The 135,131-nt window shown below is 34.7% G+C and overlaps 1 protein-coding gene and 3 pseudogenes across 13 annotated transcripts; 2 read left to right on the top strand and 2 right to left on the bottom strand.

Moving 5' to 3' along the window:
- Window positions 1-16,880: 16,880 nt before the first annotated feature.
- N4BP2 (NEDD4 binding protein 2) lies at window positions 16,881-123,656 on the bottom strand. 13 transcript variants are annotated; one of them, XM_039845008.1, is made up of 18 exons: window positions 96,215-96,368; window positions 94,058-94,150; window positions 91,257-92,388; window positions 88,759-88,883; window positions 85,426-85,514; window positions 81,059-81,135; window positions 73,974-74,129; window positions 69,833-72,177; window positions 68,038-68,123; window positions 67,508-67,553; window positions 66,218-66,399; window positions 64,075-64,170; window positions 63,393-63,511; window positions 47,180-47,318; window positions 42,131-42,319; window positions 41,007-41,175; window positions 35,258-35,381; window positions 30,665-33,978 (listed from the first exon to the last, which is right to left on the bottom strand). In XM_039845008.1, the coding sequence occupies exons 3-18, from the start codon at window positions 92,375-92,377 to the stop codon at window positions 33,933-33,935; spliced, it is 5,109 nt and encodes a 1,702-aa protein (XP_039700942.1). In that variant the 5' UTR covers window positions 92,378-92,388; window positions 94,058-94,150; window positions 96,215-96,368; the 3' UTR covers window positions 30,665-33,932. The 13 variants fall into 13 exon arrangements, with proteins under 13 accessions (XP_039700934.1, XP_039700942.1, XP_039700937.1 ...); XM_039845003.1 differs by lacking the exon at window positions 94,058-94,150 and adding an exon at window positions 123,523-123,656 and having other exon boundaries at window positions 30,668-33,978; window positions 96,215-96,557; XM_039845009.1 differs by lacking the exons at window positions 94,058-94,150; window positions 96,215-96,368 and adding exons at window positions 96,508-96,557; window positions 123,523-123,656 and having other exon boundaries at window positions 30,668-33,978.
- On the bottom strand, window positions 50,509-50,627 carry LOC120588562 (uncharacterized; annotated as a pseudogene).
- Window positions 105,038-105,153, top strand: LOC120588641 (uncharacterized; annotated as a pseudogene).
- Window positions 117,970-121,399, top strand: LOC120588107 (60S ribosomal protein L12-like; annotated as a pseudogene).
- Window positions 123,657-135,131: the final 11,475 nt, after the last annotated feature.

Below are 135,131 nucleotides of genomic sequence, written 5' to 3'. Positions count from 1 at the left end.
TTCATTCCCTACTGAATAGCTGTGCTGACAATGTGAAAGACATCTGTAAAAATGGCTTCACATGCACTCCTGAATAAAATTCTGGAAGCTGTTGCAGACATATACTGATTTATAAGAAAGACATAGCTCTGTCTTCTGAAAATCACAAAAAACTGGAACTGATATGGCTTGTCAGTACATAATCTGAACAGGTAAGTAAATTAATAAAATACATTTTATAGGAACATATAATCACACAGGAAGTTGAAAATAAGATGACCAGTGGTGTTTTAATTACATACAGTAGTTAAAAAAAAATTTTTTTTTTTTTTTTGCACAAATGCCCAAAATATGTATAGGTTTTTGGCTTTGAAAGAAAGCAGTTTTTGTTTTGTTTTGTTTTGTTTTTGGTTTGTTTTGTTTTTGTTTTTTAAGATTCCATTCACAGTATTAAAAATGGTTGAGAAAATCAGCTGGGTCCTCTTTAAGCACAACAGAAAGTAACATATTCCTTAGGCTGGTGTTTACTTCAATAGAAATTTTATATTTGACTTGTCGGCAAATCAAGAATAATTTGGCCATAGCTTTGGGAAGCCAGATGCTGATTACCAGATCCCTTCTTCCTTATCAATAACTTCTTGTCTTGGGAATATCCACTTGCTCAAATTATAAATGTTGACTCAACTCAGTAAAATGAATTCCATTCATTTTATTACTGATGCAACCTCCGAGAGAGAACTAGCTTGAAACATTTGTATGAACGTTTGTACTTATTTATAAGTTGTTGTGCTTGCTTCGGCAGCACATATACTAAAATATTTATAAATTGCAATTAGGCCCATAGATTTTTTTAAAAAGCAAAACAAAATATAATGTCATTCAGCTGAGATTTGACACCAGCTGGCACTGCTTATTAGGAAAAGTAGTTATGGGTACAATAAAAGAAAAGCAGGTTGGGTAGTAGAGGTAACCACTTTCTTTTAGGAGGCACTAATTTCATTTCTTTGCTGCTGGTGGCTCAGTCCTAAGAAGCAGGCAATTGCAGCTCACTATAAATCAAAAAATATTTAATGACCTGAGAACATGCTCACAATAGACAATCAAGTGAAAAAAAACGGAATACGAAACTTGAATTTGAATTCAACTTGTTATGCTATACATACATGCAAATATTAATAGACATAACTTCTGGGTGACAGGACATGAATGATTTTTCATGCTTTCCTTTTTCTTTTCATGTATCTCCTAAATTTTTTAAAAATTAAATTTATTAGGAAACATTGGTTAATAACATTATATAAATTTCAGGTATACAAAATTATAATTCAATGTCTACTCTATTGTGTGCTCACTACCTAGTCTATTTTTTTGTCCCCCTTTATTTGTCCCCCTTTACCCGGTTCTCCCTCTCCCACCCCCCTTACCCAATGGTAACCATCATTCCGTTGTCTGTGTCTCTGAATTTGTTTTTGGTTATTTTTTTTAGTTCATTTGTTACTTTTTTGTTTTATATTCCACATATGAGTGAAATCATTGTTTTTGTTCTTTTCCATCAGATTTATGTTACTTACCATAATACCTGCAAAATCCATCCATGTTGTCAAAAAGAATAAAATACCTAGAAATAAACTTAACAAAAGAAGTAAAGGACCTGTACACTGAAAACTAAAAGACATTATTAAAAGAAATTGAAGAAGACACAAAGAAATGGAAAGATGTTCCATGTTCACAGATTGGAAGAATTAACATTGTTAAAATGGGCATATTACCTTAAACAATCTACAGATTCGATGCAATTCAATGCATCTTTCACAGAAATAGAGAAAAAAAATCCTCATATTTGTACAAACCCACAAAAGATCCCAAATAGCCAAAGCAATCTCGAGAAAAAAGAACAAAGCCAGAGTTGTCACACTCCCCAATTTCAAACTATACTACAAAGCTGTAGTAATCAAAACAGTATGGTATTGGCAGAAAAAAAACACACAGAGACCAATGAAACACAACTGAGAGACCAGAAATAAACCCACACATATATAGGCAAATAATTTATGACAAAGCAGCCAAAAATATACAATGGAGAAAAGAAAGTCTCTGCAATAAATAGTGGTTGGAAAACTGGAGAGCCATATGCAAAAGAATAAAACTAGACCACTGTCTCATAGCATACACAAAAATTAACTTAAAATGGATTAAAGGCTTGAATGTAAGACCTGAAACAATAAAATGCATAGGAAAAAACATAGGCACAAGCTTCTGGACATTGGTCTTAGAGGTATTTTGTGAATTTGACTCCAAAGACAAGGGAAACAAAAGCAAAAATAAACAAATTGGACTACATCAAACTAAAAAGCTTCTGTACTGCAAAAGAAGCCAACTTTTCTACAGTAAGCATCTATTACATATATGAGCCAGATGGAAAAAACTATTGTTTTTTTAAACTACATTGATCAAGTCTACCTAAGTTTTCTCTGTAAACCCTTGTCACTGAGTCAATTGCAATAAGTTTTGAATAATAACCAGTGATTTTATAGCAATCGATTCTAATGAGAATCACTGAACCACAGTTGAACCTTGCAAAGTCATCTTCCTCATAGCTCAGTCTCTACAGGGTCACATTTAAATGATTCCAACCAGATGCAAATTGTACTTCCATATAGACTCCAAAACAGGGATTCCAGAGGTTTTTGCATAAACCTCTTAGAAGTTCTGTCTTAAATTTTCCTCATATCTGAGAGAGATATCCAAGGTATCTCGTAGCTTTATTTTCTCATGGGAAAGATAAAAGAGTACTCAGAAACAAAACAGTAAGATTTCCGGGAAAGTTATTCAGTGTCTGAGCTCAAAAAGAAAGAGGTAGTGGGAAATACTAGATGCTTATTAGAGGAAAACATGTTTGTGACAAGTGCAGCCAACGATTGCAAGATTTAGTTTCAAACTAAACCTGCTGTTTTCTTGTTATTATTATTACCTAAATTATTATAGCTGTGCATTTTTTAATCATTCAGAAGAAAAGGAAGTATTCTCGTAAATTCTCTTTAATAAGCACTTTCTGTTTAAATGACATTGAAAATTATACATAAAATTTCAAAATTAGTCATAAACAAATAACTATTCTTTTTACTTTTTTAACCACATAAAACTTTAAAAGAACAAAATTTCTATTGAAACATTTTTTTCCAAATAAGAATTTTAAGTTCTTGAATTTTTATCAAAAACAAAATGGTTTTTATAATTTTGAGCGAACCTATCTTCATGGTGTTTATTGTTAAAATGTAAAATAATATTGTTTTTGCTCCTTGTAATTCCTGCTTTTTAAAGCAATGAGATTTTTTTAATGTTTTGGAAGGAAAATATTAAGTTACTAAGTTTTCTTTTAACTTTGAATTGTTGTTTTTCAGATTCAATTTACAGCTTAAAAAGTATTTTTATGTATATTATCATATTTGATCTTCACAAGATCACTGTAAAATAGCAAAAATCAGTTTTATTATTGTTCTCATCAACCTCATTTTATAAATTAGAAAGCTGAAACTCAGAAATGTTGGGTTTTTGAGTTGAGCCAATGAATGAGAGAACTCTCTAGATCGATTTACTTCTACAGCATTTTTTCCTATGAAAAAAACAAATAACTGTTCTCAATTTATTCATTAAAACATAAGAGGTATACATTGAATTGAAGAGAGACATACAAAAATTGAGAAAATCTATTATTTTAAAGGGTCATAGATTTATTAATATAAAAAGTAAGATATGAAACTAAAATATCTATATAATTCTAATTTCATGTGAAAAAAATTTATTCATATGTCTGAAAGACTAAAAATAATTCTATCAATAATAGTGATTATCTCTGGTGAAATTAGAAATAATTTTTTCAGTTATTTTTCTTTAATATTTACACTCTGTTTTTAACAATCATTAAGGATTAACTCTAAAATCAGAAAAATAAACATTACAAACTATTTTTAACATAAACATACAGTTTATTTCTCTTCAGTGATTCTGTAATGCCTTTTGTTTCACTTCAGTTTTTTGGTTTGCTGAAAATTTTTATTTAAAAAAAGGCAGATGTGGTTTCAATGTAAAAAAAAAAAGTTATGTGAAATCACAGTGCTGTATTTTGAGGGCTTAGTTCTCTATTCTAGCCCAAGTGGCAATATGGGGCAGGTTTTGAGATCTTAACCTAAAAAGCCATTTCTGTGGTTTTCTTTGTCTCCGCAATAAGTTCCAATATTTAATTGTTAACTTGGATGACTACTTGCCCAAGTCATTTCTTCTTCCTGGCTAAAAGAACATTTATTAGGGGATGGGCAATGTGTCCTGAATTAGGAGATGAATCATGCTGTCCAGTCTAAGACAGTGAAAGAGAATCTCTGGGTCCTGGTTTCCCATTTCCCTTGCAGCTATGGGTAACAATGTGACCCAGTTCCACTCAATGAAATGTTCAAGAATATCTTCCTGGGTGTTCCTCGGAAAAGTGTTCCTTACCAGTTACAACTGGAAGACATGGTCAGAAAGCACCTTCCCTCCTTTAATATTTTGGGTGTTATCATGTGAGAAAGTGATGCTCTAAGAGCTACAGCAGCCATCTTAGAACAAGTGAGAAAGGCAAGAAAACTGCAGAGATGTAGAGCCAGAAGCTTGACACCGTTGACCCACTCACCACTTAGTAATTTTTATTATGTGAGATAATTAAATGCCTGTATTATCTAAGCCACAGTTATTCTAATAGTTGAAACTGAATGTCTTCTAACAATGTAGTAATAAATAATGAAAATCTGAAGTTAAAACTATCAATATCTTACAAAATGTAAAAAAAAACTTAGCCAATACCCGACCTAAATGGTCAACAGTATCAACTGTCATATAGAAATGGTTAGGTCTACATAATAGTGTATGTCAATTATATCTTAATAAAGCTTGAAAATGAAATGGTTGGGTAGATTATTTTACTGGGATATTAAACAGTCCTTTAAAAAAATATTTAGAAAGACTATGTGGCCACATGAAGAGATGCTCATAATGTAAGCTTATGTGGGAGGTGGGGAAGGAGGAGAGATAAAAAGACTTTGGGCTATATATGCACTATGATTACAACAATGTTTTCAAAGATCGTGAGGATCAAGAGGTGCTCTCCTCTTTGAACTTTCTTTCTCAAATGCTTGTTTGTGCAGCCAATTTGTACTATGAAATGAAGGCTTTGAGTAGAGCTTGGAGGAACGTGATAGCAGAAGGCTGGGTCCCTCATGATCACATTGTTGCCACACCAGCCCTGGAGCAACTGGTTCTGAGTTTCATCTGCACAGAAGAGAGAAATAGACTCCTATCTTCCATATCCCACTATTGTTTTGGGGTTTTCAGGCACATACAATCTAACCCAATCCTGATATATTAATTTACAAGATAAGCTAATAGCAAAATGCTTTTAGAAGACGGATGACAGTATGACTAAATTGTTATCCAGAAGAAATGAAGAGAAAGTTGGGGTTTGGGGTTAGAATGCAAACAAAAACAGAAGGTTGAAGAAGGCTAGCTATATGGTGAAAAGCCAGGGCCACCAATGACTATTTGGGGGAAGGACAGGGGCAAAGATTTGGCCAAAGAAGTTTTAAGAATAAAGATGAATAGGTCCAGTCCCCATCTCCCTTCGGCTGCATATGGGCGCAGGCTGGGAGCCGATCTGCTGCAGTTTTTTTTTTTTTAGCACCTTTTACTACATCTCTTTTTAACGTCTCTCCTGGAGTGACATCAGAAACATGGCAAAATGAGAGACGTACCTGGATTTCTCCCCTTGAAACAATAAGCTGAACATCTAAAACTCAACAAAAAAACACTCAATCTGTACACCAGCACATCTGAGCGTGGGATCTATGCATAGGAGCTACCACAGGTCAGAATCCCGGGTGGGCGGTGAACTGGGAGAAATAATGAAGATGCCTAATGTAGCCTCTGGAGCTCCCTGCAGGAGAAGGGGGAGGGGAGAAGGTATGATGGGTTCCCTGAACAGCCCTGTCTGGGAGAACTGGGAGCTCCACATGGCTGGTGGTAAGGCCCAGTCATCAGGGCAGAAAGCACAGAAGTGGGGATAGTAGAGAAGAAACAACTGTTGGTTATTATCAGCCATGGTTGCAAAATGCAAGGCTGAGCCACAGCCCAAATCCCCAGTGCAGAGGGCCCCTCTCCCCCATTCTCCAAGACCCAACACCGTGAAGCCCAGGGGAATCTGAGTAAATGTTACCGAAACTGTCACTAACACTGACAGGGACTGAGACTCAGTGTAGCAGCGTGATTGAATATATACAAGAAAGAAAAAGGCATTATTAAGACTTTGTATAAAGCAGGGATCCAAGAGGCTTAGATGCCACCTACTGGAAACCAAAAGGAAAACGCTTTCTTTGTAACAGGCTAAGGAGAGACCTTTATATAATAAATCTTCTTTCTAGAAAAAAAAAAAAAAGCAGAATATGCTTCCATTAAAAACCGTGAACAACCAAGGCAACGAGGTAACTCAGAAAGAGAGAAAAATCTCCAGAAAATAAGCTTAAAGACATAGAAATATGCAACTTAAATGATAGAATTCAGAATGGTACTTCTGAAAAAACTCAATGAGATCCAAAACAATTGATATCAACAATTTCAGAAATGGAAAAACAACCAAATGAGCAAAATGAGTTCTTTAACAAGGAGATTTAAATCCTCAAAAGGAACCAAATAGAATTTCCGGAGATGAAGAACACACTGAAAGAGGTGAAAAATGAAATAGCAAGCTAGGGAAATAGAGGCGACCAAATAGGGACAGTGAAGTCAGAAATCTAGAAATAATTAAGAAGAAAGAAGAGAAAAACCAAAAAATGAAAAATAATGAAAGAGAAATACAAGAACTAGCTGATACTCTCAGGAGAGGAAACATAAGAATAATGGGTGTACTCAAAAACGAGGAAAAGGAGCAGGGATTAGAAAGCTTTTCCAGACAAACAGTTGACGAGAATTTCCCACATCTAAGAAAAAGCTGCAGCTTGGAATTCAAGAAGTCAACAGAACACCCAATTATCTCAACCCAAAAAGGCCTTCACCAAGACACATTGGGTTAAAATTATCAAAACTCATTGACAAAGGAAGAATTATCAGGGCAGCCAGGGAAAAGAAGACAGTAACCTATAAAGGAAAACCCATTAGATTAACATTGGACTTCTCAACGCAAACCTTACAAGCAAGAAAGGAGTGGAATCAAATATTCAAAATATTAAATGAAAGGAACTACCAGCTAAGAATAACGTATCCAGCTAAGCTCTCCTTTAGATATGAAGGAGAAATAAAGACCTCTCCAGACATACAAAAACTGAGAGAATTCTCCACTACGAGGCCTGCATTACAGAAAATACCAAAAGGGGTCAGCTCACCTAAAAAATAACTGAAAATACATGATTAGGAGTAAGGTGACTAGCAGGCTGATAGAAGCAGACGAGTGCAATTCGTACTAGGAACAGGGCATTATAAGCTTAAAAATAAGAAGAGATTTGCTATAGCAAGATAGTAATGAACATTCAGCAAAATAGGGACAAATTGAGATAACATGACTGAAAAAGAGAGGAATCAAAGATCCAAATTTGTAAAAAGGAATGAAGATAAGGCATACACAGAAGAAAATGGATGACTGTATATATATATATATAACTATCGTATTCATATTCATAATGATAACCATACACCAAAGATTCAGAATCGAAGTGAATAACATAAAAGAAGGGCCAGAGGGAAAACCCACAAAACGCAACCAAAATAAAGAAAACAAAAACACAAAGACAAGGAAGCAATAGAAACACGGAGCTACCAGAAAGCAAAAGATAAAATGGCTGTAAGAAGACCTCATATTTCAATAATCATACTAAATGTAAAAGCACTGAACTCACCAATAAAAAGGCACAGAGTTGCAAAATGGAACAAAAAATAAAATCCAATCCTATGCTTCCTCCAGGAGACACATCTCAACTCCAAAGACAAATATACACTCAAAGTGAAAAGGTGGAAAATGATATTCCAAGCAAATAGCATTGAGAGAAAAGTGGGAGTAGCAGTAGCAATATTGGATGAATAGACTTCGAAATAAAAAAGATAAAGAAAGATACTGAGGGACATTTCCTAATAATAAAGGGAATCATGCACCAAGAGGACATAACACTTATTAATATCTATGCACCCAATCGGGAAGCCCAGAAATATGTAAAGCAATTACTAACAGAACTAAAGGGAGAAACAGACCAAAACATTATCGTAGTAGGGGACCTAAATACTCCACTGTCAGATATACACAGATCATCCAAACAGAAAATCAATAAGGAAATAACATCCTTAAATGACACATTAGACCAACTCAATATAATTGACATTTACAGAGCCTTCCATCCCAAAACAGCTGCTTATACATTCTTCTGTAGTGCACATGGAACGTTCTCAAGAATCGACCACATACTGGGACACAGAGATAGCCTCAACAAATATAAGAGGGTTGAAATCTACCATATTCTCTGATCATAATGCTTTGAAACTGAAGATGAACTGTAAAAAGAAAGCGAGAAGAGATTAAACAAGAATACTGAAGAATAACGGTCAGAGAAGAAATAAAAAAAGAGATCAAGAGATACATAGAAATGAATGATAATGATAGTATAACATATCACAACTTTCAGGACATGGCAAAAGCGGCCATAAAAGACAAATTCATATCATTACAGGCCTATCTCCAAAAACAAGAACAAGCCCAAGTAAACAACCTAACGCTTCATCTTAAAAAACAAGAAAAGGAAGAACAAATAAAGCCTAAAGTCAGCAGAAGGAAATAATCAAAATTAGAGTAGAAATAAATGAAATTGAATACAAAAAAAAAAATAGAAAAAATAAATGTAACAAAGAACTCGTTCTTTGAGAAGGTTAATAACATTGACAAACCCCTTGCTAGACTCACTAAAGGAAAAAGAGAAAGAAAACAAAATCAGTGATGAAAGAGGAGAAATTACGACAGACACTGCAGAAATACAAAGGATCATACAAAGGGTCATACAAAGGATCATACAAAGGGTCATACAAAGGATCATACAAAGTATGTAATAACAAATTTAATAACCTAGAAGAAATGGACCAATACTTACAACAAAACAATTTTCCTACACTGAATCAAGAAGAACTAGAAAATCTAAATAGACCAATCAGCAGTATGGAAATTGAAACAGTCATCAAAAACCTGCCAAAAAGTAAAAGTCCAGGACCAGATGGCTTCACCAGTGAATTCTACCAAACAATCAAAGAAGATTTAATATGTATTCTCAAACTCTTCCAAAAAGTCGAAGAGGATGTAATACTTCCCAACTCATTTTACGAGGCCAACATTATCCTAATACCATAACCTGATAAAGATAACACACACAAAAAACTACAGACCAATGTCTCTCGTGAACACAGATGCAAAAATCCTAAATAAGATACTAGCGAACCGAATACAGCAACATATCAAAAGGATTATACGACACGATCAAGTGGGCTTCATCCCAGGGGCACAGGGATGGTTCAACATATGCAAATCGATTAATGTGATACACCACATAAACAAATTAAAAAATAAGAATCATACGATCATATCAATAGATGCAGAAAAAGCCTTTGACAAGATACAGCGTCCATTTATGATCAAAACACTTAACAAAATCGGTATAGAAGGAAAGTACCTTAACATAATAAAGGCCATATATGACAAACTCTCAGCCAACATTATACTTAATGGTGAAAAACTATAAACCTTCCCTCTAAGATCAGGAACAAGGCAAGTCTGTCTATCTATCGCCACTGTTATTCAATATGACATTGGAGGTCCTGGTGAGTGCAATCAGGCAAGAGAAAGATATAAAAGGCATCCAAATAGGAAACGAAGAAGTCACTATTTGCATGATTATAGATGACATGATTCTCTATACAGAAAACCCTAAAGACTCCACAGGAACACTACTAGAAACAATAAGCAAATACAGTAAAGTCTCTGGATACAAAGTCAAAGTGCAAAAATCCATAGCGTTTCTATACTCTAATAACGAAGTGTCAGAAAAAGAAGTGGAAAAAGTAATTCCTTTTGCATTTGCAACAAAAACGATAAAACACCTAGGAACAAATTTAACAAACGTGAAGGACCTGTGTAATGAAAACTATAATACCTTGTTAAAAGAAATCGAAGAAGATACAAAGAAATGGAAAGATATTCCGTGTTCTTGGATTGGAAGAATCAACATAGTCAAAATGACCTTATTACCTAAAGCATTGTACCGATTTAATTTAATCCCCATCAAAACCCCATCGGCACTTTTTAAAGAAATAGAACTGAATATCATCAGATTTGTATGAAAGCACAAAAGACCCCAAATTGCCAAAGCCATCTGAGAAAAAAGAACGAGGCTGGAGGCAGCACTCTGCCAGACTTCAAATTATACTACAAAGCGACAATAATCAAAACGGCATGGTATTGGAAGCAAAACAGACACACGGATCAGAGGAACAGAACTGAGAGTCCAGAAATAAATCCATGTTTATATGGGCAAATAATTTTCGACAAAAAAGCCTAAAACATACAGCGGAGAAAGGAAAGCCTTTTTAATAAGTGGTGCTGGGAAAACTGGAAAGCCACCTGCAAAATAATGAAACTGGACTGTTGTCTATCACCACACACCAAAATTAACTCAAAATGGATTAAGGACCTGATTATAAGACCTGAAACAATAAAATGCATAGAAGAAGACATAGGAACTAAACTCAAGGACCTTGGACTTAAAGAGGATTTTATGAATTTGACCTCAATGGCAAGGGAAGTAAAAGCAAAAATAAATGAATGGGACTATATAAACTAAAAAGCTTCTGCTCAGCAAAAGAAACCATCCTCAAGGTAAAGAGACAACCGTCTGAATGGGAAAATATATTTGCAAGCAACGCCTCCAATAAGGGCCTAATATCCAAAATATACAAAGAACTCATACGACTCAATAACAAAAAAAAAACAAATGATCCGATCAAAAATGGGCAGAGGACCTAAACAGACACTTCTTCCTAGAGGACATACAAATGGCCGACAAATATATGGAAAGATGCTCGACATCGCTAGCTATTAGGGAAATGCAAATCAAAACCACAGTGAGATGCCATCTCACACCTGTTAGAATAGCTGTAATCAACAGGACAAATAATAGCAAGTGTTGGAGAGGGTGTGGAGAACTAGGAACCCTCATACACTGCTTGTGGGACTGCAAATTGGTACGGCCACTGTGGAAAACAGTATGGAGGTTCTTCAAAAACCTAAGAATTGATCTACCACACGATCCAGCAATCCCTCTACTGAGTATTTACCTCAAAGACTTGAAAACTCATATCTGAAAAGATATTTGCACACCGATGTTCATAGCAGCACTGTTCACAGTGGCCAGGACATGGAAGCAACCGAAGTGTCCTATGATAGATGATTGGCTAAAGAAGCAGTGGTACATAAATACAATGGAATATTAGTCAGCCATAAGAAGAAATGCAATACTGCCATTTGCAACAGCATGGTTGAACCTAGAAATATCATGCTAAGCAAAATAAATCAGTCAGAAAAAGTTGAAAACCACATGGTATCTCTTATATGTGAGATATAAACCTAAGAGCAACAAACGAACAGAACAGAGACTCATGCACATGGACTATAGACTAGTGGTCACCAGAGGGGAGAGGAGAGGTAGATGGGGTAAAAAGGATCAAATATGTGGTGACATTAATGAATTAAAATTAATTCATTTAAAAAAATAATTTAAAAAATTTTAAAAATAAAATATATTGAATTAATTAATTAAATAAAGAAAGAATAAAGATGACTAATATGTACTTTGGCACAATGTAATTCACTAATTGTACCACCAAATTCTCATCAAAGGCTAATATACACAAAAACCTAGAGTAAGCAGGTTTTTATGTCTGTCTGTTTGTTTGTTTGTTTTTTAAATCAAGAAAAAGAGATCAAGGCAGAGTAAAACAACAGCATAAGTAAAACAAAAGGCTGTATACTCAGTGGAAGCTGAAAATCAGAGCTTATAATAAGTATAACCTTCCCCAGATCCCCAGGAAAATGGGTATAAATGCTCTATTTCCCGCTCAATATGAAATCCCTTTTAGAGCCAATTTTGTGCACTTATAAGCATGTTAATGATATATTTATATATTTTCCACATCATATTTCTTTATACCTGAAGTAGAGTTATGCTAGCCATATTGTTTTGCAACTTATTTTTGTTTGCTTTTAACCAATAAATATGCCATGGATACCTTTACAAATAGACTAAACTCCTTTAATAATAGCAAAGTATTCCATCATACGGAAGTACCATAAGTAGTTTAACTAGTTCATGATGATGAAAATTTACTCTTTTGCTATTGCAAACAGTGTTATACTTGTACAAAAAAATGTAACACTTGAATGCAATTGTGCACGAGTTATTAAGTATTCCTATGGAATATAGGACAGGAAGAGACTTTGCAGGGTTTCAGAGTAGGTATATTTTTATTGTAGTAGATATTACCAAATTACAGTCCAGAGAGGTCCACCAGTGATGTATTAGAGTGTCTACTGGCCTATACTCTTACTAAACTAGATGTTATAAATCCTTTCAGTTTCTGTCAGCTAAAAAGTTATATGATGCTAATTAATTATTGATGAGATTCAGCATCTTTTCACATATGTACTTGTCATTTGTATTTCTTCTCTAAAATGCATATTTATATCTTGTGCCTGTTTTTCTATTGAATTGTTTATTGTTTTCATATTGATTTAGAATTTTTTTATATATTAAAGATATCAATAATCTATATATATTTTTACAAAAATATCTGTAGGTCTGTCATTTGTCTTTTAACTTTATTTATGGTGTTTTTTGCCATTCCCAAGTTTTTATTTTTAGAGCTTGCTTAGAAAGACTTTAGCATCTAAAATGTAAATAATATTTTCCTGTATTTTATGATTTATCATTCTTTCAATATTACATGGCTATAATGCACCAACCTGCCTGAATTCAAATCTTAACTATGCTGTGTAACCTCAGGAAAGTTAGCTTCCTATGTGCCTTGATTTCCTCAACTGTTAAATGGGGATAATAATACCATCTATACCTCATTGGGTCTTTGTGAAGATTAAATGAGTTAGTATTTTACAGGTGCTTAGAACACTCCTTGCAACACAGAAAGTTTCAATAAACATTAGTATTATTTTACCGTATTAATGAGAGTTTACCAAAATGTTATTATATCTAATATGACCCATAAATAAACACTCCAGAAACACATTTAATCTTTATAAACAGTTTTAACCTTTCTGCCACCTGCTCATATCAGTAAAGGGAAATTGCAACTAAAGACAGTCAGAAAACTAAAGACTGCAAATGAGAAGGGCAGAGTGCCACACAGTAAATCAAATAGAAGTACCAGCTGCAAAAACTCAACAAATTATAAGCAAATAAAAGAGCATAAGGTAGGAATAACATGTTTCACTGTGAGTCTTGCCCCAATAGGGCTGTCAAACGCCAGCTGCACAAATCTGTCTTATCCCATCTGAGGTAAATGTGCCATTCATATTCAAAGGCAGCTGCTTGCCTACACATTTAGCCTATGCATTTAGCAAGTCCCAGGGACAATCTTGTGTTCAAACCTTTCAAAAACTTTTAGTCCTGGGCAACTTCATGTTGTTATCTAGAGAGTTTGATCATTGTCCTTATTAAGCATTGCAGCTGGAAGACCAAGATTGTGCAGTTTTCACAATGATAAAGTGTGCCCATGTTTTATTAATAATCACTGAAAGGCGCATGCTTCCCTGAGTACAGCTAGTTCTTTTCATTCTTTAATCTCTTCCATATCTGCGAGTATATTTTTTGTATCTAAAGCTAGATGTTTATTTTTTTTTCTTGGTGAGTCTCGCAAGGTTTTTCTATAACATTTATATATCTTGGGGAACAGCATCTGAGTTTGCTTACCAATTCTTGTTATATTTTTATTTTCTAATTCATTCATTTCTGAATCTATCTTTCATTTGTATTGACACTGACAGGTGACAAGAAAGATAAAGACTGCTTTTAGCTTGTACTTATTTCTGAGCAAACGATTCATTCCCCTGTTACTTTCTTTGATTTATTTTGTTGTTTGTTTTCTGGTTGCTTAAGTTAAATGCTCTGTCTTTTTCTTTTTGTTTACTCTCATTTTGTAATAAAAGCATTTTATTGTGGCAATTTTATTTGGATTTCAAAGGACAGGGTGACTCCAGCAGACATCTAGGCTACATATGATTTATAAAAGTAGAGCTGCTCTCTCAAAATAATTAAGGTCTGTGTACTAGATGATTGCAGAAAAGATGGTAGAATTTAGAACTGGGAGCAGCCTTAAGGAAAGCCGAAGTTCTACACTCCGCAAATGAGGGATCTGATGACAAATGAGATAATTTATCTGACATTAAAAAGTCTGGTATCCTCTTACTGAGTCTGTGCTCTATTTGAGCAGGAAATCTTAAAAAGCAAAGCAACAAAAAACTACCTCTTTCCCTGCCTTCTTTCTCTTTGCATGATACCAGCTAACCCAATATCCCACAAAGAACCTAGTTAACTGTTTCCTTTAATTATCAACCCAGATTTGAAATAGAGTGTAAATTCTGTTTTCAAAGTTGAGCTGCAGCTAGGCACTGCCCCAGGCCTCCTAATCTCTTCCAGGTTGGAAATAGGAGGAAAATTCTGGAAGGCAAAAGAACTAGGCCCCCTGTAGGTGACATCCGCTTTGACTGTTAATTCTAGATGCAAGCACAGGGAGCTTGAGTAAGTAAAGGTAATTCAGTAAAAAAGATATATCAGATTTATTTGAGCATGTGTTGATTCTTGTCCTCATATTTTCTCCTAGTCACCACAGAGTGATTTCATTGCCTTAATTGCTACAGTTCTTAATAGGACCTGGGGGAGAAGGGGCATACACCTGTGAGAATCACCTTGGGAGTTTTTCTGTTGAAATTATACACTCTCCACTCCTTGAAAGATAAACAATGATCTAATCAAAGAATAGGGAAGATAACAAAAGATGAAAAGGAATCTAGGAATCTAGTTTGGGAAGTAATTAGAAATGAGGACAGATGTCCATCACATGACTAACAATGAAAACATTGATTATCATGAATAACCAACAACAGGAAAATAAGTTACATTACACTAATCCATATTATGAAGTATTTTATAACTATTATAATTTTAATAACATGAGAAAAGATGCATGTTTTAATTTTCATTGTAAAATGCATGATACAAAAATACATGTAAAATATGATCTCAACCATTTATATGTTTAATTTAAATCACATTTGAGTGTTCATCCAGAAAAAAGGTTGGACAGGAAAATCAAATGTTAGCAGATTTCTGTGTTGAATAAGATTGATGGAGAGTTTTTAAATTCTTTTTATATTTTCTTTTGTTTTCAGTGTTTTTCCCATAAGCATTCTTGCTTTTATAATCAGAAATAAATCAAGAAAAGTTTATGGGTAAAAAGTTCACATCTGTACTTTCTATTCTTTATAGTTCTGGAGAAAGAAAAAGAAGAAAAGGAAGATGGGTAAGCAAAAGGCAAGTAAGGAAAGGGGAGGGGAGGAAGGGAGAAGAGGAGAAAGTTGTAACTCGGAGAAAAGGAAATATTGTTGGTTTACCAGTAAGGGCCATATTCAAAATATTTAATGAGAGTCTGGCTCTGGCTCCTCACTATGAGAATACAGTTTGACTATAATTAACTGATTCATTCACACCGGTATATTCCCACTGAACGCCAGCCTGTTTTCAGGCTCACTTTACAAGGGAGCTGTGAATATCCTGACCATCACTTTGAATCTTTGAATACATTGTTTCCTTGCACGAAGCACATTTCCTTCCATCTCCATCTGTCATAAACCTGCTTAGGTGCTTCGTCTTCCATGAAGCCATTCCTGGCTATCCTAGTCAAAATAAACTTCCTCTTTCTCTAGCCTTTTGCCCATACCTCTGATGTAGTATTTATCATAAACTGCCTCATAATATAGCAATTACATGTCCTATTGTCTTTCCTGCTATTTCATAAATCCTTGAGGACAGAGACTGTATCCCCACAGTACCTATCATGGTAGAAATCACATTTAAGGGCTCATCCAGTTGTATCAAAAGCAAGGACTCTTTGTCAAACTGGGGTACCTTCTAGCAAGTCCATGTGGTTAAGACAGCCAATTACTTTTTGCAACTTTGGTTTGTAGATTTGCTCACATTCAGAATCTGAGTAATTTACTGTGGTGGGAAAACAGACAGGTTTCCTAAACCAGCCTCTCTGAGGACTCGAGGGGGGAGTTGGCCTGATTGAGATGGATGCCTTCTATTGATGGTGAGAATATAACTGGATGTAGGTGAAGACCGTCCTTTATTCTGGAATGGGGATTGGGAGAGCAAATAGGCAACATCAGGGAGTGGTAACTGGACATACTCTCAGAGATACCTACAGGACATACTGGGTGGTGTTTTTGCGAAAAGACAAATAAGTTCTTAGCTTCGAAACATCAAAGATTCAATATAATCATTCATTCATTTAGTCAACAAACAATCCTGTCATGGTCAGGCCATGTGCTGGATATTGGGAGATTATAATATATGATAATACATGTTGTTGGGAAGGTTGCAGTGAAATGGTTACTCGCGCACACTTACACACAGCTGGGTTAAATTGATTCAAGCCCACTGTATTAGTTTGCTAGGGCTGCTATAATAAAGTACCACATACTGGGTGACTTAAACAACAGAAATTTATTTCTCACAGTTCTGGAGGCTAGAAGTCCAAGATCAAGGTGTGTACAAGGTTGGTTCCTTCTGAGGGCTGTGAAGAAAGGATTTATTCCAGGTCATTCTCCTTGGTTTGTAGAAGGTCATCTTCCCCCTGTGTCTCTTCACGTCATCTCCCCTCTATGCATATCTCTGTATGCAAATTTCTGTTTTTTATAAGGACACCAATGTATTTTGATTAGAACCTACCTAAATGACCCAATGTCAACTTAATTACCTCTCTAAAGACCTTACCTCCAAATAAGATCACATTCTGAGATATCTGGGGTTAGGACTTCAACATGAATTTTAGGAGGACACAATTCAACCCATAATACCCACCTACCTCTCAAGGGATAATCCAAAGCTAAACCCAAACATCATCAAACAACCTCGAACTGCTTCCCTGGCAGGTTGCATGGGAACTGCCACCCACCATTATCCCTGGGAACAAAGGTAGTTGGGATACCATTCATAGCAGCAATAAGTAAGATACAAGATAGTATTCTCATACTACCAAGGGAGTTTGCAGCCTTCTCCTGGAGCTCAGCTCCTATTTTCCTATCTAGTTCCTGGCAGCAAAGATAAGTTGGCCTATAGCAAACAATGACAGTGATAGCATGTTCTGACACGTTATTTTGCTTGCCAAGGGCAGAAGACTGCCTGAGAAAAGTAGAAGCCCAGTCTTTTAAATATGCAACCCAGCAAGACAGGCTAAACATATACCTAAATGCGTCTACCAAACTTCAGCATAACTGATGAAAACATTAAACTGGACACCACTAAATAAAATATGCCAATCTGCTTTTACTGAAATATTAAAACTGAATTCTCAAACAAGTTCCAACAAATAATTAAATCTCTCAATTGTAAAAAATACATCTCATATAACCTATTCCTTATTTTCAATCCCTTTCTGATACACCGAAAGGAACTAAAGTAGAAAAGACATCATTGAACAAAATGAGGATATTCAAATTCAGTTGCACTATCTTAAATGGCCCATGGCACACTGAATCAGTTATTTAAGTTAGTGCATAACTTGATATAGATAGTGAACAGGAAAGGATCTTATTTGGTAGCATCAGGCCAAAAAAGATAGACCTGAAAATATATGTATAGTCAACGATTTCCCATTAGAACACAAAAATGTATAAGGTCTGCTGAGGTCATACATGTATACTTATTAGAAGTCTACCTAGTTAATTTTCTATTTTATTTGTGATCTTTTAATATATTACCACAATGAACATTTACATTGGGATTAAGTGTGTCTAGTGAGTAAGTCGTATAGTAAGTGGGCAAAAAAAATTAAGGTTAAAGATTGAGGATGGATTAAAGACTCCATCCTCAATGTTGCTAAAATTTGGTGTAAAAAATATACAGGGATTCCCTTTAAATCTCAAAGATATCGGGTTAGAATTCTAAACCTCATAAGAAGTTGAAGCAAACAAAAAATACATTAAGTATTACCTACTCTCTTGATGAACTTGAGCAGGGTTCATGGGCTCATATCTGACCTCTAGTGGTAAAGTTATAATAAGGTCCTCAAATATTTTACTCTATTCATTTTTTTCCATATTTATTTATTTATTTATTTATTTATTTATTTATTTATTTATTTATTTTAAATTAAGTTTATTGGGGTAAATTTGGTTAATACAATTATATAATTTTCAGGTATACATTATAATTTGACATTTGTATATACTATTGTGTCTACCATCCAAAGTCCACTTTCCTTCAGCTACCATATATTTGATCCCCTTAATCCACTTCAGCAACCCCCTAACCCCTTATATATGACCTCCTTTACTCCATCTACCTCCCTCCTCTTTCCCCACCACCTACCCTCTGGTAACTACTAGTCTATAGTCCATGTGCATGAGTTTCTGTTTGTTTGTCCTGTTCATTTGTTGCTTTTATGTTTATATCCCATATAAGTGATATCTTGTGGTTTTCAACTTTTTCTGTCTGGCTTATTTTGCTTAGCATGATTATCTCAAGGTCCATCTATGTTGTCGCAAATGGTAGTATTGCATTTCTTCTTATGGCTTATATGGGCAAATAATTTTCGACAAAAAAGCCTAAAACATACAGCAGAGAAAGGAAAGCCTTTTTAATAAGTGGTGCTGGGAAAACTGGAAAGCCACCTGCAAAATAATGAAACTGGACTGTTGTCTATCACCACACACCAAAATTAACTCAAAATTTGGTGTCTTTTGTGCTTTCATACAAATCTGATGATATTCAGTTCCATTGTATTTATGTACCACTGCTTCTTTAGCCAATCATCTATCATAGGACACTTCGGTTGCTTCCATGTCCTGGCCACTGTGAACAGTGCTGCTATGAACATCGGTGTGCAAATATCTTTTCAGATATGAGTTTTCAAGTCTTTGAGGTAAATACTCAGTAGAGGGATTGCTGGATCGTGTGGTAGATCAATTCTTAGGTTTTTGAAGAACCTCCATACTGTTTTCCACAGTGGCCGTACCAATTTGCAGTCCCACAAGCAGTGTATGAGGGTTCCTAGTTCTCCACACCCTCTCCAACACTTGCTATTATTTGTCCTGTTGATTACAGCTATTCTAACAGGTGTGAGATGGCATCTCACTGTGGTTTTGATTTGCATTTCCCTAATAGCTAGCGATGTCGAGCATCTTTCCATATATTTGTCGGCCATTTGTATGTCCTCTAGGAAGAAGTGTCTGTTTAGGTCCTCTGCCCATTTTTGATCGGATCATTTGTTTTTTTTTTGTTATTGAGTCGTATGAGTTCTTTGTATATTTTGGATATTAGGCCCTTATTGGAGGCGTGGCTTGCAAATATATTTTCCCATTCAGACGGTTGTCTCTTTACCTTGAGGATGGTTTCTTTTGCTGAGCAGAAGCTTTTTAGTTTATATAGTCCCATTCATTTATTTTTGCTTTTACTTCCCTTGCCATTGAGGTCAAATTCATAAAATCCTCTTTAAGTCCAAGGTCCTTGAGTTTAGTTCCTATGTCTTCTTCTATGCATTTTATTGTTTCAGGTCTTATAATCAGGTCCTTAATCCATTTTGAGTTAATTTTGGTGTGTGGTGATAGACAACAGTCCAGTTTCATTATTTTGCAGGTGGCTTTCCAGTTTTCCCAGCACCACTTATTAAAAAGGCTTTCCTTTCTCCGCTGTATGTTTTAGGCTTTTTTGTCGAAAATTATTTGCCCATATAAACATGGATTTATTTCTGGACTCTCAGTTCTGTTCCTCTGATCCGTGTGTCTGTTTTGCTTCCAATACCATGCCGTTTTGATTATTGTCGCTTTGTAGTATAATTTGAAGTCTGGCAGAGTGCTGCCTCCAGCCTCGTTCTTTTTTCTCAGATGGCTTTGGCAATTTGGGGTCTTTTGTGCTTTCATACAAATCTGATGATATTCAGTTCTATTTCTTTAAAAAGTGCCGATGGGGTTTTGATGGGGATTAAATTAAATCGGTACAATGCTTTAGGTAATAAGGTCATTTTGACTATGTTGATTCTTCCAATCCAAGAACACGGAATATCTTTCCATTTCTTTGTATCTTCTTCGATTTCTTTTAACAAGGTATTATAGTTTTCATTACACAGGTCCTTCACGTTTGTTAAATTTGTTCCTAGGTGTTTTATCGTTTTTGTTGCAAATGCAAAAGGAATTACTTTTTCCACTTCTTTTTCTGACACTTCGTTATTAGAGTATAGAAACGCTATGGATTTTTGCACTTTGACTTTGTATCCAGAGACTTTACTGTATTTGCTTATTGTTTCTAGTAGTGTTCCTGTGGAGTCTTTAGGGTTTTCTGTATAGAGAATCATGTCATCTATAATCATGCAAATAGTGACTTCTTCGTTTCCTATTTGGATGCCTTTTATATCTTTCTCTTGCCTGATTGCACTCACCAGGACCTCCAATGTCATATTGAATAACAGTGGCGATAGATAGACAGACTTGCCTTGTTCCTGATCTTAGAGGGAAGGTTTATAGTTTTTCACCATTAAGTATAATGTTGGCTGAGAGTTTGTCATATATGGCCTTTATTATGTTAAGGTACTTTCCTTCTATACCGATTTTGTTAAGTGTTTTGATCATAAATGGACGCTGTATCTTGTCAAAGGCTTTTTCTGCATCTATTGATATGATCGTATGATTCTTATTTTTTAATTTGTTTATGTGGTGTATCACATTAATCGATTTGCATATGTTGAACCATCCCTGTGCCCCTGGGATGAAGCCCACTTGATCGTGTCGTATAATCCTTTTGATATGTTGCTGTATTCGGTTCGCTAGTATCTTATTTAGGATTTTTGCATCTGTGTTCACGAGAGACATTGGTCTGTAGTTTTTTGTGTGTGTTATCTTTATCAGGTTATGGTATTAGGATAATGTTGGCCTCGTAAAATGAGTTGGGAAGTATTACATCCTCTTCGACTTTTTGGAAGAGTTTGAGAATACATATTAAATCTTCTTTGATTGTTTGGTAGAATTCACTGGTGAAGCCATCTGGTCCTGGACTTTTACTTTTTGGCAGGTTTTTGATGACTGTTTCAATTTCCATACTGCTGATTGGTCTATTTAGATTTTCTAGTTCTTCTTGATTCAGTGTAGGAAAATTGTTTTGTTGTAAGTATTGGTCCATTTCTTCTAGGTTATTAAATTTGTTATTACATACTTTGTATGATCCTTTGTATGACCCTTTGTATGATCCTTTGTATGACCCTTTGTATGATCCTTTGTATTTCTGCAGTGTCTGTCGTAATTTCTCCTCTTTCATCACTGATTTTGTTTTCTTTCTCTTTTTCCTTTAGTGAGTCTAGCAAGGGGTTTGTCAATGTTATTAACCTTCTCAAAGAACGAGTTCTTTGTTACATTTATTTTTTCTATTTTTTTTTTTGTATTCAATTTCATTTATTTCTACTCTAATTTTGATTATTTCCTTCTGCTGACTTTAGGCTTTATTTGTTCTTCCTTTTCTTGTTTTTTAAGATGAAGCGTTAGGTTGTTTACTTGGGCTTGTTCTTGTTTTTGGAGATAGGCCTGTAATGATATGAATTTGTCTTTTATGGCCGCTTTTGCCATGTCCTGAAAGTTGTGATATGTTATACTATCATTATCATTCATTTCTATGTATCTCTTGATCTCTTTTTTTATTTCTTCTCTGACCGTTATTCTTCAGTATTCTTGTTTAATCTCTTCTCGCTTTCTTTTTACAGTTCATCTTCAGTTTCAAAGCATTATGATCAGAGAATATGGTAGATTTCAACCCTCTTATATTTGTTGAGGCTATCTCTGTGTCCCAGTATGTGGTCGATTCTTGAGAACGTTCCATGTGCACTACAGAAGAATGTATAAGCAGCTGTTTTGGGATGGAAGGCTCTGTAAATGTCAATTATATTGAGTTGGTCTAATGTGTCATTTAAGGATGTTATTTCCTTATTGATTTTGTTTGGATGATCTGCCCATATCCGACAGTGGGGTATTTAGGTCCCCTACTACGATAGTGTTTTGGTCTGTTTCTCCTTTTAGTTCTGTGAGTAATTGCTTTACATATTTCGGGGCTCCATGATTGGGAGCATAGATAATAATAAGTTTATCATTATGAAGTGTCTCTCAGTATCTTTATCTTTTTTATTTTGAAGTCTATTTTGTCTGACATTAGTACTGCTACTCCTGTTTTTCTCTCAATGCCATTTGCTTGAAATATCATTTTCCACCATTTCACTGAGATGTGTCTCCTGGAGGGAGCATATGGTTGGGTTTTGTTTTTTGATCCATTCTGCAACTCTGCGTCTTTTTATTGGTGAGTTCAGTGCATTTACATTTAGTGTGATTATTGAAATATGAGGTCTTCTTATAGCCATTTTATCTTTTGCTTTCTGGTAGCTCAGTGTTTCCATTGCTTCCTTGTCCTTGTGTTTGTTTTCTTTATTTTGGTTGGCTTTTGTGGGGTTTGCCTCTAATTCTTCTTGTTTTGTGTTATATACTTTAATTGTGAATCTTTGGTGTGTGGTTACCATTATAAATATGAAAAGGAAAGTTATATATATGCAGTCGTCCATTTTCTTCTACGCGTGCCTTATCTCCATTACGCTTTGTGAATTTGTATCTTTCAATCTTCCCCTTTTCAGTCATTGTTGTCTCATTTTGTCCTTATTTATGCTGAACGTTCATTACTATCTTGCTATAGCAATTCTTTTTTTTTTTTCTTTAAGCTTATAATGCTCTATTCTTAGTAAGGATTTCACTCGTCTGCTTCTATCAGCCTGCTAGTCACCTTACTCCTAATTATGTATTTTGTTGTTGTTGTTGTTGTTGTTGTTATTTTGTTTTAGGTGAGCTGACCTCTTTCAGTATTTCCTATAATGCAAGCCTCATAGTGGAGAATTCCCTGTTTTTGTATGTCTGGAAAGGTCTTCATTTCTCCTTCATATCCACCTAAGGATATTATTTTAGGCTGGTAGTTCCTTTCACTCAATAGTTTAAATATTTGATTCCATTCCTTTCTGGCTTGTAAGGTCTGAGCTGAGAAGTCCGATGAAAATCTAACGAGTTTTCCTTTAGAAGTTACTGTTTTCTTCTTCCTGGCTGCTCTGAGAATTCTATCTTTGTCATTTACTTTTGATATCTTTAATATAATGAGTCTTTGTGAAGGACTTTTTGGGTCGAGATAATTGGGTGTTCTGTTGAATTCTTGAATTCCAAGCTCCAACCCTTCCTCAGATTTGGGAAATTCTTGTCAACTATTTGTCTGAAAATGCTTTCTAGTCCTTGCTACTTTTCTTCGCCTTCGATAATGCCAATTATTCTTGTTTCCTCTCCTGATGGCATCAACTAGTTCTTGAATTTCTATTTCATTATTTTTCATTCTTCGGTTTCTCTCTTCTTCTGATTTATTTCTAGATTTCTGTCTTCAATATCACTGATCCTTTCCTCCATTTGGTCAACTCTATTTCTCAAGCTTGCTATTTCATTTTTCAACACTTGCAGTGTGTTTTTTATCTCCAGATCTTCTGTTATTCTTGAGGGTTTCAATTTCCTTGCTCTGCTCATCTACTTGTTTTTCCAATTCCTGAAATTGTTGATATGACTCATTTAGGAACTTACTGAGTTTTTTCAGAAGTACCATCCTGAAGCCTCTGTCATTTAAGTTGCATATTTCTGTCTGTAAACTTATTTTCTGGAGATTTTTCTCTTTCTTTCTGAGATGCCTTGTCACCTTGGTTGTTCACGGTGTTTAATGGACTATTTCTCTGCCCGTGCATTAATGGAAGTGTATTCTGTTGTTTTTCCAGAAAGATTTATAATATAAAGGTCTCTTTAGCCTGCTGCAAAGGTGCTTTTCTTTTGATTTCCAGTAGGTGGCGTCTAAGTCTCTTGGATCTCTGCTTTATATAAAGCCTAAATAATGTTTCATTTTTTTTATTTTCTTGTAGAAATTTAATCACACTCACTACTCTCAGTTTCAGTCCCTGTCAGTGCTAGCAAACAGTTTCGGTAGCTTTTGCTCAGATTATCCTGGGGCTCCGCAGTAATCGGTTTCAGAGGGTATGGGGGTTGGGGGCTGCAGCTCAGCCTTGGTTTTGCACCTGGGGCCATTGAAAATCAACTGTTGTTTCTCTGATGTCTCATCCCACTTCTCTTGCTTTCTGCCCTGCTGACTGGGCCCTGCTGCCAGCTGCGTAGAAGTCCCAGCATTTCCAGGCAGGGCTGTTCAGGGAAGTCACTGTACCTTCACCCCTCCCTCTCCTCCTGCAAGGAGCTCAGGTGGCTGTGAGAGACAGTTTCTTTATTTCTCCCAGTCCACTGCCTGACACCCAGGGTTCTAACCTGTGATAGTTCTTATGCGTAGACCCCATGCTCAGACGTGCCAGTGTTCAGTTTGGGTGGTTTTTGTTCAGTTTTAGATGTACAGCTTATTGTTGTTCCAGGGGGGAGAGATGTGAGGACATCTCTCACTCCACAATGTTTCCCTGAATTCCCTCTTCTAATTTATTTCTAGATTTCTGTCTTGGATATCACTGATCCTTTCCTCCATTCAGTCAACTCTATTTCCCAAGCTTGTTATTTCATTTTTCAACACTTGCAGTGTGTTCTTTATTTCCAGAAGGTCTATTCGGTTCTTTTTGAGGGTTTCATTCTCCTTGCTAAGGAACTCATTCCGCTCATCTGGTTGTTTTTTCAATTCCTGAAGTTGTTGATATGATTTATTTCGGAACTCATTTTTTTCATAAGTACCATCTTGAAGTCTCTGACATTTAAATGGTATATTTCTATGTCTGTAAGCTTATTTTCTGGAGATTTTTTCTCTGAGATGCCTTGTCATCTTGGTTGTTAATCATGTTTAATGGACTATTTCTCTGCTTGGGCATTAATGGAAGTGTATTCTGTTGTTTTTCCAGAAAGATTTATTATATAATGGTCCCTAGCCTGTTGCAAAGGTGTTTTTCTTTTGGTTTCCAGTAGGTGGCGTCCAAGCCTCTTGGATCTTTGCTTTATGTAAAGTCTTAATATTTTTTTCTTATAGATGTTTAATCATGCTCACTACCCTCAGTCTCAGTCCCCGTCAGTGTTATCAATAGTTTCGGTAGCATTTGCTCAGATTCTCCTGGGGCTCCATGGTGTTCGGTCTCAGAGGATGTGGGGTGAGGGGCCCTCTGCGTTGGGGGTTGGGGGCTGCGGCCCGGCCTGTTTTGCAACCACGGCAGGTAAAAAATCAACTGTTGTTTCTCTGCCATCCCTGGTTTTCTGCTGTCCCCGTTTATCTGCCTTCTGCCCTGATGACTGGACACTGCCCCTGGCCATTGGGAGCTCACAGCAGTCCTAGGTAGGGCTATTCAGGGGACTCACTGCTCCTTCTCCCCTCCCCGTCCTTCTACAGGGAGCTACAGCAGCTGGAAGAGGCAGCTTTTTTGTTTCTCCCAGTCCACCACCCAACATCTGGAGTTCCGACCTGTGGTAGCTCTATGCGCATATCCCATGATCAGACGTGCTGGTGTGCACTTTGGGTGTTTTTTGCTGAGTTTTAGATGTTCAGCTTACTGTTGTTTCAAGGGGTTCTGGGGATGCTTCTCATTCCACCATGTTTCTCCAAACCTCTAGAAATCTGTAATTTAACTTAATAGTTTGTGGATGATTCTTGTGTACATTAAAGTTTGAGAACCATTGCTCTGGGAAAGGGAGTCCAGGTAAATGGCCTAAGGATTAATATCGTTGAACCCTACTGTCTTGTCTTAAAAATTAAGGCAACATTTTCTTCTCCACGATTTACCCATTTTTTAAATTTACAAAGTACATTAAATGTGTATTTGCCTTTGAGTAAAATGCTCCTGAAAGATATGCTAAATTTATCCTAGACTTGTGGTACCCCCGGAATACCTCTACATAAACCAGTTGACATGCAAGTCTTTTGTGATAAACACATCATCCTATTTTACTTCTAATATCTGGTTTGACAAGTGCCATCAGAGTCATAAATACAGACACTTGATAATTCACCCTCTAGCTCCACTTTCTTCTTCTAATGAGCCTTGTTGTACTATACTAGCTGGAAAGTTTAAAACCACATCTCCTAGAACACTTTTGCAGGTAAAAATCCATATATAAAATAGTTCCTACCAGTTAGATACAATCTTATAAGATTTGGGAGGCAGAACTTATAGGCTATCTACCTACTGCTATGGCTCATTCTGCTAAAAAGTCATTATGGAGATGACAGGTTTTTCTGCAACACTTTGCTTGTATCTAGTCACCAACTCTGGGTATGCTGAGAGTGAGCTGTGACGATGGTGCCAAAGTGTTCTCCTGATTCCTCAGCTTTTAATTATGGCAGAGATGGCAGCTACTGTAGTAGGTTAATCCTGCACTGTTCTGGAAACTATTCCTAGAGCCAAGTCTAGAGTCCACTCCTCTAGCTCTTCTACCAACTTTTTAGGAATCCTTTTTATTATTGGGTTTTAAATATATTCAAAAATAAACATTATAAAATAATGAACCTCCAGCTTCAACATTTACCAACTTAGGCCAATCTTATTTCATAAGTACACCCACCAACTTCATCTTATTTATAAGTAAATCCCAGACATCGTATCATTTTACATAAATATTTCAAGATATATCTTTTTCAAAAGTAAAAACTTTAAAAATATCACCACTATGGGATAATAGAAAATATATATTGGTCTCAACCCTTCATTCCTGGCTTAGAGATCCCGAAATTCTTGTAATTTCCTAAGTGATAAGGACACTAGGAGCCTCTCCTGTTCTAATATGTGTCTTTGATCCCATCTCTGACATAGGGCTCCAAAAACCCCTTTAAGTTCCTAAGTGATAAGAGCACTAATAGCATCTTTTATTCTACTGAGGTGACTCTGGGTGGGCTGCTGTACGGCTCCTGGATGGGATCTGGTCACCAGAAAGATCAAGCTATGATTAGCAACTTGAAATTTTCAGCCCCACCTCTCATCTTTCAGAAGAGGGGAGAGGGGCTGGAAAAGAAGTTAATACTTGACCATGCCTACATGAGGAAGTGTCCATAAAATCCTAGTAGTATGAGGTTCATACCATAAAACTCCTAGAAGAAAACACAAAAGGTACGCTCCTTGACACTGATCTTAGCAATGAATTTTTAGACATGATACCAAAAACGCAAGAAACAAAAACAAAAATCAACAAGTGGGACTACATCAAAATAAAAAGCTTCTAAAAAGCAAACCATCAACAAAACAAAAAAGCAACTTATGAACTGGGAGAAATATTTGCAAACCATATCTGGTAAGGGGGTACTATCCAAAATATACAGGAACTCATTCAACTCAATAGCAAAAAAAAAACAAAAACAAAAACAAGCAATCCAATTAAAAAATAAAGAGACTTTAATAAACATTTCCCCAAAGACGACATACAAACCTAGTGCTCAACATCTCTAATCATCAGGAAATGCAATCAAAACCACAATGAGTTATCACCCCACACCCACTGGAATGGCTATTATCAAAAAAAATAATAGATAACAAATGCTGGTAAGCATGTGGAGAAAAGGGAACCCAGTATACTGTTGGTGGGAATGCGAATTAGTACAGCCGTTATAGAAAATAGAAGTTCCTCAAAAATTTAAACTACAACTACCTTATGACCTAGCAATTCCATTTCTAAGTAAATATCCAAAGGAACCAAAATCAGTATCTCAAAGGGGTATCTGCACTCCCATGTTTATTGCAGCATTATTCATAATAGCCAAGACATGGAAATAACCTGTGTTCATCAGTGGATGAAGAAAATGTGGTATGCGTATATACAGTGAAATATTATTCAGCCATAAAAAGGAAATCTTGCCAGTTTTGACAACATGGGTGGACTTTGAGGGCATTATGATAAGTGAAATAAGTCACTGTATGACCTCATTTATGTGTGGGAATAAAAATATTGAACTCATAGAAGCATAGAGTAGAATTGTGGTTGCTGGGGGCTGAGGGGTAGAGAAAAAAGTGTTGGTCAAAAGGTACAAACTTTCAGTTCTAAGTTCCAGGGATCTACAGTATAGTATGGTGACTATAGTTAATAATACTGTATTGTATATTTAAAAGTTGCTATTGGAGTAGTACTTTAATGTTCTCACCATAAAATGGTAACTATGTGAGGTGAAGGACGTTAATCTTATTATGGTGAATAAACATTTCACAATATATACACATATCAAAACATCACATTGTACACCTTAAATTTACACAATGTTACATGTCAATTTTCTCTCAGTAAAGCTGGAAAATAAAATAACTCCACCTAATTTCCTTACCCCACCTTCATACCCTGCAGCTGTTCCTTTATCTGACCAGAAATAGAACTGCCAATTGGTCATGTTATTTCTCTACCCCAGAAGTCATTCTTTATGTTAAGGAATTTAAAATCTGTAAATTTATTTCATATTAAAATGTTATTAATTAGCTATTAAAACTCTAAAAATTCAATTTAAATTGAGATTACTCGGAGTGCTTCAGAACCGATGAAAGGTATAATTGTATAGTTATATATGTATAAAAACCATGAATTTGAAGTATTTAAGCTTTTTCCAAAGAAAGTCAGTTAAACATTTCAGTAAGGAGAGCAAAGTTCATATTTGCTACCTCCAAAAAGAATTACTTATCATCTGCTGACCAGTGCTTCCATAATAATTCTCTATGCAGTTTCTAGTTCTTCAAACATACACACATTTACATCTCCCTACCCTGGTTTACTTAGCTTTAAATCACTTATATCAAATACTGAGAGTTCACACATTGATGTGATTAGAAAATGTTTTAAAAAACACAAAATGTGCAAAAAGACAGTAAGCAGTTATCACTAGAAATAACTTACATACCTAACCTAGTTACCACTATTGAGTTATCAGATCAAGTGATCTCATTAGTAGTTAAATCATTTCAACTGGGAGCCCATTCCATTAGCCATGTGTTGCTAATATCATTTGAATATTAAAATTAAAATACATACAACTGTGATTACCTTTCACTCAGCACAAAGACTTGTTGAAGAACTATATCAAGAATGAATTTTTACATTGTTCGCATCCGAGGATCAAAAACGATGTGGCACAGACTGCCATTCATTCCCTTAAAATCCATTCTTTTTCATCTAAGAGAAAGCCCAAATTTAGGCTGAACATATGGCAGTCTGAAAAAAAAAGACAATTTCCTAGCCTCTCTCGCAGCCAGATATGACCACATGACTAAGTTATGGCCAGTAAGAAGTAGAAATGTCCTATGGTCGCTTCCAAAAATCTTCTATAAAAGATTGCTGGTACTGGCTCATTGCTCCCTTCTTTGTCCTTCCTCTGACGGAAGGTAGATGTGATGGCTGGAGTTCCAACCACCTACCGTGGTTTAGAAAAATGAGGCCCACACTTTTGAGTATAGTTAAGTGGTAAGCTAAAAGGATCTTAGATTCCCCAAATAATTCATGTAAAAGCACGCCCATCAGTCCTAGACTCTATACCTCTAGAATTTTATATTGAGAGAAATAAACTTGTATCTTTGCCATTGGAAAAAGCCATAATACCAGCTTCCTTTGGATAAAGGAAGAAGGCAGATTTATGTGTGGCATATTTTCAGACATCTACTGTGAAGTGACATCTCTTTCAGTTGAGAGTAATATGATATTATCTCTTTTTAAGTAATTATTCTTACTCTGACAGATGCAGTTGCACTAGGGGTCAGAAAACGTAGTTTCTAGTCTTACCTATGCCACTAACTAGCAAATCCATCAACTTCTCAAAGCCTCTGTAAGACACCTATGTAGTAAGAGTCTCGAGTCTTAAATTTAACATACATGAAAAGTGTTCCATTGTTTAAATCACTATACACAAAATAGTTGATGAGAACAATTATAAGATACCTGTGGATAAAAACCCTGTCTCATACTGAAACTCTATTAACAAGTATTCAATAAATATTTGTTTAAAAAATTTTTTTAATCCTTGCTAAATGAGTGAATAATTCAGCTTTCGAATTAATAAAGTTCAACAACCTTTAATATTAACTAAAGTATTACTTGAGTCCCTTAGAGACACAATTCTTAATTTTGGTGTCAGTCAAAAGATAAAGTTGTGGAGAGATAAACCTAATTAATGCATTTATCTGGCTCAAAAGTGGACCACTGTTTGCCATTGCAAAATAGTTTAAACTAGAATAAGAGTTGTGGTACAGAAAGGAAATTTTTATGACACTTTTCCCTTGAAATTACAAAGTTATGCATAAAAATATTTTTTATGATTTAAACCACTAACCCTAACCACATCAAATGAAGGATTTCCTCACATTGCACTGTGGCTAAAGTATTTTATTAAATTAAGTATGTACTTTGCAAATGGTTTCATAAGAAATTTTTAAAGCAAAGTTATAAAACATTTTCAATAAAAAAGTACAGAGTTAACAGCAAAATTACATTTTCTTTATAGTACAAAAAACACATTGTTTCTGATGTACCGTCTGAAAATTTTATTATATATTCTCCAACTGATAGCTGCAATGTTGTATTTTAATGAGCAGTCTCATGGTTAATTCAATCATTTGTTAATAACAGGTTCATCATTTGGACCATAAAAGTCAACTGCTCAACTTTAAGGAAAATAATAAACATTTTCATCATGTAATGTGAAGTTTTCTAAAAGGCTCTTCAGGATGTAAATGTATTTCTAGCTTTGTTTCTCTATTAAATTCTGTAAAGGCATTAATACTGTAAACTTGAATTATTTTTCAAATAAGCACCATGAATATACATTCTACATTAACCTACTTTACCATTTTAATACTTTTTTTTGCCACACAAACATTTAAATGTTTAATATGTAAATAAAAATAAGCAATACTTAACCACTACACAGGAAAATTATCAAATCTCACCTCATTGCAGAATAGAAAAGCATTTAGAAAAAACAGCACGCTTTATTTTTGTCTTTATACACTGTCATTTTCTTAAACTGAGAGCAGTTAAAACGTTGTCAGAGCAATTTCCTGAGTTTCAGTTTCCAATTTCCAGCTCCGAAATAACTAATTTTGTTATTTTATATGTGTCCTTTTCCTAAGCATAGAACACCTGAATTTAAAAAAACTGAAATTCTACTATATAATGTATTTAAAGGCCACAGAGTTGTAAATAGTATGGAAACACCAATAAATTGAAAAAAAAAAAACAAAAAAAACCTCAATTTGAAAATAACATAGAGATATGTGAACAGCTTATAAATATAAGACAATATGCTTCTATTTTTCAGGTTCAAGTAAGCAAGTGGGTGGACTGAATGAAGATACTGTTAAGGGTTCCTAATTTAGTCCAACTCTGCATCCCCTGTAGTTTCCATATTAGTTTTCTTTTTTCCCTTGGTAGTAACTTCTAGTAGACTACTGAAAGATATAAGTGTTACTAAAACATTCCAAACTACAGAAGTGTTACACTTTTCAAATATGAATACTTTGCAAAGAGCCATTCTAATGAGTTATGTACTAGCACAAATATACCAATACATGAAAACTTTGAAAATCTCCACACTATCTTTACTTTTGACACAGAATTTAGAGATGGGCAAAAGAGAAAAATTTGATAATCCCCAAACTATGTTTACTTTTGGCATACAGGATTTAGAAATATGCAAAACAAGAAAGGAATGATTATAAAATTTTCTTTCATAATTATGTGTTGCTTAAACTATGCCAGATAGTGGGGCGAGTGGAAGTTTAGTATTAAACAACTTCATAAAAATATGTATAATACTAAAATGTGCCTATATATTTATAAATGATGACTTAAAAATACTCTAGATTTACGAAAATAAAGCATAAAATTAAAGTTGACACAATATAAAACATACTTTGTTCATTTGGTTTCTGCCTACAAAATACTTCACTCTTATTGACGGCTCCCACATTAATCATAATAATACTTAGTATAGTAAGTCTAGTTGAAGTGCTCAAAAGCAATGTTTTTTCTTAGATTGGGTGAGGAAATATAAAAAACACAAAAAATAAATATGCAGCTGCACACACTCAAATAATTCCAGGGTTTAGTATTGTTAGTCACATTTCTTACATAGTAATTTATACATAAAAATATCTTGTATCATTAACAACATAGTTTTATACGTTGTTGAAATTTTACTTTAATTATACAAATATTCTAGACATTACCAAAAATGTTTGCTAATTGTTGGCATTTTTAAAACAAATTATTACAAACATAAAAACATAAATACTACTTCAATACCAGTCACTAATCATTTAAAAAAATAAACATATATTTTAATTTTTATGGAAATAAATTCAACAATACAGCTCTTCTTTTAAAGGTATTTTTTCATGATATATAAAAATGTGTTTTTGAGTTTTCATTAAAATGTCTTGTTCTTTTGGAAAATCATTCTGTAATTCAGGATTCTTTCAGTAACAGCTCAATCCTGTAATTCTTGATCCAAATGTTTATTAAGCTTATCAGAAAACAACACAATTGTTTTGTTAAAATTATGTTGAAAATATTCTCCATATCCAGAAATAAATTTATTTAATCCACTGTATCATATAGAAAAATTATACTTTACCACATTAAACTTGTGTAAGGGAAATTATAACTGACATACTAACAGGACTTCTGAGCTCACCAAAAAACAAAAGTCAATGAAAGTTCCCCTTCAGAAAGTTGGCTCTTTTTAAAAATAAAGGTAAAAAACTTCTAAATTGTAAAGATTCATTTTATAATTATATCAAAAATGTTTTCTGTATTTAATGGGATCTTGACTTACTGCATTTTACGAATTACATGCCTCAATATAAGAGCTCCTTAGTACTGTCTTATATACCACTTAAGACAGTTCTAAAAACAGTTCTATAAGATAGCAACACTTGGTAGGTATCTAACCCATTTCTCCTTCTCTGAAAACTTTTCTGCCTATGGATAGTATAAAATTGCAATATAATCTCATACCCTAACTTTCCTTCTAGAAAATGCCCACACACGGGAGCGGGGGTGGGGGAATGTTAACAGATCAAAGATCATACACAAATACAACGCAGAAGAAAGTGCAGCAACATGTCTTCCTTCCTACAGGATATGGCAAAATAATTTTATATTTAATTTTGTAATCAAAAAGCATTCCAGTGTTTTTGTTAGCTCTTCATTCATTTCCTCTTCCTCTTCTTCTTCTTCTTTTTAATATCAGCCTTTGAAAGTCATGAACCAGGTTTCAAAGCACTTTAAATACCTCTCACTGACACCTTTAGGATTTCACTAAAAGTTAAACAATTAATATAAAGATAACATTTTCTCTCTCAGAAAGAATCAGCATACTTTCAAACTTTAAAACTGGAGCTGATAATTTTTTTAGAAAATTTGAAATCAATACAATTTTTCTTTAATATTTTTAACAGACATTTGGCATTTGATTCCATAAAAAATAAAATTTCTCTTGAATTTTGAAAATTTTGTTTAATAACTGTACATTTCTAATAAAACATGTTGACAGTAAAACTGACTAAATTATTGTAAATAAAACTAATTTTAACGTACAAACCTTCACACTTCTAAGTCAAAGGCATTTATTTTACTTTAGCATGACTTTCAAACACCCTGGTTTAATTTCAGAGAACCTGCAGAAATGAGAAAAGTCATTTTAAAGATAAAATTTTCAAATTGGTTAAGGACTATATCTTATAATCCAAAGGCCAATATTTAGTGCATGCTAAATATAATATTTACCATCAAAGTGCTCTCCTTTATTAAGTCAATATCCAGGACCAATATCTATGCTTACGTTCCTTTTAATACACTCTTAAAATAAATACAATCCTAAGGCTGGGGGTTACTCCTAACTTAAAAGTTAATAATTACAATTTTAAGATTTTTCACATCTCTCAAGCCTGAATTTGACCTTCATAAAGAAGAGTATGCTGTATCAGGATAAGATGATGTCTGCATTGCATTATTTCTATGTATTAAGTCACTACCAAGAAGAAATCTCGAATTTAATAGGTAAGTCTGATTAATCAGGCCATGAAATGCTTTCAACTCCCTCAGTGTGAAATTCAAAAAAAATTCCTAGTCTCTAAAATAGATCATTAATCCCAACATGATAATGTTCTGGTCTAACTACTCCTTTTGCAACAGTAACTGAAATATCATCTGTTTTCATGCTCAGAAAATTAATACTACCATTTTCTATAATGTAGCAAAACAACATTTTGTTACATGACATGAACAAAATATGTCACACTATCTGAAGCTAGAAGTATGGGGGAAAAGGTACTTAATGATATACAACCTCAGGGAATCTATCCATCAACAGATCTTATTCTTGGACTTTTCTTGTTGTTTTCTGTTATTGAATAATAATCTCTTAATGAAAAAGGGTATTTCATATTTGTCAGCTAAGATAAAAAAATAAGAACATTAATGGTGTTTAACTTATGAAGATGTACAAATTCATACTGACTGCAATGTTTCTGCTAAAGTTTAGACACATCCAAATTATAAACATATTTCAGCAGAATCTCCCAATTCCCCCCAAAATCCACAGATATATATTTCCTTTCAAAGGAATAATTAAAAAGCAACCTTAAACTATGATGTGTATAATCTAATTATCTTGGATAACATGTTATCAAAGAAATACATTTACTTTTAGATTTCAAATTTATGTTAGAAATAGTTTTTATAAGATGATTACTTCAACAAACATTCTTCTTTCACTTCTAGTTTAATGGACATCATAAATCTAGCAAGGAATGTTATAATTTAAGCATGACTTTGTGGCTAAAGTCAAATAGTTAAATTTAATTAAGTATTTTAACAAATTGTCCTGAGCATAATGAGTGTTTACTATCTATATATAGACAATTTTCATTATTGATAACAGAAATCTATACTCACCTGAAGCTGTGGCTTATGAGGTATTTAATGACGGCTGGTTTGATACGAGCAACTCCTCCTTGGCTGTGGTTTCCTCTCCCCGTAATCACAGAGAGATAGGGCTTACCACCATCCTGCTTAAATTCTGTTACAATAGGAATTGGAATTCATTAAATTACATTCATTTAAATTTAAATGAATAATTTAAATTTCATTTAAATTACATTCTCAATAGAAAACAAACCTTAATTACTCAAACACATATGAAATAATTTCCATGGGGATTTAGAGATTTTTTTTTCCTTCAAAAAGCCCCAAAATTGATGTTTTTAAATATTTCACCTACACTAAGTATGAAAGCCTCAAAGCAATTCATCGGCTTAAAGATTTAAGTGGGACCTCTTCCCCTGTGGGGAGGGAGATTTACTTGTGCCCTTGAGCTACCAGAATTTCTTTTCGATATAATGATAATTACAGTATTAATGATATCTAAAAATTATTACACACGTGGGAGTCGGGCATTGCTTTAAGTGACTTACATTTATTAACTAAGAATCTTCACAACAACCCTATTAATTAAATACTCTGAAGCCAGCCAGCTTTGGACTAGCAGCTCTGCCACTAAATGACTATATATTACTTAGCCTATCTGTGCCTGTTTCCTAATCAGCAAAACAGAATATAAATCAATACTTTAAAGACTATTACCCTCAGGAATGGCTACAGCAAATCTATTAATTGTACCATGGACTGCAGTCTTACTGTTAAAGATAGTCAATTGTTAAGAAATTCTTCCAAATAGATGATTTTTAAATATTGAATAAACCTAAGCCTCTTAAAAGACTGTAGCTCCTGCTCTGAATATGATCTTGAGAAAATCAAATATATAAATCCTGAAAGGTAATAATAGCTGCACTAAAAATTTTAAAAAACAGTAATAATGAGTTGATTTAATGAATAAATACTTGTTCCTCAGTTATAAATAGCATAAGTTTTTACCTTTAGCATAAAATACATAAATACATAATATAAACATTCCATATTCTGCTCATTAAGTTACCCTAAGGCTCCAACAGATCCACAAACATGGTTTTTCAATATTTAGGGCAATATTTAGTCTAGAATTTTAAGAGGATATGTTACTCTTGCATTTTTAATTTTTTCTTCGCTTAAGATCTCCATTTCTACTCTAATGCATATCCATTACTTCAAGCAATATTTTGTTCAAAATTCAACTCTCTGGGTGCTGGCTCCACAAGGGTAATCATTCATTTTGTAAAAAGTTTTTACATTATACAATTATTATTTGTGCTTTGTTCTTTATGGATGTGACATTACAAATAAAAGCCTGCTTAAAAATCTTAGATCATTTAACTAACAATAATTTAGTCTCATCACTCCTTCACTACTGTTCCCCTCATCGGTTAAGTCAGTCATTTATACCACCCCACCTTTCAGCAGTTCACTTACTGCTCTAAAAATGTTTTCTGGTTGAATCCCATGCTTCAAATAAAGTATGTGTTCAAAGGATGTTTATTCAATGAATTAATGTATATGTTTAGGTTCCCAAATTGCAGGTTATTCCTGCTGTTTATCATCTTAAAAAAACTATTTAACTCATTTTTAAGCATATCTCAAATTTCTTATTTCAACTGTAAATATTTCAGAATGTACTTCAAAAAGATACAGGCTCTTAAAAAAAAAACAAAACCATGTCACTATATCTTACAAATTTAAAGAGTCCCTTAATATGATATTTCTAAAAATGGCTTAAAAATTACCCAAATAGTCTCAAAAACTGTTTTTATAGTGATTTGTTTGCATCAGGGTTAAAACAAGTCCACACATTGCATTTGGTTGATATATTTCTTAAGTAACTTTCTAATGGTTCTCTCTCCCCTGTATTTTATTTTACAATCTGTTGAAAAAATTGGATCATTTATCCTGGATTTTCACAGTCTAGATTTTGCTGACTGTATCCCATGGTGCCATTTAACATGTTCCTCTGTTCCCTGTAAATCCCTAAAAAGCTGTATGTAGTCAGTTCCAAAGGCTTTATGTGCCGTTAGATAACAATACTTCATAGTTAGTGGTGTATATTTCAATCAGAAGGCACACAAGAGTCAGGTCTTTTTTTTCTTTTTAATTCATCCCCAATTTTGACAATCATCTTTTATGACTAAAAGAAATTCAGACCAGAGCCACAGATTTTCCCAGGATACATTGCTATTCAACTACTACCATCTGGTGGTGATTGACAGTAACTACAGGACACCATAGGTGACAGCAAAACTGAGCATTGGCTTTCAGAAAGGGTTTGTGTCTTGAGTCTCACCAAGTCATCACCTTACACAAGTTATTTAACTTTTTCTTGTCACTTTTTAAATTGATATAAAATTCACATAAGGTAAAATTCACATATTTTAAAATGTATAATTCAGTGGTTTTTAGTATATTATAATGTTGTGAAACCATCGGCATAATCTAATTCCAGAATATTGCATCATCTCAACAAAAAATTCTATACCTGTTAAATCAATCCCCATTCCCCGCTTTTCAGCCCCAGCAATCATTAACGTACTTTGTTTCTATGGATTTGCCTATTCTGGACATTTCATGTAAATATAAATCATATATTATATGGCCTTTTGCATCTGTCTTCTTCCATACAGCATAATGTTTCCAAGGTTCATTCATGTTGTAGCATGCTAGTACTTAATTCCTTTTTATGGATTAATAATATTTCATTGTATAAAATATTCCATTTTATTTGTCCATTCATCAGCTGATGGACATTTAGATCTACCCTACTCCAAAGACTGTGTCTTTTTCACTGCTTTACCCTTAATGCCTAGAATATAAAAGATAATCAAATTTTTATTGAGTAAATGATTTATTCATCCTCTATAGACAGAATATTCTCTTATCATTCTTATGATTCTGCTACATAAGTTTTTCTTTTCTCCAGATTAAATAATGTATTTAAACTGTTCACAAATTTTCTCTTTTCTAATCTTCACTATTGTTTTCTAATTTTTCTCCAAGATTTCCAAAATTCTATCTAAAACAGGGGTCCCCAACCCCAGGACCACGTGGACCGGTACTAGTCCATGGCCTGTTAGGAACTGGGCCACACAGCAGAAGATGAGCAGCGAGCAAACAAGCAAAACTTCATCTGTATTTGCAGCTACTCCCCAGTGCTAGCTAGCATCAATCACCGCCTCAGCTCCACCTCAGATCATCAGGCATTAGATTCTCATAGGAGCACCAGTCCCTGGTGCCAAAAAGGTTGGAGACCACTAAAAACAAGTGGGGGAGTGGGTTCCTCTACTTTGTCAAAGAATGTCTGCTAATAGACATAGAATGGACACAAATTATAAAACACCTTACACAATCACCAATATAATAATTGATTCAGCCAAGGATCATCAATAGATGCTCAAATCATTAGGGAAAATACTGTAGAACAATTATTTGCATAGTCACAAAGTATAAGCACCAAAAATTACTAATTAATTACAAAGGGAGAAAGGTACAATTATATAGAGAAATCGGATAGAGTCCCACTTTAGCTAAGAAATCAAACCTAGTATCACCAATAATGGGGCAAACTGATCATGTATGTCTCCTGACGTGTTCACCAAGGATGACTTTAATATCACCTATGTGTATTTTTACCAAGAAAATTTTAAACTGAATCTAATCATGCAGAAACAATCAAACAAATTAAAATTGTAGGACAATCTACCAAACAACTGGGTTGAAGTCTTCAAAAATGTTGACAACATGGAAGACAAAAAAATAGGCAGAGGAACTATTCTATATTACAAGAGGCTACAGTCATGGGACAATTAACTGGGCAATGTGATGTTTGACTGGATCCTGGATTGACAGATAAAATGGCACAACTATACAAGACAGTTCCAAACAATTGGATAAATATGAATATGGCCTGTATATTAGACAATATTACTGTTTTAACAATGTTAAATGTCTTTAATGGTATTGTGATCATGTAGGAGAATGATTTTTCTCAAGAGATAAACATACTGAGGTAGAAGTAAAGTACTACAATATTTAACAACTTATTCTCATTTGGTTCAACAAAAAGCAGTTTTAGAGATTAAACAAATGTGGCCAAATATTAACGACTAATCAATCTAGGTAAAGGATATATGGTTATTTATTGTACAATTTTTGTAATTTCTCTATAAGTTTTTAATGTTTAAATAAAAAAAAAAACCTAGGGAAAAAGACAGTGATAAGAGTATATACGTTGATATGCAAAATAAAGCTCACTGCAACAATATTTAACTAAACATCAACCAATAGAGGAATGGATACATTATGATGCGTTCATAGAATACTACACAGAAGTTACAATAAAAAACCAGATCTATCAAGATGAGTAGATCTTGAAAACTGTATTGGGTACAAATAAAATAAGTGGCTTGTCTGATGACAGTGTGACACCATGTATATTCACTTTTTAAAATCTCACAAAAGGAATACTATAGAATGGTTATGGATGAATTACACATATAGTAAAGGTATTCTTGAGCAGGAAGGGTGTAGACCAAACCAAAGGATGTTAATTTCCACTAGAAAGGGAAAGACAGAAGAAAAAAAGATTGGGAAGAAGATAAAGGGAGGAGAAAAAAAATGAAACATACTGGGTAAAATGTTATCACTTGTTACTTGGATTCATGGATACATTGGTGTTTATTATATTACTCTATAACCTTTTCAACATAGTTTTTATGATAAACAGATGAATTTTCCACCTTTTATATCAATCATAATTAATCAAGTATTTAATTAATTACAAGTGATATGTGTTAAATTGATAAACCTGTATAAAGAATAGTATAAAGGTTCCTAATATATATATAAATCAATTAACCAGATAACACAATAATCAATGACAGGGCAGGGCTCTGGAGCCACAAGGTAATAGCTGAGGCATAGGACTCTATGTCTCCACAATGAAAACTAAGATGAAGAAAAAGCCAAGCTGAGAATTCAAAAACACTATAGTAGTAACGAAAGGAGATAGTATCTAATATTTGAGTCTGGGGTAACTAAAACAGATTGAATTTTTCTAAGTGCTACCACTGATCATGAAAAGGAAACAAGACACTAAACCAACAATATACTTTAATATATATGAAGTTACATGATACTGAATAGAGGCATGAAAAAATCCTCATCTAAAGCCCTGGGATGAGGTAGAATTTAGATAAGAGACAGGAAATGGCCTTCTTATTGACCTGCAAAGACAAAATACAAACAGAAAGGGAAAGAAGAGCACCCATAATGCAAACACTCAGAAATCCTGTCATTTGTGATAATTCTATAAAAATTCTATCACCTTATTTACTTCTGATTTTATTAAACATCTATTGAACTGACATCTAATAAATATCTATTAGTTTTAATAAGTGTCTACAGAACAAAGATGTATAATATTTCTGAAAGGTTCCACTTATAAGTCTCAGAGAATTCTCAGATTACACCATGCCCTCCCTTTAACAAATATGACAAAGGAACACGAACAACTTAAAAAGGGGAATAAAAAACAAATTGTTAATTGCCATGCCAATGACAATTCTTTCCCCAAAACATTCTCTTGAAGAATGAGCCTAATACAAACATCTATAAATGTGGCACAGATCTCTTCAGCCTGCAGAGACTCTCCTGAATTTGTTAAGTTATACCAATATAAGCAGACATATTTTAAATTGAAAATTTGTCATTTTCACAGTCCTACCTTCAGTTTTCTGCTGTAAAACTGTCATCAAATGTTCTATGGCTTCATCCACATGCAGCCCATGGAGGTCTAAAACATTTTGTGGCAGCAGGGAGGCATTGACTTTCTCAAAGATCTCCATGGCAGCAAGGTGATTGGCTTCTTTCATCTTCTGCTCATGGAGACTACCCTTTAATTATAAACATATCACCAGTAAACATTTGTGATATTTGCTACTTAGTAGGCAATGAGGAACAAATAGTGCCCCAAGTAAAAGGTAGAATAAAATCTAAAAATTTTTTAAATGCAATGGGCTAATATGCAAGAATGCACCAAAATTTAGGTAAATTTTGGTGGATTAGTAATATAGTTCTCTTACTACTAGATCATCATTTCTAACATATTTTCTGATCCAAAAATCATTAAAAAAAAAAGAGGGAAACTTAAATAAACAAAACATCTCAAGAAGGAATCCACTGGTTTATCCTTTGATAATTTCTGAGTCTCATCCCTTTCAAGACCTTGTAAACCTGAAGTCATCCTTCAAGGTTTGCTATTGGGGCTCACAGGGTTATACCAGCTTGATACCTTTCTCTGCTCAATCACAAAAAAGTAAGCCACATGGAATCACAAAAATAAAAAGTAAATAAGGCAGGTTTCTTGCAATACCATGCCAAATGAGCCTCAGTAGAAACTTTATTTCCCTGAAAGATACTAATGTAACTTTTTCTGATTGTAAAAATGATATTAAAAATTCAAACATGATATAGAACACAAGGCCCCTGTAATTCCACCCTAAAATGGCCAATATTAACATTCTACTGTCTTTCCTCCAGAAAACTTATCTTTTTAGAAGTGGTATTGAATGAGAATCTAACCTAAAAAAAGTATGAACTGTGAGAATAAACTACAATTCATGTAAGCCATAAATGCAAAGGCAGCTACAGGAATTGAGCATTTCAAAGGAAAGGAAATTCTCAGAATCATACATTTCTTACATATTAGGATACCTTATATCACTTACATAATCTACATTCATTCCCCAGATTAACTTAATATAGTCACAATATGAATATTATCTGCTTCAAGATTATTCAGACATCATAAGAGACAAAGAAAAAACAATAATCAGTTTTCCTCTTTACCTGCTGGGCATAAAACGTGGCAACGTTTTTTTTTCCCATTCGATAAGCTTCTTTTGCCTTACTATAGCATTCCATCCTCTTCTGTTGGTGCAGAAAAGCCTCTGCCCTGTAGTCATCATATTTGGGGTACTCAAAATCCTGGAAGGATGGTTCACTAGATACATCATCAGTCTCTCTTGATTTCTTTGCCTAAGATGTTACACAATAAGTAAAATACAAAGAAAGGAGAAAACACAGGCTTCAGAAAATATACATAAAAACTAGGCTCTATTTTTCATCTTTCTTCTCAGAAAACAGAATTTCTCTAGTGTCTACCTAATTAAGTCATGCACTTAGACACTATGGACTTTTTCATGCCATTAAGGGTGTCCCCTTCTTTTACCATTTTTATCTTAGAAGATGTTAAAAAGTTCTCTAAAATTATCAAACTGTAATTAGGTTACAAAATCAAGTAAAAAAAGAGACTATAAGATATTCAAAGAACTCTTTTATCTAATGCAAAATTTTTCAAATTTTAGTTTGTAAATCCATTCAAAGGGTCCAGTCACTGGAAGTAGTAATGGCGTACTTTAATTTGTATTTTTTAAAAAATCAATAAGATAAATAATATTCTTTTAAAAACAGAAAGGCATGTGGAACAACTATGCCTAGTATGTAGTAAAAATCATAAGTGGGTAAATGGGGCAGTTTTCAGTCAGCTAACCATAAACTACTATGGTAGTGTTGACTTTTTGAGATTTTTGAAAAATCATCTATCAAGTAATTGTTATCCAGAATAGACTCTAAAGTTAAAGAAGCAAAAGTAACTCTAATTTAAAACACTAGGTAATAGAAATAATAATTATTTTGTAAGTTTGCCTCACTGCTCTCCACCAAATAGAAAATTCTATATAGTATCCAGATGCCTCTAAAATATCAAAAGTCAATATTAAAAAAACCAGCAAAATAGAGTGACTTGTATATCCAATTTGGCTTTTCAGTTACCCCACTCTCCAAAGTGTTATTTGCAAAAAATACTCACAAGCAGCAATTTGATATTTCTTAGCATGTCACTGGGGGGAGAGGAGGATTAAAAGTTTAAAAGAATTCCAAGTATCAGGTACCCTACCCAGTAATTTAGTAAACATTTTATTAACACTCAAGCCCCCAAATCCTCCCCAAAATGTAATTTTAAATTTCTTTAAAAAATCATGCTTTTCTGATATTAACTGAAAGTAAATTAAATAGTGTAGGTTATTTGTTAAAACTAAAAATTTCTAAAAACTGAAAATTGTCATTAAATTAGAAATATTATTAAGGATTGTACTCTATTAATACAATCCTTAATAAAATGCCAATTAAAAATTTGATATACTATCATTTAATATATGTTAAAATTATAAACATTATATGTATGTATTATATAATACATAGTACTGCTTAAAATATTTTTTTCAAATTTCCTGCCTGTGAATGGAGTTCAGAAGCCAAGAAAGGTTGATGAAAAACTTGACTAATATATAACAGTTGTTATACAATTTTTCACTCATTACATTTTGCCCCTAGAATTCTAGAGGCTTGAAAGACTTATAAGAAAAAGGAAGAAAAGAAAAAAAAGGTATCACCATATTTCTAACTCATTATGAATCAAAAATTTATTTATATATACACACACACAATCAATTCATTTTTGTAACAGATATCCAGCTTATTTTATGAAAGAATACAAGGCTCTCTCTCACATAAGAATATTCATAGGACCTACATCCTTACATTACTATTGCTAGTACTTACAAGCTTGCTTCATATTAATGTTTAAATATTCTATGTATGTATGGCTTGTATTACTGATAAAAATCAAAGATTTTTCAAGGAAGGGATAATAAAAATGCTTTCTATGACTTTTGAAAAGCCCACTGTGCCTAACACTATGAATCTAAGTATTTCACAGCAACAGAGTCTCTGTTGGTGTTCATACTAAAAAATGTACATCTCAGCATCTTCTCTGGGAAGAAGTCTTTCATTTCTAATTTTTAAAAAGAAAAAATAGTATATAATGAGATGTTTTCTCAAATAGTTACTCTTTTTTAAATAAAACTAAGATATATTTTTATATCCATTTCATAGTGATGTGGCTTACTATAAATTCACCTAACTAGTGCCACTTATTCTCTTGAAAGCACGATGCACTATAATACTGAAACAATATCCTATAGTAACAAACTCGTAAATTTTGTTAAAGGCTAAACAGAAAAAGTGGTAGTATTAATAAAACAAAAAGTAGTTTTACATGTTAGTTTCTTGAAAACAGGTAAACCAAACCATTACTGGTACCGTATTACTCCCCTTTAGTATCTGTGGTCCCTTAGGGTCCTGGGATATCAAAGACAGACCATTTTGCTCACAAATCAAAAAAAGTTTTATCAATGTTGTGACACCTGCCTACATTTTGTGAGAAAGGCTATGAATAATTTCCAAAGTAACTTAAAGTTTATATTTTTGCCAACGTTTACATAATTCACAGTATCTCCCAATTCCAACATTTTCCAACCAAACCATCTCCCACTTTGAGCAAGTATACTTTCTCCCCATCACTTTTTCTATTACCATATTGACCCTCAGTGCCTTGCTCTGTTATCAGGAGAGAAAAGAAGTAATTTTCATTCTCAGTTTGGCCTTGAAGGTCTCATTATCATCTTATATACTTTATGCACTTTATAATATACGGCACCCATCTATCCATGATGAACACAAGCATTAGTGGTATCACTTACTTGGTTCTTGCACCACGGACAGGATTATATGAATACCAAAATTAGCTACACCCTATGTGCCAACTAAATGATGGTGAAATAGTCAAAGTAAAAAAGGAGCACACAAATTATCCCTGAGTGGTCTTATTAATAAGTAGTAGCAGGATGACAAAGGTCTATAAAAAAATGCCTAAAAACTAAAAGATTAACATATAAAGTCAATATTTCTATACATGTGTAATATACAGTTCAAAAATAATATTAAGAAAGCAATTCCATTTACAACAGCATCAAAAATAAAAAAATACTTAAAAATAATTTTAGCATAAGACATGTAAAACTTAATACTCAAAACTAAAACATACTTTTAAATTAAAAAGACCTAAATAAATCCAAAGATACTCCATGTTCACAGACTGGAAGACAATACTGTTAGAATGGCAATACACAACCAATTAATCTACAGACTCGACACAATCCCCATAAAAATTCCAGCTGGCTTCTTTGCAGAAATTGACAAGCTAATCCTAAAATTCACATGGAAATGCAAGTGGACCAGAACAGCTAAAACAATCTTTATTAAAAAAAAAGAGAGAGAGAGATAGTTGGAAACTCACACTTCCCAATTTCAAAACTTACTACAAAGGTACAGTAATCAAGACAATGTGGTACTGGCATAACGACAAACATACAGATTGATGGAAAAGAATTGAGAGTCTAGCAATAAAATTACGGTCAACTCATTTTCAACAGGAGTGCTAAGAAAATACAATGGGGAAAAAATAGTCTGCAATCAGTGGTGCTATGATAACTGGATATGCACTTGCGAAAAAATGAACTTGGACCCCTATCTCACACTATATACAAAAATTAACTTAAAATAGATCAAAGATCTAAATATTAGCACTAAAACTATAAAACTCTCAGAAAAAACCTTGGATTAGGCAATGGTTACTTAGCTATGACACCAAAAATACGAGCAAAAAAAAAGATAAATTGCACAACATTAAAATTAAAAATTTTTGAGCTTCAAAGGAAATCCAACAAAAAAGTGAAAAGACAACTTGGAAAGGGAGAAATTTTGCAAATCATGTCTGATAAGGAACTTGAATCTAGCATAAAGAATCTAGCATAATTCTTAACAACTCAAGTATTTTAAAAAATTTTTAATGGACAAAGAATATACAAATAGATATTTCTTCTTCAAAGATATACAAATGGCCAATAAGCACATGAAAAGATGTTCGACATCACCAGTCATCAGGGAAATGCAAATCAAAATCACAATGAGATACCACATCTGTAGTTCCCATATCTTTTTTTTCCTTTATTCTGATGCTCTGGCATCTGGGGCAACGCTCTCCATTCCTGGGGTTAACTAAATCCTAGCAAACAATTCACCTGATAGTGCACTTTACTTATGCAAATCAACCAATCTAGAGCCCATATTCCCAACTGCCTAATTTTGGGGTTCTCACCCTCCAGGCCACTCTCCACATACCCTAATCACCGAAGCCAGGTACCAGAAAACTAGGGACAGTTTCTTATGGCCCAAAAAGCCTACTGAAATTGTTTGAAGTAACTGAAGCTAATTCTGCTCACCCTTGCCTCCCTCATTCCTTCCCACAGAAACCACAAAAAAGGCTCTTACCCACAATTTCCCCCTAATTCCCTCTGCCTCCTGACTAACCCTGGTGCTTTCCCATGTGGCCCTTGGTAGTGGGCCATGCCTCCTGTTTCTAGCATATAATAAACTTCTTTCTTCATGGCATTCCCATGTCTGGGTGTCTTCCCATACTTGATTAAAACAATCCCCAGGTATACTTAAATTCACACCCGCTAGGATGACAATAATAAAAAAGACTGATAATAACAAGTGACAGAGAGGATGTGGAGAAACTAATAACCCTCATACAGTGCTGGTAGGAATGTAAAATAGTGCAGCCACGCTGGAAAACGTTTGGCAGTTTCTCAAATGGTTAAATATTTCTGCCCATATATTTAGGGTCTAAGGTCTATCATATTGCCACCCCACTGCTATTCAATTTAAGCCTCATAACACAGAAAAAGTCACAGAAATTCAAGTGTTTGACATGCACAATGACAATGATATTAAAAGAAAAAACATAATCAGCTATTAATTCTTTATATTTAGTAGACAGACATTCTAAACCAAATATACTAGTGTTGGTTAAAATTCCAATCTAGTCAAAATGATGAAAAATAATTATTAAATTATCTCAATGTCAATTACTATGTCAATTGTATTTTATATACAATTATTTATCATCATAGTAAAAAATAAGTAACTCTATACCTTTTTCTCCTTAGACTTCTGTGCAGTGTGAGAAGTGACATTCTCATTTTGGTGAACAAACTCGTGCGCTACGACTGTTTTTACAGGGTCTCCTTCAAGAACACAGTTTAGAAATTGCACTGTGTGTTCTAATGAATAGCTGTAGAGAGTTTAAGTACAAATATAATGTCAATAAATGAAAATAAAAGTTACGTGGGAATATTAACATAAGCAATCCTTCAAACATTTTAGAAGAATATAAAAAATTTGCCTAACTTTTAAGTTTTAAACATTGAAATTAAATGCTCACTGTGTATCTCTGATTCAAGAATGACCAGAAAGAAACTGTCAAGTAACAGGCTCTCAAATACAAATTTTTAAAAATAAATACCAAAAGGTAATACATTAATAATTCATTTTCTGATCTTTTATTCCAGGTATATTATCTGTAACAAATTTTTCTTTCATCTAATCACCTATACTCCTCAAATCCCTTATTGGATTCCACACATGGTCTCAGCTTCCTTTAAACACAGACATCAAACACAGACAACAGATCTTTAAACCAATGTTTTTGTCAAATTTCACTTTTTACTTATACCATGGGGTTTTAGTCAAAGATATCTAAGCTGAGATACGGAAAGGAAAATGTAAAACACTATCCTACTTCTTATCCCTACATTATTCAGGAATGTTTTCATGATGATACTATATTATTATCAATAGTATGAAATTGTACAAATTTACAAACATCTGACATGCTCACGTTCCATTATCTGAAGAAACTCATTCCAAAGCAATTTATAAATTATTTTATACTGCTCATTATTTCAGACTATTTATGCCTCTGATTTCTTCCAATGGCCAAATAATGAAGAACTGACCATAGAGAATACTTTTGAAAATGTGATTAACTAGTAATCCAAAATAATGTGATGTTTTGCTATTCTTCAATTTATTAAAGACAATCCTTGAAGAAGCACCATTTGGGACTACCAAGTCCACTTTAGCCCTCTCATCTTGCTGTCTCAGATATGCTCAACATATAGGGGTTGCCTAGGGTCTGGAACCTACCGGCAATTATCCACATCCTAACTAGCCCTTAAAATTCTCCAGCTTAACCACTCATGGGGCTGTGAGCCACACTCCAAACTGGTGCTATTCAAGGGGTACAGCCCTATTACCCCTCGGGTATACACAGCATAACTGAACCCACCTCCCCTTCTTACCAGGATGAAACTGAACCTACTGCTTGGAAAATTATCCCGCTTTTGGCAGACAAATGGAGGCAATCAACTGAGGGGACTGACTGACCAATCACTCTGTCCCCTGACCTTGCCTAGGGAGCCCCAACTCTGGATTGTTTCACAACAGACCATCCTACCGCAGGTCCCCAAAGAAGAGAGTTGACATATCCAAGCACCTCCCTCTTAGCCCCCATACCCTTGGGAGATCTTAACATGTAACTCTAACAGCAGGTTAGGTTAAGAAAAAAAAAAAAGGCAGGGGGGAATTGTGGATAGGAACAGTATCATTAAAAACTTGATTTAAGTGACATTTATAATTCTGCATACTCAGCAGAGAATATTCTTTTTCAAAAGCACTTTCATGTAATATTTATAAAATATTACACAAAGAAAATCTCAAATTTCAAAAAGTAGGACTCCTCCAGGTCATGTTCTTGTACCCCAAAATAGAACAAAACAAAATAAACAATAACCTTTCCTCTACCACCACCACCAAAGCCTTCAAACCACTTAGAAAATTAAATACTCTTGGATAAATGAGAAAATCAAACTAAATTATAAATTTAGAAAATAATGAAAATGAAAATATTGTATTTCGAAATCAGAAACATTAAAAAGAGAAAAGGTTATACCTTCGAATGTATGTGTTATTAAAGATTAAAATGAAACTAACCAAAAAGTTAAAAACATATCAAATTTTAAGAGAAAGGAACCATCAAAAATAAAAAGGGGAGGATTCTTTTTGCATACACAATTATAAAAAGCTGGCTAAAAAATTAGGCAGAATGAACGGAGGAAAAAAACTATTACAGACTGCCTCAGAACTTAAAAAGGCCTTTTCCCCTAAGCAAAATAAAACTATGTAAAAGGATTTAGATAAACAGATCAACCTATGTTGTTGTTTAGGGATCAACCCAATTCTTTAAGACCGTAGTAGTCCCCAACTTTTTTAGCACCAGGAACTAGTGCTCCTATGATGATCTGAGGTAGAGCTGAGGCGGTGATGCTAGTGCTGAGGAGCAGCTGCAAATAGAGAAAAAAGTTTCACTCGCTTGCCCACCACTCACCTCTTGCTGTGCAACCCAGTTTTGGTCCAATGTGGACCAGTACTAGTCCATGGCCTGGGAGTTAGGGACCCCTGTTTTAAGGTATTAAAAATGGCTATCCTTATTTTAAAAGGGGGAAAGTCATTTGGAACTTGACTTATCAAGGACAGATATAAATTTTAAATCCCTCCACAGTAAAATTTGTATATAACTTGTTTTATAAACTAGTGAGTTTTTCTCATGGTTTCTGTTTGTGTTTGTCTATGTGTGTCTATATATATGTTGTAAATGTGAGAAAATTTTCTACCTTTAGATGGTATTGTTAAAATTAATTTAAAGGCAAGCACTTACAAAAATTCTCAGAAATAAAGAAACTCAAATGCTTTTCAAATTCATCTGATCTAAGATTAATCCTTAGTAAATAAAAGCTAGCTTAAATTTGTTGGCTTAAGTAAAACAGGTATATCTTTATTTTGTCTAGGTTTTAAAAAATAAGTCCATGTTAATAACTGACTTCTATGTCTCTGAAATATGCTTCTAAAGGTTATAAAATGCCTTAAATATATTTGCCAGTAAAAGAGCCTATGTTTCTAGAGGTTATAAAACGTCTCCATAAATCTGCCAAGAATGCTAATTGCTTATTTCTTAGTTTTCATTAGATATTGAGGTTTTAAGGGTTAAAATCTCAAAATATGCAGTGGTTCAGAAGGGTCCCTGGGACACCTCAAAAGATTTGAAATTACATGGGAACCACTGTAAAATAAGTGATTAAAAACTCTGGGGTATACTGGATGGGTAAATAATGATTATAAGTGAAACAAATAGCCAGGGCTGTAGAAAGAGGGCTGTAGAAAGAGGGCCACTTGGTTCTTCCATATTCCCTGGTTCTCTGTTTTTCAGTTTTTGCTTTCCTACAATCATCACAGTGCATTAACCTCGACATAGATGAAAGAACTTTTATTTATTTTATTATTTTTTAGGCAAAGCAACCCTTGGTTGACCTCACAGATTGCAAGGACCTTGTCATCTTACAATCCCTTAATTTTTTTATTTTTTACACCTACAGCATCTGGTCTTCCTAGGTGGTCTCCCATCCAAGTACTAACCAGGCTCAACCCTGCTTAGCTTCCAAGATCAGACGGGGTCAGGCTTGTTCAGGGTAGCATGGCCGTCAGCTAGATGAAGGAACTTATGAGCTTATATTATTAAAAGGAGATATCTTACACTTTTGCTGAGGTTTGACAGTCACTTCAAGAAAATGTCAAGTTGGTAACCACTTCCTTTCACAGTGAGCTCCCAGAAGACAAAGACTTTAAAGGTCATTGACTGCCACTTGGACATTTTGTTTATTGGAAAGGACATCAAACAAAAGACACTCTCCAGCCTCACTGGAAGGGAACGGATCAGGCGTCTGTGAATGGACATCTATCCCTGTCTATGGACAGCGAAGACTCCTAAAGGATGAGAAGCCACCAACAGCAAGTAGACAGCTATCCTGAGACACTGACAAGGCTTATATACCTGTGGAATGATATTCAATTCAGAATCCACTTTTGATTGTCATTACTTGAATGCTAATGATATTATCAGTTATACTTGTTCTCTGGGTCTTTCTATATAGTCCAAATGTTTATGATTACTGAACGTGTATAAGATAACTGTTAATACTCTTTTATGGCTTATGTAAATATTACACTAGATGCCAAATACAGAAAACTGATAGAGGCAAACTAAGATCATGACATCATATAAATCATCCAGAGTGTTTTTTCACAATAAAGGCTGTAAGACCTGACTGCCTTGTACTCATCTACCCTTCTCATTTTGGGAAAATTTGGTCTCAACTCAGACCCCACGGATATAGTACTGCCCCATCTCCAATAGTCAACAAAACAAGATCAATACTGAGATTTACTAAGAATGAGCTTTCCTAGCTGTGAGGCCAAACTATCCTACCAAAAAGTTGGTCACCAATGCATCCTTTGGAGTGATTTATGACCCAAACAGGGAACTGTGGAGAATAAAAGGGGTTCCATGGAAAGTAGCCTCCAGGGTGATGTGATCATAAATTCCTAACTAGGCAGGTCATGGTGAGCAGTCATGTACCAGGCACATAACTTTTTAGTAAAAGGTTTATCTTTGCCTTAACCAAGCTCTGTCCATTGTTTCTGTGCATCTAGGTTAACATACCTTTTAGATAATCCATAACCACCCTCAAGAAAGCACATAATCTTGCTAACTATCCTATAATCCAATGCTCACCCTGCCTTTTCACCATCTTCATGTAATTTTCCTTAAGTTCTCTCCTTAATTTCAAATACATAAAAGAAGCACAAAACTGTTATTCTCTGGAGCATTGAGATGTTGCTAATCACCAGCATATGTTGTCAATTAGACTCAAACTTTATGAAAATTCAAAAAAAAAAATCAAAAATGAAAATAAAAAGGAGTCATCAAAAATAACAGCAAAAGTAAATGTTCAGAGAACATAAAATAGACTTTGATCAATAAGCCAAGAGCTTGGTTCTTTAAAGGGGCCAATATGATAAAAAGCAAAAACAAGAAACGGAGAAAAGAATATCAGGAAAGTAAAAAGGAATATGATCAATTACGAAATAAAGTTTTTAGTTATAAAAGAATATTACATACAACTTAACAATAATAAAACTTGAAAATCAAGGTAAAACTGATGTTATTCTAGAAAAAAAAACTACCAGAAAAGACTGGAAAAAGGAAATATCTAAATAAAGCAATAACCTTAATAAGATAGTGAAAGGTTCGTGAGGCCTCCCTGAAAAGGCATAATCTCAGAACCTTAAAGGTACTAATTTATTTAAACTTTCCAGAGCACAGAGAAAAAAAGGCAGTCTTGCCAGGTTATTTTATTAAGACTAATACCTTTAAACACTAAAACCCAAATCTCACAAAGATAGCAAAAAACAAGTGATCACATTTAATTACTGTTGCAAAAATCCTGAAATCAATTCCTACACTGCATTAAAAAAAATGATAAAATAGAAATGTGAAGGTAAAGTAGGTTTTATTTTAAAAATCTATTATTGTGATTGACATGAAATATACTAATAAACTAAAGATCTATATTAGATTCTTAAGAGATTCTAAAAAGACATCTATTCAAAACAACTCTTGCTAAAATAGGAATTTAAGAAATATATGAGATTGAAAGTATATTATTCAAACCAGAAGCATTCTTAACACACCAAATATCAAAATACACTATTACACTACAATAATTAAAACAATATGGTGGAAACCCAGACCCAAACAAATAGTTCAATGAAATCAAAGAGTCTTTAAAAGAAAATGTATATTTAGTAATGTAAATATTAGTGGTATATTTTATATCAGTGGATAAAGATGATCCATTCATTCAGTTAATCATTTGGAAAAACAATTAAGTTAAATTTCTAAATTATACTATACACGTAAAAATGCTAAATTAAATTTTTTAACAATTAAAAATACTGAAGAAAATATTTTTATAATATTAAAGTAGAACAGACTTCTTTTTTTAAAAAAGACGTAAAACTCAGAAATAATAAAGGAAATATTTTCTGATAAAACCTAAGAATTAAAACATGTAAATGAGCAAAAAGACTATACTGGGTTAATAGATAAGTGTCATAGCAGGAAAAATAATTATAATGTATAATAACAAAGATTACTATACATATAAAGAGCTCTTGCAAATCTAGAAAGAAATATAAACAAAAAGGAAAACAGGCAAAAAGCAAGTAAGCAATTAAAAGAAAAAGAAATGAATGAGAAAATAATTCAACCTTACAAGTAATCAAGAAAATAAAACTTTAAACAACAATTAAATATTTTCCTATCAAGTTAGCAAAAATTGTAAAGATTCTTATTATTCAGGGCAGGTTACATTACCAGTACATATAACTAATACACAAAATTTTTATCAAAGGAAATTTAGCATTAGCTATAAAAATTTTAAACACATGCAGTAAGAACCAGCAATTTTACTTTTATGAACTATCATACAATAGCAGTCATCCATGTACGCAAAAATGTTATGTTAAAGGATGCTCAGTACAACGTGGTTCCCAATTTTTTTATACTCAAAAAGTCCCTAAATAAGAGCGTGTTTAAGTTAACCACAGTACTTTAAGAAATTACTTTAAGAATACTACAGGCTTCCGGTCAAGATGGTGGAGTAGGTAAATACTGTGCTTGCCTCTTGTCACAACCACATCAAAATTACAACTAAACTACAGAACAGCCATCACTGGGAGTTGCCGGAAGTCTAGCTAAACAACAGTTTTACACCTAAGGACATACAGAAGAAGCCACTTCCAGACTGGAAGAAAGGGAGGAGACATGCTAAGGGCTGGTCCTACACGCTCATGAGGCAGTTGAAAATCGGAAAGGATATCTCAGCTGCAGAGGTCCCCCTGGAGGAGTGAGGAGTCTGAGCCCAATGCTGACGGCCGTAGTTCAAGGTTTCAGTGCCAGAAAAAGAGGTCCTCATAACTTCTTGCTATGAAAATGCTGCCAAGACTGTCACTGACACTGACAGGGACTGAAACTGAGGGTAGTGAGCGGGATTGAATATCTACAAGAAAATTTTTTAAAAAGGCATTTTAAGGCTTTATATAAAGCAGGGATGCAAGAGGTTTAGAAGCCACCTTCTGGAAACCAAAAGAAAAGCACCTTCTTTCCAACAGGCTAAAGAGAAACCTTTATATAATAAAGGTCTCTGGAAAAACAGCTGAATACACTTCCATTAATGCCCAGGTGGAGAAATAGTCCATTAAACACCATGAACAACCAAGGTGACAAGGCATCTCAGAAAGAAAAAAATCTCCAGAAAATAAGTTTACAGACATAGAAATATGCAAATTAAATGACAGAGAATTCAGGATGGTACTTCTGAAAAAACTCAATGAATTCTGAAACGTGTCATATCAACAATTTCAGGAATTAAAAAATCAACTAGATGAGCAAAGCAAGGAGATTGAAACTCTCAAAAATAACAGAATAAATCTTCAGGAGATAAAAAACACACTGCAAGAGTTGAATAATGAAATAGCAAGCTTGAGAAATAGAGTCAACCAAATGGAGAAAAGGATCAGTGATATCGAAGACAAAAAAATCTAGAAATAAATCAGAAGGAAGAAGAGAGAAACCGAAGAATGAAAAATGAAAGAATTCAATAATGAGCTGATACCATCAGAAGAAGAAACTTAAGAATAATGGGCATTATAAAAGGCGAGGAAAAGTAGCAGAGAATAGAAAGCATTTTCAGACAAATAGTGGACGAGAATTTCTCAAATCTAAGGAATGAGCTGGAGCTTAGAATTCAAGAATTCAACAGAACACCCAATTATATCAATCCCAAAAGGCCTTCACTGCATTAAAGTTATCAAAAATCAACGACAAAGACAGAATTCTCAGGGAAGCCAGAGAAAAGAAGACAGTAACTTATAAAGGTAAACCCATTAGATTATCATCAGACTTCTCAGTGCAGACTTTATAAGCCAGAAAAGAATGGAATCAAATATTTAAACTATTGAATGAAAGGAACTACCAGCCTAGAATAATGTATCCAGCTAAGCTCTCCTTTAGATATGAAGGAGAATTTAAAACTTTTCCAGACATACAAAAACTGAGGGAATTCTTTACTATGAGGCCTACACTACAGGAAATACTGAAGGAGACCAGCTTACCAAAAACAAAATGACAAAAAAAAATACATAAATAGGAATAAAGTCACTATCAGGCAAATAGAAGCAGAGGAGTGTAACCCTTTCCAAGAACAGGGCATTATAACCTCAAATAACAAGAAGAGAATTGTTATAACAAGATAGTAATGAACATTCAGCATACACAGGGACAAACTGAGGTAACAATGACTGAAAGGGGGAGGATTCAAAGATACAAATTCACAAAGGGGAATGGAGACAAGGCACACGCAGAAAAAAATGGACAACTGTATATGTATAACTTTTCTTTTCATATTTGTAATGGTAACCACACGCCAAAGATTCACAATTGAAGTATATAACATAAAACAAAACCAGAAGCAAAACCCACAAAAGCCAAGCAAAATAAAGAAAACAGAAACACAAAGACAAAGAAGCAATGGAAACATCGAACTACCAGAAAGCAAAAGACAAAATGACTTTAAGAAGATCTCATATTTCAATAATCACCCTAAATATAAATGCATTGAACTCACCAATAAAAAGGCACAGAGCTGCAGATTGGATCAAAAAACAAAATTCAAACATATGCTGCCTCCAGAAGACACATCTCAGTCCCAAAGACAAATATAGACTCAAAGTGAAAGGGTGGAAAATGATATTCCAAGCAAATGGCATTGAGAGAGAAGCGGGAGTAGCAGTACTAATGTCAGACAAAATAGACTTCAAAATAAAAAAGATAAAGAAAGATACTGAGGGACACTTCATAATGATAAAAGGAATCGTGCACCAAGAGGACATAACACTTATTATTATCTATACTCCCAATCAGGGAACCTCGAAATATGTAAAGCAATTACTAACAGAACTAAAAGGAGAAACAGACCAAAACACTATCATAGTAAGGGACCTATATACCCCGCTGTCGGATATGGACAGATCATCCAAACAGAAAATCAATAAGGAAATAACATCCTTAGACCAACTGGACATAATTGACATTTACAGAGCCTTCTGTCCCAAAATGGCTGCTTATACATTCTTCTCTAGTGCACATGGAACATTCTCAAGAATCGGCCACATACTGGGACACAAATATAAGAAGGTTGAAATCATACCAACCATATTATCATAAGGCTTTGAAACTAGAGATCAACTGCAAAAAGAAAGCAGGAAGAACCACAAATACATGGAGATTAAACAACATGCTACTGAAGAATAACTGGTTCACAGAAGAAATAATGAGAGAGATCAAGAGATATACAGAAACAAATGATAATGATAGTACAACATATCAAAACTTTTGGGACATGGCAAAGCGGTTTAAGAGAAGAGTTCATATCATTACATGCCTATCTCCAAAAACAAGAATGAGCCAAATAAACAACCTAACACTTCATCTTAAAAAACAAAGGAAGAACAAATGAGACCTACAGTCAGCAGAAGGAAAGAAATAATCAAAATTAGAGCAGAAATAAATGAAATTGAAAACAAAACAACAATAGAAAAAACAAATGCAACAAAGAGCTGGTTCTTTGAGAAGGTTAATAACATTGACAAACCCCTGGAAAGACTCCCTAAAGAAAAAAGAGAAAGGACACAAACAAAATCAGGGACAAAAGAGGGGAAATTACAACTAATATTGCAGAAATACAAAGGATCATACAAGAATACTATGAAAAAGCATGCAATAACAAATTTAATAACCTAGAAGAAATTGACCAGTACTTAGAAAAATACAACCTTCCTAGACTGAATCAAGAAGAACTGGAAAATCTAAATAGATCGATCAGCAGTACAGAAATTGAAATAGTCATCAAAAACCTACGCAAAAGTAAAAGTCCAGGACCAAATGGCTTCACCAGTGAATTCTACCAAACATTCAAGGAAGATTTAATATCTATTCTCCTCAAACTCTTCCAAAAAATCAAAGAGGAGGCAATACTTCCCAACTCATTTTATGAGGCCAATATTTCTCTGATACACACAAATAAAACTACAGAACAGCATCTCTCAAGAACACAGATGCAAAAATCCCAAATAAGATACTAGCCAACCAAATACAGCAACATATTAAAAAGATTATACATCACGATCAAGTGGGCTTCATCCCAGAGGCACAGTGATGGTTCAACATACGCAAATTGATTAATGTGATACATCACATAAATTAAAAAAAAAAGAATCATATGATCATATCAAAAGATGCAGAAAAAGCCTTCGACAAGATACAGCATCCATTTATGATCAAACAAAATCAGTATAGAAGGAAAGCATATATATTTATGTATATACAACATAATACAGGCCATATATGATATATGTTATATAAGCCAACATTATACTTAATGGTGAAAAACTAAAAACCTTCTCTCTGAGATCAGGAAGAAGACAAGGCTGTCCACTATCGCTACCTTTATTCAATACAACATTGGAGGTCCTAGCAAGTGCAATCAGACGAGAAAAGGATATAAAAGGCATCCAAATAGGAAGCGAAGAAGTCAAACTGTCACTATTGGTGGATGGTATGATTCTCTATATAGAAAACCATAAAGACTCCACAAGAACACTACTAGAAACAATAAGCAAATACAATAAAGTTTCTGGATACAAAATCAGCGTGTAACAATCCATTAGCTTTCCTATACTCTAATAATGAAGTGTCAGAAAAAATGGAAAAAATAATTCCTTTTGCACTTGTAGCAAAAAGAATAAAATATCTAGGAATAAATTTAACAAAACAAGGATCTATATAATGAAAACTATAATACTCTATTAAAAGAAATCAAAGAAGATACAAAAAAATGGAAAGATATTCCGTGTTCTTGGATTGGAAGAATCAACATAGTCAAAATGACCTTATTACCAAAAGCATTATACAGACTTAATGCAATCCCCATCAAAATCCGATTGGCACTTTTTAAAGAAATGGAACAAAAAATTATCAGATTTGTATGAAAGCACAAAAGACCCCAAATTGCCAAAGCCATCCTAAGAAAAAAGAACGAGGCTGGAGGCAGCACTCTGCCAGACTTCAAATTATACTACAAAGTGACAATAATCAAAATGGCATGGTATTGGCAGCAAAACAGACACACGAACCAGTGGAACAGAATTGAGAGTCCAGAAATAAATCCATGTTTATATGGGCAAATAATTTTCGACAAAAAAAGCCTAAAACATACAGCGGAGAAAGGAAAGCCTTTTCAATACGTGGTGCTGGGAAAACTGGAAAGCCACCTGCACAAAAATGAAACTGGACTGCTGTCTATCACCACACACCAAAATTAACTCAAAATAGATTAAGGACCTGAAACAATAAAATGCATAGAAGAAAACATAGAAACTAAACTCAAGGACCTTGGACTTAAAGAGGATTTTATGAATTTGACCTCAAAGGCAAGGAAACTAAAAGTTAAAATAAATGGGACTACATCAAACTAAAAAGCTTCTGCTCAGCAAAAGAAACCGTCAACAAGGTAAAGAGACCACCATCCGAATGGGAAAATATAATTGCAAGCAACGCCTCCAATAAGGGCCTAATATCCAAAATATACAAAGAACTCATACAACTCAATAACAACACAAAAACAAACGATCCAAACAAAAAATGGGCAGAGGACCTGAACAGACACTTCTCCCTAGAAAACATACAAATGGCAAACAAATATTTGAAAAGATGCTCAACATCACTAGCTATTAGGGAAATGCAAATCAAAGCAACAATGAGATACCATCTCACACCTGTTAGAATAGCTATAATCAACAAGACAAGTAATAACAAATGTTGGAGAGGATGCAGAGAAAAAGAAACCCTCATACAGTGCTGGTGGGACTGCAAATTGGTACAGCCACTGTGGAAAACAGTATGGAGGTTCTCCAAAAATCTAAGAATTGATCTACCACATGATCCAGCAATCCCTCTACTGGGTATTTACCCCAAAGACTTGAAAACCCATATCCAAAAAGATATTTGCACAACGATGTTCATAGCAGCATTATTCACAGTGGCCAGGACATGGAAGCAACTGAAGTGTCCTATGATAGATGATTGGCTAAAGAAGCAGTGGTACATATATACAATGGAATATTACTCAGCCATAAGAAGAAATGAAATACTGCCATTTGTGACAATATGGCCAGACCTCGAGATAATCATGCTAAGCGAAATAAGTCAGACAGAAAAAGTTGAAAATCGCATGATATCACTTATATGAGCAAGACAAACAGAGACTCATGGACATGGACTACAGACGAGTGGTTACGAGAGGACTATAGAGTAGTGGTTACTAGTGGGGTGGGGGAGGAGGAGGTAGGTAGACGGGATAAACGGGGTCAGATATAGTGGGAAAGGGGGAGGGTGAAGTCGGTAAAGGGGACCAAATATATGGTAGCTGAAGGAAACTGGACTTTGGGTGATAAATACACAATAGAATATACAGATATCAAATGATAATGTATACCTGAAAATTATATAATTGTATTAACCAATGTTACCCCAATAAAGTTAATTAAAAAAAAACAAAAAAGAAACTGAAGCGTTCCTCTTAAGGGACACCACGAGCCAACATACTCACTAAAGGGATCATTTGCTCTGGAGCTCCAGCACTGAGGCAATAGCTTGAAAGGTATGCCAGGCACATAGAAGGAGGAATTGAGTTGTCTGGCTTCAGGGCAAAAGTGGAAGGTCTGCTTTCTCCCAGACGGAAGTGCTGGCAGAATCCATTGTTTCTTTGTTTAGCCCTCCTTCCTCCCAGTGTGCAGACGTTGGTGGCCGCCATAGCCGTATCTGAGTCTCCACCATCCTGGCTAATGCTGATCACCCAGGCCTGGTGAATCCCTGAGACCCTGTCCCACCCAATTTGCAGGCTGACCCAAGTCACTTCTAGTGGCTTTTCCATAGAAACAGCCTGTCTTGGCTTAAGCTATGGACTCTCCCAAAATCTATCAAAGGTTCACAAAATCCAAACAAGCAGCATCTGCCTTGTATCTCTTTCTGAGCAGCCCCAAGCCTGGCACTAGTGGCAGCCAGCCTCAGTTCTCAGCTTAGCCTCTCAAGACACCTCCAAACCCAGCACAGGTGGTAGCCATCTACGAATTGCTTGGTGACTCATGTCAGGTGGCCCTGAGCAGGGCACAGGCTGCAGCTGAACTTGGCCTGTGGCAAGTACCCTCTTATGAAGCTTCAAGGCTGGCACACCCAATGGCCAGGTTCAGATTAAGCCAGAGCACCACCTGGGGCCAAATTTGAGAACAACACACCCTCATGGCAAACTGGGCAGACAGAGCCCTGCTAAAGTGAATTCTACTCCATAGAATAAGCCTCTGCACAACAGTTCCTCCACTATAGTCACTGACTAGCCCCCACAACCAATTAGCCCTAGGGTCAATCCGTCCCATTGATGTGCAAACAGCAACAAAGGCTCAAATATAACAGAAGAGCACATACTTGGAGCACATGGCTCAGGTGATCAGGAAGACTACACCTTTGGGCCCCACAGGACACCTACTACAAAAGGTCCACGAGACATAGGAGCTCTACCTAAAACATAGAAACAAACACAGGGACGCAGCCAAAATGGGGAGACAAAAACACATTTCTCAAATGAAAGAACAGAACAAAGCTCCAGAAAAACATTAAACAACATGGAGACAAGCAATCTGCCAGATGCAGAGTTCAAAACATTGGTTATAAAGATGCTTGGTAAACTTAAGGGAAAAGTAGATGAACTCAGGGAGAACTTTAACCAAGAGTTAGAAAACATAAAAATGGAGTTAGGAAACATTTAAAAAAACAGTCAGAAACGAGAAATACAGTAACTGAAATGAAGAACACATTACAGGGAAATCAACAGCAGATTAGATGAAGCAGAGGATCAAATCAGCAATTTGGAAGACAAGGTAGCAGAAAACACCCAATCAGAACAGCAAAAAGAAAAAAGTTAAAAAATGAGGGAAAATTAAGAGATCTCTGAGACAACATCAAGCGTGCCAACATTTGCATCATAGGGGTACCAGAAGGAGAGAGACTAAGAGATTGAGAACCTATTTGAAGAAATGACAGAAAACTTCCTTAACCTGGCGAAGGAAATAGACATACAAGTCCAGGAAGCACAAAGGGTCCCCAGCAAGAAAACCCAAAAAGGCCCACACCAAGACACATCATAATTAAAATGGCAAATGTTAAAGACAAAGAAAAAATCCTAAAAGCAACAAGAAAAAGGCAGCTAGTTACTTACAAGGGTACTCCCATAAAAATGTCAGCTGATTTCTCAACAGGAACTTTGCAGGGCAGAAGAGATTGGCATGAAATATTCGAAGTGATGAAAAGAAAGGACCTGCAACCAAGATTATTCCACCCAGCAAAGCTATCATTCAGAATCAAAGGGCAGATAAAGAGCTTCCCAGACAAGAGAAAGCTAAAGGAGTTCATCAAAACTAAACCAGTATTACAAGAAACGTTAGGGAGACTTCTTTAAAAAGAAGAAAAAAGGTGAAAATATGACTAATAAAATGGCAATGACTACATATCTATCAACAATTATTTTAAATGTAAATGGATTAAAATGCTCTAAAACATGGGGTGGCTGAATGGATGAGAAAACAAGAGACATACTTCAAATCAAAAGACACACACAGACTGAAAGTAAAGGAGTGCAAAAAGATTGCAAATGGTAAATTTTCATTTTTTATGGCCAATATTCCATTGTGTATATATATATATATTCTTTATCCAATTGGAAATAAGTCAGAGAAAGGCATACCATATAATCTGACTTATATGTAGAATCTAAAGAATAAAATAAGTAAACAAACAAAACAGAAACAGACTCATTGATGCAGGGAACAAAATGATGGTTGCCAGATGGGGAGTTTGGAGGGCTGGATGAAAAAGGTGAAGGGATTAAGTAGAAACTGGTAGTTACAAAATAGTCACAGGAATGTAAAGTACAGCATAGGGAATATAGTCAATCATATTGTAATGCAGATACTAGACTAATTGGGGAGATCACTTCATAAATTATATGTCTAATCACTATGCTGTACACCTGAAACTAGTATAAAACAGTATCGCATGTCAGTTGTAATTGAAAATTTTTAAAAAGAAAATGAAACTTTTTTAAAAAAAGATATTTCATGAAAGTGAGAGAGAGGAAAAAAAAAGCTACGGTAGCAATACTTATACCAGCAAAACATACTTTAAAACAAAGGCTATAACAAGACAAAGAAGGGCCCAGTAATCCCACTTCTGGGTATTTATTCAAAGAAACCCAAAACAATACTTTGAAGGACTATGTCAATCTGTATGTTCATTGCAGTATTATTTACAAAAGCCAAGATATAAAGGCAGTCTGAGTATCCATCAGTGAATGAATGCATAAAGAAGAGGTGGTACATATATACAAAGGAATCTTAATCATAAAAAAATAAAATCTTTACATCTGCAGCAACATGGATAGACCTAGAGGGTTTATGCTGTGTGGAGTAAATCCGACAGAGAAAGACAAATGCCATATTCCACTTACATGTGGAATCTAAAGAACAAAATAAACAAACAGAAACAAACTTATAATTACAGGACATTTTGATGGTTGCCAGATGGGAGGAGTGTTAGAGTGGATGGGTGAAAAAGAAAGGATTAAGAAGTACAAATTGGTAGTTACAAAATAGTCATGGGGATGTAAAGTATAGCATAAGGAATATAGTCAATAATACTGTAATAATTATGTATGGTATCAGATGGTACTACATTTATTGGGGTGATCACTTTGTAAGTTAAGTAAATGTCTAATCACTATGTTGTACACCTGATGCTAATATATTATATGTCAACTGTAACTGAAAATTATTTAAACTATTTTAAAAAAGAAGACTGTAGAATACTCTATAGATTTTAAAAAGAAAAGAGAAGATCACTAAGTATGGACAGGAAAAATAAATACCGGCAAAACTACAAAAAAGTACATAAAACACAACCTCTTTTTTGGTGAATTATATATCTGCATATAGATACAAAAGCAAAGAGGTACACACGTATGTACACACATTAGTATGGACAATTACTATGAGAAAAAAACTGAGGAGGCATATGAACCAACTGCCACAAACTGCTTACTTTCTACATTATGCACAGTGCATTAAATGGTTTATAATATACCTATAATATTTTTGTTATCAGAAAAGTAAAATATTAAAATGTATGACATATGCATTCAGTGATATCATAGTAGAAACTACATGTAATATTTCTAATACTCACTTGTGGTCCTTGAAAATGTCCACCAGAAAATTTTGGTTAATGGCTGGAAATATCTTAAAGAGCTGCCTCTCTTTTAGTTTAGTAGCACAATCTTTGTCAAACATAAGTGGCTCCCTTTTCTAAAACAAACAAAAAAAGACAAAAACTATCCTTAAAATGAATTTATAATACTAATTATACTGACCCAAAGCATGGTTATTTGTTGCAAAAAGACTAACAATTTAAAAGCAATCACAGACTTTCTTCATAGATTAAAGGCTGAAATTAGTAATATAAGTATTTTTGCACTATTTATTTATATCCCATTTTTAAAAAGTATTTGAAGCTGCTCATAAATATATATACACATACACACACACAACCACACATATACATATATATGTATGTGTATGTAAATATATATACATATCTACTCACATATACATATATATAAACAGGATATAAATAAGTGAAGTCAGAGAGTAGAGAAAAATAAAGGTAAGATACAGTATAAAGCTAGCAAGAAAAATTAGTATGTAAATGCATGCCACAAAATCCTGTACAATTGCTTAAGGTGGGCCACAAATTCAGTTCTGAGATTCTTAGTGGCCAAAGCAAAGGGGGAAACAAAGATTCTCAGTGTCCATAAAATAAAAACAAACCAGTTGCTCAGGAGAAGTACAGCTTTTTCTGGTACTGAGACCTGAGAGAAATTTCTCCCATGGGTCCTCATAAAAGGGACACTGTGTGATGCTGTGAACAACGTCCTCAAAAACATATTCTCCTCAATGGGCAGAAACTACAATGTACAAATAAGTTGCAAATTCAGGTTGACAGAAAATCTTAAAATTCACAGTTTTTAAAATTTTCACAAATATATTTACTTCAAAATAAATGTATGAGAATTGTTACTACTTGTTATTTTTTCACAAGTCATATTTAGAGCTGTTCAAATTGCCAAACCAAACGAACTTTTACAAAATGTATTATTTTAATCCTAACCTAGGAATATGGTAAACATTCTTAAAGTGATCTCTAACTCTAAGACAAATTTGCTGATACTGTGATGTAACTAAATAATATTCTTGTTGGCTACTAATCCTAATGTCTGAAAAATAACTTCCTATCAAATTTCAAAGGTGACTAGAAATTCCTAAATTAAAAAATTTCATAAATCTAGAACAATCCTAGAATAGTTATTAGTTTTGAAGCCTAACCATATTTAGGCCATTTATAATACCAAGTTATAACAACAGATGAACATTTGACCAGTAAAAGGGATTGGTAACGCTCAACACATCACACATCACAAAAGTAATAGAAACAGTCACCTCAAGAATTAAAAATATTTCGTTTTATTTATATGCATTATAATCTGAATTTACCAAAAAAAATTCAGTGATCAGATTTGCTAGCAAACTACCAAGTCACAGAGTTTCTAAACTTCAAGTTAAAAAAACTGAAAACTCATGACTCTAATCATCTTAAAATTAATTATTCTATTCACACATTATGCCTAAAGTTTATTTTATAGTCTTTTGCTTAAAAAAAATACAAAATGTATTTCTCTATTGGGACCAAAAGAATACAGTCTCTATTAACCAACCCACAGAAAGCAAAGCAAATTCACTGACAGAAAAAAAAGTACATTAAGTTGGGAAGTCAAAGATGCTCACTTGTTTACTATTATACTGAGAGATTAAAAGGCAGGTTAGAACTATGAAGATAAGTTTCAGTAGTGGAAAATGGCATTTCAACAAAAAATACATCACATTATTTCGGTATAAAGTTCTAGGCTGTCCTTATTTTTTAAGAAAATCCATTTCTCCAATTTGTCATATATACAAATTAAAGAGGATATTTGAAACAACACTAAATTATAAGATCCTACTGAAGAGATTGTTCCTTGGATTATATAAACATGCAAAAATGGGAATGGTGGCATATTTCCAATTTAACCAGATAACTGAAAAAAAAAAAAAAATGAAGGTGAAGGAATCCTATCACTGTTACTACGCCCCAAAATTCTATGTATTTCAACCAAATATAAAGGTGTTCCTTTGAGCAGTCAAATGAGTAAGAAAAAAAAGTAAAAATGTTTTACTAAAAGTTATTTTTTTCCGTGAGAATTGCACTAAATACACTTTAAGGTCCTCTCTCTTCTGATTTTTAAACTCTCTAATACTAATTTTTAGAATTCTGAAAAAGGCTAAAAAGAAATGCAAAAGAAACCATGTTCACTTATGGCTTTATGTAGTTAGGTATGTTGAATAAGGAACAAAAATAAATACAGTTCGAAATAAAGTGAAGTTTGTTTGAACTTATTTAATTGAAAGGGCAGATAAGAGTATTTTATTTTTAAATTCAAATTGTTAAATTTCTAAAATTTTCTCTAAAAAACCTGTTTCAAGGATGGACACTTCTTGAAGTCAGACCCACTACCATTGTGGCACAAGGGCACAAAGACTGACACTTCTTAAATAGCAAGAAAGACATTTCTTATTACTAATTTATGAATGAAATTAATTATCTTTAAATGAAAGAGTTCTTCCAGGTTTCTAGAATTTAAAAATTACATAAATGTTAAAAGTTAAGAAATATGCAGCTCAATCACCTGAAAAATTAAATCTAAAACAACACATTTAATATAGATTGGTTTATAGTTGTAGAATATCAACTTATTTCCCAGGAGCAAAAACCTCCAGCTTTAAACTATGTTTAAAACATTTTTCAATTTTAACAATACTTCAAACAGGTTACATACAGACTCCAGACTAGGAAATATAGAATCGAATAAAAATCACAAAGCAAACATACATAATCAACCTAGAGCCAGTAATTCATACCATATTGTGTTTTTCCTGTAAGGCAATTTCTTCTGACATTATTTCTCTGAGTGATACTTTTTTAGTTTGAGTATTCCAATGATCCATTTCAGATGTTGCTAAAGTCTTCAGTAATTTTTTGCCTGTTCTCTGAGATTTTTGTTCAGTATTATCAAGATCAATATGCTCAACCATGGAAGGGTCTACAAAAGAGGGATAGTGTCAGACCCTCAAGAAAAAATGTACAAATTATACATTATACACTGTTACATCTACCTCAGAGAGACCTAGGAAACCTGGTTTTTTACTTTTAGCTTATAATGAAACTCCGAAATTTCAAAATACATCTTTTTACATAATTGCAAGCAAGAAATGATGTGTAATGTAGGAATATTTCAACTGAGCAATGATCCAGGTATCATTGTAAATCGACTCAATTCTTCCCACTCTTTTTCTTATCACATCAACACAGAAAATAGTGAGCAAATGATACTCAACATAAGGAACTGAACATTCTAAGAAATTCACAACAACAGGATTTAATGTGTAATATTTCTGCTGAGATATCAATACATTCTCATATATTCCTTTGCTTTCCTGGAGTGTCAAAAAACAGCAGATACTGTCATTTACACAACTCTGATACCCCATGGGCACTTCTAGCTCTCAAAAATCTTTAGCTATTGAGGCTACAACACAAGCACAGTCCGAAATAAAGCATATCCTAAGAATTCTCAAACTGCAAGTCCCAGTATGGAGTGGACATCTTATGTGTTCTACTTCACTCATGAAAGCTAAATATTACAGTTTTTTTCTTCTTTATGAAAATAAGAATTTTAAAAGAACTTTTACTTGTAAGTGGAAATTCTTGGGTATCATATTTTGTGGAAGTGTTAGATAGGACAAAGGTCTCAAGGTCTGGGCAGTTTTACTAAATGCTACTCTTGATAAATGTTAAAATGTAGCACAGTTTTTTTGCAGATGCAACTGTAAACAATAATGAGCTTGACAGTAACCCAACCTGACAAGTTTAGCCAATTGCAAAGAAGAAATCAACATGTCATTGATCAAACAATGCATGTAAACAATGACTAAGCCTCTCTTAAGAGCTTCGGATGTGAATTCCCTGTCTCCTTTACTTGCTGCTACCTAACACAGACAACCACATCTGGTTCTTGAATAGAACATCAAGCATCAAGCCCCTTGAGTTTGGTAACAGATGTGTATTTAAAATAAATTAAAGTTCATACACACACCACCAAGTTTCAATATCAAGACAAGATCATTAGAAGTAAAAATAATGTGCTTTACCTTGTGTCAACTTGCCACAGGATACCTCTGCTTGTCTTTGTCGCTCCTAAACAAAAACGCAGAACAGGATTAACAAAGGAGGGTGCATTAGAAAACAAGATTATATTATTTTTCTCTAGAAATCATCTCTCCTTGTAAAACTATCAATCATTTTTCTAAAATCTGAAGTAAAACAATAAATTAGGTAAAATAAATTACAACTACATCGATATATTTTTTCCACTTATAGAGCTCTTATGCTATGTTTTTAACAAATTTAATCAGTACTGCAAGTCTTAAAATAGGGTATAAAAATTATTTACGATTTTTTTCCTTAAAAAAAAAACATTGAGCTCCATCTCTGATTACATAATTTAGTTAGTTTAGAAATAATCTACAATACTGGAAAGAAAAAAAATCAGTAATCTGTTAAGAGATAAAAGTTCATTCTCAAAGTCAAAATTCAATAGAATTCTTTTCATATAACAGATTTGATTAAAGGTAACAAAATGGACACAAAAGGAGCTCTTTATAAAAAGAAGCCTACCAACCATTACAGATTCTTTCCATTTCTCATGAATCACTTTAGCCAGGTTCAGATCTATATGAACCACACAATCCTCAACTGTTAGAGACCCTTGTAAGGGGGGAAAAAAAAAAGAAAATATAATCATTACTCATTATACATGCAAAAAACATACTCAACCATTTTATGCATCATAATTCCAATCTGTATTATTAATGTAAGGAGGAGGCAAGAGAACTAAAGTATTAAATCAAGCTATATTCAGAGACTACAATATGGTGGTGATCAGCCCTACAGCCAGATCACCCAGATCACGAGAAAATCTGCAAAACAGAGTTCTGCTGAAATTACTAACAAACTGTTTACCTACACCATGAAGAGAAAAAGAGTCTTTAAGTTGTGCTCTACGCAAAATAAAATCATTCATTCTTTATGGCTAAAACCACGGGGAACCTATGGATCAAAGGCTTGGAATGGCCAGTAGGCCTTAAACGCTACATACTCTTACCTTTTTTTGCTACATACTCTTTATCCTTTTCCACTGTATGTTCATACCATCAAAGGAAAATGGGTAAACAAAGTCTTTAAACTTGTAATTTATAGAAACTAAGAATGATATCTGTAGGGTTAACTCAGAACATAGCTCCTCCACATACTCAGAAGAGTGAAAGCTGCCCGGCCAGCAGCCAAGGAAGGCAGTGCACAAAAAGCTTTCAGCAGTGCCTACTTCCAAGGATGTTTTCTGCTGCTCCCATGGACATCATCTGCTCCTGTAACCAAGCAGCACATCTTGCTGCCATCCATCTGAGAGGGCGGCTGCTCCCCCAGTGAGAAAACTCCTCCCTCTATTTGTGTGCATAATAAAACTCTGCCTGTTCTTGGTCAGCAGCTGCTTTTTTCCTGCAGCTCCGACTGACTGCTGCTAAAGCTTCCCTGCCTTGTGAGTAATAATTAAACGGCATTTCTCACTCCTCTGGTCCTCCTGGTGGTTCTTCCAGAATATCCAACCCAGGCGCAAGTTCCAGGCCTAGGGCTCCTGCATTACAATATATAAACTGAATTTCCTAAACACTCGGGTTCCCTCTCACTGTCTCCATCGCTCCATTGTCTGTCCCTCTGAGTCTCTCTTAGGCTCTTACTCTTTGTCTCTGAGAGGAGACCACACTCTATGGAACATTTCCCTTCTCTAAAAAAATTTTCCTTTTGACTCTAACTCTGGCATGCATTTGAATTCTTTCTTATGCTTAGCCAAGAACTGTCTCTTGGTGCAGGACATGAGCTGCCCCAAACTTGGGGGAATTTGTGCTGTCCTCTGTTATTATTAATTACTAACCAATGTTTCTAGTTGTAAATCTCTTGTAATATTTTTATGTAATATGTCATTGTTTTCACACTTCTTGGTTGATGCACTTATACAATACTTCATATATTTAAGCTATTCATGTCCGTTAGTCTAAATAAATTTATTCATTTCCATTAGTCAAGACTTTTCGAAAAGTGTTTTCTAAAAAATTAATCTTGTCTTAGATGCATCTGGAGTAGCACCAAAGGGTTCAAAAAGGTTCATCTGTGTAAATAGGTATGAGGTAAATACCAGAGAAAACTTTCAATATATGCATGGGATAAATAAACTCCACATAAATACTAATTCTTCATATTACATTTTTTAAAATCCTCTACAAACATTTTATCAAAAATAAGGTAGGAGACACAAATTAATTTTATATATCAGTTAATAGATGAAATAATTAAATTAAAATTAAATTAAAATACTCATTAACATAAAAACACACATATAGGTAAATTTACTTTTTCCTTACCTGAATCAATACCAACAGGACCAAATAATTCATTAAGCTGAAAAGCCAGTTCAGGAGGTAATGCCAATTCCAGACAGTCAATGGTCAGAGATTTAGCCATCACTGGAGTGGGATTCATCATCTCAGTTTTGCCTTCTTCACTAACTCCAGCTGACATAGTACTACCTGCCATTAGAACTTTTTCCATTTTCTTTTCATCTTCATTCATAAACTCTTCAGTTTTTGGAAATTTCACATAATTCTTTGGAAGATTTTCATTTTTCTTTATTTCAAAAGAGTCAGTAGAATAAATTTCTTTTAATTCAAGATCTGATGTGCTCGATACAGAGTTTAAAATATCAGACAAATTCAAAGAATGCATACTATCTCCAATTTCTATGACTTCAAGATTCTTCTCCATTTCACTCACATCTTGAACTTTTAGTGTACCTGAAAAAGACTGATTGTTATATAAACCTGAAAGTTCTGCCTGACTATTAGGAATCACTTCATTAGTATTCTTTAGGTCTACAGTGGCACCAGGAAATACACATGTTATTAATCCAGGTTTTTCAGTGGTTATAGCTCTTATTTCTGCCTGCTCTGAATTTCCCTTTTCTGAGTAACAGGAAGACTGTACATTAGTGTCATTGATACCAACTGCATGTCTAAATTCTGGCACAGAAGAACCAGAATCCTTTAAGATTCCTCTTTGGTTAATAATTTCCTTTAAATTCAGTCCCAGAGAAAATGGTCCAATTTGTGCTTCATCATATGATTTTTGGATATTCTCAAATTCAGTATCATCACATAATTTAGTTTCAGAATCCAACAAAAGGCTTGTGGCCCAAATAATATCTTTGTTACACCTCTCATATAAGTCTTTTAGGGCTTCTAATGAAAAGGATCCAAATAGTTTACAAAGAATGTTAAGATTTTCAGATTCATCAGTACTGGTAAGCTCACTTTCTTCAACAAATGTGCTTTTATCATACATTACCCTATATGGAATTGTTTCTTGAATATCTAATTTTGTGTTAATATTGAAAGCTTTTGGGTTAAATCCATCTAATCTTCCTGTTAATACTCTCACTGAATCAGAAACACTAATTTTATTCTTTTCTATTTTCCATAAGAGAGCAAAATCCTGTGGTTCAGTCTGGGTACACATGCCTACTTCTATTTCAGGGACTTCTTTAGGCTTTCCTTCTGGAAATTCAGTTAAAGTTTGTGGTCTTACTACTCCAGGAATAGTTGGAGCACTATTGATAACAGTAAGAGACAGTGTGTATTGACCATGAATCTTTTCACTTGGACAAGTCTTATTCTCACACATCATTTCACTGGATAGCATTTCAGAATTTCCTAGAATACAGCTACCCAACGTTTTTAGTTCTTCAGGGCTTGTGCTCCAACAGGCCTCATGAGTATTGTCATTAGTTCCAAATTCTAAGTTGGGTTCATTTAAACCAGACTTTGGCATTCTTGATCTGTGTTCTCTCTGGGCTAAAGAATCAGACAAAGGCCACTCACCCACAATGTCCAATGAGTTTTTTTCAGTATTTTTATAACTATCACAGTTATAGCTACCAAAAGATTCTGAAGCATCATCACACTGTGACTTCTTGTCATCCTCTACACTTTCATGTGGAGATACTCCTTGCTGGATATGATCCACATTTACAGACAGACTATTATCTAATACTTTGCATGATGGAGAGATACTACACTTTTTGTAACTTTCTACAGATGAAGCTTTTTCAGTTTTTCGGTTCCTTTTTGTCCTCTGACCAAAAGTCTTATCAACTGGCCAATCACCGACAAAATTTGATAGCTCATGTCGTGGGAACTTTTCCAAAGTTGATTTGCTTTTTTGTTTTCCAAAGGCGTTTTTCTTTACCATTGCTTTTTCTTCCAATATTTCACCAGGTGAAGAGTTTTCATTTTGAAGTGATATAGAATTTGAAAGATCAAAGACTTCCTGATTATTTTCACTGTAGCTAATATTAGGTGGCATTCTCTCTATAAAACTATCTGCATCAGTTTTATTATACTCTTTTTCAGAGACCATTTCTACTTGCTCTTCTTTTTTACTTTTGTCTGTTACTTGTACTTTGCTTTCAGAATCAGAAAAATACATGTCTGAAACTTCCTGAATGAAAGCACTCTGAATATGAGGATTCATTCCACTTCTTTCTTTTCTTTCTTTGTTTAAATAAGCATTAGAGAGACATGTAACATTCTCCAGTAACATAGTTTCTTTGGTCACTTCAAGTGTCTTCTCTTCACTTAACTCTATGTGCTTCAAAGATGAGGAAAAAACATTTTCTTCTTTTTCAGAGGTAGTATCTTCATTCTCTCTTGGGCTGTAAGATTTTTTTTTTAAGTATTATAAGGAAGTCTCTTAATGTTACCATTAATATTATGATTTAAGTTAAAGAAGCATTCAACTGAAAGACAGGGCACTTAACATTTATTTATTCTAAAAATTCTAGAAATAAACTACATTAAAATTATAAAAGCTAATCTTGATCTTTCCCTAATACACAATGAACACATCCCTTTGTTGTAACCCCACCAGCACATAGAAGAACTAAAATTTTCTTTGAATTGAAGAATAAACATGAGATTTTCAGTTAAGGTGTTTATTATGCATTAATATTAAAGTTAAGTTTTGAAATTTGTTCCCAAAAAAAGACACCACCTCCCTGGCTTCTCTCTGACCTACTTAAGCTTAGCATATATGAAACTAGGTCCGCCTCTATACCATCTATCTGTCATTTGCTAGAGGAAATTGCTTAAGCAAGCTTCATATATAAAGTCACAAAGAGTCAACCTATGTAATTTGCACAATTAAGAGAAATAAGAGAGGAGAGCTCTCACTTATTAAATTTTTAAAAACCATCCTTGATGTTAATCTCAGACTTTTCCTAATCATTACTTTCAACTTCAGTGCCTTTCCCTTATTCAATTTGTCAACTCATCTTCTTTCATTTCTTTATTTCAGGAGCTCTTAAAGTCCCACCTTTCCCATGAAACCTCCCTACATGAAATCACACCTAGCACTGAATTTTCTATATGCTAGATGTTATTCTAAATCCTTTGCAAAGTGTTAATTCATAATCCTATGTGATCCTTATGAGCAAAGTGTTACTACTGCTATTTTAGAAATGAAGAGCTGAAGTATATAGATTTTATAAAGGTGCAAATTACAAAACTTTGGAATTTGAAGCCAGAAAATAGAGCTCAAGAGCCCATGTTCTTTACTATTTTGCAACACTGCTCCTCAGTAAAAGGACATTTATGAATTTTCTCTTCCCGACACTATTTTAACAGCCTCTCCATCCCTTACCATCATAAAACACTGGCTATTCAGACATCTCTATATATTTAAGGTTCTTCTTTACTCATTTATTCAATTGTTTATATGTCTGAAATGTTTAACAGAAATCAGTACTATCCTGGATTGCAAACTTTCAAAAGGCTATGACTCATATTATTTAGTAAAACTATACCATTAATAATTTTTATAATACTAGCTTGAAAAATTTTTACTAATACCTAAGGAAATTAAGTGATGTGACTATATATAAAATAATAACAAAGAGGAGCTAAGGTAACAGATGAATACTAGAATAGCAGGAAGTTACATAATGAAGATAGGCGTATTCAGAGTATAAATATGGACCCATAAAATTGAGCACAATGAAAAAAGCTCCCATGTCATCACTCATGTAAACTTTTACTTCTCTTGCTCATCATATATATCCTGTTTCAGGCAAGACTATACATAAACCTTACAAGTAACAAACATCTACCTTATTTTTATTTATTTATTTTTTCCCTCTTTAATTCCTGCCCCCCTCACCTATGGATGTTGCTGTTTCCCCTTAAGAACTGGATCTCTGAAGGTGGGGCATCCCCTCTCACACGTGGGTGTGCACCCGGGGCTTGGCGCACCTGGGATACGGTCTGTGGCTCTAGCTGGGGCGCGAACCCAGGATCTTCTGCGTGCAAAGCAGACGTGCTAACCACTATACTATGGAGCCACCCCATCTATCTTATTTTTAAAAAGTTATTTGGCAGTGACTTCACAAGCTCCAAAATTATCATATTTTTAAAAATTAAGTTTCAATTTTTATAAATAGGGACTTTAACCTACCTGGAACTTCTGTCCTCACAAGAATATGCACACAATTCAATACGTTCAATTTTCTCCGGAACTGAAGAACTCATGATTATTGGCACTGAAACAAAACGTTGATAGTGTTCCAACATTCTTGTTATTTTTTCTTTGCTTACCCCATGAATATTACGCCTAAAAATTCCAGGAAAGAAAGGGATAGAAGGAATATCGGTAATTAAGTTTTAAAAAATTATGACGTATGATGTCAAAAAAAAAGACATATTCCTAACAAAAATATCAAAGTTGGCTTATTATAATAACAATATATACTATTTGAATCTAATTTTTACTTTATTTAGGATGTCTTAAATTATCATTTTCTTAATCATTCCATATAATCTTTTCCAAGCATCCTTTAACAACTTGGAAAAAAAAGAGCAGATCCTAAAAATTTTAAAGGAAGTTATTCTCAAGTTGTGCAAAAAAAATCTCATAAGACTGACCATTGTTAAAGAAACACAATACAGTGCACATAGAATTAAAAAAAAAAAAAAAAAAGAACATGACCATCATTTCAAGGCTTTAAATAGTTATTAAATAATGAGTTAAAAATTCTACTGGAAAGCTTTCACCTATCCCAGTATGGCAGACTAGATATCCCAAAGGGCCCTCCTGTCACAAGAAAACTGAATCCTAAGTGAATTAAAGCAAACATACATTTTAAGTTCAAGCAAAGAAAAAAAACTACTACTTTAAGTCTCTGGATACCCAAATATGAAGATTGTTATATTTGTGTTTTCACTCATGATAGCTTATTTCTGTGTGTTTTTATTCATGAGCTTACATTTAGTGGAATCTAATATGAGACTCTTTAGCCCTTAAACTGGGGGTGCTTTCATTCACACAGTATCTGGATTTGCATCTTCCAGGAGGCCAATTGGTCCCTCAATGGTCCTGTCTTAATGAAAACATATCAGCTGCAATTCTTCTATCTTGGGCTGGACCAAGGCTTAGTGTCTGGATCTCAGGGCTAGTATTAGTATTTGCCACCTGGGCAAATCTGGCTTTCATATTTACCTACCTCGATCTTGTCTGGTTTCAGATCACAGAGAAGCAAAGACATAGAAAATATGAAAGAGAGGTTAAGAGAAACAGACATAGAGGACAGAGCAAAAAGGTCTAGTATATGTCTAATCCAAATTCCGGAAAGAGAAAACAGAGTACATGGGGTAGAAGCAATTTAAAGAAAAATAGTTGAGAATTTTCCAGAACTGATGAAAGAAATCACCCCCAATCTCAGAAGCCCAACAAATCCCAAACAAGATAAACAAGAAATCCACAACTAGAAACATAGTACTGAGATTGCCATTCACCAAAGATAAAGAGATGATGATAAAAGCAAACAGAAAATTTTTTAAAACTAGTTGATTACGATGAAATCAACTATTAGAATTATAGTTCACTTAAAAACAATAACAGAAGTCAGACAAGAATAATGGAAACTGTCAATCTAAAAAATATAGACCTAGCAAAAGTATCTTAAAAGAATGAGGGCAGTAAAAGGATTTTCCATTAAAAAAAAAAAAGTTTGACATGAAGCAGGCCTACACTGAAAAAAAAATCCTAAAAGGTGAATGTCAGACAGAAGGAAATTCAGAGATGAAAAGTCTATGATTAAAAAAAAATTAAGCATAAAGCAACAACCACATGAGTGAAAACAAACACTATCTGTACATTCTGGACAATCATAGCATGTTAGTTAGAAGGGAGGTAAGTGTCAGAGTTAAAATGTTTAAAAGTCCTTTTATTTGTGAGAAGGAAGGTTAAGAAAATGGATTGAATTTAAAGTTTGCATGATAATATTTTTAATGTAACAGCTAAATGAATAAAAAGTGTCTATAATTTCCAAATTAGCACAGAAGGAAAAATAAATAAGAAAAACTGTATTCAGTAAAAAAAAAAAAAATCCAAAATAAGGCATGATAGGAGAAAAAATTCAATTATTTTCTGGGACAGGGGTAAAAATTACAGAAAAGGTAATATAAATAGAAAGCACACAGAATTGGACAGTAAGAAACAAGACCAATTATATGAATAATCATATGAATTATATGAATTGTTAAGAACTAAGCTTATCAGTTAAAAGCCAAAGATAAATAGAGTGGATTTTTTAAAACCCAATCATACTGGTTACAACAGATATGCCTAAACATAAAGATACTGAAAGGTTGAAAGTAAAAGTTGGAAAAAGAAACATTTAAATACTAACTAAAAGGAGGCTAGTGTAGTACTAGTAGTATTAGACAAATTAGACTTTATTTATAATAAACATATTAAGATAAGAGAAAATCACTAAACAAGGATTAAATGTTCAATTAATTAGAGTGATATAAAAATCTTAAGCTTCTGTGTACTTTGAAAAATATCCTCAGAATATAAAGTGAAAATAGGCAGAATTATAAGGAGAAACTGACATATTCAACACTATACAGGGAGACTTCAACACACTTCTGCCACAGATTTCCTCACCCTTCTCTTAAACATTAACCAAGCAAACCTAAAACAATAATAAGGCTACAGGAGATGTGACCAATAGAATAAGCATGATTTAATAATATATTAACATGCTATAACCAGTATACATTCTTTTTATATTTTTTATTTTGCAATTAGTTGACATACATTATTATATTAGTTTCAGGAGTATGACATAGCGATTAGACATCTATATAATTCACAAAGTGATCATCCCAATAAATCTAATATCCATCTGACGCTGTACAGTTATTACAATATTACTGACTATATTCCTTATGCTATACTTTATATCTCCGTAACTATTTTGTAATTACCAATTTGTACTTAAGTCCTTCCCTCTTTTTCATTAATCCCCTCAACTCCTCTCCCATCTGGTAACCTTCAAAATGTTCGGTTTATCTATGATTTTATTTGTTTTCTTGTTTATTTTGTTCTTTAGATATCACATGTACATGAAATCATATGGCATTTGTCTTACTCCACTCAGCACAATACCCTCTAGGTCCATCATGAAATATCTTTTTCCATCTGTGTGTTTTAATCTGAAGTGAGTCTCTTGTAGGCAGCCTATGTAAGGGTCTTGTTTTCTTATTCATTCAGTCACCCAATCTTTTGATTGGAGTATTTAATTTTTTTTATTTGAAGTACATGTTAATATATAGTTATTGCCATTCTTTACTCATATTTTTGATACATATTGAAGTCCCTCCAATATTTCCTGTAATACTGGCTTGGTGGCAATGAACTCCTTTAGCTTTTTCTAGTCAGAGAAGCTCTTTATCTGTCCTTCAATTCTAAATAATAACTGGGTAGAGAAACGTTGGTTGTAGATTCGTGCTTTTCATCACTTTGAAGATTTTGTGCCAAGCTCTTCTGTAAAGTTTCTACCGAGAAATCTGCTGGCAAGTCTAATGGGAGCTCCCTTGTAGGTAAGTAATTGCTCTTCTCTTGCTGCTTTTAAGATTCTTTGTCTTTAACCTTCGGCATTTTAATGCTGTGGGTCTTTTGGGATTCATCTTGTTTGGGACTTTTTGAATTTCCTGGGGTTGTATGTCTATTTCCTTCACCAGGTTAGGGAAGTTCTCCGTCATTATTTCTTCAAATAGGTTTTCAATTTCTTGTTTTCTCTTCTTCCTGTACCCTCATGATGTAAATGTTGCTACGCTTGATATTGTCCCAGAGACGTCTTAAAGTAACTTCATTTTGGGGGGATTTTTTCTTGCTGCTATTCTGACTGAGTGTCCTCTGCTATCCATCCCATCCTCTAAATCACTGATTCAATCCTCTGCTTCATACACTCTGCCGATTCCCTCTAATATACTCTTCATTTCAAACACTGTATTCATTACTGACTGGTTCCCTCTTGTGTTTTCCATCTCCATTTTTGTTTTCTATCTCTTTAAGTTCTCTGCTCTTTCCCTAAGTTCACTGAGAATCCTTATAATCAGTGTTTTAAACTCTACATCTGGTAGACTGCCATCTCCATTTTGTCCCAGGTGTCCTGTGGGACCCAGTGGCAGAATATTCCCTGCTCACCTCAGCAAGGTGCTCAAGGTGTGCCCCTTGTGTGAGTCATGTGTGTGCTCCTGTTAATAGTTGATCCCTGATTGCCATCTGCACATCAGTGGGAGGGACTGACCTGTGGGCTGATTGGTTGTGAGGCTTGGTTGGTGAAAGGCTGACCCTACGGATTAGGATTCACTTTAGCGGGGCTCTGGTACCTGACCAGTCTGCCCTTCAGGTGTGTCCTCCTCAGGTGCAGCCTTGGGTAGTGCTCCAACTCTGGGGCTGGTTGAAGCAAGCCACCAAGTGTGCCGACCCAAGGGCCTCCTGGAAGGGCCTAGCTGCAGGCCAAGTTCAACCACAGCCTGTGCACCTATGGGGCCACCTGGTAAGTCATCAAGCAATCCGCAAATGGCTGCCACCTGTGCTGGGCTTATAGGTGCCTCGAGAGGCCAAGCCAGGAACCGAGGCCAGCTGCTACTATTATGGGGCCTGGGACTGCTCAGCAAGAGGTATGGAGGACATCAAGGCCATATGCTGCTTCTTTGGGTTTTGTGAGCCTTTGAGAGATTTTAGGAAAGTCTGCAGGAAGAGGCTTGGGTGGGCCTACAAGTTGAGAGAGGTGGAGTCTCAGGGAACCACCTGGGCAGGGCTGCCTGTGCTATCCAGGTTGATGGAGACTGAGTTATGGTGGCAGACTGCATCCACTCTAGAAGTGAGGACGACTCAACAAAAGAACAATGGATGCTACTAGGATTTCTGTTTGGGAGAAAGCTGCCCCTGCAGCCCTCGCCCTGAAGCATCTCCACATACATCTCTGATGCTCCCTGGGCAGCTGCCCCAGTGCTGGAACTCAGAGCAAGTGATTCCATCAGTGAGTAAGGCCAGGCACAGGCTCTTTAAGAGGAACGTCTGCAACTCCCACAGCCTTCCATCTCACTCAGCCACAATCTGCGCTGGTTTTCACAGCCAGAGGTTGTGGGGACTTCTATTCCCAGCACTGGAATCCTGGGCTGGAGAGCCCAGCGTGGAGCCTGGACCCCTCGCTCCTCAGATCGGGGAGGGGGTTCTGCAGCCAAGATAACCCTCCCAATTCTTGATCGCCACACGTGGTTGTGGGACCTGGCCATTTCACATCTCTGTACCTCTTACTAGTCCGAGGTGACCTCTTATGTTTGTCCCTAGTTGTAGGGCTTCTGTTCAGCCAGACCTCAAGTGACTCCCAGTGATGGCTGCTCTCTATTTTTGGTGGGGTCATGAGAGGAAGCACGCACAGCACCCATCTTCTACGCCATCTTGACCTCCCTTTCTCCCAGTATATATTCTTGTCAAGCAAACATGAAACATTAAAAAATTGATAATAAACTAGGCCATAAAACACATCTTTTAAAAATATCAGAGAATTAGTGTCACATAAACTGTACAAACTAAGTACAGTTAAGTTGAAACCAATTTTTTAAAACATCTAAATTTAAAAACCATCTATTCAGAAATTTAAAAACATAGTTCTAAATAATACAAGGCTTAAAGAATAAAATTAATTATAATATAAATTAAAAAATAAATGACAAAAAGAAAGTATCATATAATAAAAATCTAGGAGCGGCTAACATAGTATCCAGGAAAATTTATAATATAAAATTCTATTAGAAAATGACCTAAACTTTCAGGTAGAGATTTTAAAAAATAAAACAATAAACAAAGCAAAATAGATTTTTTTTTTAAAGAAAGTACAATAAAAGAACAGAAATGATTAAATATAAAACAAATTTATAGAAAGATCAACCAAGTAGGGTTGTTATTTTGAAAAGGCTAATAAATAATATCCTGATTTCTAGTGAGAATAATCAAGAAAAAAAGAAGAGCAATACACATAAACATATTAGGATGAAAAAGGGAACTTAAGTATAGAGATAAATGGTAAGAGAATATTATAATTATGTTAACAAAATATTAATAAATTTGAAAACTTTGGTGTAATAGAAAACTTCCAACTGAACCTTCTAAGAAAAGACCAGATTCAGACAGTTTCATAAGTAAATTCTATCAAACATTCAAACTTACATAAACTCATGAAAGAGAAAAAGAAGATATACTTCCCAACTAATTTTATGAACCTAAAACCATGATACAAAAGCCAGGCAAGACAGGGCAAGGAAGAAAAACTTGTAGGCAACCTCACTCATTTATACAGATAATGTATCAAAAGAATAAAAGGGATAAAGTACTGATACATGCTACAATGTCAATGAACTTTGAAACATTATGCTGAGCATAAGATTCCAGACACAAAAGACCACATAAAGTATGATTCAATTATATGCAAAGCCAGAACAGGCAAATCCATAGTGAAAGAAAAGCAGATTAGTGGTTTCCAGGAGAGGTGGGAATTGGGAGCGACTGATAGCAGGTTTCTTTTTGAGGTGACAGTTGTACAATATTGTAATTACACTATAATTAGGTTGTTCCTTTAGTTATTAAATTAGTTAAAATTACCAAGAAGAAAATACTCTGACCAAAATTAAGTAAGGGGTATCTCTGAGGGAGAATAAAGCACAAAGAAAAACACGTTGTCCAAGTCTTGAGTAACATTTTTATCAAAGTCAAACAATCAAATAAAGAAGAGCAGGAAGTGGGAGTGGTTTTAAAATACCTAGACAGCTGAACATATGCTGCCTTTTCCATCTATCCCTCCTCAGTTCCTTCCAGTATTCTAAGCCACTAGGTAGCCAGAATTTGTTCCTCCAGTAGTATATGGTCAGGTATGCCAAACCCTAGGGTCTGTTCTAGTTTCAGATATTAACATTTTATTAGTAAATAATAACGTACTGACTATATAAGACAACTGGAATTTTTCTGTTAATTAACTCAGTTTTAAGAACAAAAAGATACAAACTCTTTATAAACTGGAAAAAAAAAAAGCCTACAGGCAATATGAAATTTGTCACCAATTTTCAAGTGGCAAAACTGCAATCTAATCCATTTTGGTTCATTCATCATTCATAAGGGGAAAAACTCTACATAGACTTTCTATCACTGCTATGAAATAAAAAATATGTTAGATAGTCTCCAAGTTATACCTTGCAAGTTCCTTTGGTTTGAACTTCCACCATGTGTCCGGTTCTCGAAAAAGGACTTTATATTTATATTTTTGAGACTACATTAAAAAAAAAAAAAGACAAAAAAAAGCATTTAAAAATAATTACTTCTATGAAATTAAATTCACTATACCCAAATTCGTAGAATGTTAAAACCGAAAGAACCTAAAAGATTATCTAATCTTGATGAGTGTGTTAAACTGGTAAATTAATCTCTCTGACCCAGTCATTGACTTCCAGAAATATTTATGCTGATAAATACTTACATAAGCGTGCAAAAATATATATTCACCAGGATAGCTAGTTCACCATCATTTATAACAGCAAAAAAATGCAAACAATTCAGTAGCTTATGGAACTAGCCAAATAAATGAAGGTACAACCATATAATGAAAATTTTATACAGGAAGTTTTTAAATTCTTATGTATTAATGAGGATGATCCTTAATATAAATCATTAAGAAAGTAAGATTGAGAATTTTCAGTTGCATAAAAAAGGATTACTCATACCTTTGAACATGTATAGAAAATTTCTGGAAAGATTCTCAAAAATACTATAAAAAGCATCAACCTCAAGGGAGTAAGACTTTGGACATTCTTTTTTATTGTTTGAATATTCACCATATACATACATGACTTTTATAATTTTAAAACTATTTTAAATAATATCTCATTTTATTTCTCAAATCTATATGGCTATAAACAAAAAGCCAAGCCATACACTTGTGCACTAGACCCATCTCAAGGATAATTAATTTCAGCAATTCTCCCCTCTTTCTGAGGCATTGTTAATTGTTCCCTCCTTCCTGAATAAATCCCATCAAATTCAGTTACTTCTCTCATCTTATGCTTAGCACCCCATTTCCCCTACCAAGTACCTCCCCATTTTCCTACTTTCCTTTGTAGGAAAATGTCTCAAGATAATTACTATATTCTCTGTCTCCAGTTCCTTTCCTCCAATTCCCACTCCCTCACTGGCTATTCTACTGAAACTGGGCATCAAGACTATAAATTACTTTCACACTGAAAAAATGCCACGGTTAATTCTCAGTCCTCTTACTTGACCCTCAACAGCATCTGTCACATTTCATCACTCTCTTCTCCTTATACTTTTCAGTGCACACTATTGCTTTTCCTTCTACTCCACTGAGTGGGCGTTCTTAGTCTTTTCTGTTACTCCTTCCTTTTCACCTAGACCTCTTCTCACTGTAGAATGCCCCAGACTTAATCTTCGGTCCTCTACTCTTGATCTACACTCACTTCCTCAGTAATATCACTCCATGTGTTGGCTTAAAATATTATCCACATGGTAATGACTCTGAAATATATGTCTTTAGCCCAGAACTCATCCCTCAACCTCAAACTCACAGATCTTCAACCATCTATTCAGCAAACTTGACATATTCAAACCTAAATTTCTGAAATCCATTACGCTACACCCACCTAAAACTATTCTCCTTCATCTCAGCTGATGACAAGCTCCAGTCACACAGGCCAAAAACCAACCTTGATGGCTGTCATAATTGACTCCTTTCTTTCTTTAACATCCCCATCAATCAAATAAGAAATTCTGTTGGTTCCGCTTTCAAAATATATCTAGAATCTAATCACCACTGTCCCCTTCACTGCTACCAGGCTTTTCTGAGCCACATGCTCTCTTACTTTAATTACTGCTATAGCCCTCTAGTCTCCCTGTTTCCATCCTTGCCCCGCCTAAGTCTATTCTCAACACTGTATTACAGTGATCCTGTTAATAGCTGGATCATGTCGCTACTCTGCTCAAAAACTCTTTGTTATGGACTGAATGTTTGTGTCCCCTCAAACACTGTACATTGAAATCCAAATTCCACCATGTGACTGTTTTTGGAGATAGGGCCTTTAATGGAGATAATTAAAGTTCAATGAGGTCATAATAGTGAGGCCCTGATCTGATAGGATTAGTGTCCTTATAAGAAGAGATACCAGAGAACTTACTATCTCTGCTATGTGAGAACACAGAAAGTAGCCATTTTAGAAGCCAGGAAGAGAACTCTCACCAGAAAACAACCTAGTGGACTCTAATCTGGGACTTCTAACTTCCAGAACTGTGAGAAAATAAATTTCTGTTGTTTAAGCCACCCAGCCAATGGTATTTTGTTATGGCAGCCTGAGCTAACACGTCTTCCATGTCATTCAAGGTAAAATCCAAAGTCCTTAAAGTGATCTAGGTGCCCTTGCATAATCTGCCATACCATCTTCCCAACCACCATTACAGATCTGACCTCATCGACTACTGATTCCCTCAGTTTTATGGCAAAATGTCAAAAGTGGACACTGCTACTTTCTGTCATTACTGACAGAAAAGCCCAAAAGTCAAACCAGAGACCAAGGTAGGAATGACATAACATCCTATAATATGCCTACTCACTTCCATCTCTTCACTTCAGCACCAAATTTCATACAAATTATTCAGGGCCTGGCAACAGCCTGGGTCTCCAATTACCTAAACAGGATGTCAAGTAGTTCTTAAGATAAAATTAATTTTAAATGCACACACACAGAAAAGACTATGAATTTAAAGACCTTTTTCAATTCCCATATCAACAGGCAAATCTTAACAATAGTTTTGCTGTTGTCACTAAGCATATCTGACTGTTGCCTATTTACTCTCAACTCACTGCCTCACTATTTTTGTAAATGTCAAGACAGTAACAGATGGTTATCTCCAATCTATTCCACTCCCCCACAACTCTCATTATCTTCGTAACAAAAAGTCTTCTGTCTCTACAGTAATTCCTATGTCTACTTCCTTATGAAGAAAAAATGAGTTGGGTACTCTATGACAAGGAGTCCTTTATACTTCTAAATAGAGTTGGGAAAAGACAAGGAATACTGAAAAAATAACTATATTTTCAATTATTATGTAAGAAAAAAGGGAAAAGAAAACATTATAGAATCTCTAAGGCTAAATGAAAATCAGAAACAGTAATTTGGGGCTTTCTTTGTTCTCTACGTAGAAGGATAAAGTGTTAAAGGGCTTTCTAAGATGACAGCAGGAAGCTAAGGAAAATCTATAGAAAAGTAAAGTAAGGTTAAAGGGTTATGGTGAATAGATTAGTCTAGAAATTAGGAACTCCTAAAGCCAGAAAACAAACCAAATTTCAGCTCCAAATATATTAAAATCAAGTCTTTTTGTTTCTTGTACTGCCCCTGCACAGAAGTAAAATCTCATTTGCTTTCAAAGGACACAAAATTTTCTTCAAAAAGGTGAAGAATCACATCTTCAAAATAGTACAAGGGCTCCAGGCACAGCAGAGGAGGTAGAGGCTAGATGTATTGAAGACATAAAAGAGGAAAGGCAACATTCATTCAAAGAAGCATAAAATGAACTTTCATGTGCCAGGCATGTGCTAATCTTGGGGGAATAAACAAAATAATACCCCATATTCACAAAAGCATCATTCATCAATTTACTCAAGAAATATATATTTACTGTATGCCAACCATAGTGCTATACCCTGGAGATTAAATGAGGAATAAAACAATGGTCCTACCCTCAAGAATATACAGATGGCCTAGAGTCAAATTCAGCCCATCAGGCAGTATTTGTACACCCTAGGAGCTAAGAATAGTTTTTATATCTTTAAAGGTTCGTTTAAAAATAAAATTAAAAAGAATATGCAACAGACTGTATGTGACCTGCAAAACCTAAAATATTTACTATCTGGCGTTTTATAGAAAAAACTTAGCCAACCCATGGCCTACAAATAAAAACGCTGTGCTTAATGCTATGACAGAAGTAAGCCAGGGTAGCAGGAAAGTAAAAAGATTACTCACCTCAGCTTTTTAGTAAGTTAATGAATACTAACTTCTTGAAAAAGGTAACACCAAAACTGGGCAAAAAAAAAAAAAAGCTGACAAATTTAGAGAACTAAAAATACGTAAGTTTACAGAATTCTGAATTTCTCAGATTAGCAAAATTTCAAAACAAATTTAGGGAATAACAAAGGACCACCAAATTTTGATTCTACCAAGTAAGACTAATAAAAAAATTTATACACATATACACACAATCACACACAAAATTATCATATACGTATATATTCATACACAAACATAAAATTATAACACCACTACCTTCTCAAAAAAGTATCAAAAATACCTCAGAATTTAAAAACTGAATCTCAGAACCTGAAAAAAAATTTAGCTTTATGAAAAAACTATTCCTATTTTTATCATTTTGCTGAAGATCAGAGAAAGCTCAGTTACAGAAAGTCCAAGGACTATTTGCTTGATATTCACTTATATAATTAACATCTCCAATAATTTCAAACCCACTATTATAGACTTATGACAATTATGGTACAAACCAAAGCAACATAGGGCTTCATTTCCCATGCCTGTAGGTTTGTATTATCTATTATTATAGGAGATAGCTTCTTCTCAAATGCTTCTTTTGCTGAAAAACACAAACAGAAAATCATTTTTAATAAGTGTTACCTTGCTATTTTAAAAACCTGATCCTGTTTCATAATTTGAAAATTACAGGTATGTGTTAATTTTACTCAACTCTACTTCTAAATATCACTTTTGAGTATATAAAAAATTAACGCACTGGCAAATATTAAATAATGATTTGAATAATAAATACTAAACACTAAATAATAAAGTTATACTAAAGTTGTAATCAGAAAATTAATAAAAATTATATGATCTAAATTTTATGTGTTATATGTATAAACAGCATAATGAAAACAAAAAGCTATCACTAAAAACAGTATCATAAAAGTAATATGGTATCCTAGATGAGATTCTGGAACAGAAAAGGACTTTTGTAGAAAAACTAAAGGCCAAAGTTATATAAGTCCAAGTCTGGAATTTATTTTATAGTAATGTACCTGTGATATTGTGATGTATAACAGAAATGCATATTTGGTCTTCATCCTGTTTCTGGCAGAGCTCCTAAAATCTTTGGAATTTCCTAAGTGATGAGAGCTTAAAGATGCTTCTTATTTAATAAAGTGACTTATGGACCACCTAAGGATGGGGGCTGGTTTCCAGTATAACCTGGTGATTAGAGGGTTGGAACTTCCAGTCTCTGTAATAAAGCCTCCATAAAAACCCAAAAGAAGAGGGTTCAGAGAACTTCCAGGTTGGTGAACACATGGAGGTGCTCGGTGAGTAGCGTGCCTAGACTCAAGGCCATGGAAAATCCATACCTTTCCCTACACCTTGTCTAGTACATATCCATCTGGTTGTTCCTGAATTATATCCTTGTATAATAAACTAGTAATCTTGTAATTAAACAGGATTTCCTGAGTTGTGTGAGACACTCCAGCAAATTAATCGAACCCAAGGAGGGGATCTTTGGAAACTCCAATTTGTAGCCATGGGTCAGAAGCACAGGTAACAACCTGGGCTTGTGACTGGTGTTTAAAGGGTAGTCTTGTGGGACTGAGCCCCTTTACCTGTGAAATCTGATTCTATCTCTAAGTAGATAGTGTCAGAATTCTCCAAAACTTCATGTTGGTTTGAGGAAGCCTCCACACACACACTGGAATAGGGTCCAGGAACCCTTTCCAGTACCAATATTAATTTCTCAGTCTTGACAAATATACTGTGGTTATATAAGATGTTAATATTAGGGGAAAATGGGTGAGAAGTATACAGGAACTCTATACTGCTTTTGCGATCCTTCCAGAAATCTTAAATTATTCCAAAACAAAGTTAAAAAACAAAAAAATATATAAACACCAAAAAAAAAAAAGTAATGATTAAAATAAAGAAAACATTAATATATACTGTTGTGCAAGAGGTTTTCTTCTAAAAATACATTTTTCCCAAGAAATTAAACCATTCAGGAAATTAATAATGAACCACAAAAATTAAGCCTTACAAGGAAATTATTTGATTTAAAAGTTCTGTATATTCTCTTACAAATATAATAAATGTGTCTCAAAAAATAAGACAAACTATCCAATTTTAAAATGGCAAAAGACTAACAGACAGCTTTCTAAAGATAAACAAACAGCCAATAAGCACACAAAAAGATTCCCAATATTATTAGCCATAAAGAAAATGAAAATCAAAACCACAATGCGTTACCATTTCACAACCACCAGGAGAGCTATAACCAAAAAGACAAAATAATAACGAGTGTTACTGAGACTGTGGAGAAGTTGGAATCCTCACAAACGACTACTAGGAATATAAAATTGTGCAGCTGCTTTCGAGAATAGCTTCACAGTTCCAAAAAATGTTAGACATTGACATGTATGTTCACACATTATTCATAATTGCCAAAAGGTGAACAACTCAAATGTTTGTCAACTAATGAATAAATAAATAAAATGTGGTCTATCCATATAATGGAATATTGTTCAGCCATAGGAATGAAGTACTGATATAGGCTACAACACAGATGAACCTTGAAAATATTATGCTAAGTGAAAGAAACCATTCACAAAAGACCGCGTATTATATGATTCCATTTATACGAAAGGTCCAGTATAGGCAAACCTATAGAGATAAAAGATTAGTGGTTGCCTAAGGCTAGGAGAGGTTGAAGAGAAATGAGAAGTGGCTGTTAATACACTTCAGGATCCTTTTAAGGTGATAAAAATGTTCCAAAATTGTGGTGATGGTTATACAATTCTGAGTATGCTAAAACTGTGTGAATTATATCTCAACAAAACTGTTTTACAAAGAGTTCTGCCTATTAATTTAATATTATTATTGCTGTGGTTATTGATATAATAAGGCATGTTGAACCATTGCTAAGCATTTTTCATTGTCATTTAACCTTAACAACAATCCTGGGGGTTAAGTATTCTGTCCTTGCACAGATGAAGACACTGGGCTTGGAGAATATAAATAACTTGTGATCTGCACAGCTAGTAAATGGCAAATCCAAGATTGCTCTTTACTACATCATACCATTTCCTATACTATTTTCACATTCCTGAGTTATCATTTTAATATTTTGTTCAAGAAAAAATACAGAAAAATTTTAAATTTCAATTTAAAAAATATCTGAAGATAGCAAACTGAAGAATCACTTTCACAGTGCATTTATGATAAGGCTAAGTAAAATACTGTCTGTATATCTTAATATGAATTCCCCACATGAAATCTAAATTATTCATATAACCAAACATTTCATGATAAAACCATCTTCAATGAATAGTTACACTAATAAAGAAACTAATGTTTTAACCCATGACCTCCCTGTTCAGTTTGAGGAGAGCCATTTTTACTCTTTACACTATCCTCTATAAAAATTACACCAGCCTAAGGAAGACTAGTAGTTAATAATGCAAATTCCATTTTAGGAAATAGGAACCAGTGCAAACCAGACAACTGTACCCATGTTGAGCTATTCTGAGACCCAAGTAGAAAATCTGATTTACTTCTGACAAGATCTCCATTGATTAAATAAAACTTAAATGTGCCATGCACTGTTCTAAGCATTTTAAAAAATTAACTAGTTTAATCCTCATAACAGTTCTGAGATAACACTACTTCTTTTACCTCTTATTATGTAACATGAGATGTTATAGTTATAATTTTATATATTATATAGTTAGAATATAAAGTTAATTATAAGTTTTTAAAAGCTATATGTCTCTCAAAATACAAATACCAAGAGAATATTTTCTCTATAGAACTCTTAATATTATCCAGATTCTGATATCTATTCTTACCACGATTCTGGTTCCATTCATGTGCTTCTCCTAAGTACTTTACATCGAACTGGTACTGTCCATTTATATAAAAATAATCATCAGTACTAAGAATGACTCCACTCGGATTATCTTCTTGCAAGGTCCTGTGAATGATAAATGGAATTTTTTCATTAATTTTTCCTCTTAATTCTCTCTTCTTATTTTCACAAGGTTATAATCCAAGTAAAAAAACTGAAAGCATGAGAATATTGTAATATTCAAACAAATCATTTTGGAAATTCTCTTGAGCAGAAGTTTGCGTCCCAAGAAAACTTTGCTGTACGTAAATTATTTCAGAAACTTTTTTTAATGTTATAAAGTCTTTTCTCATTAACTATAAAGGTTTGAAGATTAACAAATTTTTAATTATCAAGAAAACCTGTTAACTAAAAATGCTTCAGAATCTTACCAGTCACAGGTATCCCCCCTAATCTGGTCACTTGATACACACAAATCTACTTCACCTTCAAAGTGCTAAATCACTTCAAGGTAGTCGAGTACCTTAAAATTTAACAGATCTTCAAAAGTAGATGAAGCTCTTTGTTATGTTGCTATAAATTTAGTGAGTATGCCAAAAACATCTAAAAATATAATCTTAATACACTATTAATCTTAAATTATGCAAAGTTGAGATAGTTATGTGGCAGTTTTTTGGATATCTCTTCTGATTTTGGAATTTATCTTCTACATAATTGATATACATGCAAAACTAAACAAACAGAATCCACAGAAACATAACAATACTATCATTCTTGACCATTTATAAAATATCACTATCCTCTCCTCCTAAAATGTGTAAATATATCTAAAGCTAAAATGTTTTAAATTTAATTTTTATTAATCTACTAAGTGCCAGACACTGTTTTAAGCACTGAACACACATCAATAAACAAAAAAGATAAAAATTCTTGCACTTATGGAACTTATATTCTGGTAAATAATCACCTAATCTCAACCCCTCTGAGACTCTTACATTTATCCTCTTTTATCTCTTAAGTTTTCTCTTCTCTGACACTTCCTCTTTTCCCCTTGAACATGTATATATCTCAGCTATCTTTAAAATTTTTCACACATTAAGTACCCCTTTCAACTATTACCCAACTTCTCTCTTTCCCTTAACTGCTTTATTATCGATGCTTCTTTAACCCTTTGTCCTCTACCTTCACAGTGAAACAAAATTGCTTTTAGGATATCTATTCATGATCTTCTTTCCGATAAATCCAAAAGCCTTTTTTAGCCCTCATTTTCCTTGGGTTTGCACACTAGTTTACTACTGTAGGACCATTCTCTGGGAAAGCTCAGCTTCTATGTCTCTGGAGTTTCCAGTTATTTCTCTCTATTCATTCAAAAAATATTAGTAAGTTTCTACTTTGTAACAAGCACTTCTTTCTCTTTCCATTTTCTATCTGTAGCTATCTACAGCTCCAAGGCCCCTGAAATCTAGTTCTTCAAACCTTTTTCACAGTTTGATTATCTTTTGAGGTACCACCTTTCTTTCCAATCTCAGTCACAAAATGTAATATTATGACTGCAATATCCATATTAAGTTAAAATGTTTTATTACGTTGTTATTAAATCAGTGAGAAAGAAAACTATAATGTGTCTACAGAAGAATATGTTTATAAGCATTTAAGCAGAATATGTGGAAATTTACTGGCAGATAAATCGGGATAACAAAAGTGTATCAAAAATCAACTGAAAATGATCTCATCAAGGACATTCTCAAGTATATATAATAGAAAAAGGCAAAGGAGTTAAAATTTGGAATAAAAAAAGAACTGACAAATAAAATATATTAAATATAAATCTTCTGGAAGTTAAGGCTAAAGGGATGAGAGACACTTTGAAAACAAAGCAACTGTATATAACAAAGCTGCCTTTAACCCTGACTCCGGTCTATGAAACCAAGGCATCCACAACCTACCTTAACTATAAAAGGGACAAAGATGGATACATGAGATAAAATAATTAAGGGTACTATATTTTGCAACAAATAAATCACTGAAAATTTGAAGTTCTTTAACTACCAGTGACTCATCCTATGCTCTCTTCCTACAAAAGCATTAACAACATGCTACAATCCCAAATTTCCAACTACCACTAGAATTCTTGTATTTAAGACTTCCTTGAATTTCAAACTATGGCTCTCTAGTTCAATAATGAAAGATGAACTCATCTTTCCCCAATTCAAATTAGTTTTCTTTCACATAAAGCTATTTTTGTTGATTTTGTGACCTCACAATCTTGGAATCATCTTTAATCTTTTCTTCTATTCTGCCTCTCAAAATAATAACCTAAGATAAAGAATTCAATAAAAACTTCTGATGAAAACGATAAAATTAGCCACAAAGTCAGAAAAAAAATCACTTTATGGGTTACTGAATATCTCTATTAAGAAAAGCACATATTCATACTCTCTGCTATAAATGTTCAGGTTCATGCATTACGCTTTTTAAAAATTCAATTAAACCTCATACCTTGCCAAAAAAGATTTTCCTGATCCTGGAAGCCCTCTGAGAAGAATAAGAACTAGTCCAACATAAGACGATGTCTTCTTTCTTACAACCTGAGAAACTGGAGTTTCTTGTATTTGATAAGCACTTTTTCCCTCTTTACTTCTCCATACCTTTGTTGGGGAAGTGTGAGAAATAACTGGGGGTGGAAATGTATAGTTGACAGGTCTCCAGTGTGCAGCTGTGGTTACAACAGGAGCTACAAAGCCATGGTTTCCTTGAAAGAGGTCAAAAGCAGGAATCATTGGATTCCACATTGGTGGAGGAGGAGGAGGCAGCAGAAGAGGGAGAGGGGTAAGCACTGGGCAGTAATTCACATCCTTCTCCTTTGGTGGCAGTTCACTATGATTGTGTGCCTTGAAATTGAATTCTTCAGAAGGTACAAACACATCAGGGATAGAGGTAGATTTCTGATCCCCACCTATACCCAGTAAACCAAGTCCTGGATTTTGCACATTTAAAGGAGCCTGAGGTTCATTGGCATCCAAATCTACAGGGGTTTCAGAGAACTGAGCCTCAACACACTCAGATTCTAAAAGCTCATTCTCTCTTTGATTGAGATTGTTACAATCTACCATAGTGTCATTTACTGCACTTAAAGAATTACTGAGAAGAGAATCTTCCAATGTGTTATATTTTATAACACTTTTGGACTCGTTCGAAGCTGAATGTGAAGTTAAGGGGTTTGAACTTAAAAGAGAGGCAGAATTCTCTAAATTTTCACTGTTCAAATCCATATTTTGTGTACACAGAACAGGAGTCATACTACTTGAATCTGAATTTATAAATGCACTCAGGTCACCAAAACTATTAACATTTTGCAAAGGCAAACATGAGTATACTTGGTCATCAGGAGAAGAGTTCAATTTCTCAAAAGCATTCTGTATTAAGGAATCCAAGTCCTCAGTTAGTTGCACGTCCAAAAATGAATCCATTTTGGAATCTTCACTCTCTTCTTCGGGAGGACACTTGTCCATTATTTCATGTCTTGCTGCACTTACTTGGTTCTCAGAAGCAATGGAGCTTTTTGAAGATGATTGTTCTATCTTGGTATCTGTGGCAGATAATTCTAATAGACAATCCATGGCATTTTCAACTGTACAACAACAGGAACAACAACAATAAAATATATATACATGAATTGAAAATAGTAAAACATAACTTGATTAAAATATACATATAATTATATTGGATTTTTCCAATGAATGGAACATAGAGAAATTTTAAAATATTCAGATTTTTAAATTAACATTTTACTAATATATCAGTCTGTATTAGTGAAAAGATATGAAAGACAGAGACATGAAATGCTGTTACTTACAAACGGTAACAAACTAAGCTAATAAACTGTCATGAAATAGACATTTTCTGAGGAATTTACTGAGTAAATGTAAAATTATCTGTAATTGTATCTACCAGGGCTATTTCTAAAGATCCTAAAACCACTTAGCCACTGCACGTCCTTTTAAATATAAAGAATTTGAAGTACTCTTCTATTAAACCTAATTTGTTTATGTGGTCCATGCTATGAATTTCACTTAATTAAAAAAATGTGTGAACAGGAACTACATATCAGACATACTTTGTACAAAAATGAATAAGACATTCTTTTACCACACTTAAATGGTTTTTGCAGATTAATAAATACAAATTGCCAGTTATAAAATAGTCACAGGGTGCTCACTTTGGCAGTGCATACACTAAAGAGAGCCACAGGGATGTAAAGTATGGCACAGAATATAGTCAATAATATTGTAATAACTATTTATGGTGCCAGATGGGTAGTAGACTTATCAGAGTGATCACTTTGTAAAGTATATAAATGTCTCATCACTATGGTGTACATCTGAAACTAATATAATATTGTATGTCAACTGTAATTGAAAAATAATTTTTAATTAAAAAATTTTAATTATAAAGGATTTTTGCAGTCAAATAGAGGCAATTAGAGACAATTACATTATAATATAATACAAATTAAATAATTTACACTTTTAATAACATACAAATGCCAAAACAGTCTTATAGGAGAATAAGAAAAGATTTCACATAAGGTAATATGTGAACTAGTACTTGAAGATTAAAAAGAAACTTGTCAGACAGAGTGGAAAGGCAAAGCCGGACTTGAAAACACAAAGCATGTTTAAGGTATTAAGAGAAGTTAGTTGGAGTGTGGGCACACAGCAGTATGATGGAAGATGAAAGAAGATAAAACTGGAATGGGAGATCAGGTGAAATTTGGAAGAGTCCTGTACATCATGGTAAGAAATATCAATTTTATTTTCTAAGGGAACTTGAAAGGAATCTACCTGTCACAGCATTTGAACTAGAAGCTTTATATGCATCACCTCACTGAATCCTCAAATGATACTATGAGGTATAGCATTCCTAGCAAATAGATAAAGAAAATGAAGTTCAAAAAGTACATTAACTTGGCCCAAGTCACACAGATAAGTGACAGGCCCAGGACTGTTATTTCTGACTCCAATTTTGAGTTCTTTCTGTTATAACACAAATACGGAGACATTAAAATTGTTAAGCATTTAAAATTTGGGGCTTTTTTATTTTTGTGTTTTGTCTTATTTTCTTTCAAGGAAGATAAATACAGAAACAACACAGCACAGTAGGTAACATCTCATCTGGAGTCAGAACACAGGCATTTAAATCCCTGCTTGCTAGCTATGACACTTTGAACAAGTTACTTTACTTAACTTTCTAAGCCTTGATTTTCTCATTTGGAATATGGGGATAATAAAAGTACCTACCTCATAGGGTTGTTGTGAGGATTAAATGAGATAATCCATGAAAAAGTGCTGTGCACAAGGACTGGCACCTTGTAAGCACCCAATTAATGTTTCCTTAAGAAGAAAAACAAAGATGGATTGGAGGGGGCAAGCCTGACAGAGACCAGTTAGAAAATTATAGCAATCTACAAAAGCTAGAAGCCCTAAACATAGGGAAAAAAGATGGGGGGAAAAAAGCAAATACAAGACATATTTCAATGAAAAAAATATATACATGATAGAAAAACCACCAAAGAAAAGGTCGACAAAAAAAATTAATAAGTATAAATTGAAAAACAGTATTAAGTTAACACAAGTAAGATCAAGATATAGATCACACAAAAGTCCTTACAAAGATTGTTGGAAAAAACTTAAAACGTTACAAAACAACAAAAACAAGAATAATTCACATAAGAACACAAGAATTAGTGAACACTTATATACCAAAAAAAGTTCAACATCCCTCTTAAAAAAATGCAAATTAATAAAAGGCTTAATTTTATTCCTATTAAAATCTTAAAATAATATTACACAAGGCTGAAAAGGTTGTGGTGAAACCACTGTATTTATACAGTGCTGATAGTATTACAAATTGGCACACCTTCTTTCTTGGTAGGCAATTTAGCACTTTTTCCAAGACCTGAAACTGTCCCTACCCATGACATAAAAAATAAAACTGTGGAAGTGAAAAATTGAAAAGTAAAAGGCTATTTGTACCAAAATGTTCTCTAAAATATTATTCATGAAAAACTTAGATATAATTAATAACTTAAGAGTACATCTCAGTGGAATATTAGACAGCTATTAAAAATAAATATAAAGATTACAACAACACTGAAAATATGCTTAAGTTTATAAAGCAGAATACACAATTTCAATGCGACTATTCATACTACTCAAAACATCAGTATTTATGAACTAGATGTAGCAAAGATGCTAGAAAAAAGAAGCATATTTTTTGTTAAGATTGAGGGTATTATATTTATCTTATAACTCCCTCACTGCTATGTTAGTATATGTGCAACAAGTAAATTTTAAAGATATCAAAATTAGAAAATAAATATCGAAGTCACACATAAAATTCTACACACCATCATTTCTGAGCACCATGTGGACTGCTAAAAACTGGTTTTCTGCATGCATATGAAACAGGATAGCTTAGATATGTTCACATCGCAAACCATTTAATGAATAAAAAATGGAAGTTTATCATGTATTACCGAAACTTCCCAAATCTAGAATAATTTTATCTTCTACTAATCATAGCCAATATCAATACTAAGCATCAACAGTTAATTTATTCATCTAGTCAACTTTGATCATTTCCCCTCTGCAAACATATTTATTAGAAGTCATTAATAATTTACTATATTGAAGACTATCAACACACACACACACACACACACACATAATCTTAACCAAATAAGTAATATGAAGTACATACTATTTTCTCACTAACCTATAAGAAAACTGAGACCCATAGAGGCTAAGCGGCAGAACTAGAAATTCAAACCAGGTTTCTAGCCTCAACTCTTACCAGCCCTCATTCCCACAATTATAATTACCTTTTCACTCAATATATATTTACTGAGGTCCTGCTATGAGTCATTTGCTATTTTAGGAGTTGGGGACACAGCAGTTAAAACAGTTTTTAAAATGTCTTTACGCAGCTTACATTCTAGGACAGCAGTTCTCAACTAGGAATGATTTTGACACCCAGGGAACATACAACAATACGTGGAGGCATTTTTAATTGTCACAACTGGGATTGGTGGGGAGGTGCAACTGGCATCTAGTGGGTACAAGCCAGGGATGCTGCTGAATATCCTACAATGCACAGTACTGCCACTCATAGTGCCAACCTATTCTAAAAGGAAGGTAAAAAATAAATAAAACATAGGGTATGATATCTATAGATGCATCATACATCAAGAACTGTACATTTCTTGAAAGTAGAAACTATGCTTTATTCTTCTTCATATCCCTCATACCAAACATAGAACCTTTCCCACAGCAGATGCTCAATAAGTGATGAACAAAATAGAAATAAAGCAGTCATTTTTCTATATTACTACTGGTCAAAGCATAATACAAGAAACCTTATAAGATGCAAAGGGTTCAGACTAAACTTTTTCTCACCTTTGAAATCACATTCAGAAAGCATCAAATATACTACATCGGGATCCAGATCAGAAAACATCTCTGAGATACTGGTGAAGAGTTCTTCCTGATCAACTTTTCTCTCACATATGGAAGGAAGAGTAGTAGTTGGTTCCTCATGACTAGCAACACTGGATACAACAACTTCCTTAGAGTTTGCAGTCTTCCGAAAAGGATTTCCCCCAAGATTTTTCCTTCTCCTTGGCATCCTGACTTCCAAAACTAAAATGTTTTCCTTTTCTTATTCAAGATGTTTAATTTTTAAGTCATACCTCAAAGAAAACAGGGTTAAATATCTTGCACAATCCAGCAGTAATAGGACCTAAAATAGAAAGCAAGTAGAAACACTCAGACTATACAGTTATATTTCCATTTCTAAAATCGGAATATTTTTATAACTCTAAGGAAGTACCATCAACTCTGGCAGCAAAGCCAAAAAAAGTCAAATAATTTCTCCCTCTCCAAAATATTAAAATTTTGCCAAGACAGAACATGTTAAAAATTAAGATATTAACAAATGTAACATTTTCAGAACAGTGAGTACACTGTTTTAGTACCATTATTTCAAGAAAAACCATAAAACAGTACTGAACACCCATACTTGGATGTCTAATATGTATCACAAACTTAACATGTCCAAAACTGTGCTCCAAATCATCTTCAAACCTGCTCTTTCCAGTTTTTCCCACCTCAATTAATGCAACTATATCCTTCCCACTGCTCAAGGCAAAATTCTTGGACTAATTCTTGACTCCTATCACCCCACATTCAATCAATAAACCAACTTTGCCAGTACAACCCTTAAACTGTATCCAGAATATGATCATCCCTCATTATCTCCAGTGCTACCACAGCCTCTTACTGGGATTATTGTAATAGTCTCCTATCGAATCTTCCTGTTTCCACCCTTGCCCCTTCAGCCTATTTAGCACAGCAATCAGAGTGGCTTAAACTTGTAGGTCGGATCATACCTCTCTCTGCTAAACTATCCACTAGCTTCCCAATTCATTCAGGATAAAAACCAAAGTCCTTAAAATGGCCTATAACCCAGACATTGGTTACTTCACCGCTGTCATCCCTAATCCTCTTTTCATTACTCACATTGCTCCAGCCACACTTTGCCTCCTTGCTCTTCTTCAAATACACCAGCCATGCTCCCACCTGGGAACCTTTACATCTTGGTTCCCTCTACCTGAACTACTATTCTCCCAGGTATTATTTCCTCACCACATTTCTACCACTGCTCCAATGTTACCTTCTCAAGAAGTTAGTCCCCCAATACCACTTATCCATCTTCCTGTACTTGAATTTTCTCCATGAAACTTATCATCTTCTAACATAGTATATGTTTTATGTACTTGTTTTACTTATATATTGTGTTTATTACCCATATTCCAGTAAAGTGTAAGCCCGACAAGGGCAGGTGCTCATCTATTTGCTTTCTCTGCTTGTCTAATAAACATTTCAAACTTAATATATCCAAAACTGAATGTCTGATATTTCCCCTAAAATCTGCTCTAACCATTTGGTTGGCTATCATCACCTGTATTCTTGTCTCCTAAATGGTCTTCCTGCTTCTAACCCTTGACCCTTACAGTTTATTTTCAACAAACTGGCCAGAATGATTTTCATAGAACATAGGTCAGAATGAATCAGGGTCTGCTCTAAAACCTCAAGTGGTTCTCTATTTCACTCAGAGTAAAAATTAACATTCTTACAATGGCCCACCTTTCTGCTAGCCTTTGATGTACTCTTCCTCAAGGTATTTGCATGGCTCTCTCCTTCGAATCTTTGTTCAAGTATCACATTCAATGATTTCTTCCTTGATTAACCAATTTAAAGTCACATCTCCCACTCCCTCTGCCCCACTCTCTCTTTCCTACTAACTACCCATTGCCCTTAGTACTTTCTAACGTACAATAAAATTTACCCTTTAGTTAAATTTATTGTGCCATAGCTCTCTCCATCCTCCAGAACTAGTTATTATGGCAGCCACATGTGCCTATTTAAATTTAAATTTAAAATTACATTTTTATATGTTAACACCAGACAAAGTAGAATTTAGAGCAAAGAAAATTACCGGAGAAGCACATTATATAATCATAAAAGATCAGTCCAACAAGAAGACATAGCAACCCTAAATGTGCATGCACCAAACAGAGCCACTAAATGAGTGAAGTAAAAACCGAAAGACTTGGAAGGAAATATAGACAAATCCACAATTATAGTTAGAGACTTCAATACCCCTCTCTCAACAATTTTGTAAAAATAACTAGACAGAAGATCAGCAAGGATACAGAACTCTGTAACACCATCAATTAAAGATCTAATCAACATTTATGGGACATTCTATCCAATAACAGCAATATACATATGTTCTTTTCAAGTATCCACAGATGATATAACTAGATAGTCCATATACTAGGCTATAAAACAAACCTCAACAAATTTAAAAGAACAGAAATCATACAAAGTATGTTCTCTGACCATAATGGAATCAAACTAGAAATCAATAACAGAAAGATAACAGGAAAATCTCCAAACACTTGAAACCTAAGTAGTATACTAAATAATCCACGGTTCAAACATGAAGTCCTAAGGAAGATCAAAAAATACACTGAAATAAATGAAAATGAAAATACACCATATCCAAATTTGTAGGATATGCAGCAATGACAGAAATTTATAGCACTAAATGCATCCATTATTAAAGAGGAAAAGTCTCAAATCAATAAACTAAGCCCCCTGCCACAAGAACCTAGAAAAAGACTAAAATAAACCCAAATACAGTAGAAGGGAATAATAAAAATAAGAGCAAAAATAAATGAATATTAAAACAGAAAAATAGAAATATCAATGAAATAAACTGATGGTTCTTTGAAAAGATCAATAAAACTGACAAACCTCTAGGCGAAACTGACAGAAAAAAAAGACAACACAAATTACCAATATCAGGAATGAAACAAGGAATATTACTTCATACCCTGCAGGCATCTAAAGACTGATAAAGGAATTTTATGAACAATTGTACACATGCATGTTTGACAACTTAAATGGACTGATATCTCAAAAACCACAAACTACTACACCTCATACAATAGATAAGTGCCTTATGATTTTTAATGAAATTTACTTCACAATTTTAAAACTCCCAAAATAGAAATTCCAGACCCAAACGGTTTCAATGGAGAATTCTACCAAACATTTTTAAGGAAAATTAACACCAACTCTATATAATCTCATCCAAAAATAGAAGCAAAGAAAACATTTTCCAATTAATTTTATGAAGCTAATATTAGTATCCTGATACCAAAACAAAGCCAGAATGAACCTATAAATCAATATCTTTTACGTATACAGATGTAAAAATCCTTAACAAAATATTATAAAATAGAATTCGGCAATACATTAAAAAAAGTTTTCCAGGGATTTATTAAGGTTTATTCCAGGGATGCAAGGCTGGTTCACTATTTTAAAACATCAATGTAATCCACCATATGAATAGGTTAAAGAAGAAAAATCACAATCATATCATTAAAGGAAGAAAAAATCATCTGACAAAATTCAACACACACTCATGACAGAAACTACCAGAAAAATAGGAATAGAGAACTTCCTCAATGATTATGAGCATCTACAAAAACCCTACAGCTAACATTATACTTAATGGAGAAATACTAAATGCTTTTGTCTTAAGACTGAAAATAAAGCAAGGATGTCCACCCTCACCACTCTTATTCAACGTAATGCTAGAGGAATTCTAACCTATGAAGGCAAGAAAAGGAAATAAAAGGCATACAGATCAGAATGGAAGAAATAAAACTGTCCCTACTTGCAGATGAACCCAACAAATAAATGAGTTCAGCAAAGTGCAGAATATAGGCATACCTCTGAGAAATTGCAGAGTCGTTTCCAGACACTGCAATAAAGTGAATATCACAATAAAGCAAGTCACACAAATTTTTTGGTTTCCCAGTGTATTTACAAGTTATATACCACAGTCTGTTAAATGTGCAATAGCATGTCTAAAAAAATGTACATACCTTAATTTAAAAATACTTTATTGCTAAAAAATGCTAAACATCATCTGAACCTTCAGAGAGTCATAACCTTTTTGCTGGTGGAGGGTCTTGCCTCAATTTGACGGCTGCTGACTGATCGAAGTGGTGGTTGCTGAAAGCTGAGGTGGCTGTGGCAATTTCTTAAGACAACAATGAAGTCTGCTGCATCAATTGACTCTTCTTTTCACAAATGATTTCTCTATGGCATGTGATGCTATCTGATAAAATTTTACCCACAGTAAAACTTCTTTCAAAATTAAGAGTCCATCTTCCCAAACCCTACTGCAGCTTTATCACCTAAGTTTATGTAATATTCTAAATCCTTTGTTGTTATTTCAACAATTTCCACAGCATCTTCACAAAGAATAGTTTCCATCTCAACAAACAACTTTCTTTGCTTATCCATATGAAACAACTTCTCATCCATTAAAGTTTTATGATGAGATTGTAGTAATTCAGTCACATCTTCAGGCTCCACTTGTAATTCTAGTTCTCTTGCCATATCCACATCTGCAGTTACTTCTTCCACTGAAGTCTTAAACCCCTCAAAGTTTTACCCATGAGGGTAAAATCAACTTCTCCTAAATTCCTGTTACTATTAATGTTTTGACATCTTCTCATAAATCACAACTGTTTCTAATGGCATCTAAGAATGGTGAATCTTTTCCAAAAGGTTTTCAATTCACTTTGACCAGATCCATCCGAAGACTCTATCTATGGCAGCTATACCCTTACAAAATGTATTTCTTAAACAATAATTCTTAAAAGTAAAATTACTTCTTGATTCCTAGGCTGCAGAGTGGATGTTGTGTTAGCAGTCATGAAAACTTTAATCTTGTTGTACATCGCCATCAGAGTTCCCAGGTGACCAGGTGCATTGTCAATAAGCAGTGATATTTTGAATCTTTTTTTCTGAGCAACAGGTCTTGATAGTGGGCTTAAAATATTCAGAAACCCATGTTGTAAACATATGTGCTGTCATCAGGCTTTGTTGTTCCATTTATAAAGCACAGGCAGAGTAGATTCAGCATCATTCTTAAGGGCCTTAGGATTTTCAGAATGGTAAATGAGCACTGGATTCAACTTAAAGCCACCAGTTGCATTAGTCCCTAAAAACAGAGTCAGCCTGTCCTTTAAGAGCTTTGAAGCCAAGCACTGACTTCTTTCTAGTTAGTAGGAAATGGAGAATGGAGCAGAAGGAGTGGGGGATATGATTTTAAATTGTTTAATCAAGGAAGAAATCACTGAAAAGTCCTAGATGACATCTTCTTCCAAAATAAGTTGGTTTGTTCTACATTAAAAATCTGTTGTTTACTGTTGCCGCCTTCATTAACTATCTTAGCTAGATCTTCTGGGTAACTTGCTACATCTTCTACATCAGTACCTGCTGCATCACCTTGTACTTTTTTATGTTACAGAGACAGCTTCTTACTTTGATCCTCATAAACCAACCTCTAACTTTTCCTCACCTCTCTCAGCCTACACAGAATTGAAGAGTTAGGGCCTTGCTCTGTAACAGGCTGTGGCATAGTGTGGCATAGTGCTGGTTCTATCCAGACCACTAAAATTTTCTTCATATTGGCAAGAAGGTTGTTTTGGTTTTTTTTATCATTCATGTGTTTACTGGAGTAGCACTTTTTACTTCTTTCAAGAACTTTTTCTTTGCATTCACAACTTGTCTAACAGTGTGGCACAATAGCTTTCAGCCTATTGTGGCTTTTAACATGCTTTCCTCACTAAGTTTAATCATTTCTAGCTTTAGATTTAAAGTAAGAGACGTAAGACTCTTTGTTTCACTTAAACACTTAAGAGTCCACTGTAGGATTACCAACTGGCCTAATTTCAATATTGTTGTGTCTCAGGAAATAGGGAAGCCCCAGGAAAAAAAGAGAGACAAGGGTTGGTGGAGCAGTCAGAATATGCATTACATTTATCAATTAAGTTTGCTGTCTTACTTTGGCACAGTCCACCAGGCCCCAAACAATTATAATAGTAACATCAAAGATCATTAATCACAGATTACCATGATTATAATAAAAAATTTGAAATATTGTGAGAATTACCAAAATGTGACAAAGAGACATAAAGTAAAGCAAATGCTGTTGGAAAAATGGCACCAATAAACTTGCTCAATGCAGAGTTGCCTCAAACCTTCAACTTATAAAAAACAGTATCTGCTAAGCCCAATAAAGCAAAGTGCAATAAAACAAGATAGGTCTGTATATGAGATAAACACAGAAAAGCATTGTATTTATATATTATACCAACTAAGGCATGGATACTATAATTAAAAATACAGTAACATTCACACTCAAAAAAATGAAATACTTAGGTTTAAATCTATCAAAATGTACGCAGGTCTTGTATGCTGAAACTATAAATATCGATGAAAAAAAAAAATCAAAGATCTAAACAAATGGAAAGACGTAGCATGTTCATGGACTGGGAGACTCAACATAGTACTAACAATGTCGATTCTCCCCAAATTGATATATAGCTTTAACACAATTTCTATCAAAACCCCAGCAAGATTTTTTATGGATATAGACAAGATCATTCTAAAATTAAAGAAAAGACAAAGGAACTAGGATACCTAAAACAATTTTGGAAGAATAGAGTGGGAGGAATCAGTTAACTCAATTTCAAGACTTATTATATAGCTACACTTATCAAGAATACGGAGGAAAGATAGCTTTTTGAACAAATAGTACTGGAGCAAGTAGACATCCATAGATAAAAAAAATAAACCTTGACTGCGGTATCACACTTAATAGAAAAAAATTAATTCAAGATGTATCACAGACGTAAATTAATAAAACTATAAAGCTTTTAGAAAAGAAAACAGGAGGAGGAGTTTGGAGAAACATGGAGGAGTGAGCGACATCCCCAGATCTCTTTCCTTGAAACAACAAGCTGAACATCTAAAACTCAACTTAAACACCCAAACTGCACACCAGCACATCTGGGCATGGGATCTGTGCATCGCGTTATCAAAGATCAGAACTCTGGGTATCGGGCGGTGGACAGGGAAAAATAAAGAAGCTGCCTCTCACAGCCGCCGGAGATCCCTGTAGGAGGAAGGGAGAAGGTGAGGTAAGTTCACGGAACAGTCTTGCCTGGGAGTGCTGTGGGCAGCGGCAGGGCCCAGTCATCAGGGCTAAAGGCAGAGAAATGGGGACCACAGAGAAGCGGGGATGGAAGAGAAACAACAGTTGATTTTTACCAGCTGCGGTTGTAAAACCAAGGCTCAGCCACAGCACCCAATCCCAACCCCCAACCCAGAAGGCCCCTCCCCTCTTACCTTCCAAGACCGAACACCACAGAGGTCCAGGGATTCTGAGCAAACACTACCAAAACTGTCACTAACACTGATAGGGGCTGAGACTGAGAGTAGTGAACGCGATTAAACATCTATAAGAAAAAAAAAAAGGCTTTATATAAAACAAAGCAGGGATCCAAGAGGCTTAGACGCCTCCTAATGGAAACCAAAAGAAAAGTGACTTCTCTGCAGCAGCCTAAGGAGAAACCTTTATATAATAAATCTTCTTTCTGGAAAAAAAAGCTGAATACATTTCCATTAATGCCCAGGCAGAGAAATAGTCCATTAAACACCATGAACAACCAAGGTGACAAGGCATCTCAGAAAGAAAGAGAAAAATCTCCAGAAAATAAGTTTACAGACATAGAAATATGCAACTTAAATGACAGAGAATTCAGGATGGTACTTTTGAAAAAGTGAGTTATGAAACGAGTCGTATCAACAATATCAGGAATTGAAAAACAACTGGATGAGCAGAGCAAGGAAACTGAAACCCTCAAGAAGAACAGAATAAATCTTCCGGAGATAAACACATTGCAAAAGTTGAAAATTGAAATAGCAAACTTGAGAAACAGAGTCAACCAAAAGGAAGAAAGGAACAGTGATATCAAAGGCAAAAATCTAGAAATAAATTAAAAGGAAGAAGAAAAACTGAAGAAGAAAAAAATTATGAAAGAGAAATACAAGAACTACCTGATACCATCAGGAGAGGAAACCTAACAATAATGGACATTATCAAAGGCAAGGAAAAGGAGCAGGGACTAGAAAGCATTTTCAGACAAATAGTGGACGAGAATTTCCCAAATCTAAGGAATGAGCTGGAACTTAGAATTCGAGAAGTCAACAGAACACCCAATTATCTCAACCCAAAAAGGCCTTCACCAACACACATTGAATTAAAATAATCAAAAATCAACAACAAAGACAGAATTCTCAAAGCAGCCAGGAGAAAAAAACAATAACTTATAAAGGTAAACACATTAGATTATCCTTGTACTTCTCAGGGCAAACCTTACAAGCCAGAAAGGAATGGAATAAAATATTCAAACTATTAAGTGAAAGGAACTACCAGCCTAGGATAATGTATCCAGCTAAGCTCTCCTTTAGATATTAAGGAGAAATTAAGACTTTTCCAGACATACTAAAATTGAGGGAATTCTCCACTACGAGGCCTGCATTACAGGAAATACTGAAAGGGGTCAGCTTACCTAAAACAAAATGACCAAAAAAAAAAACCAACATAATTAGAAATAAGGCTATCAGGCAAATAGAAGCAGAGGAGTGCAACCCTTACTAAGAATAGGGCATTATAAGTTTAAAATATAAGAAGAGACAACCGTGGTTCCATAGTGTAGCATTTAGCACGTCTGCTTTACACGCAGAAGGTCCTGGGTTCGTGCCCCAGAGGAGCTACGGTCCATGGTCTACGGCCATGCCACCTTGAACAAGCCCGATGTCTGATCTTGGAAACTAAGCAAGGTCAGGCCTGGTTAGCACTTGGATGGGAGACCACCAAGGAAGACCAGGTGCTGTAGACATACATAATAATAAATAAAATAAAATAAATAAAATAAAATAAATAATAAAATAAAATAAAATAATAAAATAAAATAAGAGAATTCCTATAGCAAGACAGTAATGAACGCTCAGCATACACTGGGACAAAATGAGACAACAATGACTGAAAAGGAGGAAGATTCAAAGATACAAATTCACAAAAGGGAATGGAGATAAGGCATTCATGTAAGGAAATGGGCGACTGTGTGTGTGTGTGTGTGTGTGTGTGTGTGTGTGTGTGTGTGTGTGTATATATAAAACTATTCCTTATATACATAATGGTAACCACACATCAAAGATTCAGAACCAAAGTATATAACATAAAACAAGAAGAACCAGAGTTAAAATCCACAAAAGCCAACCAAAATAAAGAAAACAGAACATAAGGACAAGGAAGCAATGGAAACACCGAGCCACCAGAATGCAAAAGATAAAACAGCTATAAGAAGATCACATATTCAATAATCACCCTAAATGTAAATGAACTGAACTCACCAATAAAAAAGGCAGAGAATTGCAGAATGGATCAGAAAACAACACTCAACCATATGCTGCCATTAGGAGACACATCTCAGCTCCAAAAACAAACATACACTCAAAGTGAAACGGCGTTAAATGGTATTTCAAGCAAATGGCATTGAGAGAAAAGTGGGAGTAGCGGTACTAACAGTGGACGAAATAGACTTCAAAATAAAAAAGGTAAAGATACTGAGGGACACTTCATAATGATAAAGGGAATCATACACCAAGAAGACATAACAATTATTAATATCTATGCTCCCAATCATGGAGCCCCAAAATATGTAAAGCAATTACTAACAGAACTAAAGGGAGAAACAGACCAAAACACTATCGCAGTGGGTGACCTAAATACCCCACTGTCGGATATGGACAGATCATCCGAACAGAAAATCAATAAGGAAATAACATCCTTAAATGATACATTAGACCAATTGGACATAATTGACATTTACAGAGCCTTCCGTCCCAAAAGAGCTGCTTATACATTCTCCTCTAGTGCACATAGAACATTCTCAAGAATCGACCACATACTGGGACACAGAGACAGCCTCAACAAATATAAGAGGGTTGAAATCATACCAACTATATTCTCTGATCATAAGGCTTTGAAACTAGAGATCAACTGCAAAATGAAAGCAGGAAGAACCAGAAATACATGGAGATTAAACAACATGCTACTGAAGAATAACTGGGTGAGGGAAGAAATAAAAAGAGAGATCAAGAGATACATAGAAATGAATGATAATTATAGTACAACATATCAAAACTTTTGGAACACAGCAAAAGCGGTCATAAGAGGAAAGTTCATATCATTACATGCCTATCTCCAAAAACAAGAAGGAGCCCAAATAAACAACCTAATGCTTCATCTTAAAAAACTAGAAAAGGAAGAACAAATGAAGCCTAAAGTCAGCAGGACAGAAATAATCAAAATTAGAGCAGGGATAAATGAAATTGAAAACACCAAAAACAATAGAAGAAATAAATGCAACAAAGAGCTGGTTCTTTGAGAAGGTTAATAACATTGACAAACCCCTGGCTAGACTCACTAAAGAAAAAAGAGGAGAGGCACAAACATAATCAGGGATAAGACAAGGGAAATTACGACTGATGTCACAGAAATACAAAGGATCATACAAGTATACTATGAATAAGTATATAACACCAAATTTAATAACCTAGAAGAAATGGACCAGTACTTAGAAAAATACAAGCTTCCTAGACTGAATCAAGAAGAACTGAAAAATCTAAACAGACCGATCAGCAGTATGGAAATTGAAACAATCATCAAAAACCTACCAAAAATTATAAAAGTCCTGGACCAGATGGCTTCACCAGTGAATTCTAACAAACATTCAAAGATTTAATACCTATTCTCTTCAAACTCTTCCAAAAAATCGAAGAGGAGGCAATATACTTCCCAACTCCTTTTATGAGGCCAATATCACCCTGATACTAAATCCTGGTAAAGATAACACAAAAAAAGAAAACAACAGACCAATATCTCACATGAACACAGATACAAAAATCCTAAATAAGATACTAGTGAACCGAATACAGCAACATATTAAAAGGATTATGCATCACGATCAAGTGGGCTTCATCCCAGGGGCACAGGGATGGTTCGACATATGCAAATCAATTAATGTGATACACCACATAAACAAATTAAAAAATAAAAATCATACGATTATATCAATAGATGCAGAAAAAGCCTTCGACAAGATGCAGCATCCATTTTTTATTAAAATACTTTAAAAAATAGGTATAGAAGTAAAGTACCTCAACATAATAAGGGCCATATATGACAAATCCTCAGCTAATATCATACTTAATCATGAAAAATTGAAAGCTTTTCCTCAAAGATCAGAAACTAGATAAGGATGCCTGCTCTCACCACTCTTATCCAATACAGTATTGGAAGTCCTAGCTAGAGCAATCAGGCAGAAAAAGAAATAAAAGGCATCCAAATTAGTAGTTAAACTGTCACTTTTTGCAGATGACATTATTCTTTATATAGAAAACCCTATAGATTCCACCAAAAAACTATTAGAAACAATAAACAAATACAGTAAAGCTGCAGTACACAAAGCCAATGTACAAAATCCACCATGTTCCTATATGGTAACAATGAAGTTTCAGAAAGAGAAATGGAAAACAAATTTCTTTTGCACTTACAACAAAAAGAATAAAGTATTCAGGAATAAAAAAAGGATGTGAAGGACCACACACTGAAAATTAGAAGACATTAAAAGAAACTGAAGAAGACACGAAGAAAAGGAAAGATATTCCATATTTGTGGATTGGAAGAATCGACATAGTTAAAATGGCCATATTCCTCAAAGCAATACACAGATTTACTGCAATCCCCATCAAAATTCCAATGGCATTTTTTAAAGAAATAGAACAAAAAATTATCAGATTTGCATGGAATCACAAAAGACCCCAAATAGCCAAAGCAATTGTAAAAAAAAAAACAAAAAAACAAAAAAACAAAAAAAAAACAACAGGGCCAGAGGTATTGCACTCCCCAAATTCAAATTATACTACAGAACAAAAATTATCAAAACAGCATGGTATTGGCTGAAAAGCAAACACAGAGACCAATGGAATAGACTTGAGTACTCATAAATAAACACACATATATACAAGCAGATAGTTTTCAACAAAGGAGTCAAAAATATACAATAGAGAAAACATCTTTAATAAATGGTGCTGGGAAAACTGGAAAGCCACATGCAAAAGAATGAAACTAGACTGCTATCTGTCACCATATGCCAAAATTAACTCAAGATGGATCAAAGACCTGACTATAAAACATGAAACGATAAATTGTATAGAAGAAAACATGACCTCAAAGGCAAGGGAAGTTAAAGCAAAAATAAATGAATGAGATTGCATCAAACTAAAAAGCTGCACAGCAAAAGGAACCATCAACAAAACAGAGGCAACCAACTGAATGGGAGAAGATATTTGCAAACACCACCTCTGATAAAGGGCTAATGTCCAAAATACACAAAGAACTCATGTGACTCAATAATAACAAAAAAATCCAATTAAAAAATGGGCAGAGGACATGAACAGACATTTCTTCTAAGACATACAAACGGCCAACAGACATATGAAAAGATGTTCAACTTCATTAGCTCTTAGGGAAATGCAAATCAAAACCATAATGAGATACAACTTCACACCTGTTAGAATGGCTATTATCAACAAGACAAGTAATAAGTGTTAAAGAGGTTGTGGGGAAAAAGGAACACTGCTAGCAAGAATGTAAACTGGTACAGCCACTATGGAAAAAAGTATGGAGGGTCCTCAAAAAATTAAGAATAGAATTGCCATATGACACAGCAATATCTCTTCTGGGTATCTACCTAAAAAAAATTTGAAAACATTAATCCATAAAGATATAATGTAACCCTATGTTCATTGTAGCATTATTCATGGTGGCCAATACACAGAAACAACCAAAGTGGTCTTCGATAGGTGAATGGATAAAGATATGACACATATATACAATGGAGTATTACTCAGCCATAAGAAAAGATGAAATACTGCCATCTGTGACAACATGGATGGATCCTGAGATTATCACGCTAAGCGAAACGTCAGACAGTAAAAGTTGAGAACCATATGATTTCACTCGTATGTAGGATCTAAAACTAAAATCAACAAATGAACAAGACAAACTAAAACTTATAGATACAGACAACAGTTTAGCAGTTACCAGAGGGTAATAGGGGAGAGGAAAAGGTAAAGGGGATCAAATATATGGTGACGAAGATTTGACTTTGGGTGGTGAACATACAATGCAATATAAAGATGATGTATTATTGAACTGTACACTTGAAACCTATGCAATTTTATTAACCAATGTTACCCCAATAAATGTAATTTTAAAAAAAGCTGAATCTTAAACTCTCTATATTTCCTACAGCTTACAAACTACATATCCATTCCACCCTCTTTTTCATTGTACCTACTATATGTTGGGTAGTTTGAATGTCTAGCCAATTATATAGTAAAGTGAAGAAACTCTTATGTATAAAAACATACATTGCTGATACTACCTCCCAATTACCAATTTTACTTTGTATATGCAGTTTATTTCAATCTCTTTTATTGACTTAAGTGTTTATGTTTAACTTTTATCACCTGATCTTATGTATCTTCCCTGTTCCATGGGGAACCTTATTAATAAACTTGTTTGAACAAACTTGTGTAGCTTCTTCACACACATATATACCTGACCTAAACAGAGAGTGTATTCTAAAAGGATATGGGACATAAGGATATGGTAAGGTTTGATATATTATAGAAAAATGTAAAAGGATTGCTTCAAATGAAGAACCTAAAAACAAATAATTAAGTTTTTATTAATAGATAAGGATATATGTTCTTTTAACCATTAAAAAATTCAGGGTTACCAGAGCAGGGGGGAAGGGGGAAGGTAGACGGAGTAACGGGAGTCAAATATGTGGTGACAGAAATCTAACTAAGGGAGATGAACACACAGTGTAAACATATATATGCCTTACTGTTGTAAAGTGTACAACTGGAACTTATTGGATTTCGTTAACCAATGTCACCATAAAATTTTTTGTTAAAAACTCAGGGTGAACATAAAATCTATAAATATAAATAATAGCAGAGTGAACAGAAACTCTAATGGTGGTATTGCAATGGTCAGTACTGCCATTAAAGTAGATATACCAATAAATACGACTTCAAAAAAGACCTTTCTACTAAAAGCTACATCATCAACACAACACTAAAAGAATTTCCTATAGCATTTTAAGAATATATTATATGAATGACTAGTAATTTTAAATAACTTACCTTTATGGAAAAAATCCAGAAAATAAATTTCTATAACAATCAAGAAAATACTCAATATCATCCATCTAAAAATAGGTCTAAGAAAATTGATTCTAACAATAAAATATATTAATACTTTAGCTCTTTAAAACCATCAAAAAAGAAACAAAAACAAAAAAAATCTCTTTATAAGGAATACATAGGAAAGTTATAAGACCCAAACACGGCATGATCCCAGACAAGAACAAAAAACATCTCCCTCAGAAACAAATGCTACCAAGAAACAAAACAATCAATCTCTACTGCAAATTAAGTTATTTACAAGATGATTTTTTAAGTGTACTGCTATGATAAGGGTAAGGTAGATACTAAACCTCATCAAGGTACAAAGGGGATGTCACTAAAAAAGACAGTATTTATAGAAAACAGAACCAAATTAAGGTCATCAATAATCTGATATACACCTAAGTACTATTGTAATAGATAACTGAAGACATCCAAAATATTTTAGATAAAAGCATGATTAAATAAATTATAGCAAAATCACCCTCTGGAATACAATGGAGCTATTAAAAGTTTAAGGTAAAATGTAGAAAACAGATGTATATAAAAATCAGAAAGATCTCTGAGACATATTTTTAAGCAATAAAGCCAGTTGATAAACAATATGCAGCTTTGGCCAAACAAAGGCAGGAAGGAGTATTTCTCTATTATTATTCAACACTTTCTATAATCCTTCATTACTTACTGCCAGTATTAGTCTTGCTTAGTTATTTTAGAGCCTCACATCGTTGGTTTTACTGACATATTCATCTGTATGAGCTTATTTGCCCAATTAGCCATATTCCTTGAGGACATGGATTATGACATGTACTCCAATCTGGCACTTAGTTAGAGTCCCACACATAACAGGTGCATAAATAATATTTGTGGATGGCTAACAATGTATAAAATATGAAGGAGCAAGAAGGGACATTTTAGCAGCAGAGAAACTAAAACATGCATTAAATAGGGAAACCAGGACCACAATATTGTTCTTTAGACTTCTTGGGTCAAACATGTTTAATACAACCATAAGCTCTTTGAGAAATTCTAGTAACAAAATCTGTAATTATATTTTCCTTCTCATGAGAGATATTTTAATCATTCAATTATGTAAATAAAAGCTTGAAAACCTGTGTCTAAAATATTCATTCTCTATGACTAATAAAACTTACTGTCTGGATATTATCAATGTGCTCATTAAGACCACAGCTGATATGTGCAAACGATACAGCTCTTCCTATTATCCAACATACTGTCTTCTTACTATAAAAAATATATATATGTTATATATAATATATAAAGGGTTTATATCAAACTATAATCTTAAATGAACCAAAGTCCAAATATATATGATATTTATAAAATAATTACATATGGTATTTCAAAGAGAAAGCCACACAAGTAAACAAGACCAACCTCATTTGCCATCATTAGAGGTGATTATTACACTCTGGTAATGGTTATTTAAAAGGAAATTATAAGGCTTTATTCTGCCTTTTAAGTAGACATTATTTCAAGGTAACAAAATAGCCCTAGTTAATGAGTAAAACCTCTTTATAGAAGAAGACTATGTAAAAGGAATGTAAAAGAAACAATAAAATCCAAACTAATTACTGTTTTATAACCCTTAACTAAAGAGTTGATCAAGAATCACCAATAGTCATCAATGAATTCTAAAGTCATTAGATGAGGCTTCTGGGCAAGATGGTGGAGTAACTGCTATGCTTGCCTCCTCTCACAACCACATTGAAACTACAACTAAACTATACATCAGCCATCACTGGGAGCTGCTTGAAGTCCAGCTGAACAGAAGTCCCACAACTGGAGACACACAGAAGAGGCCTCTTCAAGACTGAAAATTTTTAAAAATTAAAAAACTTTTAAAATAAAGTCATGAGGTGAAAGGTACCAGATTTACCTGGTACCAAAATACCATGTCACAGATTACTTGTAAAATGCAAAAGAAGGAAAACATAACTTTACAATAAAATGATATGATTGTCACCACAAACTTATCCTGGTGATCAGTGTCAAAATGGTTATATGCCTCTTAATGTGAAACAATATAAATACACATCATTACTAACTGAAGTACTCTTCCAAAAATGTTTAACTTGAATCTGAAACACCTCAAGCTCTAATTCCTAGTTTATAGGAAATATAGGAGATTGAGGAAAAAGTTACACGACACCATGAGAAAATGATCAGCAATATAAAATGTCAAACATTCTCAAAAGAGCTAACAAACATATATCATGAGGGAGAGGAAGGAAAGTGGTAAAGGGATAGGTAAGAGAGACAGTTCTATAATAAAAGAGACTTAAGAGATAACTAAATGCAATGGGGTAGCTCTTGATTGGAATTTAGTGTTTAATTTAAAAAAAAAACACAAAAAACAGCAATAAAAGAGTTTTGAAAGAACTGGAGAAATCTGTATATGGTATGAATATTCTATATTAGGAAATTATTCATAATTTTGAGAGGAATAATAGTTTTGTAGTTACACAGGAGACTACCTTTCTCTGGGAGATACAGGTTCAAGATAATATGTTTTCTTACAATTTTTTTTAAAGAGCAAATTTCAAGCTAAAGCCTTCAATGAAATTTATTGTTCTAAAATATATGCATTTATAACACAAATGTGTAATACTCAAATAGAAAAAAACCAAAAAATCATATTTGTCATTAACTTACTTTTAGATATTACAGAAAAATTATATACATATATACATTTAAAGCAAATTAAGCAAAATTATTAATAATTATTGTATCTAGGAGGTGGGTATACATGAGTTCAATGTACTACTCTACTTTTCTATATGTCTAAGTATTTTGCTAATAAAAGTTTTTTAAATGTACCATGCTTCAAATAAACTGGTTTGTTTACTTCTACAAAGTTAAAAATCTTTTTAAATTCCAATCCTTAATTTGACATTTCGAATCCAAATATGCCAGGTTTTCATAAAACAGGGCACATTCCATATTTTGAAGGTTATATTTGGTTATCTATCCACATGTGTTCTGAGAAGAAAAAAAAAATCAATCATACTTGCTTTAAGTAAAATGAAGAAAATGAAAGGAAAAATCTTAAAGGATAAAAACTGAGAGGACCCCAAATAGCCAAAAACAACCTTGAGAAAGAAAAACAAAACTGAAGGCTTCACACGTCCTGATTTCAAAACATATTATAAAGCTACAGTAATCAAAACAGTGTATTACTAGCATAATGACAAACATAAGACCAATGGAATATATAGTATAGAGCCCAGAAATAAACCCTCACACATATGATCAAATAATCTTCAACAAGGGTGCCAAGGCTAAACAATGGGATAAAAATAGTCTTTTCAACAAATGGTGCTGGGGAAACTGGATATCCACATGCAAAAAGTAAAGTTGGACCCTTACTTTATACCACATACAAAAATTAACTTCAAATTGGTTTAAGACCTGAAACTATAAAACTCTTAAAAGAAAACAAGGGGAAAACTTCGCAATATTGGATTTGGCTGTAATTTCTTAGTTACGGCACCAAAAGCACAGGGAAAAAAAAGCAAAAATAAATAGGACTAAATCAAACTTAATAACTTCTGTGCAACAAAGGAAACAACAGAATGAAAAGGCAACCTACAAAATGGGAGAAAATATTTGCAAATCGTATCTGATAAGAGGCTAATATCCAGAACATACAAAGAACTACAACTCAACAACAAAAAACAAATATTTCATTTTTTTAATGGGCAAAGAATATGAATAGCTTTTTCTCCAAAGACAATATACAAATGGCCAACAAGCATATGAAAAGATGCTCAACATCACTAATTAGCAGGGAAACGCAGAGCAAAATCATGAGATATCACCTCTCACCCTTTAGAATGGCCACTGTCAAAAAAACAAAGTGCTGGTGAGGATGCGCAGGAACTAGAACACTTGTGCACTACTGGTAGGAATGTAAAATGGTGTAACCGCTATGGAAAACAGTATGAAGGTTCCTCAAAAAATTAAAAATAGAATATGATCCAGTAATCTCACTTTTGGGCATAGAGCCAAAAGAATTTAAAATAGGATCTCAAGGTATTTATTTGCCCACCCATATTCGTTGCAACATTATTCACAATATCCAAGAGGTGGAAGCAACCAAAATGTCCATGTTCATCAGAAGAATGAATAAAAATGTGGTGTGTTCTCTTTCCCTTCCCCTCCCCCTCCTCCTACCCCTCCACACACACATGGGAATATTATACTGCCTTAAAAAATAAGGAATTCTTGTCATATGCTACAACACAGATGAACCATGAGAACATTATGCTAAGCGAAATAAACCAGTCACATAAAGACAAATACTGTATGATTCCACTTATATGAGAAGTTAAAGGAGTCACACTCTTAGAAGCAGACAGCAGAGTGATGGTTGCCAGGAACTAGAAGGGAGAGAGAAAGAGGAGTTGTTCAATGGGTCTACAGTTTCGGTTTTACAAGATGTAGAAGTTCTACGGATTTGTTGTATTAACAATGTACATACAGTTAACACTAATGTACTGTTCACTTAAAAATGATTAATATGGTAAATTTTATGTTTGCCACAATTTAAAAAACTATAAAGGGTTTAACTACAAAGAAAAAAAAAATAAGAGAAGGTGGTTTAGCAAGTAAAATGTTCACTTAAAGGAAGTGGAGTCAGAAGTAGAACAGAAGATAAAATCATAGATAGAAATCCTGAGAAATGAACAAAATGTAATTACAACTATACAATCAATTATCAACTCTGGGTCCCCTGATATAACAGATTCACTACATCTTTATAGCTCAAGAAACAATGTGCAAAATACTATAGTAAGTACTCTGTACTCCCCAATATGACTAACAGTACGTATACCATATCACCTACTAAAATGCTCCTTTCCTACCAACCACCACCCACCAAAAAGCTTCTAACCTATTTCTTTCCTATCTTTAAAAATTCTTAAATAAACAAACAAACAAATAAAATTCTAATAGAAAAGTCCTGCACTAGAAAAACTGTTCAGAAATTTTATTTTCTCAATGCACCCATAATTAATAATGACTGGAGGAATTTTTAATTCAGACTAACCAAATTCCTAGTATTTCCTATAGTTTTAGTTTCTTAAATTTAAGCAGTTTACATTGCTTTTTCATCTTCCCACTTTCTGCTGACTTCTTAACCCAATGCAATCTGCCCCCTTCATCTACTAGTTTTTATCTGGCTGCCCCTTCCTAGTCTCCTTTATTGATTCCTTTTCTTCTCCTTATTCTTTCAATAATGTCATTGCTCCCCTAGTTCTGTGCCCAATCTTCTGTTCCACCATCTTTTTCTAGGTCTATCCAAACCCATGGCTTCAATATCTCTGTGACTCCAGCCAAGAATTCTCTCCCAAACTCCAATACAGTTAACTCCCAAACAAACATATATGCTTGGATACTACATAGGCACTTCAAGCCTGAGAGGTCCAGCTTAAAATCCTTAAAAGACTCTACAGCTTTCAAGATCAAGTTCCAATTCCTTAGTAAAGCATTCAAGAACTTCTATAATCTGGCCCCTTACCTAACTCTAGTCTCCTCTTCCTATACTTTCCCTTGGGTACTCTCTACTCCTCCTTTATCTAATTATTTGTTTCCCACACAAATTAAGTCATTTCACCTCTCTGTGCCTGACACATGTTCTACCCAAAGTTCTTCTACTCCACCCTACCCAACCCATATTCCTTGGCTCAATTAACTTTCTTTCATAAAAATTTTCCGTTATTTCAAAGTCTGACTTAGACACAGCTCCCAATGTACCCTAGATATATCTCTATCTTAGCACCTTTGTATTTATTTGTTTAGACTACTAGCCTATAAGTATAAACATCTTGTAGATGTGTCTTGTTTAACAAACAAGAGCTCAATAACTACTTGTTATATGCCAGCACAAACCGAAAGCCAATTTAGTTCTTTAAAATACTGGACTTACCACTTCAGTACATGGAATTTTCAGGTCGAGATATACTGAGCATATATATCTCTTTCTCATAAATAAAGTACCTAGGAAAATAATTTTATAATCAGAAGGGTGATTAAGAATTATAATAAATATTCTTTATGTCTGCCCACAAGTCCTTCTCCTTCTCCTTCTCTATCCCACTAGGGGTCTGTTTTCTGCTAACAGATCCCTGGCCTTATACGTGAGCATATCACATGTCCTAGGCTGAACTAAACATAATACCTCATCCTCTCAGCTGCAGGAATTGATTAAGGGATGGGCATCTGACCAGATCTTTCTAGAGCCTCTGACATGAGGCTCTAAGTAGGTAAGCCTGTGCTGCCAGGAACCAGGTCCCGCCACGTAAAGGACATCTACAGTAGGAGAAATGATTCCAGTAAGCACAGACTAAGTATAGGAAGGAAACTCTGGGCAAGTTTCCACCTTAACTCCTTATGGCCATATCTACCCATGTGATTTCTGTTATATGGTTATTTAAACAGTAACTTTCCCCTCCATATGCTATTTCAAACTATATCTCTGTTACTTGCAATCTGACAAGTCCTAATAGAGAATGTGAATAGACGAAAATTATATGTCAAAAGATATATTTAATTAAGCTGTAAAAGGGTGTACCCAGTATGCCTTTCCTGATTTTTAAAACTTTCATCGATCAGATATAATGTCTCTTTCCTTTTCCTACTAGGTAAACCCCAAACTTACTATTTAATTCCCTTTTTAATATAACTGCAAATCACATCATTTTTTTAAGATAGCCAATTTATCTTATTTCACCTTAACATGTACATGGTAAGATGATAAATAAGCAAGCAACTACAACGTAAGAGAATGTAGGGAAATATCTGGAAGGCATGAGTAACCAACCATTGAGGAATCAAAGAGGGCTTCCCCACAGAGGTATAACCTAAACTGAGACCTGAAGAACAAGTATGAGTTAACAAAACCAAAAGGAGAGTAACAAGAAACACATTTCAGATATAGTGAAGCTTCTGTACTGAGGCCTAGATTTAACTAACTTGGCATCTTAAGGAAGAAATGCAAGTAAGTGAATATGACTAGTGCACTGAGGTGAAGGGAAAGTGACAAAGGATGAAGCTGAAGAGGTAAATAGAAGCCATTCCATGAAAATCCTGAAAGCCAAGTAAAGTTCAGACATTTCCTGAAGGCAACTGAAAGCCACAAAAAAAGGTTTTTGGCAGGGGAGTTACATGCTCAAATGTGTTACTCTGGCTACAATGGGAAAAATGGATGTCCAATCCAAGACTGGAAGGAGGATAAATGCTTAGGAGGCTACTGCAGCCATTCAGGTGAGAGATGATGCTAACCGTGGAGTAGAATGGTTGTCTTGGGGATGAAGAAAAGGCAGAGATTCCAGAGATGTGAAGGAGAAAAAATCCAACAGGGCTCAATGATCAATCAGAATGTGAAAGGAAATGTTTCTGCTAAGTTATTAGCAGTGTCTACTATTCACCGAATTCTTACCACACGTGCAGTATCTCATTTAATCTTCCCACAGAAAGATGACAGAAAACAGGTAGTTTGTTTCAGATTTTTAGTTTAAGGATGGGAGAGGGAAAGTTGATAACTAGTTTCAGATATGCTGAGTTTGAGGTGTGTGTGGGAGCATACAAATGGACATGTCATGAACATAAATGATTTATGTCCACCTATAGGAAATGGCTTTTGGTTGGAGATTAGAGAATTAACAGCCTATAGACAAAAATATATTTAAAAGTAGAATCTCCTTTATTCACACCAATATTTATTTAATACCTACATACCTAGTGTTGGGACCAGTGTAGAGCAAAGGGAAAAAAATGAGTTAAGATTCAGTGAAGCTCACAGTTACTAGAGGAAGGAGGTAGCTCAATATAGTCTAAGGGTTCATAAAGAGCCACCTCAAAATGTGCTCATGCAGTATTGTGAATTATTTTGAGCTAAAGGCAACTGAGACACTGCAGGCTCAAGAGAAACTTCTGTCCCCCATCCTTTAACTACTAAGAATTTGAAGTAGGGGACTTGCCCATGATAAGAGGTTATCAAAAATAACCTCTTCTGACCTATCTATATGGCAGGGCAAACTACTAATTACTGAACGTTTGTTCTTATCATCTTGCAATAATACTCTGAAACTCCAAGGTGCCTTCTCTCATCCTTAACTCAGAATGTCATATATACCTCATTTTCTCTTTTTATCTTTGAATCTCTCATGTATAACTCTCTCATGTATGTGGAGTTCCCCTGCTCATGAAATTAAATTTTATTTTCTCTTGTCAATCTCTCTCGTGTCTATTCGATCATTCAAGCAGCCAAAAGAACCACAGGAAGAAATGGGGAATTCTTCCCTTTCTCACAATAAACAATAAGTGCATAATGGAAATACATCAAAGGTTTAGAAATAATACAAAGAGTGATATTTCTGCTAGGGAAAGGAAGACTAATAAATATCACCTAAATCTTGAAATAGATTAGCAGACAGGGGGAGGAAAACAGGGAGAACAGTGAAAATACTCCTGACAAAAGAAACAATAAATTCAAGGGCAGATGCCCTGCTTCAGACAGAAAATTTAAATATTATTCGTGTCAGTCTCGCAAACTAATTCTTAAATTAATGAAGAAAGAACATATAAAATTGTTAAACAAACAAACAAAAAAAACCCGGGAAATTCAACCTACTTTTTGAGCGTCTTATGAAAGTAACAGTAAAATTAAGTGGTACCGCTAAAAAAAGCCAATAAAAGATGGAAGATTATGAAATGTCAAGAGTCCAAAAAGAGTGCCAACTATATCTCAATATTTGTATGTAACAAGCTAGGCTTTCTTAAAGCAAGAAAGTAAGAGAATTTATTAATAGTGTTAAAATGAAAACATTCGTAAAACAGTTAAGGTGGCATCACACTTTATACTAAAATAAATTCTGATTACAGAGTTAGTTTTTAAAATATTAGAAAAAACTGATTATCACATCTATAGAACAATGAAATTTCTTAATTTGGATATATGAAGCAATGATAAAGGAAAAGAATGATAGATTCACATATGAACATTTTAAACTTCTGACAATTAAAAGTAACCAAAAACTAAAACAGCAAACTAGAGAAAAATACTTTCAAGAAGAAACCATAACCATATGTTTAGGTCTTGCGCAAAGCTTTAAGAAAAAGTTAGAGCCAACAGATAATCAAAGGATATGAACAGACAATCCAAATTTAGAAAAATAGTGCCCACCATCAGTCTAGTAAAGTTTAGTGAAATTCACATACCCAGAGCTAGTGCTCAGGCAAGTGCCACGTGTTTGTTCTTTGATCCAGTAATACCACTAACAGTCACAAAAACTTACCTAGCTTAGCCAGTTTATTCCTCATGGAAATTAATAAAATGCTCTTTTAATTTCTGAAGTTATGTGACTCTGAATAGCACAAATTGATTAACCTCAATCTAGAAATCCAGAAATCTAATCAATGCTGAGGTTCTCCCAACAGCCTGCCAACCTTCCATCTAGGCATACATTAAAGACTTTAGAACAGTGGCTAGGAAGGTACTTAAAAGTAAATTCAATAAATTAAAATTCAGAATAATGTTAAAATCTGTATATGACTTTATATAAGGAAAATGAAATACTAAGCAGGTGACAAACCAATACAGTAGTCCCCCCTTATTCTGAAGGGAATACATTCCAAAACCCCCAATGGATGCCTGACACTGCAAATAGTACCAAACCCTATATATAGCATGTGCTTTTCCTATATGTACATACCTATGACAAAGTTTAATTTATAAATTAAGCTCAGATTAATAATACAGAATTATAACAATATACTGTGATAAAAGATACGTGAATATCTTATTGTACTCGTTTTTCTTGTGATGTGAGATGATACAATGCCTACATGATGAGATGAAGTGAGGTATTCAGAAAGGTATGCAATTTAAAACTTATAAATTGTTTATTTCTAGAATTATCCATTTAATATTTTTGGACCATAGTTGACCATGGGTAACTGAAACCAGAGAAACTGAAGCTTCAGATAAGGGGGACTACTGTACAGATATATAAAAGGTAGACATTTTATTACTATGAGAATGAGGGCGATAAGGATGTTAATGACATCTGGCTTACTGCCTCACATGGCAAATTTTTTTTCTTTTTTTTTCGGTTTTTGGCTGGCAGGAGGCCAAGGTGCAACTTTCTTCGGTCGTCCGGAATCCAAGTTCATCCAACATTAGCTGCCTCCACCACACCACTGAAGTTTGACCCCACCTGAGGTACACCAGTGGGGGAGTCAGCCTACATCTGCCCTGCCCCCAAGATCAGCCCCCTGGTCCTGTCTCCAAAAAACGATGGTGATGACATTGCCAGAGCAACTGGTGATCGGAAGGTTCTGAGGATTACAGTGAAACCAACCATTCAAAACAGACAGGCCCAGATTGAGGTAGTACCTTCTGCCCCTGCCTTGATCATCAAAGCCCTCAAAGAACTGCCGAAATAGAAAGAAACAAAAAACATTAAGCACAGTGGAAATATCAGTTTTGATGAGACTGTCAACACTGCCAAACAGATGCAGCACCGATCTTTAGCAAGAGAACTCTCTGGAACCATTAAAGAGATCTTAGAGACTGCCCAGTCTATGGGCTACAATGTCGATGGCTGCCACCCTTATGACATCATACATGACATCGATAGTAATGCAGTGGAATGCCCAGCTAGTTAAGAACTACCAAGGAAAATATTTCAATTAAAGATCAAATAATGGGTGGCTACATAGTGTAGTGGTTAGCACATCTGCTTTTACACGCAGAAGGTCCTGGGTTCACACCCCAGGTGGAGCCACATGGTCCAGGTGCGCCAGGCCCCGGGTGCACACTGCAAGGGTGTAGAAGGAGATGCCCCGTCTTCAGAGATCCAGCTCTTCAGGAGAAACCGCAACATCCATAGGTCAGGGGTGGAAGTGGGGGATGGAGATTAAAGGGAGGGAGGAAGATCAAATAACTACAAAATAAAAGTAAAAAGTTCAATCTCTTTAATTCCTAACATAAACTACTTCTAAAGGCATTTAACAATGATCTGTTAAGATTCGATGCTTGAGCTCACAAAGATTCTTCCCAAGACACTAAGTTTGCAGATAAAAAGCTGAAGGAAAGGAAAGCAAAGATGGTAACTATTTTTAAAAATTCACATTAACTATTAAATGGTTACTGCTTTGCTTATCAAAAGACATGCAAAACCATAATAATCATGAAAACAGGTTTTAAAACAAGAAAAATCCTGTTAAAAAATGCACCTACACTAAAAAAATATTTAGCCTCCATTATGTACAAGATACTATACCTACTTTAATAAAAAAAAAATTATCATAAATCCACTTTTTCTACAAAGTCCAGTACTCTCATCCTGTTTACTTTTTTCCTCAAAACAACTAAAGTCAACAGGTACACAAATTGACATTCACAAATACTATATGCTGATTCGTACTGGAGTTTGTTTTATGCCTTAGTCTTTTTTCATGAACTAAAGTGCAGCCTCCTTGTAGAAAAGCAGCCATTACTTTCCTATTCTTCACACCATCTCCACCATTGCAGCCCCCCATCCGAGCACAACCACTTAAATAATAAAGGCCCTGGCATAAGAACTAAAAATTGATTTAATTTCTGATCAAAAAAGGAAATTAAACAAAGCTGATTATCAAAACACAAAACACATGATGTTTACATTTCAAGCATGTAAGGATTCTTTCACTGAAAACTGAAGGATAGGAGTTAAAACGAGTTACAAAAGAGAACTTGGTGTTTGAGAGAAAAACAATGAAATAAAAACGAGAACGAAAAGACTGATGCTGGGATGAAAAAATAACATTAAAAAAAAAGTGGGGGAAGAGAGCAGTTGCAAATCAATATTCTGTGAGAGACCAGGTTGATGTCTAGGATTATCTTCTCTGAACTCAACCAACCTCCACCTTCTCTGAGTTAACCAGTCTCCAGGCCAGACTCGCTTCTTGATTGGCTTAAAGATGTGGAGTAGGAAAACCAGCCAATCCTGCCTTTAAGTCAGAATTGTGCTATGGAGACATTACAACCGCTGCATGGAGAGAATATGAACAAATCTATCGGTGCCACGAATATCAAATCCCAGTTTTAAAGACTGTTGCCGAAAGGAAAATTCTTTAAAGACAACACTGAGCTAGACCTGGCATCTACACTTTTTAAAAAATTACTCTTTCGGGGGTGGGGCGGGGGACTGTTTTAATCAAAAAAAGCATAAGGAATAAACTGCTTCCGCTCAGATGACTCACTCCATGGAAAATGGATTTCCAAAAGGACATTTTGGAGAGGGTCCAGATGACAGCAGGGTTCAAGAAGGGTTCCAGCGAGGACCTAAGTTGCGATGGGGGAGGAAGATGGGGATCAGGGTCGAAGAGGCACAAATGTCTCCCCGCAATATCCAAAATCAGAACGTGTCTGGAATAAGCGGCTGTTTGGATTTGAAGGAGTAAATAAACGGCTTTGCTAGGAGTACGTGCTCGGAAGGGTGGGCCAAAGTTCCAAAAAGACTCTGCCAGGGAAAAACCGAAGACGCTCCGACCCGCGCGAGGTCAAGCCCCAGCCGGAACCCATCGGGAAAAAAAGCCCCAAGGGGCAAGAGGGGTGTGTCTGGGACCCGGAAGCCCGCCAGGCACTGGGAGGCCGAGGAAGCGGCTGCGGCCCCCGCCCGGCCTCGGGCTGCGCGCCAGGGCCCTCCTCTCGCCGACGCCTCACTTCCCCTCCGTCCAGGCGGCACGGGCCGGGCTGGAGGCCGGTGCCGGGCCCGCCGGGCCCCTTAGCCCCCGTTTGGGATTTTCGATTTCAGTGGCAGCGCAGCCCGCCACTGCATAGGCTTTGGGTTTCGGCTCCGCGCCCTGGGATCCCTTCCCTCCAAGACCCTCACCCCGAACCCGCCGTCCTGCTTCCCACTCGCCGCCTTTACCTGCTCTTGGCGTCGACACCGGGGCTGTGGCGTCCAGTGCGCAACTCCGAGCCGCGGGTCGGTGTGCAACCCTTTCCCGCCGCCACTGCGCTCTCTCGAGCGGCGCTCGGCCCCTCGAACACCAGCGGTCGCGGGATTGGGGGGAGGGAGTCGCGCGACGAGCGCCCAGCGAGGAGACACTGCCGCTCTCAGTCCAGCTGTAGAAAAGCAGCTTCTCAGCTGACGACCGCGAGAGGGCGGGCGGGTGGGCGGCCGAATGGGGAGGGGTCTCGCGGAGTAAGGAATGGCTGCCACGTCGCCCAGGTGGATCACCGCCCTCCACCTCCCCCATCCCGGCTAGCTCCCCCCACCCCGCCCGCGACCTCTGGTTCGTCCCCTGGATCCGCCATGGCGCTTTCGCTCGCCCAGCCGGGCCACTCCGGCGACCCGGGCCCACGGGCGCTCCCGCCTCTCACGCTCCCTCAGGAGACAAGAGTCCCGGCTTGGTGGGCTCTGCCGCATCGGACCCGTTCCCTCCTCCCACCAAAAGAGGCTCGCGGGAAAGCCATACGAATTTCCCCCTTCCCTTGTCGAGGAGGTGTCACATGGAGGACCAAGCGCTTTTCACTGCGTCGGGTTTTCGAGTGAGGCGGTAGCCGTTTTGCGCTGGTGAATGAGGCAAAAAGGGCCGGAAATTTTGCCTAAATAAGAGGCGCGGTAAACCAAAGCTGTTTCTAAACCTCCTCATTCTCTCCCTACCCCCGCGCCCCCGCCAAAAAAAATGTCGTACTCGCTGGTCGAGGCGGGCTGGCCAGCGCGCGGTCCCGGCTACAAGTTGGGAGGGACCGCGGGCCAAAGCACGTTGCCTAACCCGGCTGTTAACTCCGGCCTCCGCGGCAGCGGCGAGCGCGCGACCCCCGCCTCTGCGCGCGCGGCGACGCCCGCGGGAGGTTTCCGGGCGCGCGGCTCTTGGCCCCTCTGCGCGCTCGGGTGGTGGACACCGCGCGGCCTTCTCGGAGCCGTAGACAAAGAGACAGGCGGCCGCTGCGGCGGGGTGGGAGAATGTCAGGTTGCAACCGGCGATGACTACGTGCGGTCTGAACACGCTGGCGGAAGCACAAAAACGTGTGCATGTTTGCATGTAGAAACGCAGGCGGTGACCTTTGTCCCCCTTAGACCTTCAGTTTTCAGGTCGCGTGGAAAACAAGGATGTTTTCTTCCTTTTAGCGATCGCTGACTTAGCCTGTCCGCCAGCCCTGCTCCATTTTTTACTTTGCTTTCCTTGGTTTGTTTCTTATGTTGTTCTGACGTGAAATGTTCAATTTTTTCAAACACGAATTTTCTCCCTTGCTTTCTGGTGGTGGTGGTGGTAGCGGTAGCGGTGGCGGCGGCGGGGGCGGTGGTGGATTTGTTTATTTTTTCCTCTATTCCCCCCCTTTGCAGTTACTTTTTATTTCACCTTCAGTGTTTTTAAAAGAAATAAAATAGCCTCCTGACAAAGTATTCCTTTGCATCACAGAGACAGACTAGATGTCAATTTTATTATAGTAATTGCTTTAAACGTGGAAATTTGGGTAAATTGCAAGTGCATTTTTTTTACCTTCAGTTAGGTCTAATTGAAACATCTCACACAGTGAAAACATTCTAGTGTTTGTTTTAGAAACCAGGAAAATTTAAGCAGGGACCTCGGGATGGTAAATTTTCTGATGAAACCTACCACACAGAAAAAGTCAAAGGAAAGAGTTTTTTTCCTTTTGTATGATTTTTTGGGGGGAGGGGGGTATTTTTAAAGATCCCGAGTCCCAATGTTAAGAAATTACAATGCAAACACCTTTATTAACAATTTTATTAATTTTAAAACAGCAAAAGCTTTGATAAAGTACCCAGAATCTCAAGATATAAATAGCTAGTGCTGAGAACCTGATACTAACTCTGCCTCTGAACAGCCATTAAAAGAAACTAATAGTGTGATATATGCCACTTTCCAAATGAAAGAACCTGTCAAAGGTTCAGAAATAGCCAAATGAATCATTGAAGTAGTAATTAATAAAAAGTTATTACACACACACTAAAAAGGCAGGTTGCAAACCAGGAGCACTCAAGGCAAAACTTGGAATGAGGCTCTATTGGGATATATTGTTAAAAAGCAGCTTGTGTAAGTGAGAAAGCATTAACTGTTTATTCTCCACAGTGATTGTTTACAATATTAGAATTTTCAGTGGCTACCTCATTTCAACCCTGGGAAACAGTTCGAGTTTGTTAGGATTTCCAGAGGCAGAGGCAAGAAATGACCAAGGTCAAGTAAGCTAAATTAAACTTTATCTGTATGACTAAATTGATTCTGGCTGCTCGGGGAACTTGCAAATTTGACTTCTGTTTACTTGTGATTTTAATAAACCCTAGAAATTATTTTAAAAATCTAGCAAATTAATGTTAATTTTGTTCACATGAAACATGTTCACCATGATCATAAAAACAGGCATTTAAAATCTTGATTTTCCTTTGAACATTGTTATGGATTCATCACATCATAAGTCTGAACAATAAGAAGTAAAGTGTTCTTAACATTGGAAAATATATTTCAAGCCACTAAGTCATCATCTAGACTGAATATTTCTTCGAGTTCGCTTACTACACCAATAAAAGAAAAACATCAATACTGTAAAGTTCTAAAAGACTGATTCAAAGGAAGAACAAAGCAATCTTGACACAACATTCACAACGCCATCTTGCCTTTTAAAATATTTATAAAGATTTCCTCCTTCCTTATTGGTTTAAATTCTAAGTCAATAGGAAAAGTACAACACATCTTTTAAAGTACAACACATCAGCATTAGGTTGAAACATTAGATAAATGGATTGTTTATCATCCTCAATCTCATTCAAGACTAGGTATCTTTCAATTTCAAAGAAGAAATTTAAGAATCTTTGGATTATTGGGTATCTTTTTGTACCTTAAATACCAAGGTGCTACCCCAATCACACTATACTCTGTAATCTTCCAATTGATTATGTTACAATTAGTATAATATTTAATTCTCTAAAATGCCAGAATAGTGAAGAATGGCAAAATGCCTAATAGTTAACACTTTGAAAAAGATGAAACCTGGCCTTTCTTTAGGTGAACAGCTGGTCTTCAAAGAAATAATAAAGTTTATGTTTTGGAAAATCACTTGGATTTTTGTAAATAAAATGGCCAATGCATTATAAATAAATCTATATTCGTGTGATGCCATCTTTGGTCTATGTAACGTCTAAATTCTAAATGTGCTTGTCTGTGTTTAGAACATAAGTATGATTTCCTCCCAATCAAAAACAATCTATATCACCTTTGCATTCTTATATTTTGATTTTGACTTGGAATATTCTGCTTATTTATAATTATTTAATAATCTCCCTTAGCGGATCATCTATTCCTTGAAGATAGGTTCTGTTTCCCCTCTAGCTTTGTATTCCTCACTGCCAAACTTAAAGTCTTATACAAAATAAATACTCCATAGATATTTGCTAAGTGAAAGAATGAGTAAGCATTACTCTATGACTAAGCATATGGTAAATCGAAAGCAAATCTGTCTTGGGATTTTTTTCTTTTCTATATAATATCTGATAAGCATTTGTTTTCATTCCCAATTAAACTTAAATAGCATTGTGCAAGAACTTTACCAAAAGAAAGTAGGACTAACATATGCTCAAACTCCTGTATTTTTCAATTTTAAATCTGGTAGAAACTGGACAGTGGGTGATATTGCTGTTATCTAAGGTAAATAAGTATCAATGGGCTTATCTTTATAAATGATTGCTTTAACACAACAGGAGCTTCAAGCTCTGTGGCCTTGGGAAAATTACTTTAAGCCCTCTCAAACTCAATTTTTTCATCTCAAATGCATTCATTATCTACTTTCTAATTAATTAAAATAATGAAAGCACATAAAAGTGAGACTCAATAGACGGTAGGTAGTTATTTGCAGTTTTTAGATGACTCAATCATGAAAAGCTAATTTTCTTTTTGCAGTTATTTATCTATGTATCTATAAAATGCTTGTTTAAAAAAAAAATGAAACAAATATCCTGAGGGATACTAAAAACATTTATGAAGAGGAGACAACTTTTAGAATTGAAATTTGCTAAAGGAACATATCTGATGTGTTCTCAACATACATACACATAGAAAAGATTAACTATGTGAGGTGATGGATGTATTAATTGTAATCATTTCACAGGGTATAAGTATATTGAATTACCACACATTTTAAAGACATACAGTTTTATCAATTATACCTCAGTAAAGCTGGGGGGAGCGGGAAAAGTCAATCTACTATTGAAAAACCAAACAATAACAACTAAAACAAAAAAATTAGGAGAATGATGGCATTCCTGGCTGAGTGAAAACTTCACGAAAAACCAAATCTGTCTCTCAGAAACTTTACACAGCTCCCCACTATTTATATTAGTTTTTCTCAAAATTATAATGAATATTTATATGAGGAAATCCATAAATGAGGGATAAATAATACATTTAAACTGAAGGGCTTCTCATTGCACTCTGCTTTTCCTTGAATCAATTCTGAGACAATGTGCATTATGAACCCATAAGAGAGGGATATAGCATTAATTATTTCCAAACTTACTTGACAAAAAATGCTTTATTTATGGTGAGTATCTCAGAACATATGATTTTATATGACTTTGGGAGGAAACACTCATCTGTATGTTCGAGGATAAAATCCAAATCCCCTCAACCCATGCTCTCAAATCCCACCACTCCTCCTACAGAAATGGACTTCAATTGGAACTCAGACCTAGATCCACTGAGAGATGCTCTTGAGAAACTTATCTTTGTTTTACCCAATTTCTTCATAAGTGAGTGGGCAGGCATGAGGCAGTCCCCAAACTTGACAGGGAAGGGCGAAGATGGGACTGCCAAAAAGAGAATTAAAATCAAAACCACACTACAACAAAAACCTAAGAGAACTAGAACTGTAGAATGGCAAGGATAGCTTCCTCATGCCTAGAATAATCCTTCTGTGAATATGATAGCAACTATAGTTGTGTCTTTGTGAGGAATTTTTACAGGAAGTCATACTTCAATACAGAAGCATATTGTGGTAGCTCTAACTTCATATAACCGTAAGGTTTCATGTCATTTGCCAGTAAGGAAACATATCCTGTAACCTTACCTGTCACATTACTCTTCCATTTGTGACAATCACACTTTCTAATACATCCTTCTTCCAATGATGTTCAGCCATTGGCCAACCTAGTCATTCATTTTCACTTATTATATCTTTACAAACCCAGCTCAAATGCCCTTTCTCCTATAAAGTTTTCCCAGATGCCCCAAACATAACGAACACCTTCTTCCTGTATGCTCACAGCAATTTGTATATACACACCTCCTTTACTCATTTGCAATGATGACTATTTATGTTTGTCCGTATCTTCACTAAAACTGTAAGCTCTTTCTCCTATACAAGGAGATACATCCCCAGTGACTAGAAAATGTTCTCTATACATTTGAAATGTTATAAACCCCTTTTAGAGTAACTCCTGACTCATAATTTCTCCTATAGTTTTACTGGCCCCCATTCCATTGGACTCCAGGGTATAAAAAAGTGACTCCGTTTTCCTGGCCACAGTTAATTAACCAAGTGTGGGTGTTGTTACCCAATTAGCCCCTTACTGGGAATTTTAGAATGGGGACAAAAACAGAAAGCACCATAGTAAAATCATAAGACAAATTATATACAACAAAAAGTGCAATTCATATCAGAGACAAAGAACTCATTTCTTTAATATACAAAAACCTAGAAATCAGTAAGAAAAAGACCGACAGCCCAATAGGTAAAAAAAAAAAAAAAAAGATCAAAGCAGAAAAAAAATTACTCTAAAAATGTATATATAGTCTACGGCCATGCCACTGTGAACAAGCCCAATCCTGTCTGATCTAGGACTTAGCAGGGTTGGGCCTGGTTAGTACTTGGATGGGAGTCCACCTAGGGAGACCAGGTGCTGTAGTCATATAAAATAAAAATAAAAAAATAAGGAATTGTAAGCTGACAATGTCCTTGCAATCTGTGAGGTCAAAAAAAAAAAAAGTATATATTTTTCTTGTTTTTTCTTTGCAGAATTATTTGTAATAGCAAAAAAATTGGGGAAAACCTAAATTTTTATCAGTAAGGAACTGGTTAAATGTAGTCTGTTGCATCAAAATGTGAAATCCTATAATAAAAAAGAACAATGGCACTTGTAATCTTCAAGATAAACTGCTCAGTGAAAAATGTATGTATGGAATACTGCCATTAGTGTACAAAAATGGGGAGAGGAGAATAGATAGATAGACGTATTTTATCACATATATATAAAATATCTCTGGAAGGAGATGGAACAAACTGGTACCATTGGTTACTTTTGAGAAAGGGAACTGGGTAGCTAGGGGAAAGAAGCTAGAAAGACTTTTTGCTGTACCTCTTTTGAACCAAAGGAATCCATTTGCTATTTTTTGAAAAATACCATTTAAGTAAGCATAAAATATTTGGGATTCTGGAGAGATTCAGTCTCTGTGCAACTAAGCCACCTGTATGAGGTTAATTCAGGAACTGGGGAAGTTTGTTCTGCATAGGCCTGGGGAGCAAAGGAAGCTATTCTAGAGAAAAGAATGAAGCTGAGAAGCAGAGAGATTGAAGGGATGAAGAGAAAGCAGTGTCTGGGTTCTCAACAATTTAGTTCTAGTCTTTCCTGGGGCCTGCTGCATCCGTCTCCTTGGTTTCTTTAAGACATTTCTATATTCTTAAAATAAATTTCTCCGTTTTTTGGCCTAAGCTAACGTGAGTGGTTTTCTCATAGTGGCATCTAAAAAAGTTTAACTATTATAGTAAGTTTTCTGTAAATGCTTGTTAAAGTGAAATGTGAAGTTCTTTATAACGAAATTCATTTGGGTTCTTAAATTTTGTAATTTTTTTTTTAACCCCTCAAGTTGAGAGAGGGCAAGTGGGCAAGTAAGTTCAAGGGCATTCTGAATGACGATTACCCTAAGGTAAGGTGCTGTTTGCTGATGGAAAATATAAACTGGGCCTCGAGCCAAGTAGCATATTCCACCTACTAGACTTTCCTCTTAGTCCCTGCCTAAGAACTGAGACTTCTCAATTAATGTTTGGTGATGGCCTGCCAAAAAGACAAATTCTTGAATTTTTCTACTTAGGATAGAGTTTGAGGATTATGATTAGTTTGATTTACGCTGGTTTGTATTATGATAAGAAAAGCATGAGGGAACAGGGCAAGAGCACCAATCCTAAGATGAAGAGAACATGGGTGATAATTGAGTGTAGTCAAATATGGGTTTCCAAGGCCCAGGGCTAGTTAACACTTTCAGGCTAACCTTTTCAGAAAGCAGTGTCCATTTCTTTGTCTATGTTTTGAAAACAATAGCTAGAAATATCATTTTACAATCAATTTTATACCATTCTTCCCAGTAGTAAAAAGATAAAAGTACCTAGAAAAATTCATAGAAGGTTCAGAATGGTATTGGTAAATTAAATACCTTAAACAATCTGCAAGTCAAATATAGTTTGTATGAGCATGGTATCATAATGCACATTCCAAAAATTGCAGCATAGAAGCCTCATATATGTTTATACACTTTTTATATAAGGTAAATTTAAATAGGATGATGAAAGATCTCTGATGTGAAATAAATCGGAATAATTGCATGTAAATACTAAGGTGTCGAAGAACACAATTTATTTCTATCATTGAAATCCCACTGAAAAATTAAATACCATTATATAAATACCAGGAGCTATTCCTCTCCACTCAGCCAGAATTCCTTGAGAATTTATTAGGAATATTGTAAAAGTATAAGACATGGTCCCTATTCTTAAGAAGATTTGTTGTAATTTTTCTGAGATAAGACATACAGATACAAATAATTATCATTGTTATTTTTACGAAGAGGAATAAGATCCTGAAGTGGAAAATAATATTGGCTTTTAAATTTGGTTCGCATTTTTAGTTTTTCTATATCATTAATATATGAGCTCTGTAAAGGCAATTAACTGTTCCCAGCCTCAATTTCCTCAATTGGAAAGTAGGAGTAAGGCTAATCTTAGAAGACCATTTTAAGGATTACACGAGACAGTATGGATGAAAAGTTCCCGTTAACCTTAGCCACAAAGTCAAAGAGCGCAGGCAGGGAGTAAGTGCCAATGCCAGCATGGGGCCTCCGAGATGGAGCACGGCCTGGCTGGTGCCAGCACAGGTAAACTCACAAGTGGAGCGCTAATTCACACATGAGCAGGATCACACAGTGTGCGGGCCTTTCCAGACTGTCTCCTTCTCTCAGCAGCAGTATGCATTTTCATTTCCTCCATATCTTCTCATGGCTTGATGGTTCATTTCTTTTTATCACTAAATAATACTCCATTGCATGGTGTACCGCTGTTCATCCATCACCCACTGAAGGACATCTTGGTTGCACCAAGTTCTGACAATTCTGAATAAAGCTTCTATAAACATAAAAAAAAAAGTAAGTGCTTGATACATATCAGGTGCTAAATAAATATTAATTTATTCTCTAACTGAATTGAAAGGATTAAATATGTTTTCTAACTTGTTTTTATTCATTTATAAATAATAATGCTTTAGTTCTATTATCAGGAAATTTTTTAATTAAAATTAGCTAAAAACTTCAAGAACCAAAACTTTCACGGCTTTAAAACTAAAACTCAAAGAAATATCCAGGGTTTAAGTCAAGTTAACTAGGTTAGGAAAAAATTAGAATATAATTATTTTCCTAGCAAAATGTCATTTGTCATTCCAACTTGCTATCTGAATGTAATAATATCAACTAACATAAGTGACTTCTTAATATATAGAACAGTGCCAGATTTTGCTTTGGATCCCATACAGATGTATGTGAGTGTTTTGAAACATGCCCTGCATTGGACATTTGTTCATGGTAGGAAATAGGAATTTCTCATTGTTTGCTTGGATAGATTGCTGCAAAAAATCTGTTCCAAATAGAAATTAATCATGATTTGTAGGATGATGTCAATGAGTTTCATCATTCTTCTTCTGGCTAATTCCAAAACATAGAAGGATTTGATCCACATGGAGCACAGAAAAGGAAAGTTAAATAACGATATTTTGATAGAGATTGACCAGCATTGATCAAGGTAGCTCTGCTCAGTACACAAATTCTCCAGTCTTTTTCCATTTGATTCAGTAAATATATATTCCTGTGATTTATATTGGGGTCTTTACGAAGCCAGTAAACAGCATAGTTCTTCTCTGTCCAAATTGAGAAAAAGTACAAGTGTAAGGTAAATAACAGTTCAAATATAACCTTGAACTGATAAGAGCTAACTGGAGAATATAGTTCATCATATCCAAACTGACTTATCACCTGAACCCCTGAATTGGATAGATTTTCCCACTCTGTTTAGAATAAAGCCACATTTTGTCTTGTGTGGGGTCACAGACACTTCTGCCTTTATAGGTCCCTTCCCCCATTAAAAAAAAAGTTTTTTAATTATATTTTATTACTGCATTGATATAAATAAAAATATATTAATATATTTTAGAACATTTCTTTGACTTACGAATTCATTTTTTTCTTTTGATTTTAAATTAAAATAAAACATCTTAAGAGCCCCTGAAAGTATTCTGGACCCTAGACTGTGTCCACTGTGACTAATGGAGAAGTTGGCCCTGGACAACATAATGGACCGAGTAAGTCTTAAATCCTGGAAGAAGTATGCACTCTCTGAAAGCAGCCTTACTCAAGAAAAAGAGAGGAAACGAGGCAAGATGCCAAGGTCATTCTTCCTGAATTTACCAATGAAATGTCACTCTTCCCTGGGATAGGTAACGGGGTAGTGAGAAGCTAGGAGTTACACCGTTCTAGCTCAATACACGTTAAAGAAATATCAGTAGAGAAAAAGAAATCCTCTCTTAAGAAATTTGTCCTTACTACTAAAATAGTTGCACTCAGTTATCATAATTTGATAATCTTGGTCTTTAAGATTTCCCATCTAACTCTTCTTCCTCCAGATTCCTATTTACCAGAAAACTTTTCTGATTATAAGTGTATGTCTTCCCATACAGATTTTCCTACCAAGACAGAATGTATCAAGCAGCCAATAAGAATATATGCCCTCTGGTTACATTTATCACTGTAAACTAATAAATCAGTATTCTGGTTTATATATTATTCTCATAAGAAATTGGTTGGCATGTGACTCCATGAATTCATTTAACTCATTCGTTTAACTGACTTGACCATGCTACTGAACTCGAAAAATTGAGATTCAAAATCTTAATCATTGATGAGTTAATCTAAGGTACTACAACCCAAGAGAACCCTACTTCAGTGGTCAACAAGTTTTTGTTACCTGTGGTTCAATCTTCCTATTCTCTAGCCATAACACATCCATCTGCCCTCACATAGCTTCTAATAATAGTGTGTTCTTAAATTAAATGAGTGCTGCTGGAGGGAGGGGCACTCTGACAAAATTTTTCACAATTATTATTTTCTTCCAGTTCTATCCAGTATCAAGGAATTTAAAATACATTACTTTTCTCCATTACTCATAATTAGGGAAATATTAATCATTATCAGTTACTTCTATATAAAACAAATCATATCCATTACAACAAATTATCCAGTGGAGATTTTCATTTGGTCTTAACCATCTCCAGTACCAGCAAAATGTCATCGTGCATTAAGATCAAAAAGAACTGGTGACAACAAAGTTTATAATGGAACATGTCAATGTTACATTCTTTCATTAAACATATATGATGTGCCAGTCAGTATGTGCCTAACATAATTGGAGGCTGGAAAGCATTATATAGATGTGTGCCTAGGAAAAAAAAGAAACAGATTTTGGTGAATATATATTAATTTCTTACTCAACAACTGGATTTATTATCCCCAGTTGCAGAGGGAACAGAGGCACAAATTGAGTAAGTAACTTGCCTAAGGCCATATCTAGAAATAATGATATAATCATATTGTAGGCATGACTTGAACCCAAGCCTGTTCAGTTCAATAGCATTTATTGAGTCCCTACTCTATGGCAGACCCCATGATGGGCATTGGGGGTACAGCCATGGTCTTCTCTTGAAGAATGTCGACATCTTCCTGCCAGCAAGCCAGTAAACCTACCGGCATGACCACTCATGCTTTCTGCCAGTCCTCTTGGTTCCATGAGAGAGGCATAGCTCTTCCTAAACTAAGGCTACTTTTCCCTTTGTGCTCTAGAGCTCACCCTTCACCTTTATTCTTTTTTTTAAACTTTTTATTTTGAAATAGTTTGACTTTAGAAGTTACAAAAATAGTACAGAGCTCATGTATACCCTTCACTCAAGCTTCCTCTAATATTAACAATTTGCATAACCATAATACAATGATCAAAACCAGGAAGTTAAAATTGCTACAATACTATTAACTAAACTATAGCCTTATTCAGATTTTACCATTTTTCCCCTAATGTCCCTTTTCTGTCCCAGGATACAATCCAGGATCTCATAATGCTTTTAGTTGTTATGTTTCTGTAGTCATCTCCAAACTATGACAGTTCATCAGTCTTTCTTTGTCTTTCATGACTTGACACTTTTGATGAGTATTGATT

This window comes from Pteropus medius, unplaced genomic scaffold, assembly GCF_902729225.1.
Source record: "Pteropus medius unplaced genomic scaffold, Ma_sr-lr_union100, whole genome shotgun sequence".
Taxonomy (NCBI): domain Eukaryota; kingdom Metazoa; phylum Chordata; class Mammalia; order Chiroptera; family Pteropodidae; genus Pteropus; species Pteropus medius.
This window is presented reverse-complemented; position numbering and strand designations above follow the sequence as displayed.

Bases quoted from the DNA above. Each gene is read 5' to 3' on its own strand.
- N4BP2 (XM_039845003.1), bottom strand. From the start codon at position 96,443: ATGCCAAGGAGAAGGAAAAATCTTGGGGGAAATCCTTTTCGGAAGACT. The intron at 63,512-64,074 runs GTCTCAGTACCA...TGTTTGTTTTAG, and splicing joins ATGGGAGAAATTTCTCTCAG to AAAAGGGAGCCACTTATGTT. The intron at 35,382-41,006 runs GTAGGACTGTGA...CTATTGTAACAG, and splicing joins TTTACAGCAGAAAACTGAAG to AATTTAAGCAGGATGGTGGT.